Source organism: Odocoileus virginianus, chromosome 22 (assembly GCF_023699985.2).
Source record: "Odocoileus virginianus isolate 20LAN1187 ecotype Illinois chromosome 22, Ovbor_1.2, whole genome shotgun sequence".
NCBI classification, from domain to species: domain Eukaryota; kingdom Metazoa; phylum Chordata; class Mammalia; order Artiodactyla; family Cervidae; genus Odocoileus; species Odocoileus virginianus.
This window is the reverse complement of record NC_069695.1, coordinates 6,579,230-6,723,408: the sequence shown is the minus strand read 5'-3', so window position 1 is coordinate 6,723,408 and position 144,179 is coordinate 6,579,230. Positions and strand designations below refer to the sequence as shown.

The following is a 144,179-nucleotide window of genomic DNA, read 5'->3' as shown; positions in this document are numbered from 1 at the left end:
ATATGTTATACTTTTCAGAATCATTATTTCTTAGTCCCTTCAAAGCTGAAAGGATGATTCTGGAGGCAGCATTGTGACAGATGGCAAAACAGCCAGCCCAAGGCAAAACTGTCTTTTAATTCATCTTTCTAATCTTCTTCCCTCCCTTTTCGCAATCCCCTTGTACTTCTCCTTCCCCTCAGAAACCCAAGTTCCTCCACAAACATTTTTGTTTGATCAAACCACATGCCAACCTTTGAAGAGGCAGATGACATCCTATAGGCTGAGCCCTGAAGCACAGAAAGTATCAAATTTCCATTAGGATACAGGACCTAGGAAATGGCTAGCTACACTGACTGCTTAAAATGTCACCTTTATAAAGATTTCATGTCTTGCTCATTCCAAGCATATTCACAGAGAAATGAATCCCAGCTCCCTAGCTACGCACCAGCTATTTGACTGTGACACGTTATTTAGCTCATCATCTGTAAAACTGTAATATCTAATCTAATTCACAAATGTTTGATTGAAGTCAGTATGAATTAAATGTTTAGTCAAGAGGGAAACATCATACAATGTAAAAAACTGCATTACCCAGGAAAAGAAATTCTTATAAAATCCTATTACTTGAAAAGTTTATGGTGACAGTTTTATAACTCAGATTTATACCATTCAGCAAGCATTATGATATTTTACTGTGCCTTCTCTCTGTCCGGTTTTGATGTAAGAAGTAGGACCAGTCAGACCAGTTCAGTCAGACCTTACCAATTCAAACTGTCATTTTATAAAACAAAAACAACAATCCCAAGTTTCTGAAGTTGTTCCAAGTGTGACATAAGGTAACATGAAAAAGTGTCTGGTTAAATAAAGATCTAGCATATAGTAATTTCTTGATAAATAATAGCTTCCAATACTATTTTCATCTGTTCCATTTCACCAAGGATAGAGTATATAAAAATGAAGATTGTACCTTAGTCTTCTGGGAAAATTTCAGTCTTAGTCTTCGCTATCAGATATGCAGATGACACCACCCTTACGGCAGAAAGTGAAGAAGAACTAAAGGGCCTCTTGATGAAAGTGAAAGAGGGGAGTGAAAAAGTTGGCTTAAAGCTCAACATTCAGAAAACTAATATCATGGCATCTGGTCCCATCACTTCATGGGAAATAGATGGGGAAACAGTGGAAACAGTGGCCTGACTTTATCTTTCTGGGCTCCAAAATCACTGCAGATGGTGATTGCAGCCATGAAATTAAAAGACGCTTACTCCTTGGAAGGAAAGTTATGACCAACTGAGACAGCATATTAAAAAGTAGAGACATTACTTTGTCAACAAAGGTCCGTCTAGTCAAGGCTATGGTTTTTCCAGTGGTCATGTATGGATGTGAGAGTTGGACTATAAAGAAAGCTGAGCACCAAAGAATTGATGCTTTTGAACTGTGGTGTTGGAGAAGACTCTTGAGAGTCCTTTGGTCTGCAAGGAGATCCAACCAGTCCATCCTAAAGGAGATCAGTCCTGGGTGTTCATTGGAGGGACTGATATTGAAGCTGAAACTCCAATACTTTGGCCACCTGATGCAAAGAGCTGACTCATTGAAAAAGACCCTGATGCTGGGAAAGATTGCAGGCAGGAGGAGAAGGGGATGACAGAGTATGAGATGGTTGGATGGCATCATCGACTCAATGGACATAGGTTTGGGTGGACTCTGGGAGTTGGTGATGGACAGGGAGGCCTGGCGTGCTGCGGTTCATGGGGTCGCAGAGTCGGACACGACTGAGCAACTGAACTGTACTGAACTGAAATACCTCCTCAGAAACTGGAAAGTTGCCAAGATCACATTTGGCCTAAAATGAATCTAGAAGAAAGACAGATGAAGGAGAGAAGAAAGACATTAAGGGAGAAAACAAATTTGCTCTCAGGTAATAGTAACTAGAGTGGGAAGACCTGAGGGCAAGAGCAGAGGCAAAAAGAAAGCAACCATCCAGATGATTCACTTTTGGTTCTGATTTTCTTTTGTAAAAATGCAACTTGCTTCAAAGAAACAAGCTATCGAGCTATGACAAGGCAGGGAGGAATCTTAAATGCATATTATTATTAAGTGAAAGTAGCCAATTTTGAAAAAGTTACACGCTGTATGATTCCAACTACATGACTGGCATTCTGTAACAAGGAAAATTATGGAGACAGGACAAAGATTAAGGTTAGCAAAGGTTGTAGGGGATGGAGGGGTGAACTGGTGGAGCACACAGCATTCTGTGGGTGGTAAAACTACTCTGTATGGTACTGAACTGGTGGGTACATGTCATTCTAAGATTGTCCAAACCCACAGACTGTACATCACCAGGAGTGAACTCCAATGTGAACTGTGGACTCGGGCTGGCAATGATACGTCAATGCAGATTCATCAGTTGTAACAAATGCATCACTCTGGCGGGGGATGTTGATAATCCGGGAGACTGACTATCAATGTGGCAGCAGGAGGTATATGGAAAATGGCTAGGCCTTCCTCTCAATTTTGCAGTGACCCTAAAACAGTTCTAAAAGATAAAGTCCAGGTTTTAAAATGCCACAGAAAATTAAATTCCTTGTTATCTTCCTTTTATTATTGTTGACATAGACATGTAACACCAGAGCCCGATATTTTATTTTTAGTTAATTTCAGGCTAATTGTTTGGTTCAAGAACAACAATCTTGGATAAGCACCAGGTAAAAAAGTTTTCCCATGCCAACCTGCTATCCTAAATCAGTCTCTGCTGCCTGAGGCAGAATTCTCATTTGGATAAAACCTGGGCTTCCGCCAGGTGGCATTTCTCACCTTGCCAAGGTAAACGTCTCATCAGGGATGCCTCAGCATGTTGAACCTCTGAGCAGCCATTTAGCAGCGCAGAGAAGTGCCACGAGTGGTGTCCAGAAAAATTATTCTTCTCAAATGATAAGTGACATAAAACCAGCCTAAGCTCCACGAAGCCAAAACACCCTAGTAAAAAACTGTAATAGATCAAATTGTTACTTGGTATGCATGAGTGCGTGCTCAGTCACTTCACTTGTGTCCGTTTCTATGCGACCCTATGGACTGTAGCCCGCCAGGCTCCTCTGTCCGTGGGATGGTCCAGGCAAGAACGTAGGAGTGGGCTGCCATGCCCTCCTCCAGGGAATCTTCCCAGCCAGGAACCCAAGCTGGGGATTGAACCTGTGTCTCCTGCATTGCAGGTGGATCCCATGGAGCCACCTGGGAGCCCTTATTTGGTATACTAAGGAACATATCCCTTCCCCTGCCATCCAGAATAATCGCTTAACTGAATTTAATCACTTCTACTAACATCATTGGATGCCCTTTTTTTGTGTATAGAAATATTCTTGCCAAACTTAACTGGGAACTTCAAAGAAGGATATAGAAATTCTATAAATTCCTTGGAAAACATTTTCCAGGTTCTTGTGTCTCTAAGTCTATATCAATCCCCCATAAAGTCATTAAGTGATTCGGGTTTATTGAGGGAGTTGTCAGAATAATATAAGTTTCTTAAAAATTATTGTTGACATGACTCTCTGAATAGTCCAAGTAAATGATTTTTAAAAGCTTAACTTATCCTGACATTTGCTTCAAGAACCCATTTTTGTTTTCAAAATGATAGAGTTTTATATTAGCATCCAGATTGAATGCATCCTATTGAAATCTGTTTTCTCCTCCTTCTCCTCTCTTTAAGATATAAAGTTATGCTATTCTCAAACATTTAACTGAAAGGATCACTTTGTATATGAAATCAGATTTCTAAGGAAGTAGCCAATCAGTTCATTTTCCTGTCACTTACAATAGCCAAAGTTTTAAATTTTGATTGACTTTTTCAGATCCTAAAAACAATTCTTTTTTTCCAGAATTCTTTATCCAGGAATGTCTATGCCATCTGCCATGGACTGATTTCTGGGGTACTAGAAAAAAACAGTTGCAAACAAGCCTAAAGTTGCAGAGCTGTGGATGTATTCTTCAGCTTAAGAAATTGCTATTTAAAAGCAAATGTGTTTCACCACTTTTTGAATTAGTGTTAGTCACTCAGTCATTTCCGACCCTTTGTGACCCCATGGACTGTAGCCCAGCAGGCTCCTCTGTCCATGGGATTCTTCAGCCAAGAATACTGGAATGGGTTGTCATTACCTTCTCCAGGGGATCTTCCCAGCCCAGGGATCTAACCCAGGTCTCCTGCATTGCAGGCAGATTCTTTACTGTCTGAGACTTTTTTAATTAGTGGTCTCAATTTTATCATGCCTAATGTTTACACTTTAAAAAATCGATAACCTGCATATTTCCAAGCTGCATCTCCAGATATCTTGATGGAGTAGGCTGGGAATCTATATTTCTATATTTTTAACAAATGTGCCAAATGACTCTAATGTAGACTGAAATTTTCAAATTTTCAAAATTCATAGACTGAATTTTGAGAAACAAGCAGTAGTGGGATGGAAATAAAGATTCAATATTTTTTAAGGACTTGTATTATGTTTTTATTTTTTTATTGAAGTACAGTTGGTCTACAATATTATGTTAACTTCAAATGCACAGCAAAGTGACTCATATATATATATATATGTATGTATATATACACACACATTTATATGTTCTTTTTCAGATTCTTTTCCATATAGGTTATTACAAGATATTGAATATAGTTCTCTGGCTATAGAGTAGTCCTTGTTTATTTTTATATAATAGTGTGTATCTGTTAATCCCAAACTCCTAATATATCTCTTCTCCTCCCTTTCCCCTTTGGTAACCCTAAATTTGTTTTCTATGACTGTGAGTCTATTTTTATTTGGTAAATAAGTTCATTTGTATTTTTTTAGGTTCCACATGTAAGTAATATCACATGATATTTGTCTTTCTCTGACTTACCTCACTCAGTATGATCATTTCTAGGGTCATCTTATTGCTGCAAATGGCATTATTCCACTCTTTTTATGACTGAGTAATATTCTACTATATATATATCTATACATACATGTGTATATCTATACATACACATGTATATCTATACATATATATATCTATATATACATCTGTATATCTCTACATACACGTGTATATCTATACATACACACATATGTCTATACATACACATGTATATCTATACATATACATGTATGTCTATACATACATATATATCTATACATACACATACATATATCTATACATACACACACACATATATATATACATACATATGTATATCTATACATAATATATATACCACATCTTCTTTGCCCATCCATCTGTTGATGGACACTGAATTTGCTTCCAAGTCCTGGTTTTTGTAACTAGTGTTTCTATGAACATTGGGGTAAGCTAAGTCACTTCAGTAGTGCCCGATTCTGTGCGCACTATGGACTGTATATGTATCTTTTTTAACTACAGGTTTTGGTTTTTTTCCAGATATATACCCAGCAGGAATACTGAGGCATATGGTGACTCTATTTCTGGTTTTTTAAGGAACCTCCACACTGTTTTCAGAATTTGGATTTGTTGTTGATGGTTTTGGTGGGGGAAGGGTGGAGTGAGCATGGAGCCTATGGAATCCTGCAGAGGAGAGCATAAATGGAGCCATAAAGACTAGAAATCAATTTAGAACTCAGAGCCTGGAGGAATGATGAAGACGTATTGGCTTGCATCTTAAGCTTGCCTAGTGCTGGCTAGACCTGCAACTGGAGACTATGTCACAATTCCAAGAGGCTGACCATTAATGCTCTGACACTATCTTTGACCACACCCTTCATTCCAAATTTGAAAACCAAGCTATCTTAAGTGTCAAAAAATCTGGTATTCAAATACAGAGTTCAGCAAACTTCCACATATGTAATGGTTTGGCTCCTTATATTAGAGTTTAGCACCATATACAAGCCTAAGCAAGCTTCTCTTATTTATGAAGAAAAATATAGAGACACATAGGGACTAAAGTTGTGGCCAAGACAGTCTGCAGGTAAGATTTGTTTATGGAGGAGACTGAATCTGCCTAAGTTATTGTCCTCTAGGTGCAGCAATATTTATAGCACTATTCATGTTCTGCAACTAATAAAAATGACCTAAAATCATCCTGCACCAAACCTTATATTAATGTAAAGTTATCAGTGAAAAGCACAGTGCATATGAGTTAAGAAAGTCAGCATTAGACAATAACCCCAGCAGCACCTGGATATTCTGTCCCTCCTCGAGGTGGTTTTAGAAATATCTGTGCTTTGTACATAGAGAGACACTATATATCCTCTGCGGGTAATTGTGAATGATTGCCAAAGTAAAGCATAAATTCACAGGAAGCTTGGGCCAGTAGAAAGCACAGACTGTAAATCTGAACTTCCCGACACCTAAGGTTGAATTCTCAGCCATTGTATTCCATAGATAATTTTATAAAGGGAGGAATTTTTTAAAGTTTCTTTATTAATTAACTTTCAAGTATTGCAATTACATGGTAACTAACTCTCTAGTCTGGCAATTAACCAAAAATACAAAATCAAAGAAAAATAAGAATCTGAAGCAACCAATTCAGGGATTCTTGTGTGGTTTTTTCCCTATTGATGTTGATTATATCCTGAAACAGGTGTCTCTAGAAACTTAATATGCAAATGAAGCTAGTTACTAAGCCACAATAGTAATATCTATTAGTGTTCATTTGTTATGGGCAGCCCTGAAGTTTCTAATAGAAAATAAAATAAAAATAGCATCTTCCTACCATGCATCAGGAAGATCCCCTGGAGTAGGAAATGACAACCCATTCCAGTATTCTTGCCTGGAAAATTCCATGGATGGAGGAACCTGGTGGGCTACAGTCCAGGGGGACACAATGAGTCAGACATGACTGAGCACAGACACGCATACACACACACACACACACACACACACACACACACACACACACAGATCAAGCACCTGCTGCTGCTGCTGCTGAGTCACTTCAGTCGTGTCTGACTCTGTGCGACCCCATAGACAGCAGCCCACCAGGCTCCGCCGTCCCTGGGATTCTCCGGGCAAGAACACTGGAGTGGGTTGCCATTTCCTTCTCCAGTGCATGAAAGGGAAAAGTGAAAGTGAAGTCGCTCAGTTGTGTCCAACTCTTTGCAACCCCATGGACTGCAGCCCACCAGGCTCCTCCGTTCATGGGATTTTCCAGCCAAGAGTACTTGGAGTGGGGTGCCATTGCCTTCTCTGGGGATCAAGCACCTACTATTCACCAAATGAAGTACTAAGAGCTTAATATGATTTAACCATTCCATTTATGGTACATTATATATTTAAATCACACTTCCGCATTTAGTGAAGTTACAAGGTTCGTGGGTCCTTTAAGTAAATGCTTGGGAGGAAGAGGGAGAGGGCAACAAAAATGACCACAGTAAATAAATCCTTTCACAACTAAAAGGTGCGTCTATCCCAAACAAACATTCAAATGTGAAGGAAAGTGTGACTATCTTAAAATGGAGAACTACAGCCACTCTTCCTCGTTCATTAAAGACCACACATGCGTGTTCAGTCCCCTCAGTTGTGTTTGACTATTTGTGACCCCATGGACAGTAGCCCCCCAGACTCCTCTGTCCATGGGATTCTCCAAGAAAGAATACTGGAGTGGGTTGCCATGCCCTCCTCCAGGGTTCTTTCTGACCCAGGGATCCGACCCACGTCTCCTGTGTCTCCTGCATTGCAGGTGGATTCTGTGCCCACCCAGCCACCTGGGAAGCCCACCGAAGACTTCAGCACCTCGCTGAAGTACTTAGCTCATGCCCAGCCATCATCCTGGGTGACTTCATTGTCCACAAGGAAGGTCCATGGCTTATTTTTCACCCAGTCTCTTGGTCCCCATTGACCTCCTCCATCAATGGTTTTCAACCGTTCATTCGCAAGGTCAGACTCCTAACAACTCCACCTCCAAATCACTAACTCAGAGACACCACTCCCTGACCCCACCTCTTCTACGTCAACTTCCAGAGCGCTGGCCCCTGCTTTCCTCCATCCATAAACCCTCTATGTTTTCGAGTCCCTTTGCCCCTCACTTAGATTACCCTGGACACCACTTTGATAATGCCCTTGACACGACCCTAAGTGCCCTGGTCCTCTGTCCTTCCATTGCGTTCATCTGGCACAACTCCAATCCCGACAGCCACGAGTATCTCTTGTCCCACAGCTAGACCCAGGCACCTGAACGCTACTGAAAAAGATCCACAAGGAGAATCAATTCTTGATCACTCAGCTCTTCCCAGGCATCCTGTGAGGTTGCACTTCATATGCCTACCTTTTCATATCTTTGCTCACCTTAAATCTCTAGAGTCTCTCCTCAAGCTCTCCTTTTACTTCCATCCGACCTCCTCCTACTTTAGAGAAATTATAAGCCACTGGGCAAGGACTCCTTCATCCTCCCAATAGCGAATATACAAACCAGCCACAGTGCCCTCTTTTCATCAGTTTTCCCAGCCACCATCCCTTGTTCTGGGGGCTCAAACGGTCAAGAATCCACCTGCAATGCGGGAGACCTGGGTTCAATCCCTGGGTTGGGAAGACCCCCTGGAGGAGGGCATGGCAACCCACCCCAATATTCTTGCCTGGAGAATCCCATGGACAGAGGAGCCTGGCGGGCTACAGTCCATGGGGTCGCAAAGAGTCAGACAGGACTGAGCAACTAAGAACAGCACATTCCTGTTCCAATGTAATTACAATTCTACCTCTATCAAAGGATGGGACAGAAATCCCATCCTTTCCCACTTTCTCAGGAACTCCACACAATCTTCCATTTTCTTCTTTACATATCTGACTTCCTTTTCCCCAAAAGATTCTTCCCCAGGGGCTTTTAAGCACTCTCCATTCTCCCCCGACTAAAGAAGATTTTATGTGGACAAATCATTCCTCTCTGCCCTCCACCCCTAGTTTCAATCTTCATATTCCTCTTCAAAGCCAAACTCTCAAAACAATTGCTCATGTTTGCAGTCTCTATTTCCTCATGCCCTACGCGCTCCTCAACCGACCCCAACCTGACATCTCGTCTCATTACTCCTCAGACCAGCCTTTTCACACACTGTGTAACTACGTGCTCTTATTTCCTTGGCTTCCAAGCATCACTGAACTTCCTCCTTATTGGAATCCTGTTCCTTTGACTAATACGACGCACACTTCTCTAATTTTCCTCCTAACACTCTGACCATCCTTACACGTCTTCTTTACCGTTTCACACTCCCCTCGTGGCCAGAGAATTCCTCAAGCACTGGTCCTAGGCCCCCTTCTCCCACTTTATGTTTTCTCTTGATCTCATCCAACTGCCTGACTTTAGTTACCACCTACATGCAAGCAGACGGTCTACTAGTTTATTTTCCACCCCTAAAAAACTCTCCTCTGAGTCCCATACTGTATGTCCAACCATCAAATAGACATCCACATTTGAGTGTCATGAATGCACCTCAGACTCAACTTTTTCAAAATGGAGGTCACAGTGCATACTCAATAATGTTTGTTGAATGACTGCACGAAAGTAGCAATACCCACACAAAATTCTATCCATGCAGGAGACATGAGCCCAGAAAAGAGAGAGCAAGTTGTAAGAATCAACCACTGCAACAGCAAATCTCTGTGTACAGGGGTGACATCATAGACTTAATTGAGTGAGTTATGCACATCTCAGTTTTAATGAAAACAGTAAACAGATACTAAAAATAGTGGAGATAAGGAAAAGGAGAAATGAATGGCTGAAAAAGAGTCTGGACCTTGAGAAAATAATTCCACCCAACTAAAGACAGAGCAGCTCATTGATATTCGTCAGTTGATAATCCAGGGATCATTCCATTACTGTCAATTAACAAACACTTAAATTAACAAAAGGAGAAAGCTATAAATATGGAAAAGAGCCGTCCAGAACAAACCTTCTAGTGTTGGATTAGAATTGCAGGTAGCAAAGTGAAATCATGGTTTTCAATGTGTGTAGAAAGATATAGAAATAAGTGTGAAAGTGTTAATCACTTAGTGTGACTCTTTGTGACTCCATGGATTGCAGCCCACCAGGCTTCTCTGTCCATAGAACTCTCTAGGCAAGAATGCTGGAGTGGGTTGCCATTCCCTTTTCCAGTGGATCTTCCCAGTCGAGGGATTGAACCCCAGTCTCCTGCATTGCAGGCAGCTTCTTTCCCATCTGAGCCACCAGGGAAGCCCCAGATATAGAAATAAACATAGATGCAAATATATACACATAATCTATATACATATATATTCCGGTGAGTGCTTATGTTTAAATATGACCAATTCACTGATCCGTGTATCTCCTCCTGACACACACACGTACACATATGTAATTCATCAATAGATGAGTAGTTTGTTTTTGGCCACACCACACAGCTTGGGGAATTCCCCCACCAGGGATCAAACCTGGACCCAGCAGTGAAAGCGCCGACTCCCAAGCACTGGATGGTACTAGTTTTTAAACTTAAGCATGCATTGTCAAAATCACTCTGAGGGCTTCTTAAAATACAAATTTCTGGGCCCCACCACCACCCCAGAGTTTCTGGGCTTCCTAAGTGACTCAGATGGTAAAGAATCTGCCTGCCAAAGCAGGAGACTTGAGTTCAAACCCTGAGCTCGAGAAGATCCACTGGAGAAGGAAATGGCAACCCACTCCAGAATTCTTGCCTGGAAAATCCTATGGACAGAGGAGCCTAGAGGGGTAGAGTCCATGGGGTCACAAAGAGACACAATGGAGTGACTAAACAGCACTGGTCATACAGGACAGTCTGTGTAGGAAATATACCCTGAAGTACTTAGAAAGTTTCTTTTAAAAAAGTAAAATAACTCATGAAATCATTATGAAAAGAAATTTCAATCTTCAGTTCACTCCAAGATAGACAGTCCTATTCTTGATCAGATTTTGTTGAAAGCCACTTTAAGCAACAGAGCAAGGCTAGCATGTCACCTTCACATTTCATAGGAGGTGTGAGTTTTAAGCAGAAACCTGATGCTAACTTAATTTCTTTTAATGTTTTAATCGTCGTACCTAGATTTATTCTGAGGCAGAACACTAATGGTATTATTGTCATTAACATTTAAATGCTTATCCTTTCCAACTGTGAATCATAATTTGGAAGATATTTCTCTCTCACACGTTTTCCCCTTATTAACAGTGTAGTTTCATGGCAGAACAAGAAACATGTGGCATACAGATGGAGAACTCATTTTCACAGTAGGCAGAAAAAGCACCTAATCTTCACTTATTTTTGGCACTGTGATCATTTAGATTTTTCTTTCCCTTTGAGGAGAAATAAATATGTTTCTGAAAAACAACCCCAAAATGCACACACGACCAAATCCTGTATATCTTGATGATTTGCTAGTCTTCTCCTAATCATGTAGACAAATTTGTTCATTCTGCTTGCCAAAGTACAGGTTTATTATGACTTGTAACGTAGTAACTTTCCACCAAAAAAAAAAAAAAATGTTTACAGTCTTACCCAACTATACATCTTTATGCACCAAGCAACAACACAGACTCCCTGTCTGGGAGTCACTGCATAAACAGAGATGTTAACACACTGAGTCACAAATGCCACTGACTTAAACATTTCTTCCATCTGCCTTTTTCTGGTGCTCTCATGTCTGCAGATTACATTTAAGTAAATTTCACATCATGGCACATACTAAGGAATAATATATGCACCCATGCATGCTAAGTTGCTTCAGTCATGTCTGACTCTTTGCAACCCTATGGACTGTAACCCACCAGGTTCCTCTGTCCATGGGATTCTCCAGGCAAGAATCCTGGAGTGGGTTGCCATGCCCTCCTCCAGGGGATCTTCCCCATCCAGGGATAGAACCCGCATCTCTTATGTCTCCCACAGGCAGGTTCTTTACCACTAACACCACCTGGGAGGCCGAATATGTGCATGTATAATTGTGATTCATTGGCATAGCATCTCAGCTGGGAATATCCCCTTTTTCATTGCTGCTGTAACTACCAGTCTAGCATTAATAACATTTACTATTTTCGTGGCACTTGATACATGCTAAAGCTTCTCTATTCCAAAACATTTTCCTCTTTGTGTCCTGGGTTTCAACAAGTTTTTCTAACCAGTTGCCCATAAAGAAACTTGGGAGTCATACCCATTTGCTTTCTTCCTCTCCATCACCATGTCAGAAAAGGCTAATTTCTGTTGGTTCTGGTTTCACAACAGCTGTCATCCAGTCCCTCTCCTTTATTCCCATTGTCCTAACTTTGCTCAGGCTCATCATCATACCCCTGACTTAGTCATGCCTTTCATCTCCCTTCCAGCAGTCTGCCCACCTCCATACTGGCATAAATCCACAGCATTCTTTTTTCTATACCTTTATTTATTTGGCTGCACTGGGTCTTCATCCTGGCTGCAGGATCTTTAGTTGCTGCATGCCAACTCTTGTTTGTGGCATGTGAGATCTAGTTCCCTAACCAGGGACCAAACTCAGGCCCCCAGCATTGGGAGCGTAGAGTCTTAGCCACTGGACCACAAGGGAAGTCCCAGATTCGAAGCATTCTAGCGATCCTCTCCATCCCTTACTTAAAACTTTAAAGGACTCCTTTTCTCTACAACCTATAAACTCCTTACCTGCTGTAACTTGATTTCCATTTTCTTCTTCAAATCTGGTTCTTGCTATGCATAAACACTAATGCCCGATACCTTAGACCTCTGCCATGATGAACATCTGGCTTTTCCCAGAATCTGCTCTACATCCATGACTGTGTTAGTCTCTCTGCAATGAAAACTTTACCCTCTGTCTTAGCCTAGGCTGCTATAAAGAAAATAGTACAATAGACTGAACAGTTTATAAAAAACAGAAATTTATTTCTCACAGTTCTGGATGCTAAAAGTCTGAGATCTGGGTGCCACCATGGTTGAGCTCTAGTGATGACCCTCTTTGGGGTTGCAGACTCCTGTTTACTCTTTGCATCCCCACTTGGCAGAAAGAGGTTAAGAGAACTCACTGGGGCCCCTTTCATAAGGGCACTAATTGCATTCACAAGACACCCACCCTCATGACCTAATCACCTCCCAAAGGCCCCACCTCCTAATATCATCACATTAGGGGTGAGGATTTCAATACACGAATTTTGGATGAGACACAAACATTCAGTCCATTGCACCTCTCATCGCCAATCCCAGTTCACTTAAACAGCTTTGTATCACATCATCTATTCTACTTTCCTGCACCTAGAAGGTAATATTTCATTATTAACACTCTTAAATCCCTAACATCAGTAACAGTACCTGGCATATATTAGTCATTCAACACATGTATGCCAAATTAATAAATTTTGGATCTCAAAGCCCAAGGTAGTTATTTTCTAAGTAAAACTCAGGCCAGTAGGGAACCTAGAGAGTGGTAATGTTAAAGGCACCAGAGGTTTTCAACCAACAACATTCAGGCAGGATCCAGGACACCCAAGACAACAGCTGAAAAATTTCAAATGAGGAACGGAAACCCAGAAATAATAGTCAAGAATTTTCCAGGCAAAAATCTAAATGAGAAAGCTGGTGGCAACAGAAATTAAAATACCTGCAGAAGATAGAAGTCACGGGATTGTATCCACCTGGGGACAATGACCTGAACCAACACACACGGCACAGACCAAGCATGAGACAGAGCTAGGAACGGTGTGTAGCTAAGAACCAGGAAACTGATGGAAGGAGATAGTCAGAGGCAGCCAAGTGGTCAGGGAGCCTAAGAAATCTAATGCAGCATTTTAAAAACATACACACATATATATAATATTTATTTATTTGGCTGCCTCAGGTGTTAATTGCAGCACGCTTCATTGCATCATGAGGGATCTTGGGTTGTGGCACATGGACTCTAGTTGCACCACATGTGGGACCTTATTTCCCCAACCAGGGATTGAACCCCATGTGCCCTGCATTGCAAGGCAGATTCTTAACCACTAGACCACCAGGGAGGGCTCCACAATCAGCATTTACATAGCTGTTAAGTGAGCTGGCTAAGTGATTTATTTCAGACTGGTCCCAGCCGTGCTAATACCATTGCTTGGCAGTCAGCTGCAGGTCAGCTATTCCAGGCAGGCGTCTGCTGGGATAACTGGGACAACTGGGGCCTTCCTCGTAGACCATCCTCCAACATTGCTCATGGGAGTCAGGGCAGAGAGCCGGCAGAGAATCAAGACAGGCAATAAAAACACATTATGGACTTTTTCAAGCCTCTTTGAACATATGTTCAGTAGCTAAGTTGTCCCAACCTTCCACGATCCCATAGACTGTAGCACGCTCCTCTGTCCTCCACTCTCTCCCTTAGTCTGCTCAAATTCATGTCCATTGAGTCAGTGATGCCATCCAATCATCTCATCCTCTGTCGTCCCCTTCTTCTCCTGCCTTCAATCCTTCCCAGCATCAAAGCCTTTTCCAAAGAGTCGACTCTTCTCATCAGGTGGCCAAAGTATTGGAGCTTCAGTTTCAGCATCACTCGTTCTAATGAACATTCAAGGTTGATTTCCTTTAGGACTGATGGTTTGATCTCCTTGCAGTTCAAGGGACTCTCAAGTCTTTTCTCCAACACCACAATGTGAAGGCATCAGTTCTTCAGCCCTCAGCTTTCTTTATGGTGCAAATGTCACATCCACACATGACTGCTGGAAAAACCATAGCTTTGACTAGATGAACTTTGCCGGCTAAGTGATGTCTCTGCTTTTTAATATGCTGTCTATGTTTGTCACAGCTTTCCTTGCAAGCAGCAAGTGTCTTTTAATTTCATGGCTGCAGTCACCATCCACAGTGATTTGGGAGCCCAAGAAAATAAAATTTGTCACCGCTTCCACTTTTTCCCCTTGTATTTGCCATGAAGTGATGGGACCGGATGCCATGATCTTAGTTTCTTGAATGCTGAGTTTAAAGCCAGCTTTTTCACTCTCCTCTTTCACACTCATCAAGAAGCTCTTTAGTTCCTCTTCACTTCCTGCCTTTAAAGTGGCGTGAACACGCCATTTGCCAAATCCAGTTGCATGACTGAGGTCAGATGGAAGGCAGGGGAAAGGGACTCTAGCCCCGTGGTGACGGGAGCTGCAGGGTCACGTGGCAGAGGGCACAGATGAAGCGGGGTGAAGAACTGAGGCCACAAGGCCTGAGCGACGACTGTAAGAGAAGCTCTGGTCATTGCGGTGCGCAGGGCACTCCTCTAAGCCCCTCACACAGTCTCTCTAATAATTCCCAGGGCTAGGCTAGGAGGGAACAACTACTACCCCATTTAACAGATGAGGAAACCGAGGCTTAGTGAGGTTAATAATACGGCAGTTAGTAGCAGAGGCTACGAACACTGGCCTATCTGACTCCAGTGCTTTTTTTTTATCAATTTGGAATTTAGAGAAAAATTATTTAAAAGAATTTAAAAATGTGTTTCGGGCTTCCCTTGTGGCTCAGCTGGTAAAGAATCCGCCTGCAATTTGGGAGACCTGGGTTTGATCCCTGGGTTGAGAAGATCCCCTTGAGAAGGGAAAGGCTACTCATTCCAGCATTCTGGCCTGGAGAATTCCATGCACTGTACAATCCATGGGGTCACAGAGAGTCAGGCACGACTGAGTGACTTTCATTTTCATTTAAAACAAAGGTAAGAGGCTGATTTAAAATAAAATTTGAAAAACAATGAAATTTGGTATGAAGTCCAATCATAAGCTCTATATTTAGAAAAAAGGCGTTTCACAGCTATTCTTTAATAATATTTGTTCAATAGACCAAACCACTGAACATTACTGCTGGATGTAAATGCATCATCCTATTTGCAGAATCCTTAATGAGAACGCATGAAAACAATGGTAAACCTACCATAAATACCAGTTCTTCTTGTTTGGCCTGGAAACTGAGGACTACCTTGAGTTTTATATTCTTGGCAAATGATTGAAAAGAGCCTGAGAAAAGGTGCTGAGAAGGTTTTACATGTACAAATTCAAGAAGATATTACAATTTATATACAAGATTAGAGCTTCTCAAGGAACCAGAGCAGCACTGCATTGAATTTAAAAAACCTTAAGTGGGACGGTCACAAGCCACTCCACTTGCCAACACAGTCCATTACGTTTTGTTCATTACTGCAGCACATTTATTACCAACAGTAATAAATCACTGAGGATTACAGGCAAAGCTGGCCTCCGAAACAGTCGCAAGAGGCAAGATTGAGTACACGCTCTGATCGAGAAAATTCCCACACAGTTAAGAAATTGTAACTCACCTTAGACAATAGTATCCTTCGGTTTCCTTTCCACCCCACTGTGTCTTATAGCTCCGAACTGAGGTTGCATCACTTAGGCTTGTATTACTCTCCTCCAGTCTACCTACCAACAGGCTAGGGGAGTTGGAGGAAGAAAACCCTAAGAGTCACACATTATGAGGTCTTATAAGGAGTGCTGGAGCCAGGAAGGAGCCAGAAGGACTTTTAAGAAAGGAGTTCTGGCCTTGGTTTCCCTGGTTGGACATCTGCTTTAGCCAACAGACTGGTTGATATACTCTGTGTTTCAGATGGCGGGTTAAAGATAAGTCTACTGAAGGGCTTCCCTGACGGCTCAGACGGTAAAGAATCTGCCTGCAATGCAGGAGACCTGGCTTTAATCCCTTGGTCGGGAAGATCCCCTGGAGAAGGGAATGTCAACCCACTCCAGAATTCTTGCCTCGGAAGCCCCATGGACAGAGGGGCCCGGCAGACTACAGTCCATGGGGTCGCAAGGAGTCCGACAGGACTGAGCGACTTTCACTTGCTCTGCAGGGCACTCAGCATTCCCAAAGTTTAGTGGGACAAAGAGGGCCCGTGTCCCTTGGGCAACATGGACCCTCAGATGTTAACCGGCATGAGCACTCCGGTCATACTCCACTCAAGAGCTTGCTCGTCAGCAAAGAGATCGCATCGAAAAAGTCTATAGAAGACTTAGAAAATGGACTGATGATGGTCAAGGGAGAGGGACAGTTAGGGACTTTGGGAAGGTCATGTACACACGGCTATATTTAAAATGGATAACAAACAAAGACTTACTGTGCCTCACATGGAACTCTGCTCAAAGTCATGTGGCAGCCTGGATGGGAGGGGGCTTGGGGGAGAGTGATACAGGTACATGGGTGGCTGAGTCCCTTCGCCGTTCACCTGAAACTACCACAATATTGTTAACAGTTACTCCCCCAATACAAAATAGAAAGCTTAAAAAAAAAAGTCTATGGAACAGACAACAGCATCGGGAGCTGGGTGTGCCGACCGCACATACAAAGCAGCACAAATCCCACACGATCTGTCGGGATCTCGCAAGATCTCCTTAAACCCCCCAAAGAACTCCCTGCCTTTGGGGGGCCAGCCCTTGGACATCTGCTGTAGCAGCGCATTGCAAACCCATACCCAACACAGGACTGCAAGCCCCTGCCCCGTTAAGAAAGAAAGTCCTATTCCCTCTTGCCATCTCCAACCCCTAAGGAGCTGGGGACACAGTGGGAGGGAGCGGGAGGAGAGCTTGTAAGCCAACTGAACCCAGTCTCCCCTTCTCAAGCCCTTCAGAACCGTGCCCTGTTCGTAGGAGGACGGGGGAAAGACAGCCCGCGGAACTGTATCAAGACTGTTTTAAACTGGCCTAGACTGGACTGGAGTTATTAATAACTGGAAGTGACTGGAAAGTGATGGGATAAATTTATGATGTCAGAGAGGGATGGAAAAGGAAGATCCAGCTGAACATGGTCAAAGGCAATGATTAAAAAAAAAATAAAACAATTGCGTCTCTGTTCCCTTCCTAAATCAGACATTTCAATTAACGAGTTACTCTTATCTGGGTCTCAACGTTCTCCTCCAAAAACTAGAACCCTTCCAGTTCCAGCATTTTCTAAGAGCCAAGCTCAACATGACCGGATTTTTCATGTGCCAATGGGGCAGTCTAACGTTGTAGATAAGGTGTGAAGTAGCCAGGTTTCACCTTTCATTTCTTGTTCTGCTCTGGTAAATAAAACCACCAAAATTCATATTCGAAACCATTAGAAATGAGTAATGAGCATTCGCTAGTGTTTCCATCATCATCATGGACCTCCCTCTCCTGCAGAGTGAAGCATTAGTCCAGGTGTCAAAACATGATTAACTTGGTCCTGCTTCAGAAGAAAATTGTCTTAGTTGCTCTTTCTCTCTCTTCAACCCAATATGGGCAGTCAGGCTTCTGACAGTGACGTTTTACAATAGTCTGTTAAAGTAGCTAATAATGTTTCCTGCCTTGAGTTTTCCTTTTGAGGGTGTTTTTGGGTTTCATGAGAGACAGTAATGGGCCACCGGTCTCCTATGAATTACTAACAAATTACCTATGATTTCTCTTATGACTATTTCTGCCTTTATTAAACAGCAACAGCAGAAATTTTGTTCTGAGTTCTAATGGAGCCCTTTACCGGATGAGAGTGTGCAGCTTTTTTGGTAAAAGTCAAGCTAATTTAACAATGAATCAAGTTTATGTCCATTGTTGTGATTAAAAGGAAATTCCAAATGAAATTATCTTACAGAGGAAACCATTCCTAGTTTATTTTCTTTTCTATAAATCCTACTTCCCATTCACTGCATGCGGGCTCAGTTGCTCAGTCATGTCCAGTTCCTTGCAACCCCATGGACTGTAGCCCGCCAGACTCCTCTGATAGTGGGGTTTTCCAGGCAAGCATACTAGAGTGAGTTGCCATTTCCTCCTCCAAGGGATCCTCCGGACCCAGGGACCGAACCCGTGTCTCCTGCACCTCCTACGTTGGCAGGCAGGTTCTTTGCCACTAAGCCACCTGGGAAGCCCTCCCATTCATCAGGCTGCCAACAAAGCAAGTCCAGCTGATTTTTAAACACTTTGTTATTGGTCGAGCTAAGAAATGCCAACACCTCAAGGGCAGAGGAGGTGGTTCTGGAAGCAGGGGTCCCCTCAGGGTCTGGGGTGGGTAAAACAGAGCCCATTGGAGGGATAAGCCTGGGTTGTCTGTCCTTTCCCAGACCTAAAACATAAGAGCTGACAAGGAGCTCATGGTAGTTTGGTAGACAGATCTTTGTAGTGGGCCGGCCTTTAAACCAAAACAAACTGAAGGGCTTAATGAGACTAGTGTGAACTTAATGAGATAGGATGACTTAATGGACAGTCTCACATCCAGGGAGGTGTCAGAGCACCTTGGGCGCTGTGTCAGGGCGGAACCCACAGAGCCTGGGGAGGGATGGAGCACTGTCTTTACTCGGGGATAGACAGGCTGTGTACTGTGTGGTACACAGCCACTGTGTGGTGTGAAACAACCCAGTTTGCAGAGCAATCTGTCTTTTTTTTTTCTTTAAAATTCCAATCTAAATTTTACTTGTTATGTAAGTGGACTTTGGTTTACTTCCTAGCGTTCAGTACATTTTTATTGAATGAACAACTCACCCAACCCTGGATCCTGAGCCCAAAAGCTTTTCGCAAGAGTTAACTGAGGAGAAAAAGATCTGTGTCCTTGGAGCTGTTGAGAGGTAGAATCACATATGCTCACCCCCAACACTCTCTGGGGGCTGAAAATTCTTTTCATCATCAAAAGTCAACGCAATCAAGAAACCCACATCTCTCTGGGAGTGTCAAACATTTTGCAAATGTATAGCAATGGCAGGAAAAACACAAAAAAATTTAAAACAACTTTAGTATGGTACTATGTCTATTACTGAAGGAGACTTCAGGTTTAGTAGAAGATTAAGAAAGTTCTTTATCTCACATGGCCTTCCCAGGTGACTCAGAGGCAAAGAAACCACCTGCCAATGCAGGAGACTCAAGTTGGATCCCTAGATTGGGAAGATCCCCTGGAAAACGCAGTGGCAACCCACTCCAATATTCCTGCCTGGAAAACTCCATGGATAGAGGAGTCTGGCAGGGCTACGGTCCATGGGATCTCAAAAGAGCCAGAAAGAACTTAGTGACTAAACAGCAACAACAACCAACCTATATAAGACTTGCTGTTTACTGTAAACTCAAGGGCTATCTTTGAATCCAAGGAGACCAGGTGTCAGCTCAAGGTTGTCCTCTGGCTGTCTCTCTCTGAGTTTCCATGGGTCACCCTCAATAGACACAAGGGAAATATGTGCATGTGATTTAGACCCTGTGTATGTGCACATGTGACTCAGCTGGTAAAGAATCCATCTGCAATGCAGGAGATCTGGGTTCCAACCCTGGGTTGGGAAGATTCCCCTGGAGAAGTGAACAGCTACCCACTCCAGTATTCTGGCCTGGAGAATTCCATGGACTGTATAGTCCTTGGGGTCACAAAGAGTCGGACACAACTGAGCGACTTTCTCTTTCACTTTTTTTTCATGTGCACACGTATACTCAGTCATGTCTGACTCTTTGCGACCCCATGGACTGTAGACCTCCAGGCTCCTCTGTCCGTGGACCTTTCTAGGCAACGATACTGGAGTGGGTTGCCATTTCCCACTCCAGGGTCAGACCATGGATTCAGGTGCTACTTTTCAATCACCATAGGTGAGGCTAAGCAGACTGGAGTCTGTGGACAGAGAGCAGGAAAAAAGTATACTGTAAACACAGAGAGAACCAAGAGGATACTGTCCCCTTAAAAGCTAAAGTTAAATGAGCACGGCAACAGCAGAGACCCTAAAAGTCAACGCAGTCACTGAATGTTCCATGAATAATACTAGAGAACTGCTTCCAGATTTAGGACATGATTTCTCCGGGTTCTGTTCTTCACTCACGTCGCGTCCTGTGTTTGGTGGGAGTATGTGACATGCTGCTCCGTCACTATTCAGTTAGCGTTTGTCTTTATACCAGTGCCCTTGCTTACTGCATCTGTGGCTGACAGCCGCAGTTTAAGGGGCTCTGCAAGGCTGGAGAAACCATGCATTCAGGAGGCCTGTGTGCAGTTGATAACAGAGCAGTCACATGCATTATGACGGGAGTCAGGAGACAGACCGGTAGGTTTGCTTCTGCACTCGCTGATACCGTGAGCTAATGGGAACAAGGTTTAAGGGGTCTTACTGTGCTAATGGGCTTTCCAGAGGGCTCAGTGGATAAAGAAACTGCCTACAATGCAAGAGACGCCAGAGATATGGGTTCGATTTCCTGACTTGGGAAGACCCCCTGGAGGAGGGCATGGCAACCCACTCCATTATTCTTGCCTGGAGAATCCCACGGACAGAGGACCCCGGCGGGCTACAGTCCACAGGCCGCTGAGCCGGACGCAAGACTGAACACAGCACTGCTTCCAGAACCGTGGTGCTCAGCAGTCACCACGTGGGGGCGCCCTTTTGCTACGAAACAGCAAAGCCCCATCCAGTGGCCTTGCCCAGAGCTGAGGGAATGTGTGATTCTGGCTGGCTGGCCTGTCCCAAAGACCATGGACCAGTAAGCCTCCTGGCCTCTTCTCACTTCCCAATCTAGAATGCTTCCATGCCATGACCATCCACCTTTACCAAAAATGTCCTCTCTAAGTGCTGTTTAAAACTAATTTTTCAAAGCTTTTCACTGATTTCTCAAAGTGAACCACAAAGAATAAGCAGCAAGCCCATCCTTGATCACGGGTGAAACATATAGAGAATGTGGCATCTAATTTGCGTGAAAGCCACACTTTAGTGCTGTCTGGCTTGAGTGCCAACAAAATGGAATTGAGTTTGAGAGCTGGAAGGGATGCCCTCATTTTCCAGGTGAGAAACCCGTGTTCCGGGGGTAAGGAGGCTCAGCCAAATGAGCGTGTGGAAGACCCGGAGCCGGAGCTTTGCTGTATCCCCGTTGCCTCCTCTGTCCCTGCCTCCCTTTGAGGCTGGTTCCACCTGTTCTCAGGGAGGACTAATTCGTGTTCATTGAGAGGCTGGTCTGCTTTTAGGCAAGTCCACCCTGCCCTGCAGGATATGCTGGGAGTTATTTTAGAGGGTCACCCTCTCCCTTTTTGGCCCCTGATCCAATCACGTTTCCTGAAGTCTGCAGATCAGCGCCTGTAAGAGATGAAGGATCATCCTTGATCTCAGCCTTCACCCCTCACCTGGCCCCACAGGCTTTTTCAGAATGATGTGATTTAGCAATACCTTCACATCTTATCTTCCATTTTACCTCGTTCTGACTCTTGGATTCATTCAATGAATACAACTTTCCTCATCACGTTCTGATTGCACATGATGGTACATTTCCAAGGGCTGCCTTAAATTAACACTCTTCCCAGACTGACTCTACCTGGGGCTCATGTATCTGACCTTCCCAGCCTGGTATTTTTTTATTGGCACCCCACCCAGATCATCTGTGCTGGCTGATGGGCCCATCCTGGCGCTGGGAGTTCTAGACGCTCATGGCTCACAGATGCCCCCTTCCCTGGATTGTCTCTGTTGTTGTTCTGTCGCTAAGTCGTGTCCAACTCTCTGTGACCCCCTGGACTGCAGCATGCCAGGCTCCTCAGCCGCCACTATCTCCCAGAGTTTGCTGGGAGATAGAGATGCCCACTGAGTCAGTGATGCCATCCAGCCATCTCACCCTCTGCCGCCCCTTCTCCCCCTGCCTTCAATCTTTCCTAGAGAGCCCCCCAGCCCAGAAGGTGAGGGGGGAAGATAGAGGAGGAACCAAAGTCGGAAACTAACCGACTCGATGGGCACACAGACCAGCCCATTTACCTTTGGGAGGGACAACGCTGATGCATGACGTGATTTTTTTGTTGACCATCTCTCCCCACCGTGGACTACGCCAAGATGAGACTTCCCCTGGGCGCATCCCCACTGGGCGCCTTCCTCCTATCTCCCCTTGTCCCTCTCTCACGGGCTCTTTCCTGGAAGGTTCTCCCTCATTCAATCTCTCTTATCCACATTCCCATCTTGGACTCTGCGTCTCAGGAACTCAGCCTAAGACACCGACCTAGAGGGTGAGCAGGGTCCACACCCCACGCAGAGAACCTTGGACGGGATTCAGATTCCAAATCCATTCTGGGATTTCCTAGCTATTAATACCTCAAAGTGGCCAAGTTTTGTAACTTTCGTAAGCTCCAAAGTCCTTGTCTCTCTAAAAAGGGATAGTGGCAAAGAATTGTTATGAGAATTAAAAGTTTTAATGTCTCTAAAAGTCACCACTTTACGCATTCCTAGGTTAGTGCTGAACATATTTCCTCTAACATATTAACATTAGTTTTAAGAGTGGGTGCGTGGGTGCTCCATCCCTCAGTCGTGTCTGACTCTTTGAGATCCCGTGAACTGAAATCCCACCAGGCTCCTCTGTCCATGAAATTTCCCAGGCAAGAACACTGGAGTGCATTGCCATTTCCTACTTCAAGGGATCTTCCTGACCCAGGGATCAAACCCAGGTCTGCTACATTGGCAGGTGGATTCTGTACTACTGAGCCACTTGAGAAGCCCAGTATTAAAAGTAGCTAGTATTTATTGGGCATTTACTATGTTCCAAGATCTGTACTAAGCATATTACATTTAGTAGTTTATTTACTCCTCAGATAACCCTCTGAGATAGCTCTGCTATTACCCACACCTTACAGATGGAGACACTAAGACTGTAACCAGACCAATGTCTCACACTTTGTAAGTGACAGAGCTCAGATTTGAACCCAAGTAGCATGGCTCCACAGAGACAGCAATGGCACCCCACTCCAGCACTCTTGCCTGGAGAATCCCATGGGCAGAGGAGCCTGGTGCACTGCAGTCCATGGGGTCTCAAAGAGTCGGACACAACTGAGCAACTTCTCTTTCACTTTTCACTTTCATGCATTGGAGAAGGAAATGGCAGCCCACTCCAGTGTTCTTGCCTGGAGAATCCCAGGGACGGGGGAGCCTGGTGGGCTGCCATCTAAGGGGTCGCACAGAGTCAGACACAACTGAAGTGACTTAGCAGCAGCAGCCTGGTTCCAAAATCATGGCAGATGGTGACTGCAGTCATGAAATTAAAAGATGCTTGCTCCTTGAAAAAAAAGTTATGACCAACCTAGACAGCATATTAAAAAGCAGAGCCATTACTTTGCCAACCAAGTTCCATCTAGTCAAAGCTATGGTTTTTCCAGCAGTCATGTATGGATGTAAGAGTTGGACCATAAAGAAAGCTGAGCGCCGAAGAATTGATGCTTTTGAACTGTGGTGTTGGAGGAGACTCTTGAGAGATCCTTGGACTGCAAGGAAATCCAACTAGTCAATCCTACAGGAAATCAGTCCTGAATATTCTTTGGAAGGACTGATGCTGAAGCTGAAACTCCAATACTTTGGCCACCTGATGCAAAGAGCTAACTCATTGGAAAAGACCCTGATGCTGGGAAAGATTGAGGGCAGGAGGAGAAGGGGATGACAGAGGATGAGATGGTTGGATGGCATCACCGACTCGATGGACATGAGTTTGAGTAAACTCCGGGAGTTAGTGATGGACAGGAAGGCCTGGCGTGCTGCGATCCATGGGGTCACAAAGAGTCAGACACGACTGAGCGACTGAACGGAACTGAGCCGGACTTCGTGAGATGGGGCTGTGCGTTGCAATTAGTAGCATTACATCTGCTTTCTTACAGCTGCATCTTCCCTTTCACTTCCATCCTGAGCCCTCCAATTCCAGCTTCTATTATGACACCCACTCATCTGTAGTGTTTCACAATTAAACGCCTGCATACACTCAATCCCCATCATCCAACAAAGCTTCACACTCCCGGAGTGTGATCTGCATCAGCTGATTCTGACGGTCCCTGGCTGGCGCACTTACTGCATAACTGAAGACAATGGTTTTATGTACAAGGAGCTCAGCTAAGCTCTGGGCTTTAAACTTGCCCTTCAGTGACATCGCCCCAAGAAGTACATCATGTCATAACTGCAGGCATCTTTGTGGGTCAGTGGGAAAAAATTATTTGTGGGCAGGAAGCTTATTCCCGGTATCTCATAAATCCTCCCACATGGGTGAGTGCCACCATCTCTTTGTAAAACATTCAGAGCCAAGCCCCTGTCTCAGAGGGATTACGCACCTGATCACTAGGGGATCAATTTTCCATTAGCCCAGCAAGACAGCTCCTATTCAGTCATCACTACCATCACAAACATTATGTATTCTTACTTTTTTTTTTTGGCAGAAAACACGTTCCTATTTCTGAAAGTGCCAGGGTCAGCAGGAAAAGGGAGAGAGAGAAAGATGAAAAGTAAAGAGTAGATAAGATCCTCTCTTATCTAATATGTCTCGTTTTATTTTAGTGCACTTGAACAATTATCTAAATTACGCTTAAACAGCAAAGCTTCCTTCGTTTGGATTTTCCTTGCAGACTTTTGCATTAGGTAGAGGAAAGAAAGGTTCAGAAAAAGTTCCTCTGAACAAATGAGCCTTTAGATGAAGCTTTTCATTAGGCACACAGCTCACTGATTCTAATCGGAGAGCTTCCGATGAGGGTCACACTTGACCTCGGCCTCCTCCACTGGGTGGAGAATAGAAGCTCGGCCTGGCCCTCAATTCCGGAATGTCAATTAGAGGCGAAACGTCCAGGAGACATGCTTACGTGGATTTTACATAATGAAATGGGGCCTTTAAATCTGTTTCTCTTTTCTTTTTTATCCCCATAGGGAACCCAACAACTTTCCTTAATAATCAGAAAATATGCTTAGCAATTCAAAAGAGCATTACAGGGTCACATTTCAGATATAAAGGCTAAAAACCACCGGAAATAAGCCCGAAAACAAAGGTTGCAAAGTGAAAGAAAAGGAATCAGATAATAAAAGTTAATCTCTTTAGATCATTAATTGAAAAAAAGAGAGCAAAACAAAAAGGCAGGCTTATGAAATAGCCTATAGTATCATCTTATTTTGGTTAAAAACTGCATATATGTATATATGCATTTCTTAAGTTGTGGGAAAATGTGTATAGATGTGTATGTAGATATCGATGGGACTTTCCAGGTGGCACTAGTGGTAAAGAACCTGCGGGCCAATTCAGGAGACATAAGAGATGAGGGTTCAATCCCCAGATCAGATCAGATCCCCTGGAGGAGGGCATGGCAACCCACTCCAGCATTCTTGCCTGGAGAATTCCATGGACAAAAGAGCCTGGTGGGCTACAGTCCATAGGGTCACAAAGAGTCGGACACAACTGAAGAGACTTAGCAAGCATGCCTAGATATAGATAAGTACTTTCTAACATGTGGGGAAATGTTATGATAAATTATTACCAGTGGTTATCTCTGAAGGGTAGATATATAATTGTTACAGGTTGAATCATTGTGTCCCCCAAAAAATTGTTGGAGTCCTAACCCCCAGAACCTCAGAATGTGCCCTTATTTGGAAATAGGGCTTGCTCACATGTAATTAACTTAATGTAAGTTAAGAGAAGTTTATACTGGAGGAGGGTGTGCCCTTAATCCAATCTACTGCTGTTCTTTGAAGCAGAGGAGAGGGCCCTCCCTGGCAGTCCAGTGGTGAAGACTCCAGGCTTCCACTCTAGGGGTGTGGTTCAGTTCCTGGTTGGGAAACTAAGATCCCACCTGCCAGGAGATACATCCAGAAAAGAAAAAAAGAGGAGGCCCAGAGAAGAGAGACATGGGGAGAATGCCAAGTGACGACAGGGGCCGATTAGAGTGACGCAGCTGCGAGCTGAGCAAAGCCAAGGATTAACGAGCAACTACTGCTTCCCGGAGGGCACAGTGGTAAAGAATCCGCCTGCCAACACAGGAGCTGCAGGAGGCTTGGGTTTGATCCCTGGGCCGGGGAGAGCCCCTGCAGGAGGAAATGGCAACCCGCTCCAGTACTCTTGTCTGGAAATTTCCATGGACAGAAAAGCCTGGCGGGCTACAGTCCATGGGAGTCACAACAAGTGAAACATGACTGGGCGGCTGAGTGCGAGAACGGTCTGAAACTAGGAAGAGGCCAGGAAGGATTCCCTTACGGTTTCCTTGTAGGATGTGAAATCCTCGTCAAAGGGACTTCTTGCCAACAGCTTGATTGTGAACTTTTAGACGCCAGACTCCAGGACTGTGAGAAAATTCATTTCTGTTGCTTTAATAAAGCCACCCCATCTATGGTATTTTGTAACAGCAGCCCTAAGACCCCAGTAGAGTGGAACTTTTCAAACTTTGGCTGATCTGTTAAGTTTTTGCTTTCAACAAAGCACATATGTCATTCTACAAGCTTTAAAAGATCACGTTAAGAAAAGATAGAAGGAAGGAAAGGTGGTGAGACTGAATTTTTTTTTACTGTTAGCCCTCTTGGATGAGGCCATGGAACATACTGAGTGGAAGAATAATAAAAACTATGGCTGATCAATTGAACATGGAGATGCCAGCAAAGTTCAGAGAGCTTCTCTCCACATCGTCACAACATCGACCGACTCGTCATGGCGTCTTGCCCTATGCTATATTCCCCCAGCTACTGGCAAGGGGCCACCTGATCTTCGAGTCCCACACCCTGCTCCTCCATGAGCCCAGCCCTTCCCACCCTGAGTCCCACAGCCCCAGGGCCCTGTCCTCCGTATGACATCCTTCTATTTATTCGTTCATCGGTCATTGCCTGAGCACTACTGTGGGCCAGGCAATGGGCTGGAAATGTAAAAATAAATAAGGGCAGTCCTTGCCTACTTAGAGTTCAAAATCTAGTGGAGCAGAAAGATAAGAAATGGAACATTCTTTAGCATGTGGGCAGTGCCTCAATGTGGAGAGTCTCTCGGGGCTTGCTCGGAGAGCAGGCAATAGAGCCCAGCCTTGGGAGGGACTGGGGAACAAAAGGAGGAGGGCAGCTTTGAAGCACACGTAAGAACCAGTCCACAAAAAGGGGAAGCAAGACTGTGCGGAGCCACTAATGAGAGAGTGTAATTTTATAGACTGGAACACATAGCGTTAGTCGCTCAGTCGTGTCCGACTCTTTGCGACCCCGTGGACAGTAAGGAGCCCATCAGGCGCCTCTGTCGGTGCGGTTCTCCAGGCAAGAATACTGGGGGGAAACCTTGGGATGCACATGGGGAGCTATGATACTGGGGTGGGAACTGGGGACCTGTTGCCCATGAAGGGTCAGAGGTGCGAGATGAGAGCTCTGAACCTGACGTTTCGGGCTTGGAGAAAACACTGCAGAATGTCAGCAGAGCAGGGTTGTATGATCAGTCATCTTTCAGGAAGATTATGCCAGGGATGGGGAGGGGGTTGAATGGAAAGAGCAAGAATGCCCGCAGATGGCATCACTGGGAGGCGAGTGAGCCCCCTGCATGGGAACACGAGGGAGAGGGAGGAGGGGGTGGCCTGGAGAGGAGGGGCAGCAGAGCGGGGAGAATGCTGCGTTCTAGAGCCCATCCAGGTGGGAACCCTAGAGCTGCCGTTTCCACGGCGCGGTGCGTTGACCAAGTTACTTAACCTGGTTTGTGTGCCTTGGTTTTCTTACCTATAAAATGAGAACAGTGATGGGGCTTCCCTGGTAGCTCAGTGGTAAAGAATCCCCCTGCCAGTGCAGGAGACACGGGTTCGATCCCTGGGTCAGGAAGACCCCACATGCCCAGGGGCAACGAGGCCCGTGCACTGCGAGTATTGAGCTGCTCTCCGGAGCCCAGAACTGCAACATAGGAGCCACAACTCCTAAAGCCCGTGCTCCGAAAGCCTGTGCTCGGCAACAAGGGAAGCCACCACGGCTAGACAGTTGCCCCCACTCACCACACCCGGGTAAAAAAGCCAGCACAGCAGCAAAGACCCAGCACAGCCAAAAGTAAAGAAAGAAAAATAAAACTGTTCACATCTTTCCTCTCTTTAAAAAAGAAATGAGAATAGTTACAAGTTTTACCTTGTTAGGCTGTGAATACTAAACGCATCAAATGCTAAGAAACTGTGCAGCCTGTATTGTTACTGTTGTTTCGCGGCTGGCTCTAGCATGTCTGACTCTTTGCGACCCCACGAACTGTAGGCCACCAGGCTCCTCTGTCCCAGATTTCCCCGACAAGAGTACCGGAGCGGGTTATCTTCACCTCGGAGCCATCTGGGAAGCCCATGGATGCAGAGCCGACTCATTGGAAAAGACCCTGATGGTGGGAAAAGCTGAAGGCGGAAGGAGAAGAGGACGATGGAGGATGAGATGGATGGAATCACTGGACTAGTTTGAGCAAACTCCAGGAGACGGCGAAGGACAGGGAAGCCTGGAGCGCTGCAGTCCATGGGGTCGCAAAGAGTCAGACACGACTGAGCGACTGAAGAATAACCGCAACATGCACACACACACACTATCACACCATGTGTATATGAGTCAAAAGGCTTTCTGTGAATACACGTGAGAAATGAGAGACAGGGAATAAGACCCATGCCATTCTGTGCTCACCTGGGCTCCAGCGTTGACTCATCCTACGTTGCCCAACTGACTTCATTCAGGTCTGTTCTTAAACATGGCTTCCTCAGGAAGGCCTCCAGCCTGCTCACATCGGATGAATTTGTTTGCTTGTCCCGGCACTGACTTGTCCAAACGCCCCGCAGGACTGAAAGCTCCAGGAGGAGAGGGAGCAAGTCCACGGTATGCACACCGTGTTCCCAGCCCCTCACATAGCACCAGCACTGAATACATTTATGGTGAGTATACGAGTGAGGGGTTGGTTAGTCCAGAAGAAGGGGAGAAGATGATGAAGTCGGGTTTAAACTTGCCCAGCTCGAGGTGTCCATAGGATATTCTACTAGAGTTATCTCAGCAAAAGTGAAAGAGAAAGTCGCTCAGTTGTGTCCGACTCTGCAACTCCATGGACTATCTAGCCCATGGAATTCTCCAGGTCAGAATACTGGAGTAGGTAGCCTTCCCCTTCTTCGGGGGATCTTCCCAACCCAGGGGTCGAACCCTTGTCTCCGCATTGCAGGCGGATTCTTTACCAGCTGAGCATCAGGGAAGCCCAAGTCACCTCAGAGACAGCTGGATATGGCTGGATGAGGCTCAAGGGCGTGTGCCTGGACTGCAAAGAGACAGTCCCTACAAGGTAACAAACAGTGAGGGGGTATAGGAAGACGGAGCAGATGTGTCAGAAGAGCTGAATTGCAACGGGTTGGTCTGACATCTTTGCCCTCCAAAGTGTTGCCCTAACATCTGACAAAACTGACTGTAAATCTCTTAGGGATGATGGGGGCTGTCACAAATTCATTTTGTAGGTAGAACGCTCTTGGTGCTGCTCAAAAGATACCATGTGGGCAGCCATATATCTACATATACATCAGCCTATCTCTACTCGCTAATGCTGGCTGAGCGCTGACTGTGCATGAGGGACTATTCCAAACCATGAACATCTCACTGAATCCTCACAACAATATCAGGAGGCGAGTGTAATCATCAGTTCAGTTCAGTTCAGTTCAGTCGCTCAGTCGTGTCCGACTCTTTGTGACCCCCATGAACCGCAGCATGCCAGGCCTCCCTATCCATCACCAACTCCTGGAGTTCACCCAAACCCATGTCCATTGAGCCAGTGATGCCATCCAACCATCTCATCCTCTGACGTCCCCTTCTCCTCCTGCCTTCAATCTTTCCCAGCATCTGGGTCTTTTCCAATGAGTCAGCTCTTTGCATCAGGTGGCCAAAGTATTGGAGCTTCAGCTTCAACATCAGTCCTTCCAATGAACACTCAGAACTGATTTCCTTTAGGATGGACTGGTTGGATCTCCTTGCAGTCCAAGGGACTCTCAAGAGTCTTCTCCAACACCACAATTCAAATGCATCAATTCTTCAGCACTCAGCTTTCTTTATAGTCCAACTCTCACATCCATACATGACCACTGGAAAAACCATAACCTTGACTAGACGGACCTTTGTTGGCCAAGTAATGTCTCTGCTTTTTAATATGCTGTCTAGGTTGGTCATAACTTTCCTTCCAAGGAGTAAGCAAAGCATCTAATCATCAATCCCATATAATAGATGTGGAAAATGAGACACCGAGATGGAGTCTGTGTGACTTCTTCTAAAACCATAACAGTAAATCTCTAGATACATCAAAAAACCAAACAATTTAGTTGCTAAAGCCAATTGTCCAGTGCATGAAGAGAATCTCCAAGTTGATAAAACTCACATGGTTTATATAAAAGGTCTGACAGTTTTATCTTATAAGAGCAAGGCCCTATCCTCCCTTAATAGAAATGCCCCTTCCTGACTTTGTTCACCATCAATGCTTCTCTGGCGCTCTTTCCCCACAGCTGATTGAACACATTAAATCAGCCCACAGGAGTAAGTCAAACTCTATTAGTCACTCTGTAAAAATGCTGTCTATTTATTTATTATGAGTTATTCATAAACATCAAGACTAGACTCTATAATTTAATACCACCTGCAATGATTCCTGAGAGTGGCAATATTTTACCACTACGATCTGATTAATTGACCTGTTCAAACAGAACTCCGAATCAAGCATAACTTCGCTTTGACAGAGTGTATTCATCTTCATCTAAAGGCAGACTTCTTGACTCATCAGGGAGAACAAAACAGCTCATCACGTGGAACCAATTAACATCATCTGAGATAACACGTATATTCCACGAAGGAAGTATTTGTAAGCTCCTAATATTTCCTTAATACATGTTTGTATATATATACGTATATATATACACATACACAAGGAAGCACATACTTTATGATTTCAGCTATATAATGTCTGAAAACACATGCATGTAGGTACATAATATCAAAGGACAGGACAGTGGCTTTTCCTGGTGGCCAAGGTCGGGAGGGTCAGGATCTGGGATGAGGCGTGAGGGTGACCACTGAGGGATTGGGTGGGTACCGGTGCTGACTTCATGACTGTGGTCACTTTATGAAACGTCTTCCTGTCAACACTGTATTTATATATGTTATCCTTTGCTAAAATATTTGCCAAAAATTAAGGAGACAAAAAAAGAAAATTCATACTTAAGTAGCAACATCAGGCAGGCATTTAACTACAAATGACACTATCCCAACTCTTCCACATTTGAGACTCATTTGGATGGGCAGGTCATATTAAATGAGCCTTGACATGAACAACCTAGAACCGGAAAAGAACCTCCGGCATTTCAGAGACTGAAGGGATATTTAATTCGTAAAACAAATAGAGGATTCCACAAAAGAAGGAATATCAGGGAACATGAAAGAACATTCAGTAAACAAAAATACGATTGTCAAAAAAAAGACTGGATATAGGTAGAAGCATAGTTGAATCACTTTGCTATACACCTGAAACTAATACAAGTTTGTAAATCAGTTATAGTCCAAAAAAAAATTTTTTTAAAGAGCCTTGATTTACTTACTTACAAGAATAACATGTACATGTACATGATAGATGGGTTAAATATGGCTAAGTATTTAAGCAATATATGTATATATATTTATATATATATAAACAATGTATACACACAATCTGTCAATTTGTAACTTGCTATGCAAATTAAGCATCGCTACTACTATTATTTATTGGAAGGACTGATGCTGAAGGTCCAATACTTTGGCCACCTGCTGTGAAGAGCCAACTCACTGGAAAAGACCCGGGTGCTGGGAAAGACTGAAGGCAAATGAGAAGTGAGCAGCAGAGGATTTGATGGTTAGATAGCAGCATTGACATGAACTTGAGCAAACTCCAGGAGATGGTGAAGGACAGGGAAGCCTGGCATGCTGCATTCCATGAGGTTGCAGAGTCGGGCGTGACTTAGCGACGAAAAACAGCAACTAAACAACTATTATTACAATTATTGCACAATCCTCTCTGTCACTCTCCCTGGCACAGTCTGAGCAGAGTACTCAATATGTTGATTTTTTAAGAATTTTGATATGTTAATTTTTTAAGGATTTTGTATTTGGTTCATCCAAATAGTAGTAAGAGGGTAAAGCTAATTAGTTACCGCAGCTCTGTTCCTGTCTATGAGTCACGAAATCCCATCGTCCATGAAATTTCCAGGCAGGGCCAGCCTTCTTCCTGGATGACTTAGCAGCCTCTTACACAAACTCTTCCAGATCTTTTCCTCAAGCCCAGAACTAAAAGTCAACATGAGTCATTCCCTTGATTGACAATAGAGAACAACACTACTTGCAAGGCAAATCTTTGGAAGAGAGGACTTAACAGACCATTCTCAGTCATTAACACTTTTTCTTACATTGCTCAGTTTTCCAGCCTCTCACCAGGGAATCAGGGTCCTGGGGGAAAGAAAACAGGAAAAGTGGGTCTATATCTTTAGAAGATCGGCCATTCCACCTTCGTATTCTGGATGGGTAGGGACAAGGATCTTGTTCTTTTAGTTCCTAGGTCACCAGTATCTAGGGAGCCATATACAGCTTTGAGGGTGAATACTGTCAACTTCTAGGATATTTTCTCCCAGTAGGAAAAAAAAGTAACATTTTATGTGGCTTCATTTCCGAAGAATCTCCAAGGTGACACTAATGCAAATAAATGCAAGGCCATTTGTGAAACACCTGCTTACTTTGTTGTTGCTAAGTCGTGTCCAACTCTTCGAAACCCCTATGGACCACAGCGTGCCAGGCTCCCCTGTCCTTTACTCCTCACATCAGGTGGCCAAAGTACTGGAGTTTCAGCTTCAGCATCTGTCCATCCAATGAATATTCAGCATTGATTTCCTGTAGGACGGACTGGTTTGATCTCCTCACAGTCCAAGGGATTCTCAAATTCTTCCTCCAGCATCACAGTTCTAAGAAATCAATTCTTCAGCACTCAGCCTTTTTGATTGTCCAGCCACATCCATACAAGACTACTGGAAAAACCATAGCTTTGACTATACAGACCTTTGTAGGCGAAGTAACGTCTCTACTTTTTAATTACAATGTCCAGGTTTGTCATTGCTTTTCTTCCAAGGAGGAGACTGTTAAAGGGTTTCATGATCAGGTAAATGTGGTAAATACTGCATTCAAGATCCCCTTATCAGAGATTCACAATGTCCATTAGGAGTAAACAAAACCTGTTTTACCACTGTGGCTCAAACTCATGAGATTTTTTTTTTTTTTTGCATGGCAGACACAAGAACTCTTCTGGAACCCTGAGAAACAGTGATGTGGATTAAAATAGCTCCAAGAATTATTAGCCAACAGTAAAGACAGTGACAGAAAGGCTTACACAGAGAAAATGAGACATGCCTGAGTAACTCGGTAAACTTCAGTCTGTATTCTATTAAATCCTTTGATGTAAGAAAGATGGAACCTAATTGGCTTCCCAAGGACATGCTTGCCCCAAAGTGAAACTGAAGTTGCTCAGTCGTGTCTGACTTTTTGCAAGTCCATGGACTGTAGCCTGCTAGGCTCCTCCATCCATGGGATTCTCCAAGCAAGAATATTGGAGTGGGTTGCCATTTCCTTCTCCAGGAGACCTTCCCGACCCAGGGATCGAACCTGGGTCTCCCGCACTGCAGGCAAACTCTTTACCATCTGAGCCACCACGGCTCCAAGCTCATCTGCAACATACGGGGACCATGTCTCTCTCTTGGACCTTCCAGGATGAAGCCGGAATCTGGAGGAGGAGACTTGCAGAGGTGGAGGAGAAGAGTCTGCAAATGAATGTGTCCTGTTTCAGGACTTCACCAAAAGTGGGCCTGGTGGCCAGTGAGCAGCCAATAACATCCAGGGTCCAGGAGCTAACACGTCTCCCATCAAAGAGAAGATGCAGAAATTCACATTCTCATCTGGCGAAATCTAGTTGATGACTTCAAATGTGCTGCCAAGGCTCATAGAAGGAAAAGAGCTATTCATTCACTGCAAAGAGGTATTTTCTTACTTAAGAGCAATTCTATGAGCCCTCATTATTCTAGTTTGGTGTTTTTCTACCTAAAAATAGACTGTCATCACTCTCTCCAGCCCAGTGTTGAGGAAACTTGAATGCAGTCAACTATGAGTGAAGTGAATTCCATGAGTCTCATAAATGAGACAGAATGGAATGAAATGAATTAGATGATATCAGAGCATCAGACACAGCAAGAGTGATTATTATTTTTTCACAAAATTTTAATTTACATTTATACATCTATTCATATATGTGTATATACACACTGTGTTATAACATAAAATGTATTTCTTACTTCAAGCTGTAACCAGAAACATTTAACCACCACTGATGCAACCTAATGCCCCCATTTTATGTATGAGTATACTGAAGCCCAGAGAAGTTTAGCAACTTGCCCAAAGACACACAGCTAACACGAGCTATACTTAGAATCTAGCAACTCCAACTCCTTGTTCAATATTCTTGGCATCCTGCCCAATAATCCTTTTCAAAAACAAAAATTACACCTCCTTTCTGCCTTTTAAGATTCCTACCTACAAGGCTTGTTTATAAAGAAATCTTTTCAGTAACCCTCAGCTCATCGCCTTAAACAAAACTCTACATAAAATACAGTAATATTGACCTCTGCCGAGATCTGTGCCAGAGAGACATGAAGCCTGAGGCAAAACCTGAAGAAGTTTAATGCTTGGCTTGTAAACTTCCTGACTAAATATGACAGAAGAGAACACAGCCAGAAGTGCTGTAAAATTCCTATTAAATAATGTTTCTCTTAAGTAGGTACTGCTTACAAAATAAACCATACTGTCCCATTTTGTGCTTTATGATCTAATTTTCCTGTCAACAGAGCTAAGATATTTTTTTCCCCAAAGAAGGAAAAGATTACTTCAGCAGCAGTAGGGAACTTATCCCCCAACTAATGAGAGCTTGTTATAAATAATAACAACAGGATCCTAAAGGTTTATAAAAGCTGTGAAACTGCACAGAACCCTCTCAAGGGCAGGGCTTCCCAGGGAGTGCAGAGGAAAAGAATCCGCCTGCCAGTGCAGGGGATGCAGGAGACCCAGGTTCGATCCCTGGGTCGGGAAGATCCCCTGGAGAAGGAAATGGCAACCCACTCCAGTATTCTTCACTGGAAAATTCCATGGACAGAGGAGCCTTGCAGGCTGCAGTCCACGGGGTCACAAAGCATCGGATGTGGCCAAGCACAGCACACAGCACAGCTCTCAAAGGCTCTGAGTCCGAAATGAAAATCTAACACAGCATTAAAAAAAATTTTTTTTAATAAATAAATAAAAACATAGCATTTTCAATGAAGCTGCAGACTGGCAAAAGTTGGTGGAGAAGAGGAGGCAAATGGATAAGGGGGTTGGTTTTCTTCTATTTAAAATAATTTTAATAATTTTATTTTATAAAAATAAAGGACAATAAAGGACAGAAATGGCAAGGACCTAACAGAAGCAGGAGAGATGAAGAAGAGGTGGCAAGAATCCAAAGAAGAACTATACAAGAAGAGGTGGCAAGAATCCAAAGAAGAACTATACAAGAAAGGTCTTAATGACCCAGAAAACCACGATGGTATGGTCACTCACCTAGAGCCAAACATCCTGGAGTGTGAAGTCAAGTGGGCCTTAGGAAGCTTTACTATGAACATAGCTAGTGGAGGTGATGGAATTCTAGATGAGCTATTTCAAATCCAAAAAGATGATGCTGTGAAAGTGCTGCCCTCAATATGCCAGCAAATTTGGAAAACTCAGCAGTGGCCACAGGACTGAAAAAGGCCAGTTTTCATTCCAATCCCAAAGAAGGGAAATGCCAAAGAATGTTCAAACTATTATGGTACTATTGTCCTCGTTTCACATGCTAGCAAGGTAGTGCTCAAAATCCTTCAAGCTAGGCTTCAACAATACATGAAACAAGAAATTTCAGACACACAAGCTGGATTTAGAAAAGGCAGAGGAACCAAAGATCAAATTGCCAACATGCACTGGATCATAGAAAAAGCAAGGGAATTCCAGAAAAACATCAACTTCTTCTCACTGACAGTATGGATCACAACAAACTGGAAAATTCTGAAAGAAATGGGAATACCAGACCACCTTACCTATCTCCTGAGAAATCTGTATGCAGGTCAAGAAGCAACAGTTAGAACTGGACATGGAACAACAGACTGGTTCCAAATCGGGAAAGGAGTACATCAAGGTTATATATTGTCACTCTGCTTATTTAACTTATATGCAGAGTACATCATAAGAAACACTGATTTGGATGAACCACAAGCTGGAATCAAGATTGTGAGGAGAAATATCAATAACTTCAGATATGAAGATGATACTAAATGGCAGAAAGTGAAAAACTAAAGAACCTCTAGATGAGGGTGAAAAAGGAGAGTGAAAAAGCTGGCTTAAAATACCACATTCAAAAAGCAAAGATCATGGCAGCTGGTCCCATCATTTCATGGCAAACAGATGGGGAAACAATGGAAACAATAATAGACTTTATTACCGTGGGCTCCAAAATCACTGCAGATGGTGACTGCAGCCACAAAATTTAAAGACACTTGCTCCTTGGAAAGAAAGCTATGGCAAATGTAGACAGTGTATTAAAAAGCAGAGCCATCACTTTGCCAACAAAGTTCGTCTAGTCAAAGCTATGGATTTTTTCAGTGGTCATGTATGGATGTGAGAGTTGGACCAAAGCACTGATCACCAAAGAATTGCTGCTTTCACACTGTGGTGCTGGAGAAGACTCTTGAGAGTCCCTTGGACACCAAGGTGATCAAACCAGCCAATTCTAAACCTGAATATTCACTGGAAGGACTGATGCTAAAGCTGAAGCTCCAATACTCTGGCCACCCGATGCAAAAAGCCAACTCACTGGAAAAGACCCTGATGCTGGGAAAGACTGAAGGCAGGAGAAGAGGGCGACAGAGGATGAGATGGTTGGATGGTGTCACTGACTCAACAGACATGAGTTTGAGCAAGTTCTGGGAGATGGTGAAGGACAGGGGAGCCTGGCATGCTGCAGTCCACCAGCTTGCAAAGAGTCAGACACGACTGAGCAACTGAACAACCATATTTTTCCTTTATATTTTTGCCTTGGAGCATGTAGATCTTAGTTCCCCAACCAGGTATCAAATCCACACCCCTTGCTGTGGAAGCACAGAGTCTTAATCACTGGACTGCCAGGGAAGTCCCTCTTTTCCTTCTTTAAATCTTTCACAACTAATTATGCAAGGAACTTGGAGCTGCTTAAATGGAACTCTGAGATGGCAAAAAGTATACATTTTTGCTCATGGTTTTGAAAACAATTCTCTAAAACAATAACTGGTACCTAGGAAAATGCATGCTGACAGGCATTTGCAAAAACCACTTTTATTTTTTTGTTTTGTTTTTTCCCCTGGAGCAACTTTGCCAGCCATCATTTTTCTTGAAAGATTTCTCTTCCCCTGAGGTGTTCCACATATATGCTGTAATAAGACAATGAAACAGATGCAATTCAAAATGTATGTAAGGGAGAATGTGGACAGAATAGATTGTATAGTGTCCCTTGGTACTAACTTGAGTGATGGGAAAGTTTTCCGCTAAAATGCCCCAGTCCTCTGAGTTTATGTTATATTCAGAGGAATAAGAAGCTCTCAGGATCCATGCTGTACCTAGTCTGTGGACCGTCAGAGCAATTGGGTTAATCAGTATAACAGAATGATCTCATCTGAATCACTCATTAGGCCCTGACACAGTTCCCATCAATATCAAGTCCTGGCTTCCCAACTTTCATCAACACTCGCCTTTCTTAATTCAGCTATTTGCTCTAAAGCTCTCATTTTCCCATTACAAAACAGTACAGTGCTCAGAACAATAATTGAAGGTATAATATTTATGAAATACTTTCTTTGTGTCAGTTTTCAGTTCAGTTCAGTCGCTCAGTCGTCTTGTCCGACTCTGCGACCCCATGAACTGCAGCACGCCAGGCTTCCCTGTCCATCACCAGCTCCCGGAGTTTACTCAAACTCATGTCCATTGAGTTGGTGATGCCATCCAACCTTCTCATCCTCTATCGTCACTATCCTATTTGCTTTACATGTTTTAACTCAATTTTCACAAGTTGATAAAGTAGACGAGGGTAAGATCTAAGAAGGCAAAGGTTTCTGTCTGTTTTGTTCACCACTTTATCACTGTAGATGGTTTCTGGCATACAGTTCGTGGTCAGTAAATGTCCCCACTATACAGTTCAGAAAAGTGAGGCATAGACAAGTCTCTCGTCCAAGGTCAAAAAGGTAGGAAGTAGCAAAGTCCAGATGTAAAATAAGTGTACCTAACGGCTTGTAGTGTTATTCATGGTGACTTCTATTCAGTTATTCTTTGCACGATGCTTTTCAAAACATCCATTCTTAATTGGGGTTTTCTAACTTGAAATTTCTTGTCATTGAAAAGTTTTAAAATTCTGAAGATATACACAGACAACAACAATAAAAATATATCCCACTAACTGAATGATGACCACTGTTAATGTTTTTGCAAGGTTTAAAATCTCTGATAAATTTCTATGAATGTGGTTACTGGATTAAAGGATATGGTCTCCAATGGAACTCCCCTGGTGGTCCATTGGCTAAGAATCTGCCTTACAATGCAGGGGACGTGGGTTCCATCCTGGATCAGGGAAATGAGACCCCAAATATCTCAGAGCGGCTAAGCCTGAGAGCCACACTACTGAAGCCCATGCTCCAGAGCCTGCACATCCATGCACTGCAGTGAAAGATCCTGCAGGATGCAACGAAGATCTCACATCTTGCAACTAAGACCCAACACAAGGCAAATAAATAAATAAATGCTTTAAAAAAAGAATATGACCTCCATTATACACATTCTGAGTTTGGAAATTATATAACTCACCAATTTTTATTCAAACATAAAAAAAGCAGGGTTACTCTTAGCCTGTGATGAGGGAAAAGGTGTATAGTTGCCAATAATTTGCTAAAAGTGCATTATATAAAATGTTATAACAAGACATTACCATTATATAATAATATTACAATTTGTTCTGCCTCACGCAAACAAAACTCCCTTTCCCTATAGTCAGGACTCAGCATCTCCCAACAACCATTCATTTGTAGGAGCCAGAAAGTTCAACTGTCAACAGTGACCCATCTAACCAAAAAGATGTGAACTTGGATGGCGTGAACTTGAACTGGGTTCAAGTTACACAGCAATTAAATCAGTATGGAGATGTGCCCCAAAATCAAGGAAATACATGAGAATGGCCAAATATGCCTAAGATAAAATCAGACCAGTGGCCTCCAATTTTTTTTTATCTTCACCACAATCAAGAAAGTATTTTATCATAAGCTTTTAACATAGGGATTTTTATTATAACATATATACATGTATCACTCCATTGACATATTCTAAACCATATGAAAAAATATTTTTAACCCAATGAAACTAGTTTAAAAAATAAATGTTAATGTTATTTTTCCACACACCAATGGATCACTGCACATCCTGGAATACTTTCACTCTCTTATTTGAAAGCCATTCATGAGTTGATTGAGGCAGTCTATGTTTATAAGGATTGTGCCTGCTTCTTTTCAATTCAAGCCATATTTGTCTTATGATGGTTTTGCTCCAATAGTAAGTAAAGTCTAATATTTTTTCTGTCCACAATTTTGCCTGATCTAGATTGTTCTTCACACAACAGTAAATAAAAGATGCATAATGCCCACAGTGCTATACCAGGTCCCACATCACAAACGCATTTCATGTCATTCTCCAAAACCAAGGGAGATTAAGAAACTTATATTTTCAGATGAATGAATGAAGAAGATACAGTGTATGTGTACACACACACACACATACTACTTGGCTGTAAAAAAGAATGAGATAATGCCATTTGCAGTAACATCCATGAATCTAGAGATTATCATACTAAATGAAGTCAAAAAGAGAAAGACAAATACCATATGATATCACTTATATGTGGAATCTAAAATATGACACAAATGAACTTATATATGAAACAGAAACATTCACACAATCATCCTTTCAAAAAAATTGATAAGAATACAAAGTTGTATATGTGAAGATGCCCATCTGAGCATTGTAAGGAAAAAGAAAATCAGAAGTAATGTAAATGTCCATCAGTTAAGGCATTGTTTTTGGTTAAAACATGTATCCAGCAGAATAATAAACAGTCATTAAAATTGTTGATGAATACCTATATTTCATTGAAATGGAAAGATGTAGACAATTATCGTTAAGGTTTAAAAAAAGGTAGGCATCGCCAGGCCAGATGGGGAACATAAAAAAGGGAAATAAACACCCAAAGAGACTACCCAAGGTGATAGTTGATCTCTGTGCTCCTCTCTGCTCTTTCATGAGTCAGACCAGGCTGTATATGCTTTCCAATATGCTAAAGCTTGATTTGTCTTTTATCAATATTTCCAGGAAGTACATCATGTACTCCCAACAGCTTCCTAGCTGGAAACAATTTGAACATTGAGACCAACAATCATAGACAAATGTAGTAATTCTAGATTGGCTGGCAGATCACCAAAGAGCCTGGATGCATGATTAGATAGCTCTTCCAATTATTCCAGCCAATGGCAAGAGGTTCTGTTATTTGGATAATTGAGATTGATGACCCTAAATTACTGGATAATCCCAAAGATTCTAAATCTGTTTTAGCAAAGGAAATAGTAACAGCCAACATTCTCAACTAAGCGGTAGCAATCCTTTGTAGTAGAAAACACAAAAGTCTGAGGAATATTTCCATGCTGGCTCTTAATTAGAACCCTCCAGAGAAAGGGCCTGTCAGACCCAGAGATGAATTTATTCCTGCCGACAAGTTCCCACGGGAAAAGTATCTGTCAATACAAGTCCAGCCTCACCTCCCCCAAATGGAGCAAAAATCAATAGCTCTGCTTCCTAGCTCCTTCAAGAGAGTGCTGAGAGGATTCAAACAGCCCCTGAAAGATTCGAGATAGACTGTGTTATTGCTGGTTAGCTGCCTGAGCTACATTTCGTAACAATTTGGGTCGTCCCTCCAACAGCCACCAAAAAAGTTCCCTAGATGCACAGTTCATTCTAAAGTCCATGGAATCAAGCAGCTTGGAAAGCCCAGAGTGAGAAGATGCTGAGGACCCGCCACCCATCTCAGACGCACCCTCCCTCCCAGGTCTTAGCCTAGAGCACAGGCTCTCATCCTTTACCCACACGTCACCCAAGCAAAAAGGAGACTGACGTTCCAGGGATCTATCAAGGGTATGTTTAGTTTCACTTCTGAAATGCTCAGTTAAATATGGCTGTAAGTTCTCAAAATCAAAAAAGAAAAGAAACCCAGACGTGAGTAAACTGAATATTCCCAGTGTCACGTCTTCAAGCGTCAGATTTCCCAAGGGGAGGAAAAGGGCTGCATGTCACATAATTCCAAATCACTAATGAAGAAGCCTTACCTTATTATTCTGCTTATTTATTTACTCCCATTATATTTTATCTTCTTCAGTATTCCGTCCTTCCTAATTCTTCTTGCCACCAACTCCATTCTGAAACCCTGTGGGATGTTGCTTGTTCGCTTGCTCAGTCGCTCAGCTGTGTCCGACTCTGTGTCCCCACTGACTGTAAACTACCAGGCTCCTCAGTCCGCAGTATACTCCAGGCAAGAATACTGGAGTCGGTTGCCATTTCCTCCTCTAGGGGATCTTCCAGACCCAGGGATCAAATTTGCATCTCCTGTGTCTCCTGCCTTGCAGGTGGACTCTACTAATTGGGTATGGTATTTTTAAAGAAAATCACTACTTAGCTGGCACCTTGGGGAGAGGAAGGTATTCAATGCTGCCTGGGAAGTACTTGGAGGCCCTCATTTCTACCCAATAGGAAATTCGCTTTCAGCTCTACTTCTGATCAGAAAGCTAATTTTTCTATCAACAGTAATGAAATATTCTTCTTCCAAGCACTAACGTGCAGATCATGGGAAACACAAGAGCAAATGGCCAAAGCCTTGAGAACTTGGAGAAGAGGCTGATAAAACTAAAGGGACAAACAGCTATTATCTCATTCTTGGGAGAGTAATAATCAATCACCAACTGTTTTCTGAAAGTAATATTCATTAGGAATATAGTAGCTAAATACTGCCAGTAAAATAATTTGGGACCTCTTCTTAAAAACAGAAACAGTATTTTCTACCAGCAAGGGTCATGACAAAGCCAAAGCTCTGGATATACCAATATGGAAAAAGTACAGCATAAAAAATACTTTCGAGGATGACCAGTTTATGTCATGGGGGGAGAGATGTCCAGATTAGACCAGAGCAGGGTCACTTCTCTTCACACTCACTCATCATTTCCTTTAGAGAAAGAATTAGACCACAACCCTACTATACATATGGGCTTCCCAGGTACCACTAGTGGTAAAGAACCCACCTGTCAATGCAGGAGATGCAAGAGACATGGGTTCAATCCCTGGGTCAGGAAGATCCCCTGGAAGAGGGCATGCAACCCACTCTAGTATTCTTGCCTGGAGAATCCCATGGATGGAGGAGTCTGGAGGGCTACAGTCCATAGGGTCGCACAGAACTGGACAAAACTGTAGTGACTTAGCATGCAGACACTACTATATGTGTGTGTGTGTATACACTTTTGATTTGCTATATATAATTGTTTTAAGTCTAGAAAACGTGTTGCTTTCATCCAAAAGTATAAGTTCAGTAATTATGAATTAATAGAACTTCACATATTTCTGAAATAAAGACTACCTCCAGATGGCATGAAAAGGAGTTATCTTGAATATGGTGGACCCAAATGACTACAGTAGTCAGGATTCTAGTACCTGGTGGGGAAGGCACTAACTCCATAAAGAATAATCTTCTAGAATGTCAGTGCCTTCTAAAATGTTACCGTGAAAGTGAGAGTCACTCAGTCATGTCCGACTCTTTGCGACCCCATGGACTGTAGGCCGCCAGGCCCTTCTGTCCATGGAAATCTCCAGGCCAGAATACTGGAGTGGGTAGCGGTTCCCTTTTCCAGGGATCTTCCCAACCTAGAGATCAAGCCCAGGTCTCCCACATTGCAGGTGGATTCTCTGCTGCCTGAGCCACTAGGAAGCCTAGGAACAGTGGAGTGGGTAGACTGTCCCTGCTCCAGGGATCTTCCAGACCCAGGAATCGAACTGGAGTTTCCTGCATTGCAGGCAGATTCCTTACCAACTGAGCTACCAGGGAAGCCCATATGTTTCCTTAGCAGGAGTTTAATCTAAGAACTCTCTTTGCATCTAGTTTGGTACTTAGATGACAAAGATGCGGTCCTGATTCTTCTTTCTGAGCGAGGCGTAGAAAAAAAAGAAGTCCTATATTCTAAAACCTGATCTGCCTATATGAACAGGTTTTCAGTAAGTGGAGTTCTGTGTACTGACCTAAGAAGTGACTTAGTTTACAAAGGAGATCAGTCCCTGAGATAAACACAGTCTCCAGGAGTAACTGTACAGTCAAAGCTTTTCAATGAAACAGTCATAGTTTTCTTTTTCCCCTTCTTCCCCTTCCTCCTCCTCCTCCTTCTTGTCTTTTAGTGTTTCTAGCACTTCACAGTTAGTAATATTCAAATGTAGTCACGATTTCTAAGCCAAATACTAATGTTTGTTATCTGATATTTTAGAGGAACCATGTTACTGCTGCCTCTCTGAAAAGAAAGAACCTATCATTGTTTCACCCACTGGTATAGAGGCTTTCTCAGATGTCAAATCCCAGCTCCTTTCTAAAGGTATCAGTAACTGTGCAGTTGATTCCCAAGTCCTTCATCCAACAAACTTGTGCCGACTACTACCATGTGCTAGGCACTGGGTGCATAAAGTTGAGAAAAATAAAGTTCCCTTCGTTCAAAACTTTTAAGGAAAGGCGTCAAAAACACAGAATGCACTAAAGAAGCATAATTAACAAAATAGGGGTTCCCCTGGTGCTTCAGACGGTGGCTCAGAGGGTAAAGCGTCTGCCTACAATGCAGGAGACCTGGGTTCAATCCCTGGGTCAGGAAGATCTCCTGGAGAAGGCAATGGCACCCCACTCCAGTATTCTTGCCTGGAAAACTCCCATGGACAGAGGAGCCTGGTAGGCTACAGTCCATGGGGTCGCAAAGAATCGGACACAACCGAGCAACTTCACTTTCACTTTCAGATGGTAAAGAATCTCCCTGCAACCCAGGAGACCCAGGTTCAATCCCTGGGTCAGAAAGATCCCCCAAAGAAGGGAATGCAACCCACTCCAGTATTTCTGCCTGGAGAATTCCACAGACAGAGGAGTCTGGCAGGCTACAGTCCACAGGGTCACAAGCAGTCAGACATGACTGAGTGACTAACACCATAATAGAGTTCTGAACAAAGACACGAGTACACGAAGAAGCTGGTGATCTCAGCGGCTATTCCAATGTGGTTTCCCAGTTACAGATAACATTTTTGGGTCTGATAAACAGTTCTGGGCTGGTGCTCATTGTTTTGCAGGAACATATCCACTTTCCCTGTGCAGGATTTTACTACCAGAGAGGATTACAGGCTCAAACCAAGCATAATACCACTATTACTATTCATTAGGCTAAAGGGTCATTTTTCTTGGAGTCATCTTTTAGGTGTCTTCTCTGCTAATTCAATCTCAGTGAAGTCTTGACTTCATAGGGATGTGAAGTGATAGATTTATATGAGTTGGGAGATGAATAAAAAGAAGTCATTCCATATTGTAGACTTAGAAAAATTAGAATGAAATGGTGAAAAGAAATGAGAAGGGTGGACAAGAGCTCTTTCAGAAATGTATTAATAAGATGTCCCCAAACTACTATCTGTGCAATCATGCCTTAATTTATGTATTACATGCCATCTAAGAAATTGGACTGCGAATCAATGTTTGAGTCAAATTCTATTTCAGAAGTACCCCAGGGCAATTTAAAGAAATAATTTAGTAAATCTCCTCCTAAAGCAGAGAGTGTTTTACAATGTGAATAATCACTTTCTCGTTTTATGTCTTGAAAGTTGGAGTTCTGTCAAGTCTACCTAATGCAAGGCAAAGCGCGCCTTCTTGTTTATGTGAAAAAAATAACTACTATGAAGGAAAAGGTAGCACGCTGGCTAACTTCATCTCCAGATGCATTCCAGCCACTAAGTTAGTGAGATCAGTTGTTCTAGTTTTAAATAACTTGCAGGAAGTAGACCAGTATCTAAGGACAGAGGCAGACTAGGAAGGGGGAAACTGGGGTTGTCCAGCTCTTTGTGACCCCATGGACTGCGGCACACCAGGCCTCCCTGTCCATCACCAACTCCCAGAGTCCACCCAAACCCATGTCCTTTGAGTCGGTGATGCCATCCAACCGTCTCATCCTCTGTCATCCCCTTCTCCTTCTGCCCCCAATCCCTCCCAGCATCAGGGTCTTTTCCAATGAGTCAACTCTTCACATCAGGTGGCCAAAGTATTGAAGCTTCAGCTTCAGCATCAGTCCTTCCAGTGAACACCCAGGACTGATCTGCTTTAGGATGGACTGGTTGGATCTCCTTGCAGTCCAAGGGACTCTCAAGAGTCTTCTCCAATACCACAGTTCAAAAGCATCAATTCTTCAGCACTCAGCTTTCTTCACAGTCCAACTCTCACATCCATACATGACTACTGGAAAAACCATAGCTTTGACTAGACGGACCTTTGTTGGCAAAGTAATGTCTCTGCTTTTTAATATGCTATCTTTGCTTTTTAATATGAGTCACCTGAATTTTGTTAAAATGCAGATTCTGATTCAGGGGCCTGGGGTGAGACCCAGAGGTTCTGCTTTTAACAAGTTGCTGGTGATGCCAAGGCTGCTGGTGCCGTGAACCACACGTCAAGCAGCAAGAATGTAAGCTGTCTCTAAAATAGATGGTTAGAAGCATGCCTGGTGCTATGCAGTTTATCAGCAACTTGCACCTCCAGGCAAAATGACTTTGAGGTCTTCAAACCACAACAGTGAAGGAAAAGATCAAGACAAGAAAGGAACTCACTGCAACAGTATTTCCTGTTCCTCAGGGTTCGTTTTTTCTCTACTGTACTCACATCCCCACCCTCACTTTGGCTGGAGAGGGCTTTATTTGGAGCAGGGACTCTGCTACCATCACATTTTTCAGCAGCGTCTTCGTGGTTTTTCATAGCACCACGAAAAGGCAGGGCACATTGGAGCTGGCCAAAGGTTTTATCTTTGATCTCACACAATATCATTTCTCTAAGAAATCCAATGCTCATCTTTTGAGCAAAATTAATGCAGTGTCTTTCACTCTGGCTCTCTCCCTCTCCTGAGATGTCTCTGGAACAATAGTACACGGAAAGTTTTTCCTTTGAACTAAGGCAGAGGGAGCACATAAACCCCAGAACACCTTTGAGCTCTAAGCACAGCATCAGCTTTGAAACGAACGACGAGACTAGAGCTCTATATTTTTAGAAACATATATTTACTGAAAAAAATTGCAGGTATGCTATTGCACAAGTTTTTTTTAAAAGCCTGGGCCCAGAACTTCACTGATGGTGCAGTGGTAAGAATCCGTGTGCCAATGCAGGGGACATGGGTTCAGTCCGTGGTTGGGGAAGATCCCACACGTGCCACAATTACTGAGCTCGCGTGTCACAACTACTGAAGCCTCTGCACCTTGAGCCAGCGTGCCACAAAAAGGGAAGTCAGCAAAAAGAGAAGCCTGTGCACCACAGTGAAGAATAGCACCTGCTCACCACGACTAGGGAAAACCTGAGCACAGCAGAGAAGATGCCAGTGCAGCCGACAAAGAAATAAACAAAGCCCTGGCCCAAATAAAGGCTTCAAAAGACCCTCCCCTTATCTGGGCCTCCGGATAATGTCTACACCTTAGTTTCCTCAATTGTGTAAGAGAATGACACGATTAGATGTGCTTCACATTGCCATTATAAGGCTTCCATGTGTGCGTGGTTTAGAGAATTTCCTAAGGCCACAAAATCAGCCATAACATTCACCAGGATTTAACTTCCCAGATCGTAGAAGTAAATCAGCAAAGAGGACACTCAAAATCAAAATAGTCCCACGTAGAAATTGCACACAAACATCTTGAGGCAGAAATAAATCAGTGTATCAGAACTGTTGCTTCAAATATATATTAGGCAAAAGTATGAATAGGACAGTTGATATTCTTGCAAAATGGCATGCTATGCCAGTTAGTTCTACATTCATGTCTTAAAATCTCCTATGGGATGTATGTTCCACGCTTCAAAGGAAATCTGGGTAACACAAAACATTATCTATTGCTTAATACTGTTTCCAGATCCATAAAACCCCTATCAGTGAAAGTACAAGTAAAATCACCATAAGACTACACACATTCACTCAGGATAGATATCAGTTTTAAATGTATTAATATGCCCTGTGCGTGCATGCGTGCTAAATTGCTTCAGTCCTATCTGACTCTTTCCAATCCTATAGCCCGCCAGGCTCCTCTGTCCATGGGATTCTCCTGGCAAGAATACTAGAGTGGGTTGCCAAGCCCTTCTCCAGGGGATCTTCCCAACCCAGGGATTAAACCCGAGTCTCCTGCATTGCAAGAGGCTTCTTTACTGCTGAGCCTCCTGGGAAGCCTGAGAAAGACACAGGAACACAATTTTTATGGTACATTTTGTATTTACCTGGTCTTTCTTTATTGAAAAGCATCACCTGAGTTTCGATAGCTATGACATACCTGCCCTCTGGTGGAAAGATGGGTTAAGCCCTTCGGGTACTACTCTTCCGGATCCCGCTGCAGAAATCTGCCTGCAACAAGACGGACATCCTTATGGAGCCAGCAGAAGAGTGTGATTCCATCCCGAGTTGATGTCAAAGACACAGCTGGGGGTGTCTTTCAGAATAATCGAGTCAGCTCTGCGGAGATAGAGCTACACGAGAAATGGAAAAACACTGGGTAAGAAACAGCAAATGCTGTGGGAAGCCCACAGGCCCTACACTTGGTCACATGGGGGCGTCCTAATCCGACGGGAGGAAGAATTTTGAGTTCAGCAGAGATCCTTCACTCAGATGGGCCTATGGACCAGAGAGCTCCGGGCTTATGTTAGGGTCTTAGAAAGCGGCATGTTGCTTACAAAAACTGAAGGATCTATTTTTCATGTTGTTTGGGAAGCAGAAGGTAGCACTGCCTCGGAACCGAGAAGACGTGGCAGGAAGCTAGAAGAAGGTCCTCTCACTTCACCTGTCCCGGCAGCATGGCACCATCACGTTGAGGGGGCCAGGCATCAAATGGCTTCAGTAGCACCAGTGCTTCAGCAGAAGGCAACACTGCAGGGCCCTTTGAGGCTGGCAGAGCACAACTTCAGGGGCATCAGCAGGTGTGGGTGCCCACAGCAGCCCTGCCAGCAGCAACGCTGGAAGCTAGAGCGTCACCCGAAGCCTTGGCAGAAAACGTCTGGATGTGTGTTCCGAGAGGAGACGTGAGGGTGTCTGCAGGGGCGGAAAGGATTCTGCTGCTGTGCTGTGTTCAGCTGCTCTGTCGTGTCTGACTCTTTGCAAAACCCTGGACTATAACCAGACTCCTCTGTCCACGGGATTCTCCAGGCCAGAATACTGGAGTGGGTTACCATGCCCTCCTCCAGGGGATCTTCCCAACCAAGGGATCAAATCCAGGTCTCCCACATTGTGGGCAGATTCTTTACCATCTGAGCAACCAGGGAAGCCCAAGAATACTGGAGTGAGTAGCCTATCTCTTCTCTAAGGGAGCTTCCTGGCCCAGGAATCGAATCGGGGTCTCCTGCATTGCAGGCAGATTCTTTACCATCTGAGCAACCAGGGAAGCCCAAGAATACTGGAGTGAGTAGCCTATCTCTTCTCCAAGGGAGCTTCCCGACCCAGGAATCGAATCGGGGTCTCCTGCATTGCAGGCAGATTCTTTACCAGCTGAGCTGCCAGAGAAGCCCAAAAAGGATTCTACTCATGAGCAACGTGAGAGCCTCAGAAGACCCCTTGGAATGACTGGCTGTAGGAGATTTTGAAATTGGAGGCTAGAAAAGAGCCAGAAGGGTAGTATTTACTACTATCATCAGCATCTTTTCAACTGATGTGACCTGATAAAGTGACATCAGTCGTGTGCACAATTGAGAACCTTTAGATGATGTCCTGGAATTCAGCCCTGTCACGGCTCACTGGTAGCCAGCACAAATACTGTTGCTGATAAAACAGCAACAGTTCTGATGAGCGAACCTAGATCACGAGTGAAGAAAACAAGGTCTTCCCTGGCAGGTCCAGCAGTTAGGAATTCGTCTGCCAACGCAGAGAACTGAAGTCACTCAGTCCTGTCCGACTCTTTGTGACCCCATGGCTACGAGGCTCCTCTGTCCATGGGATTGTCCAGGCAAGAATACTGGAGTGGGTTGCCATTTCCTTCTCCAGGGGATCTTCCCGACCCAGGGATTGAACCCGGGTCTCCTGCATTGTAGGCAGACGCTTTACCCTCTGAGCCACCAGGGAAGTCTTAGTGCAGAGAACACAAGTTCAAATCCCCGGTCTGGGAACCGATATTCCACATGCCTCAGGGCAGCTGAGCCCGTGGACCATGACTCCTGAAGCCTGAACGCCCTAGAGCCCACGCTCCATGGAAAGAAAAGTCCCCGCGACTAGAGAAAGCCCGCGAGCAGGAACAGAGAGCCGTGCGCCGCAACAGTGACCCAGCACAGCCAAAAATAAATAAATAAGATAAACAAATTAAACATCTATTTTTTTAAAATGAAGGAAACAGAAGGCTGGAAGAACTAGTTTGGTTAAGGATGGAACAACTCAGGCTTCACAAAGACTAAACCCTGGAGAATCCCCTGTTGTCTAAATCTCAAATACATAAGCAGCCTGTCAGCATCTTCTTTGTATTTAATTATTCCCACCCCTGGGATTCACGTCTGGTGAGTGTATTTCAATAGGACTCTGCTCTGGTACCTGATTCTGTAAACTTGATCACCATTCCTGCCACACCGGCCCCATGTCTCCACCTGTAAATCTTTCCATGCTACTTTTAAATGCCATTTCCTCTGTCATGCCTGGCGCAGAGTCAGGGACCAATAAGTTTTAAACAAGCCTATTTTTATGAATGAAATATTTTTTAAGGCAAACCATTTAAAAACTCCCACAGAAATAGGCTTCACCTTCACCCCCACCTCCTGCTGCCCCATCTGTTTCTTTACAATGAAGAGGCCATCAGGAATATTCCAGGAGTGGGAAGCATCAAAATCTCAAAATGCTGACATTCGCGTCCATAATTTCTGCACTATCCAAGTTTTTGAAAGGAAGCATGCAGCTACTATTAACACTGAAAGCAAAAATATTCCCAGTTCTCCCAGCTTAATTGTTTTTTCCCAAGCCATTTCCATCTCCTTTTCTATTCTGTTAACTTGGGCGCCACCACCTTCCCAGTCACTTGCTGTCAAAACCATGACTTTGGGTCTTCCCCGATGGTTCAGTGACTAAGACAGCCTTCTCCCAGTGCAGGAGGCCCAGGTTCGATTCAGGGTTGGGGAACTAGATCCCACATGCAGCAACTAAAGATCCCTCAGGCCACAGCAAACATCAAAAGGTCTGGCATGCCAAAACTGAGACCCAGCGCATCAAAAAACAACACAAAAAAACACTCCTCCCCAAACCTTGACCTTTCCTGGACTCTCCCTCTTCCCATTGCTGTCCTCCCCTTTGCAGACAGTCTTCAGATTTCATCTTTTTTTTCTCCTCACAAAGTCTGTTGCAAACATCTATCTTTCCATTCCTCTGCCATGTAACACCCTTATGACCTTAGACAGTTGCAACTTTGTTTCACCTCTAGCTTAACCTTGCTACATCCTGAAAAAAATCACAAAGTTAAACTTAATTTAAATATATACATTTGCTTTGAGCAAATCACTCCACTCAAAACTGTCTCCGCCTTGAGTAAGAAATCCAGATGTTCTGGTCTGACAGCCCAAGACCTCCCGCCAACCCAGCTTTCACCTTCCCCTCTGGTTTCTATGCAGCCCCCCTCCACTCCACGCATCACCACCCCCAGGGAACCCTCTGATCCAGACAGATGCACCTGCTCTTGGCTCCCTTACACAAACCCTTGGATCTTGCACCATCATATTCACACTCACTCCCTCTTCCACACTTCAACATCTTCTCCCACCTCCTCTCCCCTCAGCAAAGTCTCCTCCTGCTTCAAGACCTAAACAAACAGACCCTCTCCAGAGAATCCAAGACCCCCAACCTCCTTATGATTACATCCTCCTCTGAAACCATGACATTTACAGGCCGCATTAAATATCTGACAGGCTTTCTGAGTGTGACCCGGCATGTGGGGGAGGCTCATGTTTGGCATCTATATTCCGGGTGAAATATTCAACATTTCACTTAATAATGCTACCCTCTTTCACGTTCAAAAAAAGTCTCTCCATCTAGATGATGAAATGTGATCATCCTACTTATTCAACCTGCCTTTGCAAGAATCTCGCTGCCGGAGCAGGACTGTCAGTGACTCAGAGATGAAAATTTGATCACATGCCCCTGAAGTTCATATGATAAAGTGTCTGCCTGCAATTTGGGAGACCTGGGTTCAATCCCTGGGTCAAGAAGATCCCCCTGGAGAAGGAAATGGCAACCCACCCCAGTATTCTTGCCTGGAGAATCCCATGGACAGAGGAGCCTAGTAGGCTATGGTCCATGGGGTCGCAGAGTCGGACATGACTAAGCACACATGCATGGCATTCCAGGTGGGAATATTTAATAGGTTACAGAAACATCAGTGTTTGCGATCAGGGGAAGATGTGTTCTAGAGATAGAGACTGGGGTGTTTTCAGCATATGAGTACTCACAGGAACTGTGGGAAGAGATGGCATCACCCAGGGAAAGGATGGCTATCAAAATGAAATGGAATCAAAGACTGTAGGAGAGGCATGACTCAGGCAGGCTGGACGGGAGGTATCACGCATTCTGTCAACTTGATTAATGGCTGTGTCAGCTGTGAGCCCCACGGGAGGGTGCCGGGACCACAGACAGGAGCTGGGATGGAGTCACGAGGTCGCTAGTGGTGGCTCCAGGACCACGTGGCCACCATCCCAGGTTTAGGAGGCTGTGAGACACAGCAGTGCAAAAATCCAATGAGAAAGCCCTTCCGAAAGAAATGTTCAACAGGAACAAGTGCCCCGGGGAGAGCTAATAGAATCAAGGGCTGAAAAGGGGATGCTGGAGTTGGGACACCTGTGACTTGAGAGCTGTCTTGGTGATGCAGTGGAGGCAGAACTGAGGGAGGTGGAGGAGGAAACAGAAGGAGTCGTAACTACCTCAATAAGCAGGGACCGGGGCTCAAGAAATTCCCAGGATCCTTTGCACGCTGCAGGGCTCTCAGCTCTCCATCCCCACGTGCCCTTCCAGGATGTCCTTTGCATTTCTACCCTTCTCTCCCCCACACCCCACACCACCAACCCCTCCAGGCCGGAAGACTGAAATATCCTTTGATAAAAAGACAAAAGAAATGAGGACTTTTCAACTTTGAAAGACAAAGACCCAATTGACAAATGTATACAAAAGAACAGGGCTTCCCTAGAAGCTCAGCTGGTAAAGAATCTGCCGGCAAAGCAGGAGACCCTGGTTCGATTCTTGGGTCAGGAAGATCCCCTGGAGAAGGCATAGGCTTCCAACTCCAGTATTCATGGGCTTCCCTGGTGGCTCAGATGGTAAAGGATCCACCTGCAATGCGAGAGACATGGGTTCCATCCCTGGGTGGGGAAGATCCCCTGGAGGCCAGCATGGCAACCCACTCCAGTATTCTTGCCTGGAGAATCCATGGACAGAGGAGTCCATGTGGTAGCAAGGAGCTCGACACGACCGAGCGACTAAGCCCAGCACCGGATACAAATGGACTCGCGCGCACACACACATGCACACACGGCTTCTTTTACTACAAGGGAAAAGGGGGAGTTAAAGTGAGGTGACAGGGCAGCAGGCTTCTGCCCATCCTGGGATGAAGCTTGAAAAGGACAGTGGGTGCAGAGAACCTTCCCGGTCCAAAGAGAACAGCTGAAAAGCTACGACCTCTTTAAAAACAGCACAAATAGTCCTGAATTTCAAATCAGAGCTGCTTTTGATCGCAGGTGTTTAAAGTTACATTAAAGGAAAGTGGCCATCAGGAGGACTCTTCTGGAGCCAGGTTAGGCAGGAAGGAACAGGACTTCATTAGGATGGAATAGGGACAAAGCTGTGACTGAAACGTCCAGGTTCAGCTCAGGTGCAAGGCTTGGCCATTTTTTACGCCGCACTGACCCCTAGAGGTTCTTCATTTGCTTCAGAAGGCGCCGGGCATCCGGCCCCAGGGGAAAGAAAGAAAGAAAATCAGAGGGAAAGGTTGCTTTACTTTCTTAAAATCAAAAAAAAGAGGAGAGAGCAACGGTAAAGCAGAGAGCCGGATCTCACTGCTAAGAACCATCCATTCAAACCGCCTCAATAGGAGCAAATTTTGTCAGCGTCTGTCTCCTGTCCCAAGCACCAGCAGTTCGGCTTGCTGCTGTATGCATCAGACAGATTGGAAACCAGCGCTTGCATTTTAAAAGTGCATCCTTGATTTCCTGCCCCAAGTGGCAGCTGAGACCCCCAGGCCAGCTGCCAATCGCGCCAGTCCCTCCCCGCCCAGGGAGGGCAGCTGGGGGGCTGCGAACCCTGGAGGGGGCCCCGGGCGGGGTTGGGGGTGACGCAAGCTGCAGCATCGCCACGGGGTGGAGGGAAGCCTGGAGTGTGTCAGCGTCTCCTAAGAATCTCAATGACACCCTCTGGCAACTGAAGTTTTCAAATTTTTATTAACACGCAAATCGGCTTCCTGGTGGCTCAGCAGTAAAGAATCTGCCTGCCGATGCAGGAGACAGGTTCGATCCGGAGTCGGGACGATCCCCTGGAGAAGGGAATGGCAACCCCCTCCAGTATTCTTGCCTGAGAAATCCTATGGACAGAGGAGGCTGGTGGGCTACCGTCCATGGATTCGTAAAGAGTCGGACGCGCTGATGACGAACACGCCAATGGGGAGAAGGAAGGAAAGCAAGCACATGGAATATTGAGGGACCTGAGATCCCAAGTCTGCAGCTCTGACTCTGAGGCACAGGAGAGCTGCGAGTGGATTGGAAGGTTGCAGAAAGGAATGAACCCCTCTATGGGCAGACAGCCCACGCCCATCTTTCCAGAAGAGGATGGGACCATATGCCAACATTCAAATGATCCTCCGCCGCGGTCAAGGCATCTACATAGCATCGCAAATAGGAGCAAAGGAAAAATATAAGGAAGTTTGGAAACAAACTGTTCTGAAACAGCAGCTCCATCACTCTCTAAACATCCTGTAAAGCCTCTTCGTCCTTGAAGCAACGCAGACCCACCTAAAGGGGCCTTCCCCTTCTAGGACATCCCGGCTTTTTCAGGCAGCTTTGTTTGCACCTGGGCTACATGGGCGCTCAGGGCCCCCTGATCGGAAGCGGAGGATGCTCCCCACAAGGCTTGCCGACTAACCTGGACAGGTCATGGCGGTCAGTGGGAGACGCTGCATGATGTCCAAGCCTCGGTCCTCGATTGTCTGAGTCTGAGAAGGCAAGAGTTGGGATGAGGCTTCTAATCGATTTTCTGCTGGGCAGTGATAGCCTCATCTACAATATCACTGTCCTGAGACTCCTTTCCTCAGCGGTGGTAATCGTTAACATCTCAAGCAAAGCCAGCCTCTCCAGAGCATACACTTGGGAAGAGGCTGAATTTATTGAAAAACGGTGAGCTTGAGAAATATAATCTCAGATAAGTCTCTTTATCCCTACGAATTGTGGAAGAAGGAATTTTAAGCCAGCAAATACCTGGGTGACTTTTTTCTCTTTTTGAAGAATGAAATACCTGTACAGTATAGCTGATTCGTTTTACTGTACAGTAAAAACTTAAGCCAGCATCATGAAGCAACTGTACTCCAATACATTTTTTGTATTGGAGGGGAAGGGGTGGCTTCTCTTCTAGACACTTGATTTGACACCAAAAATAGAAACATAGAATGTAATTAAACAATTCATGTCTTGTGGTTAAACCAGCTGCCCCTCTCCTGAAGATAACAACTATTAGGATCACTGTCCTTGACATTAGCCACTTGGAATTTCAGGCGTTACTGCTGATAGTGTAGTAATTGACCAGGCAGTGATCTGATTTGATGGGTGACTAGATGAAATAACCGGACTGACAGTTTCCACAGAGGACACACCATCTTTTGCCCACGAGGATCTCATGCATTTCCTTCAATAGAGTCATACAGCACCGTAATTATCCACAAAATCTTCCAGTGCCCCACCGCAGTTGTCACTCAGAAAGTATGTCAAGAAGCCAAGCCAAAGAAATAGGTAAGTATGTGAGCCTTTGTCAAATGTATCCACCTTCCTGCAAGTCTGAGTTTCTGCCAGTTTCTGTCCCATTTTTATTTACAAGGAAACCTGACATGGTCAGTCCTAAGGTTTATAGCACTAATTGTGCCTTCAAATACATCCCTTTTCCCCATGTGTATTTTGAGTTTTTAAAAAGTATCAGAGCAAGCACTGCTACCAACTTGTAAGGCTTCATCGCTACATCTATAATGTCTTAAAAAAAAAAACAAAACAAAACTGGGAAAATACCAATCTTCCCAAGTTACAAGAAGAGGTGATTTATACTTACTTTCCTTTTCCGTTCTGTTTTATTAGATAAGCGCCTTTTGTCCAAGGGAATAAGGCATTTCTAGCTGTTCCCTGGGCTTGACAGTTTGAAGACAGTAGAAAATAAAGCCGCCAACAGTGAGGGAAAGCAAGTGTTGGCTGGCTGACTCCTACTCCCACCCCAGCCCCAGGATCCAATCGCTCCTTTAATTTCATCTTTCGCCTAGAAGTGATAGAATGTCGTTTGTCTGCACCTTCTGGAGTTGCCCTGGCGAAATTCACAACCAGTCCCCGAATGCAGAGCCCTGACTGTGGACTCCCGATTGGCAGGTGGCGGGCGTAATAAGCAAGGAAATTTACCTACGAGGCTTCTCTCTGCACTGCCCACCAGAATCTTACAAGTTTTAATAGAGCCCTTAATGCAGTTCAGTCACATACAAAGTCCAGTCCTTGATCTCAACAAGACGTTCCTCTCTCAAGACTTTTTTTTTGCAATGGCTGTTAGTATGAGTACAGTGAGTAGAACAGACACCTTCAAGGACAGGGGACGAGTGAGGAGCCTCTGCTTCTCTAGGTCAACTGGCGGTCACACCCGCTCTCTGACCTCCTCCAACTGTATTTAAGGAAGCCTAATGACAAAACTATTGTTCTTCCACAGCCTATGGGAAAGTAAGCATTCTATTGCAAATGTTTGTCTTTCCCTTCGCAAAGTTGGGTGAATACCAAATGAGTATGACAAAGTAGAAAGCCTGGTAGAGTTTTCAAGAGTATTATTTGTATTATTAACATGATCACTGACTGTTGGTCCATTTAGAAGCAGTTATCACTCTCTATACATCCTAGTCCAACCAAAGAGTTTAATTTAAAAGATAATGAGAATTGCTTGAATGCATAATTGCAGAAACACACACACAACTATTGACTAAATGGTATTAATGCTAAAGGTTGTCCAGAGTGGCATGCATACACTGCCACGCCTTTTATATCACATTCAATTTCCTTCCCACTGTGTGTTCTGGGTAAAAATGTAAGTTACCCAAAGGATTGTGGAGTTCTCTGGTTTTATGAGTACAAACAACATGGCTTGGAACTCACAATGCACAAGAATGAGACAGGAGGGTCAGTGGAGTGTAGCAGTTAGTACTGTCAAACCAGATCACCTGGGTTTGAATCCTGGCTCTGCTGTTTGCTAAATTTATGACCCAAGTTGCTTAACCTTTGTGTGCCTTGCTTCTTCATCTATAAATATTACCTTTCTCATAGAGTGCCTGTGAGGATTAACTGAGTTCATGTTGTGAAGTGTTTTGTCATTTTCAGGGCTGTACAATGTTCTATACGTGCATGTTGAACGTGGAGACAGAACATACGGAGCTTGCTACTTAAAGAAAAGGTATTCTGCTGGCAACATTACAGCAGCAAAAACAAACAGCCTTTGGCATGTACCAGCCAAACAGGCTCGCAAGTGTTGTACCATCTTGGTTATTCTTTAGCTGCTACTACTAACAAACATTTGCAGCTGGACTTGTCCTTCACAAAGCCACTTACTCTCTGGCTCTATTAGACTATACTTTGCACCTGGGAATCTCCACCTACACGCCCTGGTAGGATTCTGTATCTCAAAGGAAAGAAGCTCACAGCAAATAACTTCAGGTACACCAGACTGGGTTGCTGAGCCACATGATGCCAGTTTTTGACAGTAAACTTTCAGAAAAAAAATATACAACACCTTCATGAGGATATATTAATAAACCTCTCCCTAGTCCCTAGGGGAGGGAGACAGTTCTAGCCTGCTGCCTACTGCCCTTGGACAGGCAAAAATAAAGCCATTTTTCTATTTCCTCTAAACTCTGTCTCTGTATTTTTTTTAATTCAGCACTGGGGGACAGGGGGTCAAGATTCTGGCAACAACACCCGTATGTTAGCCATTAGATCATAACATTTGTCGCACTACAAATGCATTAAGAGTCTGATGGAAGTGTGCTCATAGTGGAGAACAGAAGTTTTGCCTACAATTTCAGCTTGTTTATGAGCCCCACGTAGTTCATGGGCTCTAAGAAGCCTTGCCTTAAACTGAAACCAGATTTACAGTGAAAACATACTGGCACAGTGACCATTAACCTATTTTTTAAAATTTCAAAATCTAAGATGTGTTATCCAGGATTTAGGGAGTTATGGACTCGGTCCATTTCCCTTAAACTTCACGGGTCCATATGTCTAGACGCAAGCCCCCCAGTAACCTCAGAATGTACTCATTTGGAGGTAAAATTCTCAAGAAGTAAATTACTTAAAGTGAGGTCATTTGAGCAGACCCTAATCCAATGTGAACTGGTGTCATTATAAGAAGAAATTGGAACTCAGCAGTGTCGAGAGGGAAGATTATGGGAAGACGCAAGGAGACAGTGGCCATGTGCAAGACAAGGAGGCAAGCCTCAGGAGAAATCAGACCTGCTGACGGCTTGATCTTAGACATCTAACCTCCAGGACTGGGGGAAAAACAACATTCTGTTGCTAAACCACCCTCCCCACGCTCAGTCTGGGGTGCAACCCTGGCAAACTGACACATCGGGTAACAGGAGCAGGGAGAGCGCGGGGGTGTGCCAAACTGGCGAGCTGAAGGGGCTGCAAAGAAAGAGGAAGAACAGTTATTCTCTTACATTTTTTAAAAAGATTTTGTCTTGATGTGGCAAAGAATCTGCCTACCAATGCAGGAGATGCAGGTTCAGTCCCTGGGTGGGGAAGATCCCCTGGAGAAGGAAATGGCAACCCACTCCAGTGTTCTTGCCTGGGAAATCCCATGGATAGAGCAGCGTGTGTCCATGTATTGGACAGACACAGTCCATAGGGTTGCAGAGTCAGACATGACTGAGCATACACACAGATAACTTTATTTAAAGTCTTGAATTTGTCACGATATTGCTTCTATGTTTGGGTTTTTTGGCCCTGAGGCACGTGGGGCTTAGCTCCCTGACCAGGGATCGAACCCATATACCCTGCATTGGAAGGCAAAGCCTTAACTTCTGGACCACCAGGGAAGTCCCCCTTTACATTTTGATGTGTGATGTGTGAAAAAAGGAAAAGAAAAACAGTTCTTCTGAGATCCTGTTTTGAAGCACATCCTTTGGAATTCCTAAGCTATCATATCATGTGAGATCCTATGAGATCCTATGTCCAGATGAGCCAGCAGTTAATTCAGAACTTTCATATCCAGGTAAATTTAATTATGTAGTAAGTGGGAAAGATTCGATAGGCAGGCAAGTGGATGTAAACATGAATGATGTAGATATAGGTATTCCTGGTGGGGGGACACTGTAGCTGTCCTTTGTCCAAACACTCGTCACATTTGACCAGAGAGCAGAAATGGAGTCTCCCTGCACAATACTTGAACTCTGCCACACAGACTTGAGGGTCATGGGAGGGCTGCTCCCACAGGCAGGCAGGATGTGAAGTCACCCCAGATGCTGCTTCTAAGAAAAGAATAGCCCAATTCTGTGAGCCAGTGCTGGCCGTTTTTGTCTCTTTTAGCTCAGGCCCTGAAATGAAACTCTGCATGTTGTGGTGATGACCAATGAGAAGGAAGAGAAAGAGACAGAAAAGAAGAGAAAAAGCAAAGAAGGATGAGCAGCCCCATCATGGAATCGCTTCCCTTTGATCCAGCCCGGGCAAGAATTGCTACCAGCTCCAGAGGGGACTCAGGACAAAATTCAGAAAGAGTCTGGTCCATAGCACCTCAGAAGAGGTCTCTTGGAAACAGCACTGACTTGTTAACGCCTGCCTCTTGGAACACACTTGATTGTAAATGGGTTTTTTTTATTAATTTATTTATTATAATTGGAGACTAACTACAATATCGTGGTGGTTCTCGGACATTGATACATAAGCGGGCAATGCCGCTCTTCAATTTTCTTGAATAAAAACAATTCCGGACCTATCTTGCATAGATTTCCTATATTATTTTTAGGAAGAATGTAGCATTCAGGAAATGTTTTAAATTGAGGACTTATTCCCGAGAGTACAGAAAGCTTCCCATTTACCCTGCCTGGGTCATTACCTCAGCTTGGTCCAACTGAACCTGAGCTATCTCGACAGCCAGTAAAAAATGAAGGTAATGACGCTGCCTCTCCAACCAAAGGCTAGGAAAAGTGAAGCATTCAAGAAATAAAGCAGGCCGTTTGAGCGAAGAGGCAAAATGCTGAAGCAGCAACATATTCTAAAGTATCTAAATGCGGCTTCTTTCAACATGGGACTCTTCTATTTTTTTCCAGATTTTGACACGGGCTTTATTCTCTACAATTTTCTTTACCATTCCCTGTTTTAAAACATATACATAAAGTCAGACAGGGAAGGAGAGATATCCTAAGACATCCCTTATATGCGGAATCTAAAAAGAAATGCTACAAATGAACTTATTTATGAAGCAGAAACAGACTTACGGACTCAGAGAATGAACTTACAGTTGCTGGAGGGGGAAATATGAGGGGAGGAGATAGTTAGGGAGTTGGGGATGGACATGTCCACACTGCTGTATGTAAAATGGATAACCAACAAGGACCTATGGTAGAGCTCAGGGAACCCTGCTGGGTGTTATGTGGCAGCCTGGATGGGAGGGGAGTTTGGGGAGAAAGAATACGTGTATGTGTATGGTTGAGTCCCTCTGCTGACCACCTGAATCTATCACAACATTGCCAATCTGCCATACTCCCATTTAAAGTTTAAAAATTTACAAAAATGTAACACAGAAAAAGATAAAATATAAACATATTTTAATTTCAAGTCATATTTTCTCAACTTTCTCATTTTTTTTCCCTCTCATTCCCAGGTCCACTAAATCTCCCTGCTTTCACTCGTCTGAGCTCACACCATTGCTCTCAGTTCAGGGGTTTTTGCAGGAATGTTGCTGAAGTATGTCCTCCCCCTTTAACATAATCCATTCCACTCTAGTATAGGGGCGCTGCCTCCTGCTTCTTTCTGTGAACAGGCTAACCGGACCCGCAGAGAAGGAGCGGCTGGGTGAAGGTGGTGACCTCATGGACTTGGGCACCAGGCTGCCCCGGTCCGAGCTCTGGCTGGGATGCTCACCAGCTGGGCGGCCTTCATGACTCCTCTGGGACTCCATTTCCCCATCTGCAGAATGAGGACAGTATCGTCTCTCTCACAGGGGGTATTGTGAGTGTAAATCGAGTCTATGAATAGTGAGTGAAAGTTGCTCTGTCGTGTCCAACTCTTTGCGACCCCATGGACTGTACAGTCCATGGGATTCTCCAGGCCAGAACACTGGAGTGGGTAGCCTTTCCCTTCTCCAGGGGATCTTCCCAACCCAGGAATCGAACCCGCACTGCAGGCAGATTCTTTACCAGCTGAGCCACCAGGGAAGGCCGAATATATGTGCACATCTGCCATAACGCTTTTGTTTTCATCTTCTGGCCGCCCCGTGGGGCATGCAGGATACCAGTTCTCCCACCAGCGATCGAACCCCCAACCCCGGCATTGGCAGCGTGGAGTCTTAACCACTGGACTGCCAGGGAGGTCCCTCCATCTGTCATTATTGTGTGTTGTTTCATAAGCTGTTTTCTGAGAGTCCTCCAGCTCAGTAAGAACTGATGAGCCTTTTTCATGGAAAGGAAAATGGATTGTAACATGAAACAAAGTAATGCTTCTCCTGAAAGTGTTTGCTCTTTACTTCCCTCTGCTCCAGCACAACCAGGTGAAAGAAGGTCCAGTCTCTGCAAAGCTCATCTCCCTTTACGTGGCCAGTGAAATTCCCACGTCACGTCGGGTTAGGTCAGAGAACAAAGGTGATATCTAACTCACGCGTTGCATTTGGAGAGTATTTCATATTTTCATTATTGTATCCAGCACAATCCTGAGCATACAAAGTGCAACTATCTGAAACAAAACCCAAAACGATTCAAAACAGAGCAATTTTCTCCTGTTTGTATTTGACTCACGTTGAATTTGGAGCCTCACTATATGCAGAGAGTAGGAGGCTACTCTTTTGTGGAATTGTCTCAACCATAAGATGTGTTAAGATGATCAAGTTTTGATACTAAAGCATAGTATCAAAAGGAAAGTCCTTCAACAGATGAATGGATAACCAAGGAGAATGAACTTTCAATATTTATTCTCAAATGCATTATACTAGGTGAAAGAAGCCAGTCCCGTAAGCTTACATACTGTATGATTCCGTTCATAAGACATTCTGGAAAAGGCAAAAGATTGTGGAGACAGGGAACAGATCAGCGGTTGACAGAGGTTTGGGGTAGGGACGTGGTGAACAACAAAGAGAGCGCAAGGAATTTGGAAGGGTGAAGATGACAATATTTCTGTGTCAACTCTGGTGGTGGGCCTATGACTTTAGTCCTTTGCCAATTCTCACAGGCCTGCACATCAAAAAGCCTGAATTTTGGTGTATATAATTTTTAACATAAATAATTAAAAAAAAAAAATGATAATGTAATCTTCCAGGCAAGCAGGAGCAGTTTAGAATCCTCTACGCACTCACCCATCCACCCACCCCCTTTCACGTCTAGAGAGAGACATTTACTTGAAAGGCAAATTAAAATGCTCAGATATCTCCACATTTTGACTCTCTCACTCTCCCTCCCCCTGCACCCCGCCATCTCTCTCTTTCTCTCTCTCTCTCTCTATATATACACACACACACACACACACACACACACACACATATTTATTTATTTATTTATTTATTTATTTGGCATGAGGGGTCTTTGATCTTTGTTACGTCGCAAAAGATCTTTAGTTGCAGCTTGTGTGATCATGTTCCCCGACCAGGGATCGAACCTGTGCTCCCTTCGTTGGGAGCATGGAGTCTTAGCCACTGGACCATTTTGGAACCTCAGGACCCCCCAGAGACTCTATGGTAGAAATAATATGTGTCGACAGTTGTTCTCCTGTCCTATAACCTTACTTAGTTGGTTTATCTCTTTCACTAGATTTTTATGATCAGCATCATAAGATTAGCATCAACAAAGCACTAATGTGATATAGATAAAAGGATAGATTTGTAAAAGGTCTAAAAATATTAAGTTAGAGGTAGGAAATACCAATGACTTGGTAATTGCTCCAATAATTAAGCATTATTGTTAAAGTTTTATGGAGATTACTGCTTTTTCTTTCCAGGAGGTAAAGTGTTTGCAAGATTACTCAGTCTGTGGCCTTGCTGTTTATTCTTGTGCCATTTATTTGCTCCAGATTAAGAAAAAAAAGAAAGCAATTACGTCTTAATTACCTTATAACTTGTGGAGAAAAACAACAGATATACTCCTGCTTATTTTGCATTTGGAGTTCAAGGAAGTTTTCCTGTGTCATAAAAGTGGATGATGCAGTGGTAAGGAATCCGTCTGCCAATGCAGGAGACTTGGGTCCAATCCCTGGATCGGACAGATCCCTTGGAGGATGAAACAGCAACCCACTCCAGTATTCTTGCCTGGAAAATTCCATGGACAGAGAGGCCTGGTGGGCCATGGTACAAAGGGTAGCAAAGAGTCAGACACGACTGAAGTGACTTAGCACGTGGATCCTTGTATCAAGTTATCAAAACTGAGCGTGGTTTCAAGAGCCCCTGAACTTGCAGTTGGTATCAGAAGTGCAGGTGGACTTATGTGGACTGCACCCTCAAACCTTGCAATTAACGCCAAGTATGAAATTGACGAACTCGCCCCCAAATTCAGTTTGTGAAACTCACTGGCCACATCCAGGAGAAACATCACTCTGTTAAGATGAGAAATACTGGAGGAACAAGCCATATGGAGTCACATACAATGTGTCAGACAGAGTCATGCTACCCAGAAGGGATACATTGGATTGAGGGAAGCATTTGGCAAGCATTCCAAAAAGAAATGTGATGTTCTTGGGCTAAAGGAAATATAGGACTTGGACAGACTGTGAGAAAGACAAGCTAGTTTCTACGAAAAAAAAAAACAAGTCAAAATGAAAGCACAAAAGTGGGGAAAGCATGACACAGAAGAATAGCGAGCCATTTGAAGCAGATATTGTGCTTGACCCCTAAGAGCCGTATTGGTCCCATATGATTGATCTAAGCCACTTGGGGTAATTCCAACCCCTTTCTCAGTGACTGGGCTTCCCTGGTGGCTCAGCTGGTAAAGAATCTGCCTGCAATGTGGGACACCTGGCTTTGATCCCTGGGTTGGGACGATCCCCTGGAGAAGGGAAAGGCTACCCACTCCAGTATTCTGGCCTGGAGAATTCTGTGGACTGTATAGTCCATGGGGTCACAAAGAGTCAAACAGGACTGAGTGACTTTCACGTTCTCAGTGACTGGTCTAGGAAAAGGCATAAACCCAAATCCAGCCAATGAGGCACGGAGGAAAGTGTTTGGGGGCTTTTAAAACACAAACGTACGGGGCTTCCCTGGTGGTCCAGTGGCTGAGACTCCATGCTCTCAATGGAGGAGGCTGCAGTTCAATCCCTGGTCAGAGAACTGGATTCCACATGCTGCAGCCAAGAAGTTGCATGCCACAACTAAAGAACCTGCACGCCACAACAAAGACCTATTGTAGTCAAATAAATAAATAAATATTTTTTTAAAAAACCAAAAAACAAAAACATGCAGACATAGGAAGCAATAATCTACCTCCTTCCTCTGGCCACTGTCGCGTCTAAACATGTCATCTGGAACAATCCTGCTGCTGTGATGAGGGTGAAGATGAAGATGAGGATGAAGCTAACACGTGGAGAGGAGACCAGAATAAGAAGACTACACAGAAGCAGAGCTGGAGCCCTGATGGGCGGCCCTGGGTATCTGTCCTCCACGAGGATTGTCTCCTAGATACCTTTAATATTTTATTATTTAAACTGCCTACGACTGACTTTTCTGTTCCTTGTAGCTAACAGTGTGTGACAGACAGAATGACCCCTCCAATAATGTCTAAGCTGTCGTTCTTAGTAGCATCTTAGTAGCATCAGTAGATCAGGTTCCATGGCGAACTTGGACTTTGCAGATGCAATTAAAGTCGCAGACCCTAAAATAGGAAAAATCATCTTCGATTATCTGGGTGGACTCACTCTAATCAAATCATGCAAGCAGAGAACTTTCTCAGGCTGGAGTTGGAGACATGAGGTAAAAAGGGAGATGAGAGAGATTCACAGCATAGAAGGAATCTGACCAGCTTTTGTTGACTTTTAAAGAATAGTTATTCATAAATGTTTGGCTGCGCTGGGTCTTCATTGCTGTGCACAGGCTTTCTCCAGTTGCGGCGAGCAGGGGCTCCTCTCTGCTGCGGCGCCTGGCTGCTCACCGTGGCGGCGTCTCTGGTTGTGGAGCGCCGCCTCTCAGGCTTGCAGGCTCAATGCTTGTGGTACATGGGTCTAGATGTCCCACGGCATGTGGAATCTTCCTGGACCAGGGATCAAACCCATGTCCCCTGCGTTGGCAGGTGGATTATTAACCACTGTACCACCAGGGAAGTCCCTTTTGTTAGGTTTAAAGATGAAGGGAGCCACGAGCCAGGGAATGTGGACAGCCTCTGCACATAGAAGATAATCCCTGGCTAAGAGTCATCAAGGAGAGAGGGACCTTGGTCCTCTGTGCTCCATGTACCTGAATTCTGCAGACAACCCACGTGCACCTGGGGGCAAGTCTCCTCTAGGGCCTCCAGACAAAATCTCAGGCCAGCCAGCACCTCCATTTCCACCGTAAGACTGAGCAGAGAACCAGCTTGTCACACTCTGCCAGGATTTCTGACCCACAGAAGCTATGAGATGTTAAAGGGACACTTTTAAGTTTCTAAAACTGCAGTAATTTGTTACCCCAGCAACAGGAAACAAATACACGGTGTCTGAGCTCATGAAGGGTTTTAGTTGGGAGTATCCGCAGGTGAGGTGTGTAGACCGAGGGCCAGAGGTCATCTGAGGAGTCAGACCTGGTCCAAAAGAATAGAAGCCCACAGTAAACGGGACCAAGAACATCAGATCGTCTAAGAGGTACAACCCATCCATCCTAAAGGAGATCAGTCCTGGGTGTTCATTGGAAGGACTGATGCTGAAGCTGAAGCTCCAATAGTTTGGCCACCTGACATGTAGACCTGACTCATTGGAAAAGACCCCGATGCTGGGAAAGATTGAAGGCGGGAGGAGAAGGGGACGACAGAGGATGAGATGGTTGGACGGCATCACCGACTCAATGGACATGAGTTTAAGTAAACTCCAGGAGTTGGTGATGGACAGGGAGGCCTGGTGAGCTGCAGTCCATGGGCTCGCAGAGTCAGACACGACTGAGCGACTGAACTGAGCTGAACTGAAGAGGTATATGAGATCTGGTAGCAACAGCAAAATGGAAGAGAACTGGAAAAACCAGAGGCACAGAGCAGACAGAGGTCGCTGTAGGAAAGCAGGGAGGGCTTCGCAAAAGCCTCCGTACGACTGGCAGCATATGAAACCACGGGAATGAGAAGGAAAACCGGGTGGGGCTTCCAGCGATTAGCTGAATATTGGTGCTCAAAGCTGAGTCTCAATTTGGGTGTGCACCAATTCGCAATGGCTGCTGAAGATGCAGGGGTCAGAGCCTAATGAGAAGCACAAAGGTGGTGCCGGCACATCTGTGGACGGCTACTGCATTAGCCAGCCTTGTGTCTGCCCTAGAGCACACGGTTAAATAAACAAAACAGAGGTTTCCCCCTTTCCACTTGAGGATATGAGCCAAGACTGCTGCAGACACTTGAATTCATCAATGAGGACTAAGTGGTCGTGTTTGTGAGCGTGTGCATTGCTTCGTCGTCCCATTTATTTCTTCCCCAAATGTCCTCTGAGATATCTCTGTGCCAGGCCGGAATCTCCTCCAGTGTTTCCAGTTATTCTCCATTCTTTAACCCTCACTCATGTTTCCCCTTTTCTCTCGACTGGTCTTTAAGGATATGATGAGGGAACCTACCAGATTTCACTTTCTTAAATTAATTTTTATTGGAGCATAATTGCTTTACAATGTTGTGTTCGCTTCTGGAGTGAAGACATCCTTACACATATTTCCCCTCCTTTCTGGATTTCCTTCCCATCGAGGTCACCACGAAGCATTGAGTTGAGTTCCCTGTGCTGTAGGGCAGATTCTCATTAATGACCTACTTTACACATAGTATCAGTAGTGTAAATATGCCAATCCCAATCTTTCCCAATCCCCTCTCCTGTCCCCACTTAGTGTCCAAACGTTTGTTCTCTATATTTGTGGGATTTCATTAAAAAAAAAAAAAAAGAAAGAACAAAGATAGTAACTATTCCCTGAATGAATTTGAAGTTCCAGGAAAGCTGAGTATGTTTTTGACTCTCTGAGTAATACTGCATTTCCCCCCAGGGTCAAGTATTTTTAGGGTTAGGTGACTAATCCATCCTTTTCTCACAGAAGCTTCTGATAAACTAAAATCTGGCCTGTTTCAAAGAGTCACAGTGTTATTTTTAAAAAATAACAGTCATAGCTGTAAGTTTGTGGTTTTCTCATTTACAGCGTTTTATCAAGCGACTCTACGTTTTGGGGGGAGACAGAGGAAAGAACGGCTTTAAAATAAGGCATTCAGTCTCATCATAAATAGAACTTTCTACCATGTTGCTATTCATAGCTTTAAGTTTCCAAATGTTTCTATCTTCACACAAGTCGTTATTGTTGAGTCCAAGGCCCTTGGGTATAAGTCACGCTGTGAGCAATAAGGCACCGACAGCTGGCCCCCAACCTCCCCTGCTGACACACACAAGTCCTCACCTTGGTTCTCTCTAGGTTCAAGAGGTACCTGTCCGGTCAGCAAAATTCAAGATAACTCCCCCCCAAAGCAGAGTCTAATCTCAAAAAAAATCCCCAGGGTGTGTTTTGAGGAAAGGGGTTGTTATCATCTATGAAATACAGGCCATATACCAGGCATGTGAGATGTATTTCCCTATTGAGAATTTTTTTTACAGAAGTTGTGGATACTAGCCCACAAGAAGAGTACATTGTCACAAAGCTTTGTATTTGATGGCAAGACATTGGCAGGCTCCTTGACTCCAGGGTTCGGGAACCCCAGATGAGGAGTTCTGAACTGGAGTACTGGTCTCAAACCTCTTTTAATAAGAAGAATTTAATAATAAACCCTTCAATAATAAGGCTGAAACCGTGCAACTCAGATTGGGACTTGAACACATGGGCCAAGACTCAAACCCATTGGGACTCGAACCCAGCAAAACCCAGACTGGGATTTGAACTCACTGTCTTCTGAATGAGAACACCTGATCTCAGGACTTAAGCTCAGGTTCTTTAAGTCTCATGGCAGAAAGAATTCAGTGAGAGACAAAGTGATAGGTAAGAAGTAAGAGAGATCCACATTCCATAGACAATGCGGTTTGCCTCAACAGGTGAGCATGGCCTTGGGAGAAACACACTACACAGAGTGCGGGCCATCTCAGAAGGCGGGAGTTCCCAGAATGTGGGCTAGTTAGTTCTGAGCTGGGTCATTTCACAGGCTAGTAAGCGGGAGGATTATTCCAACTATTTCGGATAAGGGGCAGGGATTTTCAGGAATTAGGCCACTGTCCACTTTTTTGGCCTTTTATGATCAGCCTCAACTATCACGGTGCAGTGGGTGTGTCATTTAGATGCTGACGTATTACAATGAGCGAATAATGAGGTTCAAGGTCCTCTGGAAGTCAAATCTTGTCATCTTGGACCTAGTTTGTTCTAACCAGTTTATGTGGTATCCTCAAGGGCTGTATGTTATTCTTTTAGAGGTTGTGGCCTGCCCCCTTCCCTCCTGTTTCAAGCCCTTTAAAAAACAAAAAGCACAAGCTCTCAATTTATAGATGTTTATTTACAAATTGTATACATGTTCTACTCTGATAATATTCAGTTCAGTTGCTCAGTTGTGTCTGACTCTTTGTGACCACATGGACTGCAGCACGCCAGGCTTCCCTGTCCATCACCAACTCCCGGAGCTTGCTCAAACTCATGTCTATATTCTGATAATATGTTATGTCTTTAATTACTCAAAAATTAAAATCTCAAAAAGGTCAGATGGCCACAACGGTGCAGGACCCTATGGAACCTTCCTGGAAAAGACCCCCTCCGCCACATCCTCTGCGGTAGTATCTGGTGCATGTTTCCTGAGTTTTTCAGATGCTAAAACCACCACCAAGTGGAAGGAACTAACTACTTAATGATCATGAGCACATAGAGCCCAGATCTACCAGAGCCTGAGGACTGGTAATGCTAACCCCTGTGACAGTCCGTAACAGGACTGCCTTAACAGCTCACCGCCAACCAGTCAGAGAACTGTGCAGAAGCTGATCACGCACCCTGGGACGTTGCCTTTGAAAATGCTTTGCTGAAACCCATGAGGCGTTTGGGTGTTTTGAACACTAACTCTCCTGGACACCTTGCTTGGCACCTGCAATAAACACTGCACTTTGCTTCACCACAACCCAGTGTCAATAGATCGGCTTTACTGTCCATGGGTGTGAACGTCGGTTCGGTAACATTCCCACCCCCAGTGAATGCTTATACACAAGCCCTAGATGCAGGCGCCCCACTCTGCAGCCCCTTCCCCAGGCCCTGCAGTCCAGTTGCATCTCGATGCCAGACTTCTCACAGCAGCAAGCTCACGAAGCAAAACACTCAACTACAGCAGAAGGGAAATGCTAATCCCCTCAGATAAAAATAACTCCCAACATTGTGAGACCGAGAAGCTGCGCTCTTTCCACCTCTTACAGACAATCGTAACAGGGAAGATTTTTCAGCAGAATTCAATGGAAAAGTTTTGACTATTCAGTGTAAAAAGAACCAAGCTTCCCATGAAGAGCCACTCTGCCCTGAATAAGTTTTCAGGCCACAGTCGTGCTGTACTTGATAAACCAGACTGTTCTGTTCTCTGTCAAAGACAGAAAGGCACCTTCGGACATGAGTGGGGAAGAGCGTTGAAAGGTTGCGTGGCATTCTAAAAGCAGATCTTTCTTCGGCTGCTCCTTCTCAGCACCTTACCGGCTTGAGTAAGTCGTTTAACCCGTCTGCTTCTTAAGACTCCTCGACTCTTAAACTGGGGATAGTAACATGTGTATATATATGATGTGGTTTATTTGTGGTTTGCAATTCAAACATGACATTAATGGAGGTAAACCTGTTCCGAACATCATAAACTGCTCTATAAATGAGAGGAAACAAAAACTTGTGTCCTCCTGCCATAAGAACCAAAGCCAAATAATTAACTGAATCACTTACATGGACTCTTCTGGAATGGCTCAGATGGGAAAGAATCTGCCTGCAATGCGGGAGACCTGGGTTCAGTCTCCAGGTCGGGAAGATCCCCTGGAGAAGGAAATGACTACCCACTCCAGTATTCGTGCCTGGAGAATCCCAGGGACAGAGGAGCCTGGCGGGCTCCAGTCCATGGGATTTGCAGAGTCAGACACAGAGCAACTAACACTTTCACTTTCACTTTTTCACTTACATGGGCCCTCCTGGAAAAATCAGTATGCAACTTGAAATTTTCAAGGCCACCCCAGGGACTTCCCTGGTGGGTCCAGCGATGGAATGTCTGCCTGCCAATGCAGGGGACACGGGTTCGATCCCTGGCCCTGGAGGATTCCACCAGCCTCAGGGCAGCTGAGCCCACGTGCCACAACTCCTGAAGGCCAGGCACCCCAGAGCCTGTGCCCTGCAACGAGGGGAGTCCCTGCAGTGAGAAGGCTGAGCACCGCAACGCAGAGTAGCCCTGCTCACCGCAGCTAGAGAAAGCCCACACACAGCAGAGAAGACCCAGGACAGCCAAATAGAAAAAGAAATAGAAAAACAAAACAAAAAAACCTTCTTAAAAAAATAAAGCCCACCCCAGACCTTTCAGACAGGCAGGTGTGACAAGCTATAGCTCTGTAATTCGCAATCCCACAGCTAATCCCGTTCTGATGGATGTGACGGCTCCACCTCTGTATGGTGGAAGCCAGTGAAGCAGATTTCACACTGGGGTCACATGCGTCCCAGCCGTGAAGGCGGGCAGGGCAAGGGAGCTGTGACCGTCCCAGTGGAGGACCGGAGGCTATGGCCTTGCAAGGTCCGGCGTGGGCACCACCTGATTCTGAGAGCCCTTCCGGCTCTTTCTGCTTGCTAGACACCCCGGCCGAATGCTGAGCCAGCACCGCAGTAACAACGGCAAGCAGCGTCACTGGATAAGCTTGAAAGCTTTGGGGCCCTAACCCCAGTCCGCAGGCCCGCCCCGTGTCCGGGAAACACAGGCCCGAGATTCCTCCACAGATTAAGTCACTGAAGATGACTTACACAAACATTTTTAAAGCTTTGAAATTTATTGCTGTACATTTTCGCATAGCATTGACTATGGAAATACTAATAGTGCAAATATTTATTTTGGACTTTGTAGCATTTGAGGGATCACAAAGCTTTTTGACATCTTTCGCAATCACTTACGAAGCTCTACATAGTTCAACTTACTTCAGAAATTCAAACAAGTCATCTTATATTCAAAGAGATTACATAATGCTTTCTCGATCTCCTCTCTAGGACAAAAAAAAAAAAAAAAAAAAACACTACCCCGGAAGCCAGCAGGGGCATTCCTTTCCGTGGTAACACAGATGTCTTGCAGGACTTCCAACTGCAAGACTCGGTGTTCATAGATTCATTCAACAAGTCTTTACTGACAAGCTGTTACGTGCCAGGCACTGAGCTAGGCTCTGGGGACAGAAGCATGGACATATGCAGTTTCTGCTTTCATGGTGCTTCCAGTCTAAAAGTAGAAACAGACATGCAAACAAATGTACAGTACAATAAAGTGCTTCTGTGAGGTATTTACAAAGTGCAGTAGGAATCTGGAAGAGAGAAAAAGCTCATCTGCCTGGAGGGGATGAAGGACAGCTTCACAGAGGAGGTAGACAACGAGCTGCGGCTGGACCAGTGCTCGAGAACCGGCCGTGCGGGCAGCAGGCAGAGGGGACAACAGGGGCAGAGACAGAGGCGCGAGCGGCGCTTCGAAGGAGCAGGTGATGCAGTGTCCTCGAGCTGAAGGTGCGGTGGGGACAGTGGCAGGATGAGCTAGACAAGCAGGCGGCTATCAGATCCTGAAGAGCCTGTCGATCAATCGTCAGTCTACTCCACGCACCCGTACTGAGTGCACACTGCGTGCCAGGCACTAGGCTAAACGCTGGGATTGTAACAGGGAAAAAGGCAGACACACCCTGGCTCTCAAAGAGCTTACATTCTAGTAGACAGACAGACAAAAAAAGTCAACAAACAACTAAAATACAGATTTAGAAGATTTCTACAAAGGAAATGAACAGAGTGCCAAGGCGGAAAATAAAGAGTATTGGGGCTATTTATAAAGTGGAGGGTAGTTAGGGTTATCAGCAAATGCCTCTTGGAAGTGACATAAAATGACACCTGCAGAGCCCGTCACGACACACCAGGTACTGTGCTAACACGTGACAAACAGCAACTCGTTCAGTCCTCACGGAGACTCTATGAGGTAGGTATTATTACTATTTCACTGAGGAGGAACAGGCTCACAGACATTGGGTAAACCTGACAAGTCACACAAATGGCAAAAGTAGGGTTCGAACACAGGTGCTCTCCATTTCCAAGTGCTCACTCTCACTAAGCGGGACTCTAAACCGCGTACACAAGACAAGGGAGGGGTTTTGAGCAGGGAAATGGTGAGATCACAGATGCTTCCAGGACCATTACTGATGACTCCATGGAGGAGAGAAAGGGGACAGGTGAAAAACAAAAGGTGCAGAGTGCAAAGGAGAGGAAAAGAGGCTGCATGAAGGCGGTGGCTGCGGGAATGGAGAAGATGCGGGTTGACATCTGATAATCTATGTTTTGATAAATAGATGTGAGAAATGTGGCTAATAATGCCAACAGGATTGATGGGATGTTGGCTGCAAGGACAAGAGTGGCCTCTGGGATCACTCCTAGGTGTCTGCCTTGGGCAGCTGGATCAGATGATCTGCTATCCCCTGAGTTAGGGAATGCAAAATGGTGGAAGGTTGGGGGGATGAGATGGTGAATTTTGGACATGTCCTGGGGGTGCACTGCAAACACCTGGACTTAGGGTTCTCAGCTGGACACCTTGGAATGGCTTTCAAACCTTGTTTTCTACCTGAGCAAAGTACAGAATAACAAAAATTTTTTATGTGGGTACACTGTGTTTTTCCCTTGAATACAAAAGTTGCTCATACAAGCATATAGGTCTTGGTGGGACTGCTTTGTGAGATGAATGTATGATAGCCAAGATGAAGTCACCCCAAGCTTGATGACAAATGAAGACTCGTGGACTTCTAGAGGACTCTAAGAAAAGCCTTCAGGCATTCAGTCTAACTAGTCATGATAGCTTTTAAAAAGAATCAATACTCACTTCCCACTGTCACCCCAACTGGGGACAGTCGGAAGGGCTTAGGGCAGGGAGCTTCTCTGCCCCTTGTCTTCCCAGAGTCTACCAGTATCTCTGCTTATTTGCCAGCAGAATTACTCTGAGGAAATTGGTGGCCTCAGGCCCAAAGAGCAAAGTTGAATGCAAATCAGGAATTCCAAGAAGGTGTCACCTATGCAGTTTGGCATAAGGTCCAGAGAGACAGCAGTTCAAACCTAGCGAGTCACATTACTTTCACTATTTTCTTTTCTTTCCTCAGGAACTGGAAGGGTGCTGGAGATACTAACTTAAAATATATATATATATATATATATAAATATATATATATATATATATAAATAAAATACACACAGGTGACATTTATAGAGGATTGGTCACATCCTTGATCACATCATTTTGCATCTAATTTTAAAAGAACTCAGAGTTAAGAAGTGCATAAGCCCTTCCTATAGAAAGATATTATTTTTGCTCGTTTTCTCAAAATGTACTTAAATTTGCTTAGTTCCATTTCCTGGCATCAGATTACCTTGTTTTGCTTTTTAAAACTCATTTCTTAATGCTGTGCCAGTTTGAGCAATTAGATATCAAGGAATTTAAGAAGTAATGAAGTTAATGCTTGTGAGTTTCAACAGGAAAAAAAAAAAAATGTTAAGACTCTGGAGGCTGGGTAGTAATTAGCAAAGCATTACAATCTGGTTCATTTAGCAAGTCTGCCCACAATGCTGCCTCTCTCTGTGGCAAAGGGTCTCACCTGCACCTGTTAACTCTGTAAGCCAACAGACATTGGAAAATACAAAATGTTCTCAAAAAACAGTCTCGGACTTCCAGTAACATCTGAAGGGCACGTGTGTACCTAACTCATGCCCGAGGGAAGAAAATGCCTTATTTTTATAGAAGTAATAAAAGTACTCATTACAGGCAAGGGAAAATAAAAATTACCCACACTACATGACAACACAGAATTCTGAGCACAATTCTCATGATATCCAGAGGCATATTGCAAATGTATGAACTATTTCCCACCACCTTCATTTCAAACCTGAGGCCCAGGGAAGACAGCTGAATGTGAATCAGAAATTCTAAGGGACTATGCATGGTATGTGCTCCTTAACAGAAAGAATTCCAATCCGTCTGTGAATATAATCATTTATTTGTCTTTACAGTGATGATGGAAGAATGTACAGGTGTCCTCTTTCAATAAAGTATAAAAATCTGTTTATATACAGTGAAGTCACAAGAAGCGCTCATTGGGAAATTTATTTGGTACTCCTGATCTGTTCATATTAAAATTGGGGGGGGAACAAGTATTTTTTGGAAGTGCTACATTTCCAGTAGATTGCACCTGGCATCACAAGCTCAGCTTCGTTTTAAGGGTCCTGCTTGATATTACAAAAAGACTAATTTTAAGTCCTGGGACTCAAAATAAACATCATTTTTGAATAATAGATATATACATCAAAAATACATCTAAAAAGGCATTGGTTAGTGCTATTAAAAAGCTCTATGTGCTCAGGTACATTTTTTTTCTTAACAGGCAAAACCCAGTGGAAACGTTTTTGCTCAATTCTAGGAGTTTGCTCTCGGGGAAAGTCGGTCGAAAGTTACCTGCAAGAAAACAAACACACTCAGGTAATTCAGTGATTTCTCAGGTGAGGTCAGCAAAACTTGGAAAAGCAGTGAGAGACCAAATTTCACATAGAATAGGATTTTTAAAGCCTTGATAGCATTTAGTTACAGCACTTTGCACATAAAAAGGACTCAACATTTCCCCCCATTGTTTCAACTTCTTTAATTCTGAAAGAATCTTCACTTCATTTTCAAAGTAATCATATGTGCCCCTTTGTATGCTTATGAAAAGGTTTTCCATCCAAGTCAGTCAGCATAAAACGGGAACTCACAGGGCATACACATGAAAAAAAAAAAAAAATCACAGATACAGCCAAATCCAAACATATTGAGAAAATTTAGGAAGATTTCTACTAACAATGATTTATTTTATTTCACCATAATTTATTTTACTTCAGAGAATTTATAGATGATAGAAACAGAGTAAAAAGTCTTACTACTGCTTAACTTGGATTTGTATGTGTGTATAAAATAAATAAAGGTCCACACTGCTAATAAGGACCATTAGAAAGACCAGCCCTGTCATAATGCAATGAACATACCTAAACAGAACTGCGTGGTTCAGAGTCCTGCATGTTACCAGGCATTTGAACTTGGCCATGCCCCACCTTTAGTCAAGCTAAGTCCTACCTATTCTTCAGCTTATTATGAACCCCTAGTTAAGTCATGTGGCAGTGCTCTGGTTTATTAAACATTCTAGGTGTACGTGGGGCTAAATTAATGATTTAGGTAAATTTAGTCTTGATAGTTAAGATGTACTTCTAAATCTTCTATAACCCAAAAGTCTAATGGCCTGGTCTAATAATGCCATTCTCAAGTTTAGAATATGATATATATAATACCAATTTCTCCCTACCCAACATGCCAAAGTGTTGGCTACTTTTTAAATATATGTTAACACTAATCACTCAACGCTAATTAGTTGGTTTCCACGTCTATGCCTTTCGGCCAGGCAATGAGCGATGCCGGCCTTTATGTGAGCCAAGTGCCTAGTCCCCAAACGCATGGTCGCTCACATGACCCAGGGGGCTGCCTTGACATCAACCTGCAAAGTAACCTGCAAAGTAGGCAAGGGTCCAGTAAAACCTCAATGACACGACCCTTGGTTTTTCCTACATTGTTCTCAGGGGGAAGTCTGGAAAACAATTAAACGCTCTGAAGGAGAGGGCTTTCCTGGAGTCAGTTCTCATACGGTGCAGGCATGGTGGCCCACATTTCTGCACTGTGCTGAAGTCTTTGGAAAAAAAAAATACACTTCAGACTTCCCCCTGAGAGACTTTACACATATGAAGTGTGCTCATCACAGTCCAGAAAACACACCCCTACTGGAAGAGCAGACAAGATTCAGCGTCAACACAGCATCTTCCCATCCTCGACACGGAAACCAAAAGAAAACGACTTAAAAGAGCATCAAACTGGATTTAAATGGTTCTGCACAGTCAGGAAACTGTGTGGTCAAAGGTCGCTGCTGCCGCTGACGATGTTAATGTAAAAAGTTGTAACTACTACCTGATTTCTGGGTCACTGTGGCATAAGCCACTCTAAGACAAAAGCACTGATGGGAAGGAAAGACCGCGTGAACAATGAGTTCCTCCTCCCGGCGTGCACCACCTCCAGTCTGCTCCCGTACCAAACAGGTCCCCTCCCCACCCACCCACCCAGCGGGCTCCCGTAAATGGCCTGGGCTCAGTCATCCACCCGGTCACGTAGATTCTACCTCCAAATACATCTCAGATTGGCTTTTCCATTTTTCTCTGCATCCATGATACCAAGACCCTCATGAAGCCACCATCACCTCTAGACTACAGCAGCCTAACTTGGTCTCCCTGCATCACGCCTGTGCTAGAGAGATCAGAAAAGGAGAGGAGAGTGAGGGGTTTTTGCCTACTCTGTGACCATAATTTTACGTAGGTGACAATAGACCCCTTTACCCCAGAAGGCGACCGTGGCGGAGGCGACGGCTGCCCTGTCTCCTGCAACGCCTCTCTCCCTGGCAGAGTCCTTTCCTTCCTCCTCTGCTTTGCTCCAGTGACACGCTGGAGCCCAAATCCCGCGCGAGTGGCCGCAGGGGTGTGAACATTTCCACATCATGAGAACAAAAGGATGCACACGTACATGGTCCTTAAACACAAAGGGGGCCCAACAACAGCACGCGCACAAGATATGCAGTGGAGAAGGCTTTGTAGGCGCCGCCGAAGCCGCTGCAAGGGCAGGAGCAAGGAAAGAAAAGCCCTGAGTTTCCCCGCGTCCCGGCGTTGCTTTACCTGATGCCAATCTTAGGCGTCATCTCCACTGTCCATCTCGAGGCCCATCGCCTCCGCGTCAGCAGCCCGGGACAGGATGTCTGCCATCAGTGCCTCTTCCAATTTCTTACGTACCTGCTGCACTCGCTCTTCCTGTTTCCTTTGTGAAAACAGAGTAAAAAGACACCAACAATTTGGCCAGTGTTGGAACAACGATGCTGCCGACGACGCGCTTTATCTTTACTCCAAAGTCAGGGAAATTCCTCAGACACACACACTTCTTTCTCCTTAGACTTTGCAAAAGCAGCTTCTAACCCTCACAAAAACCAGGTCTCGTGGGAGATAGGTTTTGCCCAAAAAGGGGGGACATTCGGACAGGCAAGGAAGCCCTCATTTCACAGAGAATTCCGGCAGGAGGAGGTATATTTCAGGGACCTTTCCTTCAACTTCAAAAACTTCAAGTATGCGAAGGTTCGGGGTTATTCCTATAAGGGATGATTTGGAACAGAAGTGGGGAGTGATATGGAAAAGCGATTTGCTGGGTGAAGCACTGAGAAGGATGGAGCAGGAGACGGCGTGATGGGCCGGTTCAGCTGCCGCCACTGGCGGTGACAAGGAGGCCAGCCGGAGCTCTCCCCTGGGTCCGCAGCCTGCAGGCCAGGGCCGTCACGAGGGAGCCAAGACCACACAATCCCGTACACCAAGGACGGAGGAGGAACAGACCCTTGAGCTGAGCTGAGCCAAGTAAGTGAAGAACATGCAAATTCCTCTGTGTCTCGGGGACTCTAAAGAAGCCTCCAAAGTGAGAGTTAAAAACAGCAAGCCATACAAAAGAGGCAGAACCAAGACATGAAAACCAGAACGCACCTACTGGTACACAAGTCATCCTTAAACAGGGCACGACTACTGGGACACATGTCATCCTTAAAAAGCAGAAGAAAAAAAATGGAGAACAGCTCCCTGACAGGGCAAGAGAGATTCCTAAAACAGTTCTAAGCAAACCAAGAGGCAAACAGAAATTCGCCTCCAGAACCCAGTGGGGAGGCAATGGTTGAAGAAACAGGAGAGAAGCGACAAGAGTGGAAAGTAAAAGGCTGAGAAAAGAAGCAAGAAAGGAGCAGAGGCAAAGGCCTAGGTGGGAAGGCAAGCCTTGACTAGAAAACAGGGCACATGGCCTCCAGAGGCCAGGAAAGGTGGTGGGATGGATACAGGCTGGAGGGGAGCAGCGCCAGGACAGGGAAGAGATGCAGCGAGGGATTCTAAGGGCTCTGCTGAAGGAAGAAGTGACAGTTTCTCCATCCATCGTTGAGGAAGACAAATGACAGCACTGTCCCAAACCGGGGAAAGCAGAAGGGTAGATGGGCGATGTTCCAGAAGACCCCACCAAGATGCCCTGGGCATTCGCCCCTTGGGTGCCCAACCAGCTGTGAAGTCACGTTTGCTGCAGTCTAGTCCCAACATCTCTTTATCTCATGAGTCTATGTCCAAGGGAGTGAAATTAACATATGTTGTGTAACCACAAAAACTTTAGATACCATCTTTACCAAACTCTAAAAAATGCACAGAGAGATAAAAGGTTTAGACTTCCCCCTTTTAAATGTATTTTCGAAAAGAAGGGGAGCTGCCACTGAGTCAAGCTCTGTAGCCTCAATCATATTCACAGAAACTGGAGTTGAACAGGTTTTTTTCTCTTTTTTAGAGATGTTTTGATCCCTGGTAGCTCAGACGGCAAAGAATCTGCCTGCAATGCAGGAGACTCACGTTCAATCCCTGGGTTGGGAAGATGCCCTGGAGAAGGGAACAGGTACCCACCCCAGGATTCTTACCTGGAAAGTTACATGGACAGAGGACCCTGACGGGCTATAGTCCATGGGTTGTAAACAGTCAGATACAATTGAGCATCTACCACTTGCGTTTTTAAGGTCTTTATTGCAAGTATTACAATACTGCTTCCGTCTTCTGTTTTGGCCCTGAGGCATGTGGGGTCTTAGCTCTTGGACCAGGGATCAAACCCGCACTCTGTGCGTTGGAAGGTGAAGACATAACCACTGCACCGCCAGGGCGGTGCCCGGAGTTCAACAGATCGTCACACAGTGGAGCAGAGTCATGAAAAACAGGATGATTATTTCTTTCACAGTCAGTCTTACGTCTGGCTCAGTAACTCCAGGCTTATGACAAATGGGGTGTCGGTCACGGGCAGTCTCTTGTGTCTGCACAGCCGCCCTAACGTCGCCCCACCGGGAGGAGGAAGGAAGCGGGAGGAGCAGCACTCTGGCTGGAGAAGTGCGTCTGAGAATCTGACCCTGGCCACCGCTCCTCTGCTGTCTTGAGCGCTGCTTCCCACATTTATGGAAACCGAAAGCAAAGCCTCTGCCGGAAGGGGCAAGCAGGATTCTAACACAGCCCCAGGATGTCCCCATGGGCCCCGGGTCACATCCCAAGCAGAATTTTCTCCCCAGAAGGGCAGGAAGGACTTAGGAACACATGATGGGCTGTCATTCTATGATTAGATTACTAATAGCTGACCTTGAGTTAATCAAAAGAGATTATCACAGAGGGCCTGACCTAATAAGAAGAGGCTTTAAAGGGGGCTGGGCCCTTTTAGAAAGCAGCAGGAGAGGGAATGTGAAGGGAGCCATGGGGCAAGGAGCGGCCAGCGGCTTGAAACCACCACTGAGAAAAGCCGATCCCGCAGCCGACTCGGGAAGAGGGGCTTCATCCCTGCAGCTAGAAAGACACGAACTCTGCAACAAGCTTAGGAGGAGCCCAGGCTCCACAGGCCACGCAGTTCTACAGACACTCAGATTTCCACTGTGTAAGGCTTGGGGCAGGGAATCCAGTCATGCCCGCCCAGACTTCCGACCTACAAAAACGAGAGCTAGGAACAGCTATTGCTTTAAACAGCGAGGTTTGTGAGAACTTATCACTAGGTATCAGAAAACAAAAACACCCATGAACGAAAATAGTTATCAAGTTGGCTGGAAAAAAAAAAGTGCTCAATGTTGAGATCCTCAGTTGAAGGTTTAACACAAACAGATTATTGGTGACACAACAGGAGAAAAGGTGATAATCCCATTTGCAATCGTTTATTTTGAATATGTACTAATCGGAGAAGAAATGTTTGGCTTGATGATTTCTGTTATGACAATGCAATCAAATGGACAAGACAAAGAAATCAAATGGACAATCTGTCAGACGAGTTTACCCTAAAAGAAAAGCATCCAGGTCTGGCTTTGGCTGAAGAAGTATATCTGAAAATTTGACACTGGCGAGGCTTCCCACATTTATGAAAACCGAAAGTAAAGCCTCCGCCGCCATGTGGTAGGCAGGATTCTAACACAGCCCCAAGATGTCCCCACGGGCCCCTGTCATCAGTCAGAGGACCTCAGTCAACACCCACAGGGGCCTGGCAGGACCCGGGCTGATGAACTGGGTGCCCATTCCAGGACAGAGGGGAGCTAGCCTCCTGGGTGATTTCCTTCCTCAAGGGTAGGAACAGTCCAAAGTGCAAGTTGATTCCTTTCCTTGATTTCACACTTTGTTTTTCTTAAAAAAAAAAAAAAAAATACATATATAGTAACACTGATCATAAATTCTACATCATCAATCATCTGAATACAACTTCAAACCATTTCACATCTTTGCAAAAGGAATTGCTTTAAAATCCGGGAACGGCTTTCCAATTATAAACCTGGCTAGATAGATGCAGGCATTTAACAACAGTCTCATACCAACTTTCAAGGAACTAGAAAAACAAATATAATACTTTTTTTTTTTAATTCAAAAGTGCCATCTGCTGGCTTGGTCTAGGAACAGTAAAGCTTTGGGGTTCACACTCAGAGGACAGAAATAATGAAGTATACACCCTGTCCTCTTCTTAAAGAAAACACAGTATAGCACACAATCATTCTGGGCTTCCCTGGTGGCTCAGTGGTAAAGAATCCACCTGCAATGCAGGAGACAGCCTGCAGGTGTAGGGGACACGGGTTCAATCCCTGGGTTGGGAAGATCCCCTGGAGAAGGACATGGTAACCCATTCCAGTATTCTTGCCTGGAGAATCCATGGACAGAGGAGCCTGGCCAGATACAGTCCATGGGGTCACAAAAGTTGGACACACCTTAGCGACTAAACCACCACCACAATACAATCATTCTAAAGAATAATACTGAAATCCATAAATCCCATATAAGAATTTCTTTGTGGTTTTAGTATCTGGAATAGTTTCGTTTCTCCTGAGCAATGGCTTGCTTATACTCCTTGGGCATTATCTAGCTGAGCGATACATTTTCCTTTCATAATCTGCCGCTATAAACCTAATTTGTGGCCCAGCCTTAGAAAGAGTGAAAGATGTTAATGGATGCAGCTTGTGTCCGCTTCTCGCTCTCAGCTCCATTTTACGTAACAGCTTTACCTTTTGCTTTGTCTTTCTTCTCATTTGCTTCTCATCTGGCTTCACTCAATGTATGTACGTGTGTCTCACTGTGTGAGTGTGTGTGTGTCTTCAGAGCCACCTTACACCTTTACTTGAAACAAAGTTAAGTAGAGATAAATAAATCTCTAAATTGAGTTTACGTGAGATCAATAAAATCAAGATAAGTAAACTGAATTTTGAAAACACAACTGAACTCAAAGCAGCATAGCAATGATCTGCTACTGCAGATAAACCAATACAGGGAGCAATCAGAACAGGCATAACTGAATGCAGTGACTCTTCAGAGCAGAAAGGCAGAACCCCAGAGCAGAAGATACCGCCAAAACCAGGTGGAGAGAGTACGACTGCTCTGTCCTTCGGGGATAATCAGGATGATACACCTTATACAATGCCACCTTTTTCAAGCATGCGTTTGTTTTAAACATCCTATATCATCTGTTTTAAAACGGTTTTGTAAAGAAGGTTCATCACTTACTAGGACATGTCACTGAACCTAACAAGCAATAAAAAACATATCAAGTGTAGAAGACAAGTTTTTTGAAGTCATGTTCCGCTCTCACCTAATGTCTTCATCTGTGACAATGAAAGCCTTGCAGAGGGGTTGAGATGTGTTAAGCCAGACAGCAGGGTTCTTTTCCACAGCAGCGGAGACTTGCCCTGTGATGGGTGCAGAGCTTGTGTGCAAAGCACTGGCGACAGCAGATAACAGGGTCTCATCATTACTACCCGGACCAACCCCTGCAATTAGAAACACATCAGTTCCAGGACGTTTCTAGCCATGCTGAGCAAACCTTGTGGAGCCTAAAACAACTGATTATCTTTATATTCATCTGACAGCAGCTATTTAAAACTGACACAAGCCAAAGCAGCAAAAGGTAACAGCATATTTACTTAGTTATCAACAATAAAGAATAAACATTAAGGAAACTAACCAAACACTTGAGTATTTTAACAAAACTTAAACAGAACTTTAAAATACATGTCCAAGGTATTAAAAACTTCTTAAAAAGTTGGCTACATTTCATCATGCAAGGTCAATTATTCTTAATGATCTAAGTCCCTTCTAAAGTCATCTTACATTCAAATATCCCTATTAACATGTCCCTAGGGTCCTTGAATCGTTTCCCCTGTAGCTTGCCGTGTCTCAACACTTCTTTTTTGTGCAGGGACTTCAAAGGAAAAGCCAATGCAAGTAGGCTGTACCTACACCTTTAACAGCTTTTTCAACTAACAAAATATCCACATGAGTAAGACTAATACCTGTACACACTGACTGCACATTAGGAGACTGGAACCATGGCTACCTTTAAGTGCCTTTCTTACAGTCCTAAACTTGTTAAACCAGTTAAAGCAATAATTTCCAAGAGCACAGAGGGATGAGACACTACTCTAACCATGAATTATGAGGATTTTTGAGCAGTCCGCAATGTATCAAGATTTAGAAGCCCAAAGCTGTAACCACTCGAAAACTAATGCTTCCCTAGAACCTGGAGTGAACGTGTGACCCACACAAGGCACGCCAGCAGCTGAGCTCTCCCCCCAGACCCCACTCGCTCCTGTTACTGGACCCATGGGCATCTGAGGCTTGCAGCAGCAGGTCACGGAGGGAGAGGCAGGAGGAGAGATGCTGGCTGTTCTTTGGATAAGAGGAAGGGAGAAAAAAGCAAGCACTGGGGCCCGATGTTGCTTCGAGCAGGAAGCTGGGGACAGTCTGCCGCTTAGGCTGCATTTGGGTCTGAACACATAACATGGATTAATTTACATGACGAGCCTAATTAAACTCAGGCCAAAAGGTACACGCAAAAAAGAAACTTAGGTAAGACACCGCCTGGAAGCGTTCTGCAACCTACAAAGCGTTTCAGGCACACTGCCTCTGGGTTTACTAAAACCCAAGGGGAGCATCACCCAGCGAGGCAAACAGTCCCCACAGCAAAGACCTGTGGCCCTCATCACGTCTGCCTCCACTGCCTCCAACACACAGCCTGGCACACAGCAGGGGCTGCTCAACTGAACTCGGAGAATACCTTGAAGACCTTTAGGGAGTTCCATGGTTTTTATAATTTGTTCTGTTACATCTGATGCACTAAGTCCTTGTAGCCTCTTCTCCCAGAAAAGCTGTAAGGCAAAACATCACTGTTAATAGATACATTCTTGGGACAAGAAAGTAGCGCATCGATGCTGCTGAATAATGAAATTGAAATCATATCAGTAGTTCCCTAATGTCCCCATTTTTTTTTCCTTACAAAAAACTAAATGATACTTCAAACATGACTTCAATGCATCATGATTCTTTCAAGTTATATGACTCAAAAAACTTTGCTTTGTCATTCTAGGCAGCCTATTCACTTGTTACATCCAATAGATTGTTAAGTGCTATGCATGAGATAGAGTCCTAAATAGATAACAGTCCTTTGGAAGACACAAGGTACCTTCCAAAGAGTATTAACTTGAGTTCTTCAAAGTTTCATTTGGCATGAAAATTTAACGTTATAATTTACCAGGAAAAGGAAAAACTGTATTGTGTAATACCTCTTTATCCAAGAGCGTTAGGGAAACAATTTCTCCACCTATGTGATTTTTCTAAGACACAGAAGTTTAGCCCTTTGGCCTATTTTAAGGGGAACAAATGCCATTTTTTATGGGAACTTTTCTAAAATGTTTTGCATACTTCCTTGCTTTTTAAACAGGATGCCACATTCATGAGTGCCTCTCCTTCCGTGGTACAGAGCCTGGGTCTCCTCAGTCACTAGGTGGCCCAAGGTCATCATTCCGGCATCAGTGAGCACGCTGAAGACTCTTCCTACCCCATGGGTCTAGCGAGATACGCAACTGCTTATTCATACACTGAGCAGTCCCGGACAGTTCTGCTGCTTGAGTTCAAATCCTTCCCACATTTAATTCTCTCTCCTAGTCGGCTACTGCATGCATGCTTGCGAAATTCCTTCAGTCGTGTCCGACGCTTTACAGCCCCGTGGACTGCAGTTCACCAGGCTCCTCTGTCCATGGGTTTCTCTAGGCAAGAACACTAGAGAGGCTTGCTATGCCCTTCTCCAGGTAATCTTCCCAACCCAGGGATAGAACTTGTGTCTCTTATGTCTCCTGAATTGACAGACAAATTCTTTACTGGGGAAGCCCAGTTGGGTATTTCTTGTCATTGATCCATATGAATGTATTTATTGATACACTCCTACTATGTGCTGTGCTCGGCCTGTGAATCCAACAGTAGATAAGATAGAGAGTGTCTCTGTCCTGTAGCCTCATCTCTTTTCTACTCTGTTTCATATTTACTGCAGTCCAAAAAACAGATAAAGGAATTCCTTAGAATTTGATAAATCCATCTTTAATCCGATACCCAGGGGCCTGTCATATAGTGAATATTGAAAAAATATTTGTGTGAATGACTGATGTGGGAATAAACGGGCTCAGAATCAGGATCTTGAGGGACACATGCACCCAAGTTGAAACCCCAGCTACAGACATACAACCTTGGACAAGTTCTGTGACCTCAGATGTTCAATGTCCTCTGTGGACGTGGCAAGAATGACTGCTACGTACGATGATTGTGGAGATTAAATAAAGCAATATATACAAACACCTACCACACAGTAGGCATAAGGTTTATTGGGTTTACTTTTAACAGATTTTTGAGCACTCTGAGGGCTTCCAAGCTTATGTTCTAACTTCTGGATACATGAAAAGCATCAAATAACATCTTTCTGGACAAGTGAGAAGATACAGTAAAATAATTCTATTTATGGCAGAACAATAATAGCTTAATTATATAATAACCACAGTGCTAGCACCAAGAGTAACTTCTTTACTGTCCTTTTAGGCCTTTAGTATATGCAAACATCTCCATATACCTCCATATAAATTACATCAGCAGCAGAATATGTGGTCAACACGTATGAGGTCATGAATACATTAACCATCATGAGGAAGAAGTAGTTAGTTCTAAGTAACAGTTAATGAATGCGATAAATGTCCTAAGAAAGTCTGCCTGCTTTTCTGGGGAAATAGCAATCATCTATGCTTTGAATATCACAACTATAGGGAAAAAAAAAACAAAAACAAAAATTAAAATGTAGTTAATTCCTAATGAAAAAGTGTACAGAGGAGTCAGTGAATATGAGATTAGTGTTTTATATTGTATAAATTTTATAATTATATAAATTATAATTTTAAAATTACATATAACTTAGTTTGTAAAATAAATGAACACTACCAAAAACACTATGAAAAACTACATACAGAGATGATTACTAATAAATTACATCTAAAAATCCCAATTCTAGATATCAAAAGTTAAATTTTTTACCTTCTATAATTTCTAATGTTTAAATTTCTATTATTTTGAAGGAAAACACAAATTTAGAATGAAATATTTTGCAAAATAAATCTTAGCTTGAGAAACAAGTGTACAGCTCTAGATTACAAGTCCTGGTATCATACACAGCACCAGATAGCCCTCAACAAAATCTGAAGTTGAATCTGACAGGTTGATGGCCTCTTTGTAAATGAAGCACTCAGGCCATGAAAATGGAGGCAAATGTATTTATGGGTGTGTAAGTTCTGTGTGTGTCTTTCTACCACCCCCAACTCCCTGGGAAGGGGGAAAGGTCAGAGCAGGAAGTGAGGTTAGTTTGAGAAAAGAAAACATTTAACCAGGCAAGGTCGCCCCTGCCCACCTCCCCATCCCATCTGCCAGGCATTCGGCGCTAGCATGCTCACCCAGGGGCGCTGCATGTCTGTTTACATTTCTGTGGGTCCCTAACTCGGCTTCTCCATACCCATCTTCTCAGGTTCCTATTCGCTTTGTTCTGGAAAGAAGGGGTTCTTCGCACTTCAAAGTATGTGGAAAACTTATATCAAGCAGGCATTATGCCAAGCAAAGGAAGCCAGTCTTTTACATACTGTATGAATGATGTGTATGAAAAAGAAGAAAACTGTAAGGGTGGTTGCCAGGAGTCAGGGGTGGAGGGAAGATCCCACTGCAAGGGGTCAGCACAAGCGGATTCCTTGGGGGTGCTGGAACTGTAATTTCCCCCCCTCCATAAACACAAACTTTATCCAGCTGATATAATTACCAATTTCTTTTTTTTTCCCCAAGCAAACTGCTCAAAGATCAATTAATTTGTACTATCTCCTTTCTGCCAGACCCATTTCAATGTAATTATCCTACCCCCTTCCCATGAATTTCCATTACATTTACTCTAAAGGTCAGCCAGCTCCTCGCACCACATGCAGGGACCTTTTCTCACTGCCTCTGGTCACTTTAGAGTCCTGCATGTACTGGAAGGGTCAGGGAAAGGGAGGGGTCTTCCTCCGCCTGACATCAGGATTTCAGATCTCCTTGTTATGTATTCTGTGGGATTACTAGGTGACTGTGGTCATCTGGAGTTCTTCCTATTGCATTAACATTAGAAACTGAGACAGAAATAGGGAGAAGACGAGGCTCCATACATTTAAAAAGGAGTCCCCTGTCCAAGACAGTTGTCGGGTCCATCATACTTTCATGAACGCTGTTACTTTCGTAAACCTTAACCAAGCTGATAAAAATCTGATTTCGCTGGCCACATCCAATGATTTTCTCAGCTTCACCTTGCTGCCTGGTGTGAGGTCAAATAATCAAGATAATTTAGGGATCAGTGATGTAATAATTGGAGAAACTCTTTAATGGGCTCTCACTCTAGGTTAGTACATCCCTCCCCACTCCCCACTGATCAGACCATCCTCCGATATCACCCTGCAGTAGAGGTGGAGAGAATTGGAGAGCTCCCACACGTACTTTCTCCTGCCGATGGTCTGGGCAACGCCCTACCCAGCAAACCAGCCAATGGAGAAGCCTAGCAAAGGATTAACAGTCACACAGAACCAGAAAAGTGCCTACAATGTCACTGACAGGGACCATGCAGCTTTGAAGAGACCATCTTACTAGAAAGTGGAGTTCATCTCCACACCTTCGCTCCTCATATGACTGTGGGAAGTATTTCTATGACATCATTGGAAACAAGTGCTGTATGTACTTGACCTAAGGGTCCCAGGGGACAAGCATGACGGTGGATGGTGAAAGCTGCTGCTTTAGTGAAATGATCAAATCTGTTTCCTGAAAGGACAACCAACCCAGGATACAACTATGCCATTTTTTTTTAATGGCTGCAGATTTAACTGGGACTTTGGCGGATTTGTCCAGCATGCCTTGTAAGTGATATCCAAGATTAAAATGAGGAAGACACAGGATCTCAATCAACTCGTCACAACATACACACACACACACGCCCCTATTCTGATGGGCTGGGAACTAAGGCTGATCGTGTTTATTAAGACCATCTCTACCACCCTGACCTTAATAATACATACTCTGAAGGAATCTGTGCTCTTGGGAGGATGTCAGAACAGAATGGTTTACTGGGAAAAAGTAAGTAGAGAATCGATCCAAATTCAACAGATGCTCTTTTAGTGCCCATTAGACACAAAGCATTTTGCTGGGCACCAGGGATGGTTATTAGCATAGCCGGCAATCACCGCCCACTGGCTGCTTACCGTTTGGTGAAACTATTTTCTAGTAAAACTCTAGAAGGGAGACTGTGTTAACCGCAATAATGAAGATACAATATTAACTTCAATTTGGGAGAATCTGGAAAGGCTTTCAGGAAGAGGCAGCTCTCAAAAAATGTGTTAAGGATCCTGTAGAAGAGGAAAGACATCTCCAAGCCAAGGAAACAGCGTAAGCAAAGGCAAGGAGGTGAGACAGAGTGTGGGTCAGTATTTCTAGATGTTCCTTATATGTAAGAGTAACCAGGGTGTCTTATTGTATAGGCATGTTCTGAGACCTCAGCCCTAAAGATTCCGTTCAGTAGGTCTGGGGTGAGAGAGCGGGTTTTATTTTCTTTTACAGTGTCTTAAGTAACTCAGGGCCGCAGGGGATCTCGGCCTGAGAAAGGCGGGTCTGGTCTGGGCTGAGAGCACAGCAGTGCACACATGGGGCTGTGTACCTCGGTCACCGAGATCTCCGAGTTGTTCCCGATTCTGCTAGAAGATTAAAAAACATATTGCGCTATCCTCTTCTCACAGAGGACTGGAGGAAGATACTCACTTTTCTAGTTTTCATTGCAGGAGGATGTGTGTCAAAGTGTATTTAAGAGTATACCACACTGTTTGGGGTAAAAAGAGAAAGCGCTCGCCCAAAGATCTGTTTGTGCCTGGGCGTCCTCTCCTGGCAGAATAAGCGGAGGCGGCGGCGGGGAGGATGACTCCTGCTTACCCATCGAGCCCTTCCCTTGAGCCTGGCACCGTGCTCAGGGCATCACATACGGTAATTCGGTTAGTCTTTCCTACTGCGTTTTGAAGAAGACATTATCAATACCCCCTTCACAGTAACTCATCAAAGGTGCACAACTCGTCAGGGGTGCAGCTGGAATTAAAACCCAGGTCAGTGACTAGACAGTCCTGATCTCAGCAAGTGAAAGCTCTAGAAGAGCGTTTACATGCATGGCTCTGTGTCTAACAAGCCGGAGACCCTTCTAGTCATGAAATCAAACGTGAATGAAAGATCAGTAATTGCCGAGAAAACTATCAGGCTGCTTCTAATCCATTTACCTACGATGTGATACTGTGTAAACTGTGCACTGGAGGAGATCCGTGCCAATGCCACACCCTTCCTCACGTGGAATTAAGAAGCCCATCTATGTGATGCATTTAGGCTAAAGCTGGCACAGACTTTTACAACAATCTCAAAAGAGACATGGGAGTAGCTCACATGATGAAAACTGAAGAATCGGTATAAAATATATTCTCTACAAATTAGCTTTCTCGGAATTAACTGCGAATATCAATGACATTTGAACACCCCGTTTTTTTTTTTTTTTTTTAATTTGGTGGATAGAAATTAAAGAGCTAGATCTCTACTCCAAGAAAGCACTTTCTGAGAAGTCACACTAACAACAGAGTGTCAGCAGACGTTTCATGAAACAGGAGAGATGGAGTGCCTCATGAAGCATATAGAATGGAAGGCTTTTGAGTTTTTTCTATAATATTGTTTTAGGTTACTTTTACGCTAATACTGATTTCTCATAAACACATGGAAAAGCATCTAGATCAAATACACATTTTCATCCACCATTAGATTTCATCTGAAAAGCACCGTGTAGTGTTAAGAAATTGACTTGCCATGTATACTCATGACCTCAACCTGAGAGTCAGCTTGGAGGGCAGGAGACTGGACTGAGTAGCTGAGTGAACTGGGATTGGCCTTCAGAGTCAGACTAACCCTGTTTCAAATCCATGCTATGTCATTCACTAGCTTTACAAACTCAGACAACTATCACAACCAGTTCTGGCTTCTAACCCTAGGGAATGGGACAATAAAAGCATCTCAAACGGTCACGACACTATGTGAGGAGGTTTCATCAGCACGGTGACCATTAGAGAGCAAACAGCAGTTTACTACTGAGTTTTCGCCCATGGCGTCTAGTACACCGCCGATCACATCGCAGCACCCGCTATGCTTTAAAGCTAATACACACAAACGGCACAAAGAGAGTCGGTTCTGAAAGGCACGCATTCACAAATGAAGACTGAGACGCGGCGTTTGTTCAGATCTGCTCGTCCTGCCCAGATTTTCAGAGGGGGTGCTTTCTTACTACTCTAAGTATCTTAAAACCCTTCCCTTTCCTTTTCTCATGCAAGTCCGTCTGCCTCCCTCTCAGGCCCAGGTCTAACTGGGAGAACTCTGTAAGTAGGAGCAGCTACACAGGCTGCAGGGCTCTGAACAAAACAGAACCAGAAGGATCTTGTTCAGAGACTCTGACGGTCCTTTCCCGATAACAGCAGAGCGCCTGAGCAGGCGTGGGGCCCCAGGAAGTGAGTCCTTGGGTCACAAGCCCGTGAAGCCAGAAGGGGCGGTGAGTGCCGAGCAGGGTGGGAAGGAGGCGAGACCAGCAGAGGCTGGAGACCCCTGTGCAGCAGAGGGTACTTAGGGAAGTGCCGGGGTGGAAGCTCATCCTGTGACTTCCTGAAAAGCAGCAGGACCACAGAAAGTCGGAAAGTCGCTCTGGCCGGATCTATGCAATAACAAAGGAATCTTCCCCTCCCTTCTGGTCAAAGCAGTCCCGGGATTTCTCCTCCCTGCCGTGGCTCCTCATCTGGACTGCCGGAGAGAGGCCGCCTGCCAGTGACTCAGCAGTCCAGCTGTACGCTGGAAGAGGGGAAACCCGGCGGGTGACGAGACCACAGTGGGGAAGGACGGGATCTAAAGACGGATGGGAATTTTGTTCTATTTAAAGGCCAGTGGATAATACGCAAGTTTTTCCTGAAACTGTAATTTCCTCGTTATTTTTACCCCATCTATTTCCATGTGTGATGAGAGCAGAGCCCTTAGAAAAATAGACAAACTTCAAAAGAGCTCTGAACTTGATTCAAGAACAGAAGGTCAGAGAAAACCTGGAAACAAACTACGTTTCTGTTCTGCAGTGAAGCAAAAAGCGGGAAAACAAAACCTCAAACCAGCAGCAATGGCCTACAGTGAAGTTTCTCAATCTTGGCGATGCTGACATTTGGGGTTGGATAATTCTGGGTTCTCGATGTTTAGCGACATCTGTGGTCTACGCCCACCAGACACCAGTAGCATCGCCCCAGCTGTGACAACAAAAAATGTCTCTGGACGCTGCCAATTTCCCCGGGGTATCTGTGGTTGTGATAGGGAGCGTAAAATCAGGTCTGGCTGAGAATCAGGGGTCCAGGAAAAGAGAAAGGGAATGGGAGAACAGAAGGTTTGCAGCGGCAGGGCCCCAGATCTCACAGCTGGAACAGAGAGGAGACCCCGCCCTCGGCACACAAACCACCCGGCAAGCTCCTGCCTCCACTTCCGGAGCCTCTGCCCCAGCTCTCGACTCCTGGGCCTTATCACAGCCGCACTAAGTGGCACGGGGCCGACAGCCCCTTCTGTCACTGCCAGACAGCCAGGGGGTCAGCAAGATAAGGCAGAAGTGGGAGAAACACTTCTTACAGAAAGGGCTGAAGCTGAACACACTTCTTGATGAAAAGATGGCTATAAGCAGTAGTTATTTTTAATAATTCAGACACACTTAGGAAATGCAGGTTTGATCCCTGGGTTAGGAAGATCCCCTAGAGAAGGGAATGGCTATCCACTCCACTGTTCTTGAGTGGAAAATGCCATGGACAGAGGAGCCTGGGGTTGCAAAGAGCAGGACCAGCTAAGCACTAACACTTTCACTTTCACTTCAGACGTAATGGTCTTTTATGGGCTGGTCTGGGATGCTGGAACCATTTATAATTATCATTTCTACTGGAAGATGTGGAGTTCCAAACGACCGAAACATGACATTTTATATCCCAACCTGTAAGGTGAAAAGCATCTGTGTGTACAGATTTGAGGGAGTTCCCTGTTATAACCATAGGATCAGAGATCACGTGTGTGTTGCAAAGATGTCGCTGATGACTGAGAACACAGCTCTATTCAGAATGACTTTAGATGCTCAAGTATAGGTACAACAACAGAACAGAACCATGAGTTGACCTTTACCATTTTAACTTCCATAAATTCTTAGTACGTAGCTATCTGTGGGGCCTGGACAATTCCAGATTGAAAATCCAAGGAAACAGCACCCTGCCAAACTGAGCAAGACGTGAAACCTTAAAACTCAGATCTTCACAGACGTTCCGTATCTTGTCTTAAAACATGACTGTTACCTTTCGAAATTATAATCTCCATTAGGAAAAATTAAACTGAACTATATAGAAACACACAGAGGTTTCAATAATGAAACTAAATTCATCTAAAATTGCTAAAGAGCCAAACCTCTATTTCTTATTCTTCTTTTTCAACACCACAAGCTGAATGTTAGCTCTGACGCCAAGAAGTCTGTATTAACTGATTCCACACCTGCCTCTCGAGGCCCTGAGCATCTTCAGTTATCTGCTCTGCCCCAGAGATCACCCCTGGACCGCTTCACCCTTCCATCACTTCCCTCCTGTCTCCGGGATCCTGCTGTCTGTCTAAGGGCTTCTCTATACTTGACGCCTGGTCATACCCTCTCCTGCCTCCTTCCGACCTGGCCCATGTGAATGCCCATTCTCTCACACGCTCCAGTCTACTCATTCCTCTCCTCGGGCTTCTCCCCTGACATGGCAGATACACTGGAACACGGCTAACCGAGAAAGTGTCCTCGTTTAACTTATTGTTGTTGCTTGGTCACTAAGTCCTGTTTAACTCTTTGGGACCCCATGGACTGCAGCCCACCAGGCTCCTCTGTCCATGGGATTTCCCAGGCAAGAATACTGGAGTGGGTTGCCATTTCCTTTTCCAGGGGATCTTCCCGACCCAGGGATAGAACCCACGTCTCCTACATTGGTAGGTGGATTCTTTAGCACGGAGTCACCCGGGAAGCCCTTATTTTATTAGATCTCCTCCAAACCACCTGTTTTCTTCCTTCCACTAAGGGAGAAACTTTCTTATTTCCTCATCTCTCATTCCTCCCTTCCTTCTCACCTGGGTTCTACTCCTAATATTATGTTAACTGACCTGCCCAAGGTCACAGTAACCTTCTAATTAACAAATCCAATTCCTGATTCAACCCTCTTCTGCCTTACTTTCCTGTTGCCATCACCTGCTGTCAGAAAACTTATGAAAGTTTGCCTTTTATGATTGTTTTCTGTATGTTTCTGTATTTTCTATCACTGTTTAAGCAACAAATTAGTACCCCTGACAGTAACTGTCAAAGAAATGGTACTGTAAGCATTTTTTTCTACTGAAAAAAGATATTTAAAATGTGTAAGATGTAATATACCTTTTAAAGTATTTGAAGACAGAAGTGTTAATACTTCGTAAAGTAGAGGAAACAAGTTACCTTTAGAATCTGATCATTACATGAATTTTAACTTGCACAGTCTTCATCTCTGTCAAGAGAATGAGGCAAGACACTCAAATTTTGGGGGATGAATTTACGGCTAAATATGGGCTTCCCAGGTGGCTCAATGGGAAAGAATCCACCTGCCAATGCAGGAGACGCAGGTATGATCTCTGGGTCGGGAAGATATCCTGGAGAAGGGAATGGCAACCCACTCTAGTATTCTTGCCTGGAAAACCCATGGCCAGAGGGGTCATCCATGGGGTTGCAAAGAGTCGGACATGACTGAGAGACCAAACAGCAGCAGCAGGGTAACAGGAAAAACCCTGGCTTGAAAGTTTAATGCTTCAGTCCCGACTCAACCGTTAAGTGGATGCGCTGTCTTAGGAAGTCACTTAATCCCCTTGGAATGTATTTTCACTAGTAAAATAGAAATACTAATAACTGCCTTACATACCTCAGAAGATAAACACTAATAAAAAGTGAGGAAGCTCTTTGAAAACATAAGCATTTTATTGAATTGCCCAGAGTATTTTCTTATGTTAGGATTTCATAATTTCAATGAATATCTTATTCACTTTTCTAAGGCTCTTGCTAAATCTGATCAAAGAACAAAGGATCTTGTCATGTATTTGTGGACTGAAGCAAAACCCCAAAAATGTTCACTTTACATTCAGTGATTCATGAGAAGCTAAATATGCAAGACACGGGGTTAGAGCTGCACAAAAGAATGATGCTTCCTGCCCAGAAGGAATTTGCTGTCCAGTTTATAAACCGCTGTATTTCAAACTAACCCCATATGATATCCGAGTCATCTAGTCTGGGTCAGCAAAAACAGCTTAACTTAAATACCATGGCTTGCGAACATCAAAAGGCAAACATGAGCTACCCTCTTATTTTGGGGGAGTGGCCTAGGAAGAAAAGGCTAGATAATGACAAGAAAATTATTACATAAATCAAGGGAAAGCTTGATTCATGTGGCTGTGCAAACGGTAGTGAGATCTCTTGCTAAGGCAAAAGATAACAATTTGGGCTAGAGAAGATGGAAGGAGGAAGGAAAAGGCAAAATCTGGAGTTGAGGAGGATGGAGGTGCCATAGCTGTCTGCTGCAGCTGCTCATCTAAACTTTGTCATGAACACAACTTAAACTAACTGGGCAGGTAATATACCTGAAAAGGGATTATTATCCTAAGATGACCATGGACTCAGAATACTAGTTCATAAGGCCCCTAAAGCTTTTCATGTGCCACTCCCGCAAGAAAAGTTGTAGCAATAATCTTATTAATACATAAGAGCCCATGTGAGGACATAGCTATGCTCCTTTATTTCTTCTGTGTCACATTTCCACACAGCTAAGATGATCTCTTCAGTGTTTGTTTTCCTTCTTAGATTAGAAGTTTTATAAGGACAGGATGCATGACTGAATTATATGTTTGTATCTGCCTGCCAATGCCGGAGATGCAAGAGACACAGGTTTGATCCTTATCCCCTGGAGGAGGGAAATGGCAGCCTGCTCCAGTAATCTTGCCTGGAAAAGTCTATGGACAGAGGAGTCTGGTGGGCTCCAGTCCATGGGGTTGCAAAGAGTCAGACACAACTGAGCAACTCAGCACTCACACAGATAGCATCATAAGAGAAGCAAAAATATATGCTGTTGAATAAATGAATTAATGATTTCAAAACCCCATTCAAAAGCAAGAACTTTGGTCTCTGACAGATAAGGAGGCATCATTAGTTGTTTATCAGAAAAGATGCCCTTCAGAAGAGCTTTCCTGAAACTAATTTCAATAGTATAAATGAATTCCTCATTTTTATGTGGGGCATTAATAGATTCTATTTCCTTTTAAATATCAATAAATCAAGAAATAAAAGTATATACATATTATTTAAAGCATGACATTGAGCAACCACTAGAACTAAAATCAGGTTACAAATCCTCAAAACTATCAGAAGTACGAACTTAAATGGAAAGCTCAGACCTGAAAACAAAAATACTGATACCAGAAAATGACAATAAAATATTAAAAACAGTACATAAATAGAATGACAGAATCAAGACCAAACATATCTATAAAATAAATAAATGTAATGATCAACTCAGCTATAAAAGAAGAAAAGACCATCAGATCAGATAGAAAAAAAACAACTGCATGTTTTATGCAAAAAAAAAAAATCTAAAGATAAAGGGACTCAAAAAACTGACAATGACAATGAAGAGTAAAGAAACAGCAAGCAAATATAGAATGAGAAAACAAAATAGGAAACTACTTAAGGCAATAAGTGAGAAATAAAACAAAGCTTAACCCAATGAGTAACTAACTAGCTTCTATAAAATAACTATCATCTTAATAAGTTAATTTGACTTTCCATGGGGAAATAGGAAGGTATAGATTGAGTTCAAAACTTGTTAAGAAAGCTCTCCCCAATAGTTCATTCCACCTTTCATCTAGATACTACCAACATCAGAGAAAAGAAGATATCACAACAGATACTACAAAAATGAAAAATGTTACTAGAAAATATAACACTATTTGAATATTTTGAACAATGGTGAACAACGTATACCATTAATTTGAAAATTATGGAATGCACAAATTTCTAGAAAAACACATTCTCAAAATTGTTATAAGAAAGAGAAACCATGAATATTCATCCATGTACTGATTGAATAAATCGAATCTGCAATTAAAGTCTCCCCATTTAAAAACAACGACAAATTAGGCTGAGATGACTTCACAATTAAGTCTTCCAAACATTTAAAGAAAAGCAGCAACCTTACACAAACTCCTCCAGAGAATATTAAGAGAGGTCACCTCCCAGCTTATTCTACAAAGCCAACAAAACCATGATACTAAAGCTTGAGAGGCAAATTATGAGAAAGGAAAAATGCAAGTCAATCTCTCTTGTGAATATAAATGCAAAAAATCCTAAACAAAATAACAGTAAATCTAAACAGTGATAACACATCATGACTACACTGAGCTTATTAATCCAGGAATTCAAGGTATGTTCTCCAATCAAAAAATCAAGCACTGCCATTTCTCACATCAACCAATCACTGTAATTCACTATGCTATCAGAATAAAGGACATTTTATCACTTAGCTAGGTAGAGAAAATAATTTGATAAAATTCAATACACATTCATGAAAAATATTCTTAGTAAACTAAAGTGAATTTCCTTAATTTGAGGATATTTACCACAAAAAAAACCTGTAACAAGTATCATATTTAATGGAGAATCATTCAAAATATTCCCTGGTATTACAATAACCAATGAGGATATCTGCTATCACTTTTATTCAAGATTATACTGGCATTTCAAGCCAGTGAAAAGAGACAAGGAAAAAAAATCAAAGGTTTAAGGATTGGCAAGAAAGAAATAAAACTCTTGTTTGAAGGTGATATGGTTGCTTGTTCACGAAAAAGGTTGGAAAGACTCACTAATTATTTAATAAGTTAATTTAGGAAGGTAACTGAACACACAGTATATAAAATTCAGCTTATTTCTACATATTAACAAGAGACAACTAGAAAAAAATTTTCATGTAATCAGAATAGCATCAAAAAACAACGAATATCAACAAATAAAAGACATAACAGATCTCTAGAGTGAAAACTATAAAATGTTAATGGTGGGACATATGAGGTTAGTTAATTATATATATATATGTGCATATATATATATATGAAATTAAAAGATGCTTACTCCTTGGAAGCAAAGTTATGACCAACCTAGACAGCATATTAAAAAGCAGAGACATTACTTTGCCAACAAAGGTCCATCTGATCAAGGCTATGGTTTTTCCAGTAGTCATGTATGGATGTGGGAGAGTTGGACTGGGAAGAAAGCTGAGCGCCGAAAAATTGATGCTTTTGAACTATGGTGTTGGAGAAGACTCTTTGAGAGTCCCTTGGAGTGTAAGGAGATCCAACCAGTCCATCCTAAGGGAGATCAGTCCTGGGTGTTCATTGGAAGGACTGATGCTGAAGCTGAAAACTCCAGGACTTCAGCCACCTGATGTGAAGAGTTGACTCATTGGAAAAGACCCTGATGCTGGGAGGGATTGGGGGCAGGAGGAGAAGGGGATGACAGAGGATAAGATGGTTGGATGGCATCACCGACTCGATGGAAATGGGTTTGAGTTAATTCTGGGAGTTGGTGATGGACAGGGAGGCCTGGCGTGCTGCGATTCATGGGGTCACCAAGAGTCGGACACGACTGAGTGACTGAACTGAACTGAATAATAAGACTGAATATTGCAAAAATGCTAATTCGCCCCCCAGATGGTCTATAGATTTAAATCCTGGCAGGTTTTAAAGACTAGACAAGCTGAGTCTAAAATGTACATGGAAATGCCAATAGCCAAGACTAACAAGATAATCTCAAGTGAAGACTAACAAAGCTAGAAAACCTGCACTACTAGATATCAAGTTCAAGAAAACTAACAGACCAACGAAGCAGAACAGAGTGTAGAAACAAACTCACGTGTACAAAAGGCCAAAGGAACAGACAGATGAGAAACAGACTTTCACAAAACTTTCACTCACACATTCCATACAGGACAGAGGTGACAACACAAGGCAATGGGAAAAGAATGGTCGTTCAGAAAATGGTGCTGGGTCAACCGGATATCCACTAGGGAAAAGTCAGTCCACCTTGCATCATACACAGAGGTCAATTCCAGATGGAATAAAGACCCAAATGGAAAAGTAAAACAAAGCTTTCAGAAGATGGTATGAGGGATATGTTGATAACCTTAAGTAAGCAAAAATTTCTTAAACATGTCACAGAAATAAAAGGAAAAGACTGACAAAGTATATTCTAACTTTTATAACTTGAAGTATTACACATAGAAAAGTGTAAAAAAAAAAAAAGTTTATAGTTCACTTAAGTTTCACAAAGTAAACACACTCATGTAACTACCACACAGATCAAGAATCAGAATATCACCAGCACCTTAGAAGCCCCCACTGCCAAACTCACCCAGTCTCTGTCCTACCTCCCAACTCTCTTAAAATTATGAACTTACACTTACCAAAAAACACTATTAGGGAAGTGGAAAAGGTTAAGCCGCAAACTGGAAGAAGATACATGTGACAGATCTGACAAAGTACTGATACTCAGAAAATGCAAAGAACTCCCACAATTCAATGAAGAAAAGAAAAACACCATTAACACAACAATTGAGTAGACGCTTCAAAAGAAAGGATATCTATACAGCCAACAGACATACAAAGAGTACACAATATCATTAAATATCAAGGAAATGCAAGTTAAAACTAAAAGTATCCCTAAACAAATATCAGAATGTCCAAAATTTAAAGACTGATCACATCGAGTGTTAACAAGAATTTGACGCAACTGCACAATGCTGGTGAAGGGTAACTCTGTATGACCACTCTGGAAAACTAGATGGTAGCATTTAATAAAGCTGAACGTATGCATACTCTTATGACCTGAAACTTCTACTCTGGTATAAACCCCAAATCAAAAGCACATACTAGAATATTCATTGAAGCAATATCCATAACAGTCAACAAGAAAGAAAGAAATGGAAATTAACAACAAGAGAACAGTCAATGCAGGGACAGAGAAAAAACAGATACCAAACAAAAAATATCCTTATAATTAATAGATTGAGAGAGGTAAGAGTGGAGGTTGTAGCTATTAAAATAAGAATAGCAAAACTTTACGTACAAAACTGCTGCTAGAAATTAAAAATAACATCACCCAAATAAAAAAAACAAAAAAATGATAAAAAGTTAAAATCAAGAAAACATCCTGGAAAGTAAAACAACAATCATAATAAGAGAGAAAATACAAAAGTAGAAATATGAAAATTCTAAGATGGCTAATACACAACTTATACAAAGAGAGAATGAAAAGTTAAGCAGAAGAGAGGGAAAAAATGACAAGAACATTTTCCATGCAAAAGATAAACATTTCCCTCTATCGCCTACGAAGTGCCCAGTGAATTCAAAAAGGCCTACAAACACATTTCAATGAATTTTTTTTAAATCACACACATACTATACATTTTCAGAGAGGGAAAAAAAAAAAAACAAAAAACGACCATGAAGGAGGAGGAGACATTCAGCATGACACTGAACTTCTCTTTGGTAAGACTGAAGAAATTTTCAGGGTCATAATAAATGAATACTAAAGTATCTTATGAATTTTCACATAGAATGTCTTTTAAAAGGCATGGTTTTAAAATTTATCTTTCATCTACAAAGTTTCTTCTAACATTTAAAAACAGTCCCTTTTGATTACTATCAAAAAAAATGAGCTCTAAGTGCTGGCAAGGATGGAGAGAAAAGGCAACCCTCATGTACTGCCGGTGAGAAGGTAAACTGGTGCAGCAGTGATGGAAAGCATTATGAAGATTCCTCAACAAATCAAAAGCTGAACTACCATACAATCCAGCAATCCCACTTGTAGGTATAGATCCAAAGGAAATGAAATCAGTATCTCAAAGACGTACCGCACCCCACCCCCATATTCACTGCAACTTTGTTCACAGTAACCAAGATATGGAAACAAACTAAATGTCCATCAGTGGACAAATGAAGGATGTGTGTATACATACACATACACTGAAACATTATCATCCATGAAAAGAAGGAAATCTTGCCATTTGTGATAATGTACATGAACCTTGAGATCGAATGCTAAGTGAAATAAGGCAAAAAGAGAAAGCACAAACTGCATAATCTCACTTAAATGTGGAATCTCAAAAACTCAAACTCATAGAAATCCAGAGTAGGATGGTGGTTGCCAGGGGCTGAAGCGGGGAGGTGCTGGTCAGAGGGTACAAACTTCCAGTCAGAAGATGAGTAAATTTGGGGGATCCATGTACAGTCTGGTGACTACGGCTAACAACACTGTACTGTATGCCTAGGAGTTGCTGAGAGGGATCTCAAATGTTCTCACTATCAGGACCACAACAAAAAAATGGTAATTATATCAGGAGACAGATGTATTAACTAACTTCTTTTGTGGTTATCACTTTGCAATGTATACATACGTCAAATCATCACATTGTACACCTTAAACTTACATGACGTTACATATCAACTATACCTCAACAAAGGTGGAAAAAAAAAACATTAAAAAAAAAGAGACATTTCTGGAAGGGAGGAAAGGAAAGTTTCATATCCTTTGAACTTAGAATTAGTTAACAAAATAAAAAGAAAAAAATCTAGGATCAGATGGGAGATTTAAGCCCACTTCTTCAGTGATTTAAATATTTACTTTTGGGTAAAAAAAAATTAATATTGTGTAAGAAATGTAATTTATATTCAAAGACTATCATAAACACCTAAAGCCCAACAAGTTTAATTAAAAGGAAGAAGTAAAAGATGAAGCTCAAAGACGAACTTTTCTTTGATTGGTAGATTAAAAAAAAGAGAAAAAGCAAGAGACCAGAAAGTGTCAAAGATGACAGCATTAAAGAAATAAGAAAGAAACAGACATGTGAGATCTTCACAAACCGAAAGAAGGATGTTAGGAAAGACACCCTTAACAGCAAAATCACAATTCAACTGGATTAAAAAGAATGTAGGATGTGATTTACATATCTGGCCAGATAAGGATAGTTCAATGATCTTATTATTTGGAATAACAGTCTTATAGTTCGAAGAGTTCCCTCCACCCCCACTCCAGATTTCTTTTTAATCTAATAAAAAGACAGGCATGTGCTAGATATGTTTATAGTGTATATAAAACTGGCTAGCTACTTACACTATCATAACCAGGTTTTACAAAAATCATCTTTACCTTATAATTTTAATTATAGGCAGAAATCACTGCTGAGTTCTGTTCAATGCACTTTTGTTGCATTAAAAGTGTACTTTTGTTGCATTTTTTAAATTAAGGCATTTTCAAGGAGTTAATATATTAGAAATTCATATATTTTAAAGAATTCAGAATAGCGACTGCCATATAGATAGACTCAGGCATAGGAGTTTTGTTATAAAAAACAGGCATTATTAATTTCTATGATTGCTTCACATGTAGACGAAACATTTCAAACCGATTCAAGGTAAAAGATCCAAAAATCAAATCCTAATTCTAGGTCTCAAAATTCAAGACTCCAAAAGGAATGACAAAACCACTAGCTTACATATCCTAAAAGAATCTGGCACAGTTAAGGTAGGGACTATCCAGTGGTCCAGAGGCTAACTCTGTGCTCCCAACGCAACCGGCGCAGGTTTGATTCCTGGTCAGGGAACTACATCCCTCATACCACAACTAAGACCTGGCACAGCCAAACAGATAAATATTTACAATTAAGAGAAAAAACACGTATATCTACAGGAACCTCAAAAAACAGACACCTCATTGGCTAATTTATTTACTCTCTGATCAGAATAACTCCTCCGAATGAAATATCTGGCAATTCCTATTACTAATCTAGTTCGATGAAGCTATGCAAAAGGTAGCAAAACTGGATGAATTTTTGCCTATGTATTTTTTTTTTGCCTATCTCCTCAACAATAATAGCTTATTAGCAGTCATTTGCCACATTAATGTCAAAATATAAGTAAAATCAGCATCTTCCTTTACCAAAAAACCTAAATCTAACCTGGAACAGGCAGGATAACAAGATCATGGTTTTGAAAACATTAATACCAAAGTTGTCTCTTTACCATTTTCCTGCTTTTACTCAAGGCACAGTCTTATATTTTGAAATCCTACTAGGGGGACAGTAGTCAAATATGACTTCAGTTCTTATGTTCAAGATGAAGGGGGAGAGACAACTAATGTCTCACAGTATAATCAAAAACATCCAGCAAAAACTGTCAAATGACAAGAGAATAATGTGAAAAACAGTCCAAGTATTTGCAGAAGTAACCTCCTAAATAATTTTTAACACTTTCTGTCTATGAAAGTGCTAAAATGAAGATAAAACCCTCAAAAGATCTGAGTTAAAATTGATATAAGTGTTTTGTGTATGGGGGCTAGGGGGGATTTGATTTTTTGACAGATCTTTTCACTTGAGAATAATCTCATAAGCCTTAATTAAACAAGGAAAACTTAAAAACTCCTCAATGTACCAAAGAATTAGGAGCAATTAATCTGGTTACTTAAAAACTGTAAACATCTAGGTTGCCAATACCTCTATAACCAGATAAACACCCAGTGAATATAATAAGTACAGTTTTTAAAATCTGTGACTGAACTTAGGTGCAGAAAACAAATTCTTGTTAAAATGACCATAATTTGCTAGCTGGTTTGTCTTTAACCAAAACATTTGTTCAGAGACTATTAAGAATGATTTGACCAAGGCAAAGGGGGATAAAATTTACTAAACACTATCTGTTCTCAATGAGACAACTCAAATTTTCGATATGGAACTAACATTACGCGTTATTCCACTTTCTTTATCTTTTGTGGCTTTCTGAAGCAAACTGTCTTGCCCAATTACATACTTGCAGAATTTTCAATTAACAAAAAAAAAATCTTTACAAAGAAACAATTTTAAAATCACCAAAAAGCCAAAGGACAAGATGTTCAAGACTTTATAGATAGTATCTAAGAAAGAACACAGTCAGGGAATGGCTCTGTCCAGGTGGGCAAAGTTCAGAATGGCCGAGCTCCCTCCCTGCTGGAGTGAATACACTAACACTGCCGGTGGCTGGGGGGCTGTCACTGGGTGCAGCAGTAAAACAGAAGGGAAAAGCCTGGTACAGAAAGCTGAATGGCCCAAAGGAAACCTGAGTGGTGACAAGAACCTAAAGGCACATGCAGGTACGCATCTTTTATATTGGATGTGATACACTTACATGGCCCCTGTTGAATCTCTTGGGGACCAACAGTAAAGAAGTCTAGAACTTCAAATCTTGAGACATCTATAGCAAGATGCTGATCCAATGTGGCTCCAAATATCTTCTGTTTTCCTGGCTCACCTGAAGAGGAAAAAACACTACAGAGGATGTGGGAACTGCATTTCTTTAGGTAGCTTCTTCTAGAGCAACTGTCTGAAAGTTTTGGCCCAGTCCTTTATGAAGTCTGCAGATGAGACACTTGAGGGACTAGTGAAAAACAAAATTCAAATGAAAAGGTGGAGTGAGACATCCAAAAGGGGGAATACGAGAGTCAAAGATAATGGTCGCAGGTAAATCAGTGTTTCTAATCCTTAAGTGGGAGGAGGCAGAGAAAGGAGAGAAAAATGCACGGAGGTTTCTCCCTCCACTCCCTCACCCCAATAGCTACTAAAATTTCACCAAGTACCTGAACTTTTTTTACCACAATTAGGGAGTGAGTGCGCAAGATTACTTGGAGAGTTCAAGCGTTTTGCCAAGTCTCCCTCCCCGGGCTGTGTGGCATTATTAAGCAGCAGGGAGGCCTTTCAGATAATACTTATTTTCTGAGAAAAGATTCTGGTGGAATACAGCTTGAGGCAATAAAGAAAGAGAAAAATAAATGCCATTTATACAAAAATGGAAGTCACAGGACAATATACCCTATTGACAACGTTTATTTACTTCTGTTTTTCCAAAGGGGAGGGACTGCTTTCGTGTAATAAGAAATCAGAACAAAAAGTCGTTTTCAAATAATAGAAAATATTTTTAAACTTAGCAACACAAACTGCATGCTTCTTCCCCTTCGGAAATATTCTCCCTGGAAAGATAATCTTTAAAAAATAAGCTAAGACACCAAGTCTGATGTACATTCACACAAAAGCATAAAAAGGTAGTCCATGAAATTAAATTTTTATTTTTTTAATTAACTTAATTTTTTCTTAAAACATTTTATCTAAATATTGTCTTAGAGCTAATCTCCAGCATTCCTGTAATAGCCTAGGATATAAAACAATTTTCTTTCCAAATATACTCCATTTTAACCAGTTAATTTGAACTATGACTGGTAAAGATACCAGAATTTTCTGAAAAATAAAACTGGAGAACCAACTAGATCCTTACCTGACGTGGCTGTTCATTCATTCGTTGTGGATCGGATTTCACTTTATTACTAGGATGATTTGTGACTTTGGTTACTGGTTGCTTGAAAATAGATGCTGTTTGTCTAATTGGCAATGTTGTATTCAAGTCTGGTTTACCCTGTGGATATAAGTGTTTTAATTAATAAATATTATATATAAATGTAATTAATTACTTATTAATTCAATATTTATTACTTTGATTATTCCCAACTTCCCAATCTCAGCATTTTAAATACGCTGAAGTACATTTTAAACACTTTTTTATATAAGATTTATGTAAAGTTTCACAATAAAAAGTGTTGTGTTCTTTAAAATGTCAAAAAATTCTCTATATAAAATTTGATTAACAAGACACTAACAACTTTTTTTTTTGATACTAACAACTTTTAAGCAAACAAATATATATTTATGGTTGGGTGATACAAGAGGAAGGAGGGCTTTCAGGTCAATAACCAGGAAAGCAATCATTTCTACATTCTGAGAATGGAGGAAAATAATGGCGTACTTGGCTATTAAAATATAAATTACCTCCTCAACTGTTAGGGGTCCAGGCTTACATAAAACCACAACGGTTAACCTTCCCTTTTTTATATATATTTTTAAAAAGGTAATTAGAAAGCTTTAATTCCCACAAACAAAGCTCAATTTAGGAAAATGTAATAAAATATTCTCTATCTTTAATTTTATAACACATTTACTTTTTAAAAAGAAACTTAAAATTGAAGTTTCAGAAAAGCAAGCAGCATACTTACAGACTTTTAATCAACCAGTTAAAAAAAAAAGTAAGAAATGAAAATATGGCACAGAATTTCTATTAAATTCACACGAAGTACAGTAACATGCTGTAGGGAGGTGGCGGTGAAGAAAAAGAACAAAATGTGATTTGACTCATTTGGGCTTCCCTGGTGGCTCAGCCGTAAAGAATACATCTGCAATGCAGGAGACATGAGTCTAATCCCCAGGTCAGGAAGATTACCTGGAGAAGGAAATAGCAACCCACTCCAGTATTCTTGCCTGGGAAATACCAAGGACAGAGGAGTCTGGTGGGCTATAATCCATACGGTCGCAAAGAGTTAGACATGACTTAGTGACTAAACAACATCATTGTGATTTGGGCAAAAAATAGAAAGGGTCAAATATATCCTAAAACAATATATAGTACATTAGATATTTTTAGTATAGAAATGTACTTGATAAATCATCTACAGGATGTCAATGAACTTTTATTAACTATCTCCAAATAAAAATTGGATCAACTTCCAGACTTCGAAACAGTGTTTCTCAAACTTGAGCATGCATCAGAGTTACCCAGCGGGCTTATTAAAACACAGATTCCTGGGTCTCACTCCTAGAAATGATGATTCAGGAGGTCTGAGGTCGGGCCTGGGAATTTGCATTTCCATTAAGATCCAGGTGATGCCAATGCTGGTCCAGGGACCACACTTGGGCTCTAAACACCACACCACTAGACCACACCACTGCTCTAAAACAAAGATTGCAAGTTGGCGGCAGGGAGACCAGGTCTCACCCACAGATGTGTTCTGCTCCAGTTCTCAGTCTCTTGAGTCAATGAAGCTAAGAGCTACAAATAAAATCCAGATAAAATCGAGAAATCTAGCTTCTCTTAAAAACTCAAAGATCTAGAAATGGACTGATTTGGCCAAAACAGGCCATGACTGATTAGTAATGGCGGCCACTAGAGGTGTCAAGGGTTGTCATTTTGCAAAAGGCCTCATTTCACATTTGTGACACCTGTCTGAACCCTAAAGGTATTGAGTTTGTGACCTCCGCTTATAGAACATCAGAAATCAGTCTGATCATTATTACAGTTATATTATTTGGGTGCCCTATTCAATGTGTCTCCTCTCCCCCACCCTACCCCAGCCCACGCACGCTGTTCTTCTGCACACACGGGGCATGCTGGCCATTTCCTTCTCTCATTCACTTTTCTTCCAACATACGTGCTTACCTTTAAGAGGCATATTCATCTTTAAAAACTCTAACAATACCACTTCTCAGGCATTTCATTTTCTTATCTTTATGGTTTAAAAAAAAAAAAAAAAAACTTGATTTAGAGGTGTGGAGACTTGGCCAACAGGCTGCAAAATAACCATTTTAGGATTCCATCTCCAAAAAGCGTGAGGCCCAGGAATGTGTATTTTTTAAACTCTCCTGGTAATTCTGTGATGTGCAGAAGATTTGGATCCCTCTGATTTATGACATCAAGAGCATTCTAAGACCCTAAGTGAAGCCAACCAACCTGTACCAGTCAGTATTCAGTCCAAAAGACGCTTAACACATAATGGCTTACAAAGAACTCTTCCCGCCACTAATTTGTTCTAAGCAGTATCTACCACGAAACACCTTGCTTGGTTTTTAATGTTTTTGTACTTTAATAAAGAATAATATACTCTGCTGGTATTAGAACAAAGATGGGACCAGCAGACAAAGAAATACAGAGCAACTATTTGTATGAACACAGTAGAGCCTGTAAGAGTCTGTTACAAACAATGATTGGAGGAAGCAGGGACTAGCTTAAACTATTCAAAACTATAAAAGGAAAAAAACTATAAAATCCTTAATCCACACAGACTGGAACGAAGCATGAAACATGTAAAACTACTGGTGCTACAATGATAAGACTAATTTATTATGTTTGTGATGCAATAAAAAATTAATCTACTGGCTAAAAAATTTCATTGTCTGGCAATGACAGTTTATTGCCCAGTGGAACAGAACGAGATTTTTCAAGAGTGTGCAGCATTGCTCTTCTGTTGATCTTATTTATATTTTATTATTTTTCCTCTTTTAAACTGGCCTGAAAGCTCTGAAGAAAGAATTTTTTACTAATTAATTTTGTATTCTACAATAGTATCATGTAAAATAACCTGAAAAGCTGGACTAACTGGTTTTCCCAGAAACTGTCACAAAAAAAAGTAAATTTTATGACCATTCTCTCCTGAGGACTGTCAAAAGAGTCACTGTTAATTCACACCCAGTTGTCTTGAGTTTTTCTAAATAACTATAATTCTGCCATGAACCTAGGAGTTATAAAGCAAACTTTTTTTTTAAACACGATGATATTTTAATATAAATACAAATTACAAAACATCATAATAGACAGATGGCAATAAAATATGGTATTTCATTTGTACTGCATGACATCCTTAGTCATAAATAAATTCTTAGAAACCAGTAATAAAGACACTGATACACCAAGGGAAACGAAAAAAAAAAGAACAAAATGAAATAACACAAATGACTAGTAAGGATTAAGCATATATGAATGAAGATGACCGAACTGAACAATAACAGAAGAAAAGCAATTTCTTTGTAATATCATATTGCCAAAGATTAAAAATCTAACATTTGTACAGTTTTAGGAAATATACCCACATAAACACTGGTGGATACAATAATGGTCATTATAGTGGTGGTTATTTTAGCATTCTTTTTGAGACTTTTGCACATGTGTGAGTTCAATATTAAAACATGGTTAATATATCTGTGTATAGACACATGACAATCTAAAAATCAAATGTGAATTACTGAATAGAAAGTTGTCTGGAAAATCACAGCAAAATTTTAACCTTACGGTATAAACAGATCACAAAAGAAGGGACTGCTACTATTTTCTGCCTTTAAAGTACTTTTTTCAAAATGGGACAAGATTAAAGCTATTCGTGTATTTGAAATCTTCCCTTTCAATATAGGAATAAGTGAAACCAAGTTCCTTATATTATAAAACAAAACTGACAGAAACACACATTCTAACAAAGTTTCCAACCTTAAATATATCTTCTCAGTATACAGGCTAGCACTCAAATAAAAATTTAGTGTATTTTATAATAATGTGTATATTAAGCTGGGAAGTTTCCAATAACTCAAATAATTGTTGACAGTTTATTCTATTCCCCCTGGGATGAATACAAAAATAAATCTTTCTAAAATTTTTTTAAACTTTTACTTTATTTCTAATAAATATCTGCGATGGCTCTTAAAACTTCAAAAAACAAGTACACAATAAAAATTAATTTTAATCAAGGACAAGGCGAAATAAACTTCCTTTTGAAATGGTTAACAGTGATTGATACTAGCCTTAACCATCAGATGTGGATGTGAACTTTCTAGGGGTGTGGGCAAAAAAAGAAACATTCAATGACAAAGATTTCATACTCAGAAAGAAGGAAGCATACCAATTAAAGAGGAAAATAAAAGCTGGTATTAAATCTAGAAAAAAAAAAATAGACACTTAAATCACAACAGATAGTAAACAGATTTCAAATGCTTTTTTTTTGCTGTTAATTGTTTATTTATTGAGAGACTATTTCTCACCCCAGATAGTCCTAGTTTCATAGTTCAGGAACACAGGAAAGTGACAAACTTCCATGGAACTCAACCCAAGAAATCCTTTATATTCCAAATCACTTTGCACTCTGAAAAATACCAGCCTTCCTCATGTCCTCAAAATCTTTCATGGAATCATAATTCCTGTAGAAATCTGCATATGCCTTCTTTCTTCGTTCAGCCACAGCAAACTTATAGAAAGTTACAAACCCCAGGGAGACCATGAACGCTCCAACAATATGAAATCGCAGACGTTTGGCCAGGCGGCCACGCATCTGAGGTTTTGCCAGCGCAGTGGACATGGTAGCTCTCCTTCTCGGCGGCTCAACCGCAACGTCCTTCTAGGCTGATGGAGAAATGGACCTCAAATGCTTTTTCTTTTCCCACTGACCTTCCGTAAAAGCCAAGAACATATATAAACGACAACTCAGTGAAGATGACTTTGAAAAGGACTAAACCAGCATGGCCTGGTTATTGTGTAACCTTTCAATGATTCAATGTGAGCCTGCCTCTTAAGAAACCTATATGCAGGTCAGGAAGCAACAGTTAGAACTGGACATGGAAAAGGAGTATGTCAAGGATGTATATTATCACCCTGCTTATTTAACCTATATGCATAGTACATCATGAGAATCGCTGGGCTGGAAGAAGCACAAGCTGGAATCAAGATTGCCAGGAGAAACATCAATAAATATGCAGATGACACCACCCTAATGGCAGAAAGTGAAGAGGAACTAAAAAGCCTCTTGTTGAAAGTGAAAGAGGAGAGTGAAAGAGTTGGCTTAAAGCTCAACATTCAGAAAACTAATAAGATCATGGAATCTGGTCCCCTCACTTCATGGGAAAGATGGGGAGACAGTAGAAACAGTGTCAGACTTTTTTTGGGCTCCAAAATCACTGCAGATGGTGACTGCAGCCATGAAATTAAAAGACGCTTACTCCTTGGAAGGAAAGTTATGACCAACCTAGATAGCATATTAAAAAGCAGAGACATTACTTTACCAACAAAGGTCTGCCTAATCAAGGCTATGATTTTTCCAGTGGTCACGTATGGATGTGAGAGTTGGACTGTGAAGAAAGCTGAGGGCCGAAGAATTGATGCTTTTGAACTGTGGTGTTGGAGAAGACTCTTGAGAGTCCCTTGGATTTCAAGGAGATCCAACCAGTCCATCCTAAAGGAAATCAGTCCTGAATATTCACTGGAAGGACTGATGCTGAAGCTGAAACTCCAATACTTTGGCCACCTGATGTGAAGAGCTGACTCACTGGAAAAGACCCTGATGCTGAGAGGGATTGGGGGCAGGAGGAGAAGGGGACAACAGAGAATGAGATGGCTAGACGGCATCACCGACTCGATGGACATGAGTTTGAGTAAACTCCGGGAGTTGGTGATGGACAGGGAAGCCTGTCGTGCTGCAGTTCATGGGGTCTCAAAGAGTCGGACGCGACTGAACTGAACTGAATTCTAGAAAGGGCTTCCATGGTAGCTCAGCTGGTAAAGAATCTGCCCGCAATGCGGGAGACCTGGGTTCCATCCCTGGGTTGGGAAGATCCCCTGGAGAAGGGAATGGCTACCCACTCCAGTATTCTTGCCTGGAGAATCCCTGTGGACGGAGGAGCCTGGCAGGCTACAGTCCACGGGGTCTCAGAGTCGGACATGACTGAAAGCACACAATGCTAGAAAAGAGGAAAACTAAAACAGTGACGCAGATCATGTGTCTTTAACCTGTAGCATTCAAATACTGTTTCATTGCTAACCCCTAAATTTTATTCAAAATAGATTAACCCCACCTATTTCAATTTTTTAAATGGAGGAAAAAAAAGAAAAGAAAAAAAGAAAACAGGACACTTACAGATATCATTTTAATTCTGTGGCTTTGCATACCCCAAGAGATATTCATGTCCCAATTTGAGAAGCAAAGACTTATATTTTTCTAAAGTCGCTTTCCTTATCTGAATGAGGTAAATACAGTAACTGTTCTTAAGATTCTTACAAAAGCAAACAAGATAATGCAGGTGTGATGCTACTGCTCAAGCAGCATTCATTAAGTCAGTTATTGAACAAATACTGAGTGCCTACTATCCACCAGATACAGACCATGTGCTGTGTACAGAGTCATTCACAAATACCAAAATCCTTCAGAGCTTACACTCACAGGGCAGAGAGAAGACAAAACAGTGGTATAGCTTATAGTCATGTTGGCACATAAATTCTGAATAAATAGCAGCTATCACTATTATCAGCATATCATGTTATTGAACATGCTACTGAAAGTTAAAACCTTAACCTATTAAGCTTCCCCATAAGTCACCTCCTGGTTCATGCAATGAGGAGCCTGAGCTTTAGGGGGAACCAAGATTATCCTCAAAACCTAATTTTGGATTTGCTCCCAGATGCACAGTAGCCAATGCATTTCCACAAAAGTCAAAAGCCAATATAAAGTGCTTTACAGTCCTTCATTTTTTTTTAATATATGATTCACTCAACATAAAATCCATCATTTTATTCAATTCAGTGGGTTTCAGTATATTGACATTCAGTGATTTTTAGTATATTGACAAAAGTGCAACTTTGCAAAAAGGTTTTTGCAAAAAGTAAATATGTATCTGGGATCTATGATTTTGTAATGAAAATCCACTTCATGTAATATCATAAATAATACCTTTTTAAGGAGAACAATGGAATATTGAATATGTAAAATATAATAAAATGGGTGGACTCTACTTTGAGCTCATTAAAAAAGGATGTAGTTCATTGAAGTGGAGGTTTGTAATTCATCACTGAAATCAAGTTTTGAAGAGTTTTGTTTGAAAAGTAACTTCTTGGAACTTTAGTTAATATGGACTTCAGTTAAAAGGCCTTTTAACTTTAGTTAAAAGGCCTGATGGCTAAAGACTAATGAGTTTCAACCAGAGCAGCTCTGCTCAAACTAAGGTTTCTAACTGCATGGAACCAATCATCTCCTTTACATCTGGGCTGGCACTAGCTGAGTACACAACTTTAGAATTATGAAAACAGTCACACAAATCATTTTCTGCAGGGCTTCATTCTCTCACTGATCTAGAGTCTAGAAGTCAGGTAACTCTGCAGGACCTATAAAACTTAAGTGAAACTAACAACCATAGACAGAAACTCCAACATCCAAAATAAATGTTGACAACATACCACGGGCAACTGTGTCCCTACACCTACTCTCATTATTGCACAAAGGTCCAGCCCAGAACCTCTCAGAGGTCTAGTGCACTTTGACATCTTTGAGGAACTAACTTATAACATGTTAAACTTATAACATGTTATAACTAACTTATAACATGCTAAACCTACTCATACTGAACAGACTGCTCTCATCAGCAAGTCTGTCTGCTAACATGGCTAAAGTTCTTCTCTTCACTGTTTGCTTCCTAGAAATCTTTATCCCATCCATATCTAAATACCTAGCTCAAATTAGCCAAAAAATGGAACAGTGCTGTTAGTTGCTAGTAACTTCTTAGTTATCTTCATTTTTCAGCTAAAGATTTCGGCACATGAGAAAATTACAAGTTCTCTGGAATGGCCCTTGAACAACATGGGACTTTGGAGTGTCAACCCTTCACAAAGAAAGCCTTGATCTGTGGTTTTGCAGCCATGGATTCAACCAACTGCTGATTGCTAGTACTGCAGTTATTTACTGTGGGAAAAAAAATCTGCATATACGTGGATGCATACAGTTCAAACGTGTTGTTCAAAGGTCAACTTTGATTATAGTATCTCTTGCTACATCTTACTCCTCTTTCTTTATTATTCATTAAATGAGCACTGTCCAAGCCACCATCATTCCAGCTTGGGTAAATAGCCTCCTGTTATAACTGGCCCCTGACTTCTACTTCTGCACCTCTATAGTACATTCTCCACACAGCAGCCAAAAAAAAAAAATGATACTGCTCCCTACACAAAGTCCACAAGAGCATTCTATACCCTTCCTCATCCCGGTCTGCCAGGTCCAGTGACTAGGTTTGTCTGCTTCCTTGGCCTCACCTAGTACCTCTCCCCCACTCACTAACCTCCAGCCTACTGCCTGTCCTCATGTGCTAAACGTATCCTGCCTTAAGGATTTTGCCCTGGCTATTCCCTCTCCTTAGAACACTTTACCTTCTGGTTTTTGTAGAGTTGAATCTTCTCATTCAGATCTTGGTCAAAAATCATTCCCTTCTGATCATTCGGCCTAACAGAGCCACCAAGTCAATCTCAACCATTCTTAATTAACTGTGTAGCATTTTTTTTTCCATTTATTTTTATTAGCTGGAGGCTAATTACTTTACATCATTGCAGTGGTTTTTGTCATACATTGAAATGAATTAGCCATGGATTTACATGTATTCCCCATCCCGGTCCCCCCTCCCACCTCCCTCTCCACCCGATCCCTCTGGGTCTTCCCAGTGCACCAGGCCCGAGCACTTGTCTCATGCACCCAACCTGGGCTGGTGATCTGTTTCGCCCTAGATAATATACATGTTTCGATGCTGTTCTCTTGAAACATCCCACCCTCGCCTTCTCCCAGAGTCCACAAGTCTGTTCTATACATCTGAGTCTCTTTTTCTGTTTTGCATATAGGGTTATCATTACCACCTTTCTAAATTCCATATATATGTGTTAGTATACTGTAATGGTCTTTATCTTTCTGGCTTACTTCGCTCTGTATAATGGGCTCCAGTTTCATCCATCTCATTAGAACTGATTCAAATGAATTCTTTTTAATGGCTGAGTAATATTCCATGGTGTATATGTACCACAGCTTCCTCATCCATTCGTCTGCTGATGGGCATCTAGGTTGCTTCCATGTCCTGGCTATGATAAACAGTGCTGCGATGAACATCGGGGTGCACGTGTCTCTTTCAGATCTGGTTTCCTTGGTGTGTATGCCCAGAAGTGGGATTGCTGGGTCATATGGCAGTTCTATTTCCAGCTTTTTAAGAAATCTCCACACTCTGTGTAGCATTTAATTTTTAAATTGTGTTAGTCATCCCACTAGAATAATAATCCCACAAACACAGAATCTCCCTCTACAGTATTCCCAGAATCTGGAATAATGTCTGTGCACACAGAATGTGCTAAAAAAAATTTCGTGGAGTAAATGATGCATAAAATGTCTGTTACATGTAAGATCTTATGGTATGCAGCCCTTATTCCTAAACAGTCTCATTGTTCATTCTTAAACTTACACATGCTATGTAAGTGGAAGCTACTAATTCAATGTGGTCTACAACATCCACGTCAAAATTATCAAATATAATCATCTATGCTATATACCTCAAGATTACTAATGTAAAATAACCCCCAGACTTGTTCCATTAATTACTATATAACATGAAGTTATGCTAATAGATACATAGCGAGCCCTACAAAAGGATCCCATGGGAAAATAATCCTCAGATGGTGTTTTTGGCAAAGTCACTCTCAATTAGAGGGATGTTATATCATGAAATAATGGGAAATAAAGAGTACAAAGAATTTATAACCCAGTAGACTGCCAACATGAGATTAAGACATCAAAACAATCTATGTACGTTGGCAAGACACATGCCATGCTGCTCTTAGACAGCCATGATTCAGGAAAAATGTTCATTATGGATCTGAAAACTTAGATCATCTCAGTATAACATGCCATAACAACTTCTCATCTGTATATTAAAATAACCTAAAATTTAGCAGTGGTTCTAGACAGAGGAGACTGATATGGAAATTAAAACCCTGGGGCAAAGTATAAGGTCAATTAACAGGATGTCAACAGATTAAGTAATAGAGATGAGATAGGTAACCGCTTGACTGAGTTACATAATTTATCTGTAATAATATTAACTAGGTGATAAACTAGATAATATTAACTAGGGGCTTCCATGGTGGCTCAGTGGTAAAGAATCTGCCTGTCAAGCAGGAGATGTGGGTTCGATCCCTGGGTCAGGAAGATCCCCTGGAGAGGGAATGGCAACCCACTCTAGTATTCTTGCCTGGGAAATCCCATGGACAGAGGAGCCTGGTGGGCTACAGTTCATGGGGTCACAAAGAGTCGGACACGACTGAGAGACTGCACTTTCGCTTTTCACTTTCATGCACTGGAGAAGGATATGGCAACCCACTCCAGTGTTCTTGCCTGGAGAATCCCAGGGACGGCGGAGCCTGGTGGGCTGCCGTTTATGGGGTCGCACAGAGTCAGACACGATTGACGCGACTTAGCAGCAGCGGCAGCAGCAAATGGTAAAACTGTTCTCTCAGGAAGGTGAGCAAAGGTGCTTGTTTAAGGAGCCCATACTCCGCTGAGTAGTCCTATAACATATCAGGCATGTTGGGGGCTGAGAACTAAGGCAGGAATAAAGTCAGTTCTTTGGGGGCTCAGAGATCCAAACAAGTCCTTCTTGCCTAAGAAAGTTCTTCTAAGTTCATTCATAATAGTCATCTGGCAGAGGTATACATACCTCCTTTCTGAAAAATCAGGATAATAATATTTGAAATGTTTGTATACTCTGCTCTAGCAATTATCAAAATTAATCCCATCATACCCCACATCCTATCTTCATAATAACCAAACAGCCAAGTCCCCCAGATCACATGTCATCATGCAGTACTCATCTCCGTAATATTCTGTACGTCCACCCTGTAGTTCAGTGGCCCTCAAACTTTTTTGACTTCAACTAAGAGTAGAAATATACACTTTAAATCATGCCTCAGTACACACAAGGGTGTACAGATCACAAAAATCACCTAACTACTTAACCTTACTAAATGGGATGTGCACTATTTTCTATCCCACTGTCTCACATCTTAAAAATTCTAGTCATGGACAAGTGAAATAAAGTGAAAGTCGCTCAGTCATCATGTCCAACTCTTTGTGACCCCATGGACTATACAGTCCCAGGAATCCTCCAGGCCAGAATACTGGAGTGGGTAGCCTTTCCCTCCTCCAGGGTATCTTCCCAACCCAGGGATTGAACTCAGGGCTCCCGCATTGCAGGCAGATTCTTTACCAGCTGAGTTTGAAAACCAAACCCTAACCTTACCCCTCTCACTCCTCCTGCCAGTCTTTGCACTGTACACTCTTGGGCGGTTGATCAGCAGGCTCTCCTATATCCTCAATATTTTCTTTAAACATTCTCTCCAGTTCCTGGACTTCCTTAAACTTGCCATCCCTCAAAGATCCTATCTCCCCTGAAGTTCTTCCAGATAAAGGCTTTCCCCCTCTTCCTCTCTGACAACCACATTTCTAAGGCCCAGTAAGTGGTGTGGGTTCCCTCCTTTCTCCCCATTACTTTCTCACATCATTTGTTTTTCCTCCTTCACAAAGCAGAGCTCCCCTGAAGTTCATAGCGTCTGACTTTCCGCCCTCCTCCCTGATTTCTCCTTTACTCACTGAAGACTTTAGCTTCAGTTTCATGTTTTCTTCCCCAACCCAGCTCTTGGTCTACATTCTTAGAGGCCTCAATACCCACGTGGATAATCCACCCAACATCCTGAGTCCTCTGACATGTTCTTCTACCCAGACTCACCCACCTAACATTAGAGGCACAGGCTTGTCTACACTGGTAACTATACCGTGCCCAATATCTCAGGCAAGCATCCGACCTTCCAATTTCTACTTCCTGCCCTTATAACTCACTGAGGACTGCCCTCCAGGTTCTTCGAACCCATCAATACTCCCTGCCCATTGGCTGACCTGTTTTCTTACTCTTTCAAAACCTCTTCCACACTCCTCCCCAACCAGTATAGATTCCATGATCCATCAGCGTCATTACACTGTCAATGTGCTTAAACTTCTGTGGTTTTCCACTGGTGCAACAGGCCCCATTCTTACCTTTCCACAGTATTTAAAATGGGAAATTAACCGAACCAGCATCCCTTTCATCTACCATCTAGTGATTCTCCTTCCTAGTCAAGAAAATTTACTCAAAGAACTGTCCACAATGAGCAACTTTAATTCTCATTCACTTTCAACCCAATCCAATCTGGCTTCTCCTTTCCCTGAAACCACTGGTATCAAGGTTATTAATGACCTTCCTGCTGCCAAACTCAATGGAAATTTCTGTCTTCCTCCATTCAATGTTTCAGTGGCAATCAATGTAACTGACCATTCTCCTTTTTGAAATATTCTCCTCTCCCGTGTCTCTCCTGCTTTTCACAATCCCCTCTGCTGATTCCTTCTACTCTAGTTCAATTTTAATCACTGGGCTTTATCAGAGCCTTCTTCTGGATCCTTCTGTCTATAATCTCCAGGCCCATTACTTGAAAAACTACCTACGTGACTTTCTACCCAATGACTTTACAGCTCAGACCTCTCAATCAGTACACCCACATGACGTGACAAATCCATCTGGATGTTTAATAAGCATCTCAAACTCTGTACACTCAAAGCTGAATTCACTGTATTCACCCATATAAATTTTTTCCTAAGGCAATCTCAGTAGATGACAACCCAATTCACCTAGTCACTCAACCTACCTAAAATCTAAGGGCTCACACTTGAGTCCTCTCTGTCACCTTTCACACGCAGTCCATTAGAGAGTCCTGTCAATCCCACATCCAGAACCAGACGAGGACCCCTGCTCTTCTATCAGCACGTGCGTCCAGGCCACCACCATTCCTCACTGTACTGCTGAACCAGCTACTCGCGCCTCACTTCTGCTGCTGTCCATTTTATTTCAACTGAACAAAAACCTGCACTTAAGAGTGGCCCACACTTAAGTGAGATGTCAGTAATCCCCCGTAAGGACTTCAAGGCCTAGAAATGCTGGATTCATCATCTGTGATCTACTCTCTCTCCTTCCCGCCCCCAATGTATCCAACAGAGAGACCAGAAGCCACTCTGTTCAACAAAGGCTTAATAAATGATGGAAAAAGCACCAGCACCTTTGGAAAAGATTTTAGCTACCTTCCTGTCAGCCAGGCATGTTTTATGGAAGGAACAGGATCTCTATTTTTGGTTTAGATGAAAAGATACTAGGAAGGTGGAAGCCAACGAGATCTTACCACAATATCAGGAGCTGGTAATCAGACTGATCCTATCACGGGGCCCTTTAGGTGAAATGGGGTCCCTAGTTCTGAAATAAATCACCCCACTAAGGTGCTACTTCAATACCTGAAAAAATTCCTCATCAGTTAAACAAAGGTCTAACCTGAGCTACAGCAAGTGAGCTGATCCTTAACATTTTTTGCCAAAGCCTTGCTCCCTCTCCTGTTGTAAAACAGTAGTTAACTTTTTCAGTTACATTCTCCTTTGAGAAATTGGTGAAGACTTTCTCCTTTGGAAAAAACAATAGAAAATATTTCATTTAAAGGTTCCTGGAGAGCATCCTGAAGTGTGCACTCTCAGGTTAGAGATCTTCCTGACTCTACCGGTTCCAAGCTGGTCTCTTTCATCTCCTAAGGGAAAAACAACACGATACCGGTCTGTGATCGTGCCTTCTTTTCCAAACACTGTCCTCTTTCCTCCGTCTCACATTTAAACTTCACAAGAGCAGTCTAACCATTTTATGAGGACGGAGGCAGAAAAATGCACATATGCATACATGCTCAGCAAACGCACAGAAGCTCTGAAAGGGTATAAAAACAAAACTGGCTGACAATAAATTAATCTAGGAAAGAGGCTGAGCCCGACAGACTCAAAGAGGAGAGAGATGCTCCTCACGGAATCTCCTTTCCACCATGTGTGCAAGTCGCAATCAAGTAAGATTAAATAAAAAATTTTTTAACTTTTACAACAGCAGGCTACATCTTTGCTCCTAATTTCTGGTTTCCCAGAAAGTTTCTGGCATTCCAAACCTGACTTGTGGTCCTTCTACCCTGCCGATGCTGGTTATATCTAAGTCACCAGGTGACTTGTTTGAAAATCCAGTGAATACTACAAAGTCGTTATCTTCCTCAAGCTATCCACGGCATCCAACAAAAAAAACCTCTCCTAGGCTGTTACAATCCCACATTCTGTTCACTCTCCTACTACCTTGCTGGAAGTTCCTTCTTACTCTCCACATAGCTAATTTTTTATCCACTGCGTACAATGTGACAAGGTACTTTTCTATCTGCTCCTACAATGGGCCATCTCAATGTTTCGCAAACCCCTATGACAGTTCTCAAAGCGTGACCCGGGAATCCCTGGAAGTCTACGAGATCTTTCAGAATCCAAGAAATAAGAGTATTTTAACTCAGTCTTCCTTACCTACCCTCTCCCCAAACTTGCTCTTCCTGCCCTATTCCCCATCAACCACTGTCCCAGGGGACTCAACCCAGAACTGGAGCAGGCATCAACAATTCCCATGCTCTACAATCATCAGGGACTCATGTACTAACTTGTCTTGTTTGAGTCTCACACCTTGTTATACCTCCTGGCCCTCATTCATTCTCTGGACTAAACTGTTCTAACTCCTCTCGCTGCTTCCAGCCTCCACTTTTCCCAAATGGTACCCACTCTACATCCAACACCTAATCTGATTCCCAGCACCACCACCAACTCACTGAAGTTTCTCAATGTGCAACGCTATTGCCCCCAAGATATATTAGCTGTCTTTAAGAATGTTATTATTATTGTGTTGAAGATAATTAGAGCAAATCACCTGCTGGATGATGTGGTTGAGCACTTAGGACAGAACCGCACAGAATCTAATCTGTGGTTACAGTCACAATAGCAGACTACCACGCATGCTTAGTCACTCAGTCGTGTCCCACTCTTTGTGACCCCGTGGGCTGCAGCATGCCAGGCTCCTCTGTCTGGGATTTCCCAGGCAAGAATACTGGGGTGGGCTGTCATTTCCTTCTCCTGGGGATACTCCTGACCCAGGGACCAAACCTACGTCTTCTCCTTGGCAGGCAAGTTCTTTACCCACTGAACCATCAGGGAAGCCCAGTATACAACCACAAACCAGGTAATTCGTGACAAGAAATAACGGCAGCCTTCTACAATAAATTCCTTCAAGAGACCATAATGCTATTTTCAAATGCATCCAGTTTGCGTGACTAGAGAAATATGATGAAAGAACTGAGTCTTTCCAAGGTATTAGCAACATTGACAGGTCAGGGTGAAATATAATTTGTTCCATACCAGATCCATATTGTGAGCAAGCTGTAAAATATATGTCACATTAATGTTAGGGAACTTGAATTTTACTAGTTTTGTAGATTTAATTCATAAATGTTTCAGTGTTATTAAGAGCTAGAAACACAGGAATTCAGTTTAATATTTACACATCTGAAACATTAAAATAAATTTCTAGCAAGAAAACTAAGCTACTAAAGTTCTTTAAATATATCATGCACTGAGGATCACCATACTCTTCTCTATCTTAAGACTATTCTCTAATTTTTAAAGAAATGTATCTTTAAGAAATTAACTTCCTTCTTAAAAGGTTAAGGACTGTTATCTCTTAAAACCTTAAAACATCTCCTCTTTGGAAAAACAAAGCCTGCATAAACACCTAAACAGTATTTAGATTTTGAAGCAAAGGCCTTTTTTAAGAGGCACACTCCAGAACCGAGCAGTCCAATACGGTGGCCACTAGGCACATGTGGCTATTAAAACTTTAAATAAAACTACAGGTTCAGTTAGTCAACCACACTAGGCACTTTTCAAGCACTCAAAAGCCACGTGTGACTGGTGGCTGAAACATCTCCATCATCACAAAAACTGCTACTAACAGTGTTGCCCTCCTATGACTCCTCCCTTTGAGTGAGCTCCGAGGAAGCCACTCATGACTTCAAAAAATCAGCTCGAGGTTGATGACTTCCAAATCGCTCTCTAGTCTTTTTCCTTTAACCAAATGGAATATCTTCAGTAATAAACTGGTTATTTTGACTTTATCAACTAAAGAGATGGAAGTAGGGGCTGGAAATAATTATGAGAGTGGCAAGAAAATCAATAAGGTACAATGTAATCAAGAATGGAACAGATTTCCAGGGTAAGGTTGAGACTGAGTTTCAGACAAACAGGAAGAGGTGCCCCAAAAGCCTTAGTAAATATCAACTGAAAGACAATCTCCACTCTACTGTACCCACCAATTCTAAAAGAATTAAAAATCATTTTTAAAGTTCTTCAAAAGGTATCTTTCCAAACATACTTGAAGATATTCACTCAGTAAATTCCCCTCTGATACAAAAGATATATTAAAATCAATATACAAGTCAATATAAACTATAATTTATACTGTTTATAATTGTATTGTTTATAATTCAAAGTTTATATTGTTCTTTACATTTCTAATTTTTTCAAGATAAGAGTCTTTAAAAACATCCCATTCCTGAGTATGTAGCTAAAGAAAATAAAAGCACTAATTTGAAAAGATACATGCACCCCAATGGTCACAGCAGCATTATTTACAGTAAGCAAGACATGGGAGCAACCTGAAGTGTCTGTCAACAGATAAATGGAGAAAGAAGATCTGATATATAAATGTACACATAGACACACACACCATACACACACACCCCAGAATACTACTTGGTCATAAAAAAAAATTTTTTTTTATAATTTTAAGAATGAAATTTTGGCACTGCAACAACATGGATGTATCTGGAGGGCATTATGCTAAGTGAAAAAAGTGAGACAGAGAAAAACAAATACTGCATGCTATCATTTATATGTGGAATCTAAAAAATAAAACTAGTGAATATTAAAAAATACTAATGCAATTAATGAACTTCAGCCAGTTTCACAATCTGCCTACAAAGCCAAACACTACCTCAGATTCCTGTTTAAATCTCCTTAAATCTCTATATCTCTCAACTTTCTCTATACTGATTACTTTTAAAAGACCTGGTACAGTTATTAATAACCCACAAATATGTTTTCTGCTTTACAGAGATATTTAATGTTCGTGTTACTCCAAAAGGGAGCTTACTTAGAAAAAAAGGAAAAACTACATTTTCTGTCATAACGAAAATAAAATCAGATGCAAAAATAAGATCAGGGCCCCAAAATTCAGACAGAGTGCTTTGAGAAAACAATGATTAACAAAAGGCATTTCCAAAATATGTACAGTGTATTAATTTATTCAATCAACATTTACGGCCACTATAAACTTCTGGAATGAAGTGAATAATAAATAAACATTCAGCAAACATTTATGAAGTACCTACCGTGTGCCAGGCTTTGGATTATATATATATACCAAAACAAAGCAAAACGAGAGCCATGGGCCCTGCCCGCGCGGAGCTCACAGTCTAGCTGCAGCAACCCGACAGCCACGGATCCCGTGGCCGAGCACGGGCAGGCCTGCGGGAGGAGGGCCCGGCTCCGGGCGGAGGGTGCAGGGCAGGCTTCACAGAGATGGAGATAATGGAGCTGGGCCTCGGATGAGGAGCAGGTCACCAGATGGAGGGGGAGGGGGGAAGCACATTCCAAGCAGAGGAAACAGCACATGAGCAAGCAGAGTCTTGAAAGCACATGCCACGGTGCAGGATGACGAGCGGTCCAGCGCAGCTAGAGCGGAAAGGTGCACACAAACTAAAGAGATGAATTAGTTTTAGGTTTGTAGTGAACCGTAACTAGCAGGAGGTACATCTTCACATTACACTGAGTGCAGCTGAACTGTGATTCTGGTAACAACGGGGTGCTCTGGAAGCATTCTGTTCATTTCATAAATATTTAAGCCCCTCCAATAGATGCCCAGGACTGTTTAGAGCCTTAAAAAGGCAGTTTCAGAAAAATATATCTTAATTTTTCCTCTTACATTTAAAAAGCAAAACAAGCCCAGAATCAAGATTTAAGTTGAAATCATACAGCTTCACCCCCAGTTACACTAGTGACCTAGTTACTAGTGACCCTAGTTACACTCAAGGTCCTAACTTGAGCACCCCTACTCCTCCCACTATATCCCAGCCCCCTGAACACCTTCAGAACCATCGACACCAGAGTCAGGTAGGCAACTCGGAGGCAATTCCAAGCATCCCTTTCCAGCTCTGCCTTTCTGAACGAGGAACCTGCCCCTTTGGAAGCCAGGCCAAGTAACTAATGCAGTACGTGAGGAGTGCATCCTCACCTCCACACGAGGCCCTTAGAAATCAAGTTATTCTTTAAAAAACAAAAAACTGCTGAGCTAAATTCTGGAAAAAAGAGGGATATGAAGCAGAGACCCCATAGTCTCCAGGAAAAGTAAAAGGCGAGGAGGGAGGGAGGCTGGGTCAGAAAGCTTCCCATCCTGGCCACCTGTTCACCGAGGCAGCTTGGTGCTCAGGAAGCTATAACAGGAAAAGGAAAGGAACATGCTAGGTGACTTCACGGAAACTCCTATTTACTGCTCACAACAATGCTAAGGGAAAGATCTTATGATCGTAAGTTTACAGATGAGAAACCTGAAGCCATCAGAGGTTAATCAAGGTGCCAGTGACTGTGTGAGCTAGGAAAAGGCAGAGCCAGAACATGAATGCACGCCTGCCTGGAGCCACGGCCCACCCCCCAACACGTGGGCTCCGGGTCCTCAAGCGAATGCAGCGCTCCCAGGGGGCACGCAGGCCTACACCAGTCATGTCCCTACGAAGAAAAGTCCTTCCTTTTCCCTCCACCACTTTCACGGTCAATGGGAGACAATTGTGTGGTAACACATACACACGTGTTTCTCTGAAATTTAGAGGGAAAAAAACTGGGGAGAAAATAAAAAAGGTTTATAAGATTAGTTGTTTGGGGGACAAGGGGAGCTGCAGCACTTTCCTTATAAAGATATTGGGGGCTTTAATACAATTAAGTTGGCATAATTCAAATGCTACTCATGTAAATTCTTATATGATAAATCATCAACTAAGCAACTCACTAAGAGTAAGAGCTAATGGAAAAATCTCCAATCACAGTATTAGAATGTGAATATTATTCCTAAGGAATATTACTCTCCAACACCATCAAAAAGTCAAAATAAAAACTGTTCTTTCTCAAATCCTAATCCTAAATATTAAAAGGGAAACCATATGCTAAGTAAGGGTACTAGCACCACAATAAAATTTTGCCTCTTTATGGGCAACACAAACTATTTTAAGGGGGGAAAAAAAGGAGACAATAAACATCAACGGAGAAATTTTTTGTCAACAGTCCCAATGGGCACGAAGTGTGACACACATTGGCCTAGGGAGATACTGAAATGTTGTTTTCAACATCTTTACTTAGGCTCTCTCTCTTTGTAAGCCAACTACCAGAAAATTAATCAGATTTATTAAATCAAAATGCTTTGCAGGGGGGAGAAGGAAGGGAAAAAAAAAACCAAAGTGGGAACATTCAGACAACCAAAACTCCAGTGACACAGAACAATGAAGGAGACTTCTGAAACAGCACTCGTCTGACTAACCAACCTTATTCTGATTGAGAGGATCGTTCCGCAGCCTCTGCTTGTTCTTCTGTAATTTACTAGGCATCATCTTTCCAGTTCTGAAGTCAAAACTGCTGAGGTCAACAGTATTTCCCAGATACCTTGCCAACTGAGGTTTGCTTCTGAACTTCTTACCACTCGGACTAGAAGAAAGATAACATTAATTGGCAAACAATTAATTAATTAATTGGCAAACAAAAGGCAACAATATATACCCCAGATCGCTACACAAACCTTTTCTTCATGCCTGCCTTTCTGCTCCCAATTAGTATCACATCATGGCTTTACATATGTTTATTTTTTTCCAAAGAAATCCTAAAAGTTTTAAAGGAATTTCTTAACTTCCTAAAGAAAGAGATAGCGTGGCTGTCACCTACCATACCACCCCTAGATACACCGCTGGAACACATGACAGATGTTCACACAGGTCATCCCGCTGGTCACTCACGCAGCAACTACGGACAGAACCCCAACCCAAGGGCCACGCAGAGCGCAACGCACACACGCAAACGGCTCCTCTTTCACCCGTGCTCCAGACTGATTTCCGAAAGGCTTGTTTTCCTATATTATCACACCCATAATGCCAACGGTAACCAGAAAGCACTTCAAAACAAACTGCTCTGATGGAGACAATTCTGGTTAAGGCACACTCAGGGGCTTCCCTGTGGCCCAGCGGTTAAGACTCCATGCTTCCACCGCACGGGGCCCGGGTTCGATCCCTGGCAGAGGAACCAAGATCCCACATGCCGTGGAGCTCAGCCAAACACACACACACTCTCACACACACATACACACACACCACACACACACCAAACACTCATATACACACACTCACACACATGACACACTCACACACACATACACACTCGCACCCCCCACACACACACACCGAACACTCACAACACACACACACTCACAACACACACACACTCTCACACACTCCCACACACCCCACACACACCAAACACTCATATACACACACTCACACACATGACACACTCACACACACATACACACTCGCACCCCCCACACACACACACCGAACACTCACAACACACACACACTCACAACACACACACACTCTCACACACTCCCACACACCCCACACACACCAAACACTCATATACACACACTCACACACACATACACGACACACTCACACACACATACACACTCTCACCCCCCACACACACACCAAACACTCACATACACACACACTCATGACACACACACACACACACCAGATACACACACACCACTCACTCACATACACACACACACACTCTCACCCCCACACACACACACACCGAACACTCACATACACACACTGACGACACACACATACCCACCAGACACACACACTCACACACACACCAGATACACACACACCACTCACTCACATACACACACTCACAACACACACACACTCACACACGCCCACACACACCCCACACACACACCACTCACTCACACCACACACACTCACACACACACCACCTGTAATCCATATAACCTTTGGGCTACTGATTTGAACTCAGGAAAAAAAAAAATGAATTCTGACAATAATAAATGCTCCCTAATGTTACTAAAAGGAGAAATACTAAGGTAAACTTTTACAAATGTGTTTGTATGATGCTTACATGACTTTTGTGAGCCTAACTCCTATCTGAGAGAAGTGTATCAAGAACTTACTTTTTGTAAAAAAAAAAATTGTCAAAGCTGGAATATTACAAAAGTGCCAGAATTATACAGAAGCTCGAACTAAACAACTCTTTCCTAAAACAAAAACAAAAAAATTTCCCATGTGGCACTGAACTGTAAGAAAAAATTTAGAGGAAGAAGACCCCAAGGTTTTATCTAACAAATTTTCTGAACCAAATGTGCTAAACTTCAGTGAGCTATGACACCAGAAAAGAACTGTGAGAACTCTAGAAAATCTCTCAAAAAAGCCAACATGTCATATTGAGAACTTAACCTTGCACCAACTGACCACAATAAAAGAAAAATAATTCAACCCAGAGACAAAAGAGAAAAGGCTGGAAAACCAAGCAATTTACATTTCCCAGGAATAGCAAAAACTTCTCTTAGGGTCAAGTCGGAAGCAACACACCCCAGTCTGCCACAGACTCCACCAGCCACCACAGACCTCAAGACAGCTGAAGATCGTATCAACCTTCTTTTTCCACAATCATATGACGTGGCTATTCCTGAAACACAATTCAAGGTATAGAATTCAGCCCACAGATGAAGATAACAGCCAGTTAAGACCAGTATGTAACAGAATAGAAGGAAGCAGAGAGCAACCAGAACCCAGCGGAGGAGAGAATATACGCTTATGTGTAAACGAACTCAACTCCCATTCTAGTCCAGATGTCCAAACATGGTCAGTATCACGGAATAAAACAGCACACGACCCTCAACACTGTCTGAAACTGAATCACCTCTGGCCGCTGCAATCTTCACCCCCCAACCTGATCCTCTGGAGCATCATCTGCACAGCATCACTGTCTACCCAGCAACTCATCTTCCGGCTAGAAGGCCACAGTGTTCAGGGCACACAGCCAGGACCAAGTTCCAAACACTCAGAGACTCTTCAATGCTGGCACAACAGCTTTTCCGTCTTAGTAAAACATCAAAAACCTTCCAACTGTTCAAGTACTTTTTCCTGACTTTTTCCTACCAGACGTCAAGACACCCCACATTCTAAACTCAACGTCACCAAAAATACACCATGTAGCTTTGACTTCCAGCTATGTCTTTCCAGGAGGAAGGGTGAACATAACCAATATTCTGCCTATCATAAAACTATTAAATCCTCCAATCCCAGGTAGAATGTCACTGCAACTGTGACGTCATCTGTGATTCGGCAAGCCCAGTTAGAAATAATTCTACTATCCCTCAATTCTACTTTATTACAATCCTACACATTTCCTTGATTAGTCAAACAACCCAAAATTACGATCCCCCTTATTAAAACTTTCAAACAAAACTTACATAGGCTTGTATTAAACAAAGTAACTTCTGTGAGCAAAAATGGTGAAAGAGGAGAGTGAAAAAGCTGGCTTGAAACACAATGTTCAAAACACTAAGATAGAAGGTATCAGTCCCATCACTTCATGGCAAACATGAGGGGAAAGAGCGGAAGCAGTTTTAATCCCTTGGGCTAAAAAAAAAAAAAAAAAAAAAATCAATGCATACAATGACTGCAGCCATGAAATTAAAAGATGCGTGCTCCTAGGAAGGAAAGCTATGACAAACCTAGACAGCATATTAAAAAGCAGAGACATCACTTTGCCAACAAAGGGCCATGTGGTGAAAGCTATGACTTTTTCCAGTAGTCATGCACAGATGTGAGAGTTGGACCATAAAGAAGGCTGCGTGCCAAAGAACTCATGCTTTCAAACTGCGGGGCTGGAGAAGACTCTGGAGAGTCTCTTTGGACAGGGAGGAGACCAAACCAGTCAATCCTAAAGGAAATCAACCCCGAATAGTCACTGGGAGGACTGATGCTGAAGCTCCAAAGGGCCACCCGGTGTGAAGAGCAGACTCACTGGAAAAGACCCTGGTGCTGGGAAAGACTGAAGGCAAAAATAAAAAGGGGCGGCAGAGGATGACATGGTTAGACAGCATTACCGACCCCATGGATATGAATTTTATCAAACTCAGGGAGATAGTGGAGGACACAGCCTGGCGTGCTGCAGTCCATGAGGTTGCAAAGAGTTGGACATGACTCAGTGACTGAACAACATCAGGTGAATAGTTAAGAACATGGCTTTCATTCGCACACAATGGAACAGAAAAGTCTATGCTTATTTAGAACATTAATATACTGCCTGGAATTTAAAATACTGAACTGGCAAATTTTCTCATGGTTAACCTGACACTACATAACAAAGGAAATACTACTAAAAAAAAATCCAAGTTAGTGAAAAATTGGTAAAGAGTACCCTGTTATTATGTGACTTGAATATAATTACAGTTAATTTTAATTAAGCTGTAATAGCCATACAGTCCTTATAACAGATACTCCAGCTACTGGTAAACAAGATTCTGCCAAACAACCTGACGAACGTCAAGAGCATAAGCACGGGCACTGCACGGCTCTAAGTGCTGGCCTCACACGCTGCTGCCTTCAGAACACAGCACAAGCTGTTTTCCTGTCCGTAACTGAGAGATTGTGTTCGGGGCTTTCAGGAAAGTCAACCTGGAGGCCCCAGCGGATTTCAAGACCAGGGACCTTCCTCTGCAGGAGACCCAGGCAGGCCTATTAGAAAGGCAAGGCCCACGGGAGCTTAAGGTGAAGCAGAAATTCTGTCCGTCAGGTGGGGACCATCTTCACAGCAGCCAAACGACTCTGAGTGTGGCTGAGGAAGTCAGGGCTAGATAAACAGAATGACGGTGGGTCCCTGGAGTGACTCCGTCATCGTCTGCCTGCTCTCCAAGATGGCTGCTGTCACTAACAGTCAGACACCCCAGGACTTAACGTGACTAAGCTTTTATTCTAAAAGCATCAAACTGCAACTCAGGGAAATTACTTTAAAAAATAACTCTAGTAGACTAGTGAAGGATATTAGTCATTTTCAGTTTTCTCTGCCCAAAGCGATTACTTCTAGCCCCAATAACGAAATACTATATTTCACTTTCAACCACAAAAAAATTCCCTACCAACTGCCCCCTAGATCTGCCTATCCTGAGCCGACCTGTGATCTCACCTCTCCTTGTCCTCCCCACTAAATACCCTGAAGAAAAGTAATTATTAATGAAAATCAAAAGCATGAGTTACATTTTCCCAGTTCATATAAGAATATTCCATCACTTGAATTGTCTTTGCTTGCTTTCATTTTGATTAAGCTGTTTAAAGCAACTTTTTTTTTAACTTTTTCTTTTTTTTCTTTTTTTTTTTTTACTGAAGTACAGTTGATTTAAAGCACTTCTTAAACCTAACTCTACCTGAGAAGTTTCTAACTATAGATTATCAAAAAGAAAATTTTATTTGGCATCTGACTTTCAAACCTAAAAAACTTTACTGAGATCCCAGAAAGACGTAAATAACAGCCACCTTAACTTAGCAGGATTCCCAGACTTCCCCAGTGGCGCGGTGGGTAAGAATCCGCCTGCCAATGCGGGGGACACAGGTTTGATCCCTGGTTTGGGAGGATTCCACATGCGGTGGAGCAACTAATCCTGTGCACTTCAGCTCCTGAGCCTGCGCTCCAGGGCCTGTGAGCTGCGCTAGGGCCCACGCACCGAAGCCTGCACTCTGCAATGGAGCAGCTGCCAATGCCACAAGCAGAGAAAGCCTGCAGGCAACAACGAAGACCCAGCACAATCAAACTTAAATAAATAATGTTTAAAAAAGAAATACATTTAAAAAAAAAAAAAAGAAAAGCTCAGCAGTACTCCCATGATGTCAGTCTATCGACTCATCCACATCACCTTAGACGACTGCCAGTCTATGATTTGAGAATTAACTCTTCTGAAGACCAACTGCAGGCACGTGCAACTGGGCCCTGAAAAGTGACAGAGCAGAACACGTGTTTTCAGGTTACGCTGGTAACACGGATAATCGTGATGCTTCAGTCAAACCATTGTGAGGAGCCCAGAGGTCTGAGCAAACACAACTAGCTCTTCAAACCAGTCTGCACCAGGATGACCTGTGGGGGAGGCGGTAACTCAGAGCCGAGGAAGACGGACTGGCCTGAGACAGCAAGGGAAGCTGTGGATGGCCACGCGGTTAGGTCCGGGCTCAAGAGCAAGACCCAAGGCTTGCCACTCTCAAGTAACTTCAGGAAGGGCTTTGCAGGGGATAACAAGAATCCTATAAGCTACAGCAACGGAAAAGGCTAAGAATAAAGACATAATCAACTTTCTATTTTTTCTAATCCTTTTAAGTGTTCAAGTTTACTTGTTACTTATAAAAGTGTAAGTATTGAAAGAAAGATTTCTCTAACATGAAACAACAATTGTCTCCAGAAGTCAAATTTTAGCTAAGATTAAAACTCTGAAATTAAAATGATCTTTTTGTACCTCAGCACAATCAGAAAACTGCCAAACCAATTAATTTGAAAAATTATATACCATTTTTCCCCAAAACCTCATGACACACACAAAGGAAAATCTATCTAAGAGTCAGCTCCCAGGCGCCCTCAACTCCTTTCCTCCCAAACTTCAGGTGTAGGCCTTTCCTAAAATGAACCATCCTCAGCCCCACTCTACAGTTTGGCCCAGGCAGAAGTTATCTACTCAGTATCTTACTTATCACCTCCTATCTCTGATCAATTACTAAATCCAGTTCCTTCCTAATCACCTTTGACCCCATCCTTCCTCTTCCACCTTCACTGCCACTGCCTAAATCAGGTCTTCATCACCTTAAGTCTCAATCACTACCAGGCTGACTTTCTACTCACTTTCACATCCTAAACCTTTGCATCCTAAACCTTCCAGACTGCTCTTCCTCAAATACCACTATCACCCCAGGTCCAGTTTAAAAGCCTTCAATGGACTTCAACCCAATAGCAAAAGCGAGCCAAACATCTTAGCCCTGCATCTGAGATTCTTTTTCCTTTCATCTTCTCTTAACCTTTCAACCTACTTTGCACTCCTCAAACCCAGTGACTTTTGCCCCTGCCATACTGGTTTATTCAAGTCTATTCTGAATCAACAGGCTGAATGATTTCGTTCTTCAGCCCTATACAAACCATGCCTTTTACTTGGTCCAGCATGCATGTCTCCACCCTGAATTCCCAAGAGTCCAGAAACATTAATCCACATCACTGTTGTTTAGTGGCTGAGTAGTGTCAGACTCTTTTGCAACCCCATGGACTGCAGTCCGCCAGGCTCCTCTGCCAATGGGCCTATGCAAGAAAACTGGAGGGGGTTGCCATGTCCTTCTCCAGGGGATCTTCCCGACCCAGGGACTGAACTCTGTCTCCTGCACTGGCAGGCGGATTCTTTACCACTGAGCCACCAGGGAAGCCCAATCCATCCTATGTCTCCTCCGTAAAACCTTAACGGAACAAAGCATTAACAAAAGGAATTATGTAAATAACCATGAATTGCCTGTTGGCATCTCTTGTATTCTAGTTTGAAATACTGAGCTCTGTATAGCTGTAAAACTTCTACAAGTTTAAACTCTATCTTCACAAATAGCATATTGCTGCTGCTGCTGCTGCGTCGCTTCAGTCGTGTCCGACTCTGTGCGACCCCATAGACAGCAGCCCACCAGGCTCCCCCGTCCCTGGGATTCTCCAGGCAAGAACACTGGAGCGGGTTGCCAATTCCTTCTCCAATGCAAGAAAGTGAAAAGTGAAAGTGAAGTCGCTTAGTCATGTCCGACTCTTAGTGACCCCATGGACTGCAGCCCACCAGGCTCCTTCATCCATGGGATTTTCCAGGCAAGAATACTGGGGTGGGGTGCCACTGGCCTTCTCTGAATAGCATATTGAAGTGCAATTATTTAACAAATGAAATGACAGAATGTCAAATGTGCTTCAAAACAATGAAGGCTGAGTCAGGGGTAGTAGATCTGACTATGGATGAAACAAGGTTGACAACTGTTGAACTGGATACTTGGTAGTTTTTTATTTAATTCTACTTCTATGAATGTTTGAAATGTTCTATAATAACAATTTTTAAATATACACATTGAAGAATACAGGCTGAGTCCTTCCCCCTAAAAATCAAAAAGTAGTTTTTGAAAAATATGAAGAGTGTAGGCAAGTAAATTTGAGCAGGAAATAATTTCCCTAACAGTTGGGGTGGGGTTTGGGGTGGAGAATTAAAGTATCAGTAAGGACAAAAATTTATTAACAATTCGGCTACTCATAAAATGTGACAACATTCAACCTTTTCCTTCAACTTAAGTATCTAAGGAATCACCACCCAATTTTAAATGGTATGAAAGATCTTCAATAGAATTTGAATTCTGTACCAATCATTCCATAAACTAGCATTTATTTAACAAGAGTTATATGCAAAGAGTGTATGATTAGTAGCAAATTCTACGATTTCTGTATCATGGTTAAGAAAATGGTTAAAAAGTCAGGGTGGGCCACTAAAAAATAAAAAATGAATGAATGTAGAATTCTCCCTAAATCTTATCCCACTGCCATAAGCACTCACTGTCTGAAAAAGGAAAAACACCGGTTATTTTGTTTGAACTACGGACTGAACACTGCTGTGGAAATGTTGGAAATTAAACATATCTGGAAATCATTTCAAAATATAATGGAAAAGGTGGGGAAAGAGATGAAACAAGATTGGCCAGGAGTCGGTAATTGTTAAAACTGGTAGACAAGCACATGAGGGATTCATTACACTTTATCTACTCTTGTTTTTACATGTTTGAACTTTCCCATAAAAAAAAAAAAAAAATACATGTAGGTAGACAAGAACACCCAAAAAACAAGTTATGCTTTTCAAAAGAGGCTAAGGGTGCCTGGGAAAGGCCATTTAAAAGAAATGCACACACCACTGCATATGCATTAAAAAGAACTTGAAGTTCATTCATTCCCTGGTGGCTCAGATGGTAAAGAGTCCGCCTGCAAAGTGGGAGACCTGGGTTTGATCCCTGGGTTGAGAAGATCCCCTGGAGAAGGGAATGGCAGCCCACTCCAGTACCCTTGCCTGGAGAGTCTCAGGGACAGAGGAGCCTGGCGGGCTACAGTCCACGGGCTCACAGAGAGTCAGACATGACTGAGCGACTAACACTAACTATCGTTGCTTTAATCTATGGATTCCTCCAAAATGAAAGCAACTATAAAAGAACATAAATACGTGTGTGGGGGTGTGTATGTGTATATGTGTGTGCACAACATATCCAGGAAGCAGGATGAAAGTCAAAATATTATGTCAAAATAGTAACAGTGATTCTCTTTGGAACTATATAAAGACAGTCATTTCTCTTTATATACTCTTCAATATCTTCCCAATTTTCCACACTGAACATGGGTTATTTTTATAATCAGGGGGAAAAATGGAATATTTTTTTAAAACTCTGATGAACATGTATAACCTAAGCTCTACCCTATTCACATTTCAAAATACAATAAAATATTGGGAACCATCACATAATTAACAAGCACATACTTCTATTTATGTTGGATAATTAAGTGAAGAGAAATGAACGAATATTTTACTGATCTGACCACCTACTATATATGCCGGATGCCTCACATGTATTTTCATTTAATCTCCAAAAATTCCATGAAGCAGAATTCTTATCCCTGATTTATAGATGAGGAACTGGAAGCTTACAGAAGTTTAAAAATCTGTCCACATTAAAACAGTAAAGCAAGACTCAAGTCTCAATCTTCTGATTCAGAGTCCCCACTTATCTATTAAACCAGTCCTATGCAAGTCAGTTTATGGACAGACTTACTTCAAACACAGTATTTAAGTAAGTATGGGAGTGAAAAGAAAGCATTAAGAAACTGCCGTGGTAATCTGACATAGTAAATTTACAATCTGTAGTATGTAAGAGTAAAAAGTTGCAACACATATTTCGTCATGTCCACGTTTGTATTATTGCCCATTTCCACTAGGGGCCTCCAGAAAAGATCTTTCTTTTTTTTAAGAGATACACATACATCACTGCATACATGTTAAAAAGAATTCTAAGGACATTCATCTTTGCTTTAATCTATGGATCCTTCCAGTATAAAAAGAAAAGGAAAAGCATTCCAAGATACATTATTCAAAAATCATTAAGAGGACGATGATTTTCTAGCATTTGTAAATAACTAGTAATTGTTCCTGACAAACGATAAGTATTTGATTTTAGGATCTAATTTTAAATTATAATTACTATCATTTGCATTTACATACTGCTTACATACAGTTCAGTTTCCAAACAAATGAATTTGACTTTATAGTAAGATAAGGCAAAAATCAAAAGATCCACATATATTATTCAAATTCCACCCTATTTCACAGTTCTATTCTCCTTCTTGAGAAGTTCTAGTTTTTAGGAAGTAAGTTAAACTTCGTTTTCAATTTCCAGTTATTCCTTAGTGGCAATGGCAAACACCAACAAAAGACCAACAGACAAGAGCTGCAAGGGGAATTTCTATCAAGTCAAACAGTAAGTGCATGAAAAAAGAGCTGATGATTTATTTCTAATTCATCCTGCAGGTCTGAGAAACCTCAAACACAAGCTAAAGGTTATGAATCTTTATTAGTCCCACTATAAAGCGTAAAACAAAAACAAAACAAAAGTCACCACCAACTTTGCAAAGAGCCTGCTTGTTTCACCAACTAAAGTTAAATTATGAAAAAAAATTGTGACTAAATCTCACAAGTGAAATTTTAAAAAAAGTAATCTGAAAAAAGATCATACATCAATTTCTGTTAGAGATTATTTTTAGAATGTATGTGTATCAGTTCCTTTTCAGCTAAGTAGTTCCTCCCACTACAGGTATTATGGGCCTCCTGGCAGGTGAGACTTTGCATGTCAGACTCTGAAAATCAGATGCAGGACAGACGGTAAGGTTGCAACCTAACAAAAATCCCTCTAGCGCATCACGAAAAGATGTGATGGTACAGCCGAGAAAGAAGTATCCGAGCACAATTTCCACCATGCCTAGGCTTACTATATTTCTACGTTATTCTGGATCCAGGCTTCAATCAGAAAAAGCAAACATGAGTTTGATAAGAAGCATTATCAAGGAAAGAAACTAAAAGCAAGGCAAACTTTCAATTATGCAATAAGTATTTAATAAATATTGCATATTGTTTCTTTCTCCAACTAAAGGATTTTTTTTTTTGGTCTGTAGTACATTTCAACTGGGTCTCAATTCTGAAAACCTAATAAAGCTTTTTGCAAGAACTATATAAACTACCTCATAAACCACACTGAGCCTGCAAGTTACAATGTGATTTCTTCCAATTTAAGTGAAAGCTTTTAAAAGGCTTCTTAGGTAATGTGTTGCCTATCTGAATATCTGATAAATAAGAAGGGCAATCCTAGGGTGAACAAGAGAAAGAGAAATATTTAACAAAAAGCTCACTCTATTACCCAGGGAAAAAAATGCTTTTTTAAAAAAACTGGTCTGTAGTATATTTCAACTGTGTCTCAACTCTGAAAGAAACAAAGCTTTTTGCTTAATTTATCACAATTTTCCCACTTTTTTCCCCCTTCAATATTACATAGTACTTGGAAGATTCTTTTGGTTCAATGGCTTCACTACAAAATAGGATTTAAAATGTACCCTTTGTCAACTTCAGGATGCAAGCATAACAGTAAATACATACATTAGTTTAGTGGTACACCAAGCTTAACAAAGTAGATTAAGCATGAGATGTTGCAATACTTGAAAGTGAAAGTGAAAGTGTTCGTTGCTCCGCCCTGTTGACTGTTCCTGATCCCATGGACTGTAGCCCACCAGCCTCCTATCTATGGAATTCTCCAGGCAAGAATACTGGCGTGGGTTGCCATTCCCTTCTCCAGGGGATCTTCCGGACCTAGGGATCGAACCCACATCTCCTGCATTGCAGGCAGATTCTTTACAGGCTGAGCCACCAAGGAAGCTCAAGTCACAATGCTTGAGGATACCGCTCGGGGTCTCTCGAGGCAGCAGCAGCACAGGGTGGTTCAGTCCTGGGGTCAGGATTCTAACCCTGCACTTCCCAGCAGTACCACCTCAAGCAGCACTTAGCTTCTGGCCTAACCCCCACCTGTAAGATGCAGATAACCGTACAGCAGAGTAACAAAGCAAAGGCCAGGAAGTCATTTAAGCCTTGTCTCACAAAGTTTTCAGTGTCATATCAATGGGTAAATTCTTATTTGGCATCTGTGTGTTTAGCATTGTGTCTGGGGAGCGAGGAGGAAGACATGTTCCAGGGAAATGAACAAGACAGTAATACAGGAGATGCCACATTTAACCCCATGGTGATGACCAGAAAGAAAATATTACAAATAACAGTTAACTGAACAGTTAACTGAACACCACTGAGACTTCAATTAAGAAACTGTGACCCTTGGTCCACTGAGCTAGTTTTTTCCAACAAAGACTATGTAGAAAAGTCTGTATTTTTAAGACCCCCCCCCCAAAAAAAAAGGGAGGGACAGGCCATATTTGAACTTTGATACCCTCAATGATTCAGAATTCATGGCTTCAAAGACCATACCAGCCTTTCATAACAAATGAGATTACTGTCTATACACTTTTAAAAACCTATTTATATGTTCAGTCCATACAACTTGAGTTAATGAACTGTTTTCCTTTAATTAGTCCTTAAACATATACAAAGTTTTAAGAGAGCTATATATTTATTTGAGTGTTCTAGAATTGAGTCCACTATGAGGTACAGGTACAATCCCACTACCCACGTCACTATCAGAAACCACAGCCCTGGGAAGTAAGTGACAAGCTCGAGGCTGCAAAGAGGTGGGTACCAACTCCAAACCTCTCCACCCCTGGGCCCTGCTGCCTTCCCTAGAGACTCCTACCTTCACCATCTCACTCATGACTTAAAGCTCTCAATTATATTGCCTCTGAGGCCTCTTCTTTCCAGATTAAGGTGAAATCTCTTTAGTCTCTCATCATGCACCTGCTCCCTAGTGATGATTTCAAATGTCCTCTGGTTCTATTTTATCTTTTCATAGAAGTGATCAGGTGTAAATGCATCATAATTTGATACAAGAATCAAAAACGGTTACTCTTTTGTTTCCAACATCCAACCAGATCATACTTTATGGCAGCAGCTGTAGCTGTTGACCCTGACTCTCAGGCCTTTAACCTACTTATAACCAGTAGTCTAGAACCCAATAAGATATTGACACAGAGCTCACAGAAAGACAACTGATTTTCAAAAAGGCATAAGGCAGCTACTAAAAGGTTCCTTTGCCAAGGAAAACGATATTTCAAAAAATACAAATCTGCAAGTGCATGGAACCAAAAGCTAGAAATGACAGGAATCAAGTAGACCAGTAAGAAAAGTATCGTTGAAATAATCGGCTCATGTGATGGCAATGAACTTTTTCAGAAACTCTACCAATAGATCCAACACTTGATCAAGCACACCCTTTTAGAAAACAAACTTGGGATGATAATATACAAACTGCCACAGCACTACCAGTAATCCTGACAGAAGACATAACTATACTGCTTAACTGGCAACCAGAGGCACACCTTCCTATTAAAACCTGGCAATCTCAGGAAAGAGGAAAAAAAAGAAAAATTCTATCAAAATTTGAGGCTTTCTCAAATGAACTTAATTTAAGTCCAATTAATAAATGTTAAGACACACCCTCGGTTAACAGGCACAGATTTGTTTAAATCAATCTCCCCAGGGGCAAGCTAAATCAGGAGTCAGCATTATTAGAATCTGTGTGAACAACTGTGTGCAGGTGTTCACATTACCAACGGAAGAATTAACGCAATCCACCTGTTAAGAGAAATGGCCAGAACTTTGTGAGTTATTGGTTTTTTAATGAGTGGCATGTATATGGGGATGCTAATATACAAAGCACTGACACCGTGGATTGAAAAATAGTGTTCACTGTTTTTTTTATTTGCCACGCCATGCAGCATGTAGGATCTTAGCTCCCCAACCAGGGATGGAAGGCAGGCCACCTGCAATGGAAGGGCAGTGTCTTAACCACTGGACCGGCACGGAAGCCCTACGTGTTCACCTTTAATATGAGTAGGTAACTTCCGTCATCCATCATTGAAAGCAGAAGTCAAAGTCAGAGGAAGCACTGTATCATAGGCGTCACATCACACTGTCTGGGTCCTCCTGCCTCGTAACCTCTCAGAAGGAAATCCTGTAGTGTAACTAGCAGACAACTGATGACACACAACACTCCCTCCAGCCCTGAGCGAAGTGCATGTGGCACAAATCTGTTCAACGTGTGTTTTCATTTGGCACAGAGAAAAAACTGCAAATCATTCTGCACTGGCTCATAAAGAGACTTTTAAATTGATTATACCAGTTTTTCTACCATAAAATAATCTATTAATATTAAAAATTTAACATCAAAAGTTGACGACACACCCATACACAAAGGTGAGCACACGCCAGAAGGAGCACTACGGTAATCTCTTGAAATAACTTTTCCAGCTGCTGCAAGAACTGCAACAAAAAAAGCTCTGCAGTAACCAAGTTAGTTTGAACAAACATATCATCCCAAAACCAAACAAAGCATACCCCAGGAAAAAGTCAAAAGGGGTGAAATTCAAAGCTGAAGATGCTCTACTGAGAACAGACTAGTCACCCATTCCTCAAGGAGGTCAATCCCAGACACAGAATATTCTTGTCAAAGATCACTGGCTACGAGACGTCAAAACAGACTTCACGTGAAGAAGTGTAGGCATGCTACTTGATTAGAAAGAAAACAAAAGGAGCTGTTAATGAAAGACTGTGCCAAAATGAACAATCGTGAAAAGCACTGCAAGAAACAAGTGAGCCTGAGACGAATAACAATTTGCTCCAAAATAGCTTAGTCTTACCAAAGTATAATTTAATACGTAATGATGGGGAAATACAAAACACAATTATCACCTTTGTATGTTTAAAATAACCTTTCTAAGCATCATTTAAGATTTCAAGATGAGTGGTCTCAGATTAAATGTCAAAATAAACTCTAATAACAACACCACTTTCATTTTTTTTACTTGAATAGGTGAAATAATTTTACTAAAATTCCTCATCCATATATTTGAGCAACCGTCAGGAATGTGTTCGTATTTACATGTCGCGCCAGTAGTGATCATACTTGGACGTATGTATACATGTACACGTATGCACATATACACAGATATATTTTTTAACCTCTTAAATCTATTTGAGTATTCTCAATTCATAAACATGGTATTTTGTGTGTGCATTTGTGTGAGTATTATACATACACATACATACATACACACACACACACACACACACACACACACACACACACTTTTCCCATGGGTAATGAATCAAACCTACTTGATGTCAGAAAACAGGAAATCCTTCTTAACACACTCTGATGGTTAAATGGCAGATGACAACTACTCCAACACCTATGTATAGTCCCTGAAAATGATTCAAAGAACCCACAAACGCTGCTCTCCAAGCCACTGAGTATAACATGTTTATGTTCTCGTCTAGAAATGGGACAGTTTATAAGAAAAGTTAGCAAATTTGTTTTTAAGAAAATTCCACTGGTATCAAGAGCCACAGACCCTGTCCTGAGCTTACTGGGTCATCCAAACTAATGACAGGGACAGCATGACCACAGGATTCATCATCAAACTGAAAACCTTTCATCGTTCGGACCAAGATTTCTCAATCCTGCACTTGTGACATTTTGAGCCAGTTAATTCTTTGCAGTGAGGGTGAAATTCACTGTATATTGCAGTGTATTGCAGAATGTTTAGTAGCATCCCTGGTCTCTGCCCATTAAATGTCAGTAGCACCCCCTTCCCCGGTTTGACAACCAAAAACGTCCCCAGACAGTGCCAAATGTCCCCTAGGGGGACACACTCTGATCTAGGAGCCTGACAACTGACCACACTGTCTGCTTCCAAAGGCGAGTCAATTCTGCAACAACAAGGGCGGTTCCAAGAAAACTACAGGCATCCCCAGTGGTGACTTTGTATGACACTTCCCCGGGATCCCAACAAAGTAACTAAATCCTGGTTCACTGTCATAGATGGCTCCTTTCTTCCACGTGTGCGTGATTAAACACTTTGCGATGATGAATCTGGGACGGACTTGGGACGGCGGCCAACAGCGGCTGGTTTTATAGTTTCGATGAATTGCACCTTCTTTTAACCCTTCAGTGGACCAGTCAGCCCTGGCGGAGCAACCCTGTCTTTCCCGCCGCAAACCATCACTCCGCGGGCCCCTACCCCGTGGAGATGCCCTCCGAGGGGCTCGCACCATTCGGACGCTGTGGCTGTCACTGCACTGGGGGGTGGGGGGGCTCAGCTCTCAGCCAAGGGCCCGGGCCCCTCTGCTGTCCTGCTGACACCCCCCTACCCAGGTCAGCGCTTGACCCCCCGACCCCGGGCTGACCCCGCCGCCCCCCAAGGCGGTACCTGAAGTAGTAGACATCGCTCTTGCCGGCGCTGAGCCCAGATTTTCGGATCACTTCCTCCTTCTTCCATCCGGGGGGGAGGGCCGGGCAGTCCATCCTCTTCCCGCTCTCCGCGGCCCGGGGTCCCCGGGGCCCTGGCCCCGCGCTCCCCGACGGGAAAGGGACCGGCTCCCGCCGGGGGGCGCCGCCGCCGCCTCCTCCTCCGCCGCCGCCGCCGCCGCCGCCGTCTCCGCCAAGGCCGCCGCCGCCGCTCGGGGGACGGCCGCGGCCCCGGCCCCGGCCCCGGCCCCGTCCCCGGCCACGGCCCCGGCCCCGGCCACGGCCACAGACGCCGCCGCCGCCGCCGCCCCGGCCCGCCGGCTTCCACCGCCCCCGGCCACGGCCGCCGCCCCGCGCGCCCTCCCTGCGCGCGCCGCTCACCGGGGACGGGGCGAGCGCGCAGCCCGGGCCCCCCTGCTCGATGGCGGAGCCGCCGCCAGCGCCGCTGCCGCCCGCCGCACTCTCCCCCTCCTCCTGCTCCGGGCAGCAGCGGCCTCCCCCCGGGTGCGCGCGCATCCAGCCCCCTCCCCAGCCGGCGCTGCGCTTCTTCCGTAACCGAGCCCTTGGAATCCCGGAGACCCGCCCCGCCCGCGGCGCGGCGCGCGGGGGACGCGCGCAAGCATCATAGAGCGGGCGCGCACAGAGCGGCCCTCCCGCCGGGGGGCGGGGCCTCCGCCGCCTCCTCTCAGGTCCTCCGAGCGGCCCGGGCGGCCATCTTGTCCCCGCCTCCTAGAGGACACGCCCCCGCCCGCGGCCCCGCCCACCGCGCCTCCGGCCGCGCCCTTCCGGCCCCCCGCCCCCACGCGGCGCGCGGTCTAGGCCCGGGGTTGCGGGCGGAGAGGTGTCAGGGGGCCTGCGGTTCCTTTGTTTCGAGTTGCGTTACCCTCGGTCACGGTGCAGTATTAACCTACGTCTGCGTCCCAGTTAATGAGCAACAAACAAAGTGTATCTCTTATTTTGTATTTACCACCTCGACTGTTCATTTAATGAACAAGAGATACCTTTTCCTGCCTCGGCGTCATAGCTTGCCAGGGAGCTCAGGTTGATGGCGTGAGTTTAAGTGTCCTCGTAGCGGAGTATCACTAGCCTCCAGAGTCCGGCTTTCCGAACTTTAGAATTCTGGATTGATAATCATCCCAGAACTTTATAAGGCCATAGGAAGGGAAATGACAGCCCAAAAAGTTCCCTCCAGTTCTACAGGATTTTTACCTCTAACGTCCCCATAAAATGACCAGAATTCCTGAATCCACCTAGAATTGACCAAACTTCTTAGGATCTTTTCTTAAACTTATAATTCGTTTTCTAATGACCTTTGACAAATATCCATGGCCTTTGGCTTCGTTAATGCACCCTGGTGCTGAAAGACCCTTTTAACCTAATCACTAGCCTTAAGGAATCTGCATGGAATTCACTTGTACCTGCCAGCTCATTGTTCAGGAGTGATTTTTAAAGACTAATACCAAATTGATTAAGAAAACTGATTTCCATTTCAGAGGAGCACAACTTCCATTTGTTTAACCTTTTAAATACATTATGAAACGCTGGGTTACTGAAAATAGTGTTAGGCTATCTTCAGATTTTGAACATACGGGACCTAAAAGTTGACCAAGTTTAATGGATAGAAAAAAACTGATGAACATGAAGTAGTGGAAAATCTATATTTATTTGATTTGCTTTTGCAATTTATTAAGACAAACATCAGCTCAAACACACAAACTTGCCTCTGAGTCTGACCTTAGACTGCTTTTAATGTCTTTGAGTTGAGATACATTAAGCTATAGCTTCTTCCAAGAAATCTGTCTAGAACTGTGTCTAGCAAAGAGTTGGAAAGTCAAGTTCTCAGGAGAGAGGTCAGTTCTGAAGATAGGCATTTAGAAGTCAACTTGTGAAAGTGATCATTGAAGGGAACCCTGCAAGTAAATAAGATCTCCAAGGAAGAGCATGCATGGTAAATTAATTAATTAATTAATTTAAAATTTAAAGATCATTTAAAGAAAAGAAAGAGGAACCAAGAACTGAGTCATAAGGAGCACGTACATTTATGGCTCAGGTGAAGGAGTTAAAGTCAGAGATTTATGAGATCAAAATTTGGATAACAGGGAATCCCCCGGCAGTCTGGTGGTTAGAATTTTACTTTCACTGCTAGGGGACAGGATTCGATTCCCAATCGTGACCCTAAGATCCCCAAGCCGTGTGGTGCGACCAAAAAAAAAACACCCTGTAGGAGGAAGGGGTTGACTTTCACACTTACTTGTTGAGATAACAGATGGGAAAAGATAGACTTTTGGAAATTTTTTCCTTTCCGTGCGGTGTCTAACAAGGCTGTAGATCGAATGATGCAATGGATGTAAAAACATGTCTAAAAGACTAAATCACTATCAATTTAAGTTAATTGCTTTGACTTCTACTACCAGATTGTATTTGCTAAATCCCACTAGATAAAGTGGGGTGCTCCCTTAGTTAAAAAACTCATCTAGGGCATTTAAAAAGCTTTTCTGGTCAAACTTGAATTTTCCTCCTGTGACACCATAAGCCAAAGGATAAAAACAAAAAAAGAGCACTAAATTATTCTACCACTAAAGGAAGAAAATTATCTAAGAAAACTAAATTCTCACAGGGACGAGATTGACACCTAAAAGTATTGAGGATAAATGCTTAGCACCTAAGACATAGATCCTTCTGTTTTCCTTAAAATACTGGACAAATAATAACCCTTTTATAACCCTGGGAGAATGCATTTTCTATCACCCTCTGAAAAATAGCAACATTGTTTTTCTGAGGCAAGAAAGCTGTAACCAAATTTTTCAATTTTAGTCTCTCTCACAGTGGAAAAGGTCTTGCTAACTTCACCTTATGGAAAAAGTGAAAGACAACACCAGAGAGGATTATGTATGAAATCTGGCCAATTAAGCAAACAACTGAGATTTAACTACCTCGGATCTCTTACCCTCAGGTGTAGAAGCAGATGTTGAAACACCAACTGTCACCCTTGAAAGACTACCTATTCTTTAAAATATTTTCCTTGCATTATTTCCGGGGAGAGTTGAGGTTAAGCCACTACAGTAATGTAGTTTTCAAAAAAATAGGTGTTAGTTTGGATTTTTATTGAGAAAAATGGAACAAATTCAGGGAATGAAACTTCCAAGAGTGTGAAGTAGTGGCTAGTTTTAAAGAAAGAAAGAAAGTGAAGTCGCTCAGTCACGTCTGACTCTTTGCGACCCCATGGACTGTAGCCTACCAGGCTCCTCCATCCGTGGGATTTTCCAGGCAAGGGTACTAGAGTGGGGTGCCATTTCCTTCTCCAGGGGATCTTCCCGACCCAGGGATCAATGCCGGTTCTCCCACATTGTAGGCAGACACTTTACCGTCTGAGCCGCCGGGAAGTCAACAAGCTAGTTTTAAGATTTGTGTATTTATTAAAGATACATAACCTGCAGGCTTCCCAGGTGGCTCAGTGGGTAAAGAGTCCACTCGCAGTGCAGGAGATGCAGGAGACTCGAGTTTGATCCCTGCATCAGGAAGGTGCCCTGGAGGAGAGCATGGCAGTCCACTCCAGCTTTTACTGGAGAATCCCATGGACGAAGGAACCTGGCAGGCTACAATCCATAAGGCTGCAAAGAGTTGGCCATGACTGAAGTAACTGCGCGCACATACACACATATAACTTGCATTTGAATTTTTGATTGTGATAAGATACTCAGGAAAAGAAGGATTTAAATATTGGAAATCTTCTTGTTTCTAATGAGCATATTTGCATCAGGTGATAAC

At 42.9% G+C, this 144,179-nt stretch overlaps 1 protein-coding gene across 2 annotated transcripts; it reads right to left on the bottom strand.

Moving 5' to 3' along the window:
* Positions 1-74,710: 74,710 nt before the first annotated feature.
* On the bottom strand, positions 74,711-141,079 carry MBD2 (methyl-CpG binding domain protein 2). Of its 2 annotated transcripts, XM_070452509.1 has the most exons (7): positions 140,374-141,000; positions 124,335-124,494; positions 104,679-104,816; positions 83,905-83,995; positions 82,441-82,618; positions 77,469-77,607; positions 74,711-75,183 (listed from the first exon to the last, which is right to left on the bottom strand). In XM_070452509.1, the coding sequence occupies exons 1-6, from the start codon at positions 140,925-140,927 to the stop codon at positions 77,481-77,483; spliced, it is 1,248 nt and encodes a 415-aa protein (XP_070308610.1). In that variant the 5' UTR covers positions 140,928-141,000; the 3' UTR covers positions 74,711-75,183; positions 77,469-77,480. The 2 variants fall into 2 exon arrangements, with proteins under 2 accessions (XP_070308610.1, XP_070308611.1); XM_070452510.1 differs by lacking the exons at positions 74,711-75,183; positions 77,469-77,607; positions 82,441-82,618; positions 83,905-83,995; positions 104,679-104,816 and adding an exon at positions 117,206-122,478 and having other exon boundaries at positions 140,374-141,079.
* Between the last annotated feature and the right edge of the window lie 3,100 nt (positions 141,080-144,179).

What these genes read in the sequence shown, in the direction of transcription:
- MBD2 (XM_070452509.1), bottom strand. Translation starts at nt 140,927, where the DNA reads ATGCGCGCGCACCCGGGGGGAGGCCGCTGCTGCCCGGAGCAGGAGGAG. An exon ending in ACTCCCTAAAGGTCTTCAAG is followed by an intron (nt 82,619 to 83,904) that starts GTATTCTCCGAG and finishes TTCTAATTGCAG; the next exon opens with GGGTTGGTCCGGGTAGTAAT. An exon ending in GTCACAGATGAAGACATTAG is followed by an intron (nt 77,608 to 82,440) that starts GTGAGAGCGGAA and finishes GTTTTCACAAAG; the next exon opens with GAAACAGGAAGAGCGAGTGC.